Source organism: Aotus nancymaae, unplaced genomic scaffold (assembly GCF_030222135.1).
Source record: "Aotus nancymaae isolate 86718 unplaced genomic scaffold, 86718_ANA_hifiasm-v0.15.2.pri h1tg000040l, whole genome shotgun sequence".
Taxonomy (NCBI): Eukaryota; Metazoa; Chordata; class Mammalia; order Primates; family Aotidae; genus Aotus; species Aotus nancymaae.
Window position 1 is genome coordinate 21,797,641 of NW_026988454.1, and position 144,179 is coordinate 21,941,819.

Below are 144,179 nucleotides of genomic sequence, written 5' to 3' on the forward strand. Positions count from 1 at the left end.
CACTTAATAGACCACAACAGCTGGGTACAAGAAAAGCAGGAGATGCTATTCTGAAGTCAGGGATGGCAAATATAAAGTGGTGTTGCTCAATCTGATCTATTAATATCCAGTGCTAGTCTGAAAATTCTATGAGGTCAATAATTGTGTTTGATCATATCCTTAGTTCCTAGAAGAATGTCTGGGAGGAGTTGGGGAAGGCAGAAATACCGCTGAGATAAGTAGGCACTTGGAAGAGGAAAATTTAGAGGTATAATGAGTATCCAATCCTAGGTGAAATTTATGCAATTTGTGGCACCAATCCATATATTGTTCTCTATCATTGGTCAAACTCCAAGTTAAGGCACTGAAAAGGAAAATGGTGAGAGAGGCAGATGGAGAAAGACAAAGAATAAAACAGGTGCAGAAATAGGTTTAGTTGTATACCTGACACCACCCAGGGTGATAGAGATTGAAATTCAGATTCTAATTATTGACAAGGATAAAACAATTTAAGTGCATGCAAATGATTATTTAATATGATCCTTCATACTTTTTAAAGCTTCAAAAGGGACCTTATCAAGAAATCAACTTCGTTAAAAGTGAGTTGTATGTGGAAGAAGCCCCACTTCCAAAGTGTAGTCACTCAGCTTTAGGGGTTAGTTCAGGAGAACTGAAACAGGAAATAAACAGTTACCACCATACCTCTTTCATCAAGTAACAAGAAGCAGTAGTCTACTGCTGAGGGAGTGGGCATGGAGAGAAACCTCCTCAAAGACACAGGTGTTAAAGGCCTGCTCAAAACTCAGTGTGCAGCAGAAACAGAAAGGACAATGCTCTCTCACTCCAGGCCTCACAATAATCACAAGATAAAGCAATCCCCACAGAGTAATATAAAGACTATGCAGCATTAAAGATAGGTAGAGCAACAACAAAATCAAATCCTGTTCAGTTCCTGACTATATCAACTCAATCTTCTGTTGACAGGAAAGTATTTCTGTTTCTAAGCAAAAATGTTATTTACATCAGTCTCTACGGCTATAATGTTGGATATTCTTTTAAAAAATTACTAGACACACACAAACAAAAGGAAATCAGTAAAAAATATATTGCCAAATGTCTAGAGATAAGACAGTAAACAAACACAGTGATGTCATATATGTTGGAACAATTATACAAATAGGTTAGTATAACTATCAGCAGATAAATGGAAGATATAAACGCAATAGAAAATCTAGAAAGAAAAATATTCGGAAATGAAGAATTCCTTGGTGTGCTCATCATCAGATTGGAAAAAACAAAGTTAGAAAAACAACAACAGTGAACTTGAAGATAGATCAGTTGAGTTCTAACTGAAATGCAAAGAAAAAATCAAGTGAAGGAAAAAATATAGTATCCATGGGCTCTGAAACAGCATCAAAAGCACCTACACATATGAAGCTAAAGAAGAAGGAGAGAATGAAAAAGAAGATATATATGAAGGAATACTGGCCCAAGCAAAAAATTAATGAAAATCAACAAATTTCATTTAAAGAAGTTGAGGGAACCCAAAGAAAGATAAGCATAAAGAGAAACATATTTGTGCACATTAAAACCAAAGAAAAGAAGAAAGTCTTAAAGGTAGACAAAAATGCAACATTATACTGAGAAAAACAAATAAAAGAATGACAGCATAGTTCTCATCAAAAAATAGGGAGCCGAAACTCAATGAAGATCAACTTTGAAGCATAAAATAAAAAAATAAAACATTGTCAACTAAAATTCCACACCAAGGGAAGATATCTTTTAAAACAAAGACAAAATAAAGACTGTTTCACACAAACAAAAGGTGAGAGAATTCACCTCAGCATACCTGTACTACAAGTAATGTTGAGAATTATTCAGGCATAATAAATGATACTAGATAGAAATTTGGATCTGCATGAAGGAATGAAAGATGCCAGAAATAGCAAAAATAAGTACAATTATAAAAGAAATTTAATCCATATTTTAATATCTTTAAAGGATAATTGTCTAAAATAAAAATAGGAATGATGTATTGGGTGGTTTAAAACAAATGTAGAAGGAAAATGTATGGCAGCAGTACAAAACATGGGAGAGAGAAAATGGAAATATAATGATGTATATTCTTCTAAGGTTCTTGTACTCTGTGAAGTGTTACAATATTATTTGAAGATAGACTGTTAAAGATGTCTGTTATAAACTTTAGAATAATCATTTAAAAATTTAAAAAGTGGAATAACACACGACAAAAGTGAACATAAAATGGAATCATAAAAAAGACTCACTTAATCTGAACGAAGGCAAAAGCAGATTGTTACAAACACTAAGAACAGTTAAGCCCAAAATGAGCTGAAAACTCATTTTTAAAATAGGACCACATTTCCTAGAAATAATGACTTGGTGAGGAAAAGATCAGAAAAGATAGTATAGCACATGATGATCATAGTGTTGGGTAGTAAATAAATACTTCCATGGGTATGTTAGTCATCCAACAACTATGACCTTATTAGAGGACCTAATTGCAGTGGCAAAAGCTTGCTCCAATACCGAGTGAGACCAAATAATACTTTTTTTGTTTACTTTCTGTTCTTTCAATTTTCATTGAGAGGAGAACAAAACAGTTTGTAGACATCACTGAGAAATAGGATGTTATATACATGATTCAGATAGAATGAATCACTAGTTAGAAAGAACATGAGGCTAAAATCATCACTCATGAACTAAGGAACTCAAAATCCAGGGAAAGGCAGAGATAAAGAAATGCCTTTAGAGTAGCAGAGAATGCAAAAAATGTAACTCAAATCAAGTTTCTTGATAGAAAAGCAACCAACCACCCACGGAAAAAAAACACAAAATTTAGAGCAAACAGGACAACCTTCTTGTCTACATGTTATATCTCTTCTAAATCTAATCATAGTTTGTCTATTTACTTTTCCAGGAAAGAAAGAATAGAATAGTTGAATGAGTAAGCACTCTGGATTCAGACAGATCTGCTTTCAAATCTCAGCCCTTCTGCTTACCTACTCGTTAACCTTGAACGAGTTACTCATGTCTTCTCAACCTTTATCTCTTTAATATTAAAATACAAACAATACCTTCATGGAATAGTTTTAAAGATTCGTGAGATTATGAATGAACAGTGCCAAAGACTGTGTATCACACAGAAAACACTAAATATGTGACCATTATTATTTGAGAAAGCAGTCTAAAGTCACATTACTATTCTAATTGTTGTATTTACAGAAAAAAAAATTGGGTCAAAGCATCTTTTTAAATATGAATTATCATATATAGGATATCTAAACTGTAGAATATGTGCTACCTATAAGCAAAGCCCTGAAGAGGGTCTATTTGAATGGTAACAAATCCTTTCACCACCAAGATGTCTTTTATATTACCCTCATGGATGCAAAGAATTGCACCACTTCGTTTGCAACAATGCAAAAAACATCCTGTTAAATTAACATAATCTAGCCAAAAGCAAAGAAACTAATGGTTTTAGCCTAAATGGTGGCCTTTTAGGAAACAAAACTTCCATTAGACTTCTATTCTTCTTATTATTATTATTAGAGACAGAGTTTTACTCTTGTCGCCCAGGCTGGAGTTCGATGGAGTGATCTCGGCTCACTGCAAACTCCACGTCCCTGGTTCAAGTGATTCTCCTGCCTCAGACTCTCAAGTAGCTGGAACTACAGATGCACACTACTATGTCCAGCTAATTTTTTGTATTTTTAGTAGTGACTGGTTTTCACCATGTTGGCCAGGCTGATCTCAAACTCCTAACCTCAGGTGATCTGCCTGCCTTGGCCTCCAAAAGTCCTAGGATTATAGGTGTGAGCCTCCATGCCTGGCCAGACTTCTTTTAAAATATAAATTTTTCTGATAGACCATGAAATGATATTTAAGAATACTCTAGTGCTCCCAGCATCTCTGATAGGAACCACTACTCTAATATACTCTCAGAAGCATGCCTGCAAAATCAAATCATTTTAGTGCTAACCAAATGATAAGATAATCCTAGAAAACCAAATTACCTATATCACTTTTTCTTCTCAAATATTACTTGTGAGGTATTCTGTTAAAAATCGCATGAGTTCCAAATATAAAAATGCCAGAAAAGCGTAAGAAAAACATAAAGCAACATCACCATGAGTGACAAATATTTTCTTAAACACATAGGAACTAAAATGACACTTAGCAGTAGATCCTGGTCAAAGGACGTCAGTCAGAGATTACTTGATAGATGAAGGAATTTTTGAATTTTGTTTTAAGGGGGAAAAGAAACATGAGTTAGTCAAAAGATACACGTTTTTCAGGGAGAACAGCTTTCCAGATGGGGCATATTATATTTGAGAGCTAAAAGGCATTAAAGGAATGGGAAACAAGATTAGCTTGGAAAAGGAGGACTTACATTTGGGGATAAAGTCAAGTGTTGATGTAACTGAGGAGGGTCATCTGTACTATCTACTGTCTCCAAGAAAGTTTACATCTAAATCAGCATGATCTGGTTTTGTTTGTAGTTGCTTTTTTTTAAGGATTTCCAAGTCAGAAATTTTGCCAAGTTCCGATAGTCTGCTCCAGGGTACATAAAACAAGGGGAGTACAAGTCTATAAGATACAGAGGAATTGTAATTGGCCATTTTCCTCTCTGCATGTAGTTTTGTTCTATTTTGTTTTTGCCAATTACAGATTTCAACATAGAAACAGTCTGCTAAAGAAAATAGCTTCTGGATATATGTTGTTCTTCTGACTGGTTGCTAAGTATTTTCAGTTCTTAATTTGGGGTGAGGTCCTTATTGTAATTATAGATTTCACTCTGAAGCTTAAAAATAAAAGGGTTGCTGTGTACTCCTATATCTGTCTTGCATACGTGTTATTTTTTTAAATGTGTTATTTTTAAAGCATTCAAATTGCTTTGAACACTTATTGCTAACTGTCTCTTTCAATAAGAAGAGCTCAAATTTTGTCTCAGACATAATAAGACATAATACCAGGAAGTCCAGGAGTCAGTCTACTGAATGGTTAAAAGCAAAATGCCCCCCATTCATTCATTCATTCATTCAATAAATATTTTTTAAACACTGACTTTTATACATATTCCAAATATTTTGCAATAATTAATGACTATTGATATGGTTTGGCTGTGTCCCCACACAAATCTCATCTTGAATTTCCTCATATTGTGGGAGGAACCCAGTGGGAGGTAACTGAATCATGGGGGCAGGTCTTTTCCATGCTGTTCTCATGACAGTGAAGAAGTCTCATGAGATCTGATGGTTTTAAAAAGAGGAGTTCCCCTGCACAAGCTCTGTCTCTTTACCTGCTGCCATCCATGTAAGATGTGACTTGCTCTTCTTGTTTTCTGCCATGATTGTGAGGCTTCCCTATCCATTTGGAACTGTAAGTACAATTAAATCTCTTTCCTTTGTAAATTGCCCAGTCTCAGGAATGTCTTTATCAGCAGCATGAAAATAGACTAATACAGAAAATTGGTACCAGTAGAGTGGAGTGTTGCAGAAAAGATACCTAAAAACGTGGAAGCAACTTTAGAATTGGGTAACAGGCTGAGGTTGGGACAGTTTGGGAGGCTCAGAAAAAGACAGGAAATTTTGGGAAAATTTGGAACTTCCTAGAGACTTGTTGAATGGCTTTGACAAAAATGCTGATAGTGATATGAACAATAAGGTCCAGGCTGAGATGGTCTCAGATGGAGATGAGGAACTTGTTGGAAACTGGAGCAAAGGTGACTCGTTATGTTGTAGCAAAGAGACTGGTGGCATTTTGCTCCTACCCTAGAGATTTGTGGAACTTTGAACTTCAGAGAGATGATTTAGGATATCTGGTGGATGAAATTTCTAAGCAGCAAAGCATTCAAGATGTAACTTGGGTGCTGTTAAAGGCATTCAGTTTTAAAAGGAAAGCAGAGCATAAAAATTTGAAAAAATTGTGGCCTGATAATGTGGTAGAAAAGAAAATCCCATTTTCTGAGGAGAAATTCAAGCCAGCTGCAGAAATTTGCATATGTAATGAGGAGCTGAATGTTAATATCCAAGACAATGGGAAAAATGTCTCCAGCGTATGTCAGAGGTCTTCACGACAGCCCCTCCCATCACCGGCCTGGAGGCCTAGGAGAAAAAAGTGGTTTAATGGGCCAGGCCCAGGGTTCCCATGTGTGTCCATTTAAATAATGTGCTGTCCTTTAATATGTTTTCTATTTTAGATATTTTCTAACTAATAATAAATTAATTCATAAGTACTTACAATATATGCTTATATAACAGCATATATTCCAACAGACATGACAACCATATACTTGACATAAAAACAACACAATAAACAGACCTATGTGACTAGTTGATTGGAGAATTCATTGAGTTACAAAGACAAAAATTTTTTTAAAAATAGAGCTATACCAAATCTCTTTTGTTGAACTTCCTTTTCCTTCTGAGGAACTATTCTCTCACTATCCTATATAGATTATATAATATTTTTACCGCTTTTAGTTATTAAAACAGTCTGATTCCAAATTTTTAGACTTCATTTTGTTCCTTTTAAAATTCAATTTTATATTTGATTCAAAGAACTTCTTACATCCTTATCCTAACCCAAGCTAGAGCTGTGGCTCTAACAACAGAAACATCTGTTTTTCACACACATTTTCCTCATTTTGCCTCTTCACTGTACTGATTTCATCATTATTGAGCATACCTCAACCATCTGAGGAATGGAAGAAAATAGAATATGATCACTGTTTAGGGCTTGAGTCTAAGTTGCATACCCCAATCCTACTTACCAAAGTGTGATTGGAAGTATGCCTGGTAACTGATGATGTGGTTCTTGGGTCCCCATTCTGCTATTGTTTCTTAGATATGTGGTTTGTGTAGAAACCCTTAGGGAGGGAAGAAGGAGAGAAGAGATAATCCGGATACTCCTAAGTCCCAATCTGAAACACTTCCAAATAGCACTCAACTGTATCATCATTAACCTCTAATATCTGTGCCCCCCAAAACTATTCAGAACTGTTGGGCACAGGAGTCAATGAAATCATCCCAAATAATAAGCATATATTCCAAGGGAGAAGAGAAAAATTAGATAATGCAACAAGTAGTTTCTATGAGCTTACTTGGTTACTTGTGTCTATGCTACCAAAGGATTCAAGAAATCTAAGAGGTAGAAATGAGTGGCTATCATTCAAGAAATGAAATGCCAATCTTCTTCTTGCTGTGGCCTTGAGGAAAGAGAGAGGAGAGAACAAACTTTGCTCACAATCACAGCATTCCTCCAAATCCCACTACTTTATAATGACTATGAATGAGTGGGCAGGTGCACAGTGTCAGAGAATCTTCTTGGAACTGGACATCTCAAGGACCCATAAAGAATGACGGCCAGCCCCAACTGCTGGTAGGTCTTGGAAAGTAATAGAAGGAATACATTTTTATTTTATTTTAAGCTTTGAGTCACAGCCATTAACTGGGGGCAGCAGGAAAGAATTTTACTAATCTTGTCTAGTATTAGCTAACAGAATCTCAGTTGTTTTCAGATAGCTAAGATTTCCTGACATGAGGGAAGGTAGGTCTTTTTGCTAGCCCTAGAAGATGACCCATGATTAATATAAACCAGTCACAGAAATTCAGTTTTCCTATTCTCCTTCATTACATACTTGCTTTCCCATATTCCTTGGAGTTAGAGGTAGCCATTTGAAACAGTTACATTGAATGAGACCTAAAATAAAGTCTGTTTGGAAATTTTTGGAAAATTTTTTTTCAAGATACAAAGATCTTGCAAGAAGAAAGTTTTGTGGCTCTGCCCCTTTCTTTCTGCTTGAGATACTGGTGTGTGGTTTTGCTGCCTAGAGCTCCTGTAGCTGTCTTGAGGCCATGAAGGAAAGGTTGATTAAAACGTGCAGGTGCAAACAAAGCGAAATGTACTAACCAGCTGCTACAGCAAACCTGCAGCCACTTTCTTCCAGACTTCTTGGCTTTATTATTTAAGCCAAAATTCATCAGGAATTCTGTTAATTTCATGGAAAATCCTTCATAACCAAGATAATTCATGCTTTAAAAAATTCATAGTTAAATTATTATGACATGGATTTTTATTTAAAAATTATATTTACTTCTAGATAACTTCCTTCCAGATATCAGGACATGCAAATACACTCTGTCTTGATGATCATCTCTCTACCATTGTGAGGCTAAATACTGTTTTCTGTAATAATTATTGATTGGTCTCATTGTCTTTCATAGTTGTGACTTCAAGGGATTGGGAATGAACTACTGTTTTTTGTTTTTTTTTTTAAATAACTAAACAGTTTATTTTCAAGCTGTTCAACATTTAGTTCCTAGAGTTGGGAATACAGATTCAATGAAAAAATAAAATTATAAAGGGTGTATTACAATTGGAAAAGTAAGAGTTAGACCAACCTTTGGAATTAAGGTTATCCTATAAAAAGGTTATCAAGGTTATCATATAAAAAGAATTCTATACTTTGAACATCTGTCTTTGCAGAGTTATAGATTATTATATCTCTACATGGTTCTAATTATAGTATAGATTATAGAACCACTACATGGTTCTAATTCTTTTAAAAAATTTGCTTTATGTGTAAATGCAACAAAATATTTTAGAATAGCTTAGAAGAACACTTTTATGTCATGTATATTTTTCAAGGAAAAGCTTTTTAAAAAATTAAATTTAGTCTATCATATATATGAAAAGAACAATAGTTAATTCATTATGTTTAAGATATATTTTATTAAACTGATTAAGTATGACAGATAACCACAGGTAGAATTTATAAAATACAGCATTAACTCTTTCTAACCAAGGGAGCTATCCCAGTTGTCTAGTTGCTTCATAGTCTTGCCTAGTTATTGCAGCGAAAAGTAAATGGTTATTCTCTGGTTGACTTTATCTTTGCAGGAAGAAATAAAATATTTGTTTGTTGAAGCAGGTTGAAGCTGTTTTTGTTTCCCACAGGTATGTAAGACAGATATTTCCAATGCTGTTATTCTCAAGCTAAATTTGCTAATAGTTCAAAAACAAAATTGGTCTGGTATTTTTTTTCTCTTGCCACTAAACAATCATTAGGCTATATATATCCCAGACAAAATGTGTCCATTCAGAAAGAAAGGCCCCAGTCTTCCAGTATATCTATTCCCCTAGGTTGTTATTCTTAAATTGCTTACCAAATAGTATTTTCCCTCTTATATGCTAAATGCATAAGCCACATATAAAAGAATCTGGGCATGATTTAAAAGTAAACCAATTTTCCTGTTTCTTAACTGTTGTCTTTGCATATGTAACGAGGAGCTGAATGTTAATATCCAAGACAATGGGAAAAATGTCTGCAGGGTATGTCAGAGGTCTTCACAACAGCCCCTCCCATCACCGGCCTGGAGGCCTAGGAGAAAAAAGTGGTTTAATCAACCACAATATTGTCTGATTATAATGTCCAAAAAATGTACAGCTATAGATGAAATTGTGATTTAGGCAACACTAACTTTTCATGCCTTCTTAACCTCACCTCTGGAATGATCTGTTTTCTATAGCCCTAACCAACAAATCATTAATTCAACTGACTACTTTTCACACAAGCATCTGGGTATATTGGACTTTGCAGAGTCATTGCTTGTCAAACATATATACCTTTTTCTCCCAGTCTCTTGGGGTTCTGCTTTCCCTGGTGAATCTCATTCTACCTGGTTTTCTTGGGTTACCCTCTTCCAAGATAGTTTCATATTTACTAGAACATTCTAAAAATAAAGTAAATGTGTTTTAAAAACTCTATTGTAAATGTAAGTGACCACTGTTATTTTTATTATGAATTTACCAATAATTACTATCTATTGAGTACCTATTATATGCCAGGTACTTTTCTAAGTGACTAGGATACATCAATGAACAAACCACATGAAAACCTCTGACTTCTTTCTACCAAGGAGAAACAGAAGATAAACACAAAACATAATAAATAAATTACATAATATGCTACAAGTACCCTTGAGAAAGTAAGAACTTTAGGTTAGGTAACAAAAGTGTAAGGTGGACACTATAGAGTGGGATGTAACTTTAATGGGTATTCAGGTCTCATTGAGAGGGTGACATCTGAACAAAGATGAAGGTGGTGAGGGAGTTACCCTTGAGAATTTATCTGTGAAAGTGTTCCAAGCCGAGGAAACATCTGATGACAGGCCCTAGGGCTTGAGGGTACCTGGTATGACTGAAGACATGCCAGGAAGTCATTTTGTGTGGAAAGATCAGCAGGGAATGAAGTCAGAAAGCAAATGGGAAACCAGTTCATGTAGAGCCTTATAGGCCATTCGGATTTGTTTTGTTTTTTTTTTGTTTGTTTGTTTGCTTTTTCTAAATGGGGAGCCACTGAAAGATTGTGAACAGAGGAAAGAATTTAGAGATAGAGAAAGAGGTGTGGATTTCCTGTATTCTCTAAATTATTCCCATATTGCTGGTATTCTTACTATGCCTGTCTACAGTGCTTCTGCCAATTAGACTTCATATATTTTCCTTGGCATTATATTAGCAATAAAGTAGCAGAGAACTCAACTCCGTACAGAAATTGGCTATGTGTATTTTGACTTCTGTGCATTATTTTAAACTAACAAGGCCTCCTATAACTTTCAGGCAGGGTCTCTACTAAGCCACACTATTTTTCTTCAAAATGTGAATGATGAACACTTTCCTGTAAGACTTGATCCCATAAGTGCAAAGCATCTCAGTTTCTCAAGAAATTGAAGGATATCAGATTATAAGGACAAGCTCAGACTGTTAGGAAATCTGTCTAGATTGGCATTTTGATACTTACTACAAATGACTTAATATGCCAGGTTTTAAAAGAAAACTGAATCGCAAAATAACACATAAAATAGAGATAACAGCAATGAAACTTTTCATTGATTTTATGTAGTTATACTTATCTCTAATTAGAAAATAAAGCATATGGTGCAAGAATCTAAAAGCAATGCTTATTTACATCTACAAATATGGAGTTTTTCCCATGACTCATTTCAATATCTTACATTTTCTAATGACTCTTTATAGCCAGCAGTCACTTTTAGAAATATTCTATTAGATCTCCTCAAAATGTGCACCATCAAAGGGATGAGGATAATGAGACACTTAATAACTAAAACTAGTCCTTTAAGGCAGAGAAATTTTAATCTATCTGAAAAGTTTTATAAATGCATATCTGTATTCAAAATAACTGAAAACACACTTTCATAAATATTCTGTACTACATAAGATGATATTTCTTTTGTAATCAGTGTAATAATCATTGATGATTTGGATTTATTTTAAATAGTTGATTAAATATTTCATTTCTGCCAACATATCCGTTATGAATTATCCCCCTTAAGGAAACAAATCTATGCTTTTTGGGTTGATTTTAATGTATCGCATCCAACTGGAAAGAAATTGAACAAATATTCTGCATGGGAGAAAATAGGCATTAAAGCAACAGGAACGTCTTCACTGGTCACTGGTGAAACAGGGAAAGTGTTACCTCCCACCCTGTTGTAAATCAAAATTCAAAACCTCTCTGTTAAAAATGTTTTGGGCAAGTAAAAAATTCTGGCCATTTTCATATCATTTGGCTAAAAAGGTCTCCTACATAAATAAATTATTTTGAAAGGATTGAAATGTAATGAAATATTGATTTTATTACAAATAAATCATTTTGATAAGGGTCATTCAAACTGTTAAAATTCCTCAATTATTACTTTAAAGTTAGGAACTTCTTGTTTTTTTCTAGCTGTTAGGAACCCAGAGAAATAAGTTTACTTGAGCTTTGGAAGAGGATAACGTCAAAAAATTGGGTAATTCTCTGTCCTGGAATCTAAATTCTGAAGGTCCCAGGCCTGATGCCATGTCCTTTTTGTTTCCTTACCCACATTCTATTTTTAGGTAATCTCATCCACTTTACATTAATGTAGTGGTTCTCAAAGTGTGGCTCCAGGACAAGCAGCGTCAGCATCACCTGGGAACTTGTTAGAAAAGCACGTTTTCCAGAGCTCCCACCTCAGAGCTTCTGAACTGGAAACTCTAAGGGTGGCACCCAGAAACAGATGTTTTAACAAACCCTCCAGGTGATTAGACCCACAGGGGTAATGACTCCTTCTACCTACATACAATTGTCTACTCCCTGAGATACCCTTGTGGATATATTAACAGTCATTTTACACTTAATATAGCCAACAAGAAGCTAAAGCTTTCTCTTCCAAATCTTCTCCATTTCAGCAAATGGCACTACCATTGACTCAACTTGCTCAAGTTCAAAACTATGCCATCCTTGACTCCTCTTTTTCTCATCACCCCCCATCCATTCTATTACAAAATTCTGTCAGTTTTGTCTCCCAAATATATTTTAAATCCACCTACTTCTCTCTACCTGCTCCTTCTACATTCTTCCAATCTGCTTTCTAACTGGCCCCTCTCTTCCCCTTTTATGTCCCTCTGACCCATTATCTGTATGACAGACAAAATGATTTTTAAATTCAAATCACATCACTTCCCAGCTTAAAAATTTTAGATTGCCTATAGAATAAAATTAAAATGCCTTACCATGACCTGCAAAGTCTCACATGATCTGGCTTCTGCCTTACTCATTCCTTATCACATGATACTACCTCAAGTATCCACTGTGCCAAAAACAGATTCTTTCTGTTCTTTCTATATGCCAAGAACTTCTTCCACCTGGAACCCTTACTCTTACAACTCCCTTCGCCTAAAAATGCCTAGAGTAACTGGCTCATTTTCACTCTTTAGTACTCAGCTAAAATGATAATTCCTCAGAAAAATCTTTTCTAACTATCATTTTTAAAATAGGCCCACCACAGCCTATCATATGGCTTCTTTATAAAATTCTTCAGAGTAAATATCACTTAATCATCTTCCTTCTGTGTTGATTTGCTTATTGTTATCTGCCTATACTAACTCAAATCTAAGTTTCTCAAGGAGAAAAATTTTGTCCCTTTGCCATTTTATTCCCAGTTCCTAAGATGGTGCCTCATATTCAATATATGCTCTGAAGTAATTTTTAAATAAATAAGACAGCACTGCTTCTAGCTGAGTTCCTCAAATGTAGCATAATTAGCCATTTACTTTGAAACTACAGTGTAAAGAAGGCATATCTTCTTGTTCACAAATTTTGCCCAAAGACTTCATGTAAAAAATAGTAATTTTTAAACATAAAGTTGTAGTTTAGAAAATGAATAAATTATTGATTTGAAAATAATATGTATACACTTTTCATTATTTTTTAATAGAGATGGGGATTCGCCATGTTGCCCAGGCTGGTCTCAAACTCCTGGGATCAAGCTATCTGTCTGCCTCAGCCTCCCAAAGTGCTAGGATTCCAGGCATGAGCCGCTGTGCCAGGCCTACTTATATGATTTTTAAAAAGTAAAACCCATTTCACAAGTGTGTTAGATGGCTTCATAGGCCACATCTTCAGGCTCCTATGGCATAGCAGACCTTTCTTTGACCATAGGGAAATTTTGGTAGAAAAGTTTAAGAATCAAATAAGAGGGGGTGCGGAGTTGGGGAGAGATAGCATGGGGAGAAATGCCAGATATAGGTGATGGGGAGGAAGGCAGCAAATCACACTGCCATGTGTGTACCTATGCAACAATCTTGCATGTTCTTCACATGTACCCCGAAATCTAAAATGCAATAAAAAAAAATCAAAAAAGAGATTTCTCCTTAGAAACCTAATAAAAACATGGCCTCTTCCTCTAATCCCTATTTTTAGGTATCACTTTCTCTTTCTACTATGGGCCAGATACTGTCCTAAGTACATTTAATCTTGTCAAGAACTCTGCAAAGTAGATATTATTAATTTCTGGAAACTGAAGTTCAGAGAAGCTAAGGAACTTGACCAAAGCCACACAGCTATTAAGTCGATGGTCCCAAAGACTATTCTATCTAGTAGATGGATGGTTCCCAATATATATTTTGTCAACAAGATGTTACTAGTATTTTAGAAAATGAAAGAGTTCTGAGGTCAAATAGCTTAGAAAGGCTCTAGAACCTTTGATCTCAAATATTGGCAACTCTATGGGGACACAGGTATTCTCACACACTGATGGCTGGAGAATAACTGGTATAGCAACTTTGAAAGACAACAATGACAGTTGTCTAGGTTGGGAGCAGTGGCTCATGCCTGTAATCCCAGCACTTCGGGAGGCCGAGGAGGGTGGATTGCTTGAGGTCAGGAGTTCGAGACCAGTCTGGTCAACATGGTGAAACCCCATGTCTACTAAAAAAACAAAAATTAGCCATGCTGGTGGCTTGTGCCTGTAATACCAGCTACTCATGAGGCTGATGCAGGAGAATCACTTCAACCCAGGAGGCAGAGGTTGCAGTGAGCTAACATCACACCACTGTACTCCAATTTGGTGACAGAGCAAGACTTCATCCAAAAAAAAAAAAAAAGCTATAATAATAATGATAGTTGGTTAGTCTCCATTTCTTCTCCAACTCAAGAGACATTTTCTGCCTTTCTCTGCCCTAAACGGTTCCCTGAGAGACTGATTCCTATAAACCCATCACCTGAGCTGGCTTTCCATTATATTCAACCATCAGGAGATACCAGCAGAAGACAGGAGGACAGGTCAGACCCTTTCTTACCTGTTCCCTCCCTGCTTGATACATCATTTCTGATCACAGCTGAATCCGTCTAAAACTCCAGCTCCCTTTGGACAGTCAGCTCTCACTGTAAGTAATTCTAAGTGCATATGTGTGTTTGTAAATATATAGGAAAAGATCTGGAAAGATCCTTTCCAATACAGCAGCAAAATTTGGGATGATACCCATTTTTGGTAGGAAATGGGATTAGGCATCTAGGAGAGATTTCATAATATTTTAATTTTTTAAGTGAATACATTCATGGACTACTTGTATAATTTTAAATATACATATATTTTTTTAAATTATCACAAATCAAATAAGAAAAAACACCTGCTACACTTCCACCTATTTAACCTATTATTAGTCAGACACATTTAGCCACTTAACCCTTTTCCTTGGAACCCTTTTTGGCATCTCATACAGCTAGAAAGTGCTACATCAGGCCATCTGGCCCTTAGTCAAACATGATTAAGAGAACTTTCTCTGTTTGGATTTTGCCTCTTAAGAAATATCAGATCTGTGATGCCATTACTGTATATTTCTTCACTCTTCTTTTATTCAGCTCTGTGACCTCCTGTTCATTAGTTTTCTCCTTCATTAAGGGGCAGACATCTCAGTTCAGCATCAAGGATTCTGAAGGAAAACCCTGGAAATGTTTGCAGTCCTGTTCTAAGTTAACATGTTCTACTTAAGCTTCTAAAGCTACACTGTCCAAGATGGTAGCTACTGGCCATATGTGGCTTTTAAGTACTTGAAAATGGATAGTCCAAATTGAGATGTGCTATAGGAATAAAATATAAATCGTATTTCAAAGATCAAGTACAAAAACCAAGAATATAAAATATCCCATTAAGAACTTTTATTTTGATTACATGTTGCAATAAAAATGGAATTATAAAAATTATAGTATAATATTTTGAGTATAATGGGTTAAATAAAATTTATTATTTAAATTAATTATTAATAAAACTAATTTCACCTGTTCCTTTTTACTGTTTAAACCTGGCTACTAGAAAATTTAAAATACATATGCAGCTCATGTTATATTTTTATTAAACAGTACTAACTTAGAGATGCCCACATTTTTTTATTTTAAGATAAATAATTTCCTTCCACAGAGCAGTCAGCTAGGCTGACAGTATAATTTTGACAGATGCAAACAGGTTAGCCCCTCCAACAGGCAGTTCTCTCACACATAGGATATAAGGTCACTCAATATAATTAGAATCATTTTTACCATCCTTGACATTAACATCCAAAATCCAGAAAATCAAGGTGAACATATCATGTTCACAATAACTATGTCCTCTGATGCTAACCTGGAACTGAAGAAAAAGAAGAGCTTAAATTTATTGACTGAGTTGGCTCTCTGTTAATGAGGATTCAGTGATAAATAGGACATATCACTTGCCCTCAAGGAGCCTACAATCTACTAAAAATGAGACAAACGAGTAGACAGCCAATTATAGTACAGTGCCTAAAATGTCATGAGAGGCACCTCCACAGTGTACTCCAGGAAAACAAAAAAGGAGATGATTTTATTTTACTTTATTTTATTTATTTGAGACAGAGTCTCACTCGGTCACCCAGGCTAGAGTGCAGTGGCACAATCTTAGCTCACTGCAACCTCCACCTCCCAAGTTCAAGTGATTCTCCTGCCTCAGTCTCCAGAGTAGCTGGGACTACAGGCATGTGCCACCACACTCTGCTAATTTTTTGTATTTTTTGTAGAGATGGAGTTTCACCATGTTAGCCAGGATGGTCTCAATCTCCTGACCTTGTGATCTACCTCAGCCTTCCAAAGTGCTGGGATTGCAGGCAAGAGCCACCATGCCTGACAATGGATGGGATTATTATAGACAAAAATAGAAGCATGTATACATACTTGGAGAGGAGATAATGTTAGAGGAGTTTCAAGTAACTCAGTATGATTTTAGTACAGATTCAAGAACATAATGAGGGATAAAAAAGGGCAGATAGGTAAAAGCCAGGTCAGAAAATGCATTATTCATCATGCAAATTTAGACTTTGTCTTGAAGGAAATGTGGAGCCATCGAATAGTTGTATGTAGAAGAAATAATTTAGTCAGATATTGATATGTTTTAAAAAATAATGCTGACGTGGAAAGGAGTGGAGTAGAGAGGCACATGACTTGAGGCAGGATGACCATTTAAGCTGTTGCAGTACTCCAGTGGGAATATGAACTAAGGCAATATGAACTAGGATAATGGGAGTAATGATGGAAGTTCATGGTCAGAACTTGGTCATCAAGCAGACATTGGGCTGGGAAGAGTCAAGAACAGGGAGTAGGACAATGAAATTTACTCTGTGCCTCCTAAGTGCCAGGAGCTCTACTCCTCCCTTAGATAAACCCCCAAAATAAACTATTAGCAACCTTCCAAGATAGAATCAAGCAAAAATAAAAATCTTAAGAGAGTTACTTCTAAAGAGAGTAGCTTTAGACACTTTTCCATATTCCACCAAATTTACTGCTACAGAAGAAGTTAGGTTAATATTAATTATCTATTGATAGATAATACTAATGAATATTAATTATTGTTATAGATATTAATTACTTATTATAAATATCTATTGATATTTTCACAATATTCCAGCTTTAGTAATTTATAACACAATTTTTCAATATGTCCTTTTAGAATTCAGGAACACAACATATTTATAGTTCCCAATACAGTAAATGTAAGTTTTCCATATCATTCCAAAGATTTTTCAATCCTGAGTAAATCATCATACCTTTTTCTCTTTCCACATGAAAATTAGTTTAATCAAAAATACCCATTAATTTAATAATCTAAGATTTTTTTTAAAAGATGCCAGCTTTAAAAAACTTTATATTGATACAATAATTACAGTAACTTACAAAAATAAAATATTTAAATGAGGTCATGTCATACATGTGAAATTGCATCAAAGTCAGATGCACTGTGTGGATTATTATTGACACTGGCTGAGGTACAGAAAATGAATCATCACAGTATCTATCATATAACTTAGTGAGTAAATATGAAACATTAAGAAATATACAAGAAAAGCATATGAAAAGAGTAAATAAGCTCAGTTCACTTATCAAGATCTGTTTAGAAAAAATAAGTATAGCTTAGGCAAACTTTACTTAAAAAAAAAAAGGGTGGACATGATGCCAAAGTATCGGAATATTCCAACCAAATATGAAAATTTCAAAGTCTGTATCAGTGGTGTTTACCTGCCAACAAAACCCAGTTGTGAACACTTACAGTAACACAAACATTTATTAAACACCTACTGTCTGCAAGGTAATCTGGTAGGTACTGAGGATTCAAAGTTACAAGTATCTAGCTCAGTGATTCTCAACCAGAGGCTATTTTATACCCCAGAGGATGCTTGGCAATGTTTGTTTGGGGACATTTTTTGATGGTCATGTCTGTGGTGGGGGGTTGCTACTGGCATTTAGTAGGTAGAGACTAGGTACGCTCCTAAATATCCTACAATGCACAGAAGATCCTATCATAACAAATTATCTGAACTGAAATGTCAGTAACACTGAGGTTGAAAAACCCTGACCATGAGACATTTTTTTTGTTTTCCTGAGCTTCAGCTCTGAAAATTGCAAAAAAAAATTTCCACCTGATGTTATGAGCAAATGTGTATACGTACATAATACGCTTAAAGTAGGTGTTTATATTCCCATTATACTTTTAAAATTGTGACTCAAAAAGAGAAATGAGTTGCCCAAAGACATGCAGCTAGAAAGTGCTGGGTCAAAGATTTTAACCTGTCTGCAAAGTCTGATTCATTCTTTGGGAAATGAATAAGAAATCAGAGAAATATGCCCTTGGCTAGGAAATACTCAACCTGTATTGCAGGTCTCTGTCTCTGTATTGGTTTCACTGGAGTTATCTCAGATGGTTGGATGGTATGGTTAATTTAAAAAAAATGAACTCCCAGGAGCTCATAGTCAACATGGGGGTGTTACGCCATAAGAACGTAATTAGGCCGGATGCGGAGGCTCACGCCTGTAAATCCAGCACTTTGGGCTCTGGGAGGCTGAGGCAGGTAGGTCACTGGAGGTTGGGAGTTTGACAGCCTGACCAACATGGTGAAAACCCGTCTCTGCTAAAAAACATAAAAATTAGCTGGGCGTGGTAGCACATGCCTGTAAGCCCAGCTAGCTATTCAGGAGGCTGAGGCAAGAGAATCACTTGAACCGGGGAGAGGAGGTAGGGGGAGAGATTGCAGTGAGCCGAGATTGAGCCACTGCTCTCCAGCCTGGGAGACAGAGCAAGACTCTGTCCCAAAAAACAAACAAACAAACATAATTAGTCATTATATACTACTATTGTGTGGTATTTAAGAGTTTATTTAAAGGCATAATGAGGAGTTCAGAAATTCAACAGGGCTTAAAGGAAATGGAATCCAGATCTAATTTTGTCATTGTCCCAAGGTGACCTAAACAACACACAAATGCTGAAGTCTGAGCATGGTGCTGCCCTGCTAGTGGATGGAAGCTTTGGAAAGGCTCTTCATTTCCTGGCAAGCATCATTTTATGTTAACACTATTAAAAGTAAGATTTCTTGAGGTCTTAGATTCATTTTGAAAGTGCTATCCACTATTTTTGTACTTCAAAATGGCATAAGATAGTGACCCTTGAAATACTCAAAGAATATTTTACTTGTAGATTTTAAAACTGCATAATAAATATTACTCAGAGTCATAAGCATTAACAGTCATCTACAATATTCCTATTCCTTAATGCCTAAAACCATACTGACAAGATTAATTGAAAAAAAAAAAACATGCCTTAGGGGAAAAAGTAACAGTTGGGTATGGAGGGTGGGGAGGAATTGGGATGGCAGGAAACAGGGCCTATGATACAGATTATATTATCTTCATTGATAAACACTGAATATAATCTCCCATCTTTCCTTACCAGCAGATTCACCTTCAACCTTCTTGCTTTTACCTAATTTAAATCGTTGCTTTATTCACACTTAAAACAGACACAGTCATAGGTTCATGTTCAATGCAGCATTTTGTGTACAGACTACAAATTCTGCTTTACAAGTTATAGGAGGCAGAAGGATCACAGCTTGAGTTTTTAGTTTGCAGGTTGAACTTGCAGCAGGGGAGACAGAACAAACTTTGGACTTTGAAACCAATCCAACTTGTAAATCATCAAGGAAAAATGAAACTGAAAATTAAAAATTAAATCTATCCAGGTCTAGCCTAGGGAAAAGCTGTAAAGTGCTAAAAATGAGGATTTGTGTTCAGTTCGCACACCTCCTGTCCCCAGTATTCTCCTGTCCTGCTCATTCTCCTGGAAAGCATGTCCAACCCTTGGTGACATTTTTTTGTTTAGTTGATTCGATATCACTCCCCTCAGCATAGCTGATCATCCCTGGTAACACCAATTTTCCAAGACCATGTTTCTTCTTCCCACTCTTTTTTTTTTTTTTTTTTTTTTTACTACTACACACATTTTAACAGTGGTTTTGGACATTGTAATTCATTCCAGAATAGTGATTTTGATCCTAATATTTTCATTTTGTCAGAAGGGAAAGCAGTCCCAAGACAGGTTGGTAGTAGGAACTGGCAACAAGGAGTCATCTTTGGGAATCCCCAATCATACTGGGTGGCCACCTACTTTGTTTCCAGAGAGCAGGCAAAGTTAAGTAGCATATGGAATACGTTTCTCTAGTTATTTTGTTAATGATCTATTGAGGAGAAAACACAGTGTTGATACTGAATGATCCTTATTGTTGATATACAAGCCTTGTGTCAATAAGTAATGACAGACCTCTTGACTTCAGTTTGCCCATGGTTACTTAGTAAGGTTGATGACTAAGCTGTTTATTTTTATTTGACAGACAACACAATTTAGTAATAAGAGGCAATAGCCTAGATAGAAGAATCAAGAGTATTAGGTATTCTTGTTCTCTTACAGCTAAATTGTGGCAAATTACCAAACTTCTGAGTCTCAGATTGCTCTCCTGTAAAATGAAAATTTAAAAAGCCTATTACTAGTCTAGGAGTCAAATGGAAAAATAAACATAAAAGGGCTTTAGCAAAATATAAAGTTCTTCACTGATAAATCATCATTTATCCTGTTTCTGTTCCCAAAGGGAGTTAAATTTGCATTAACTCCTCTACTCCCTCTCAACTAGTCCTCCTCCTTGAGAACAACTTAGAATATTCATTTGTAAAATAGATGCCCCAGTTAGGGGGTATGGCTAGAATAAAGCCACTGTCCCCAAAAGAAAATGAATCTATAGCTAAAGTTAGTGAGATCATATAAGGAAGAAAGTGGTCTGACTGCTCTCATATCATAGTTTCAAGAAGGAGCAGATGAACTGAGTTGCATGAACACTGAGTTGTTCACTGGCAAGATGCACAATGTCCAATCAGTCCATTCTGATTTGCAGAATGTCATTAGATCACTAGCATCTAATAGGTGGATGAACTCAGTGTACTCAGGGGTGAACAGGTGTCTCACAGCTGGGAGCTGCCAGAGGGCCAAGGTGCAATCATGAACCATGTTTTCTGAAATTAGCTCTGATGATTCTAATACTGAAAATATTATTCCATAGAGATATTTTTCAAAGAATATGCAGAGCGTTTGGTAAATACAAAATTGAACATTGGAAAATTTAAAAGAATTTTGTTTCATTATAATCACTGAATGGTAGTGTACAGAATTCCATCTCTATGGTTGGAAGTTGCATCTCTATACAACAGACAACTGGATCTGAAGTTTAATCTCTTGCATGGACATTACCATGATTATGTATAGAAATTACTCCAATCAAGGTGAACAAAGATGAAATGATGCTGTGCTTTTTTTTTTTTTTTTTTTTTTTTTGAGACAGAGTCTTGCTCTGTTGCCCAGGCTGGAGCACAGTGGTGCAATCTTGGCTCACTGCAACCTCTGCCTCCCAGGTTCAAGCAATTTTCTTGCCTCAGCCTCCCAAGTAGCTAGGACTACAGGTGCATGCTGCCAGGCTTGTCTAATTTTTTTGAATTTTTTTAGTAGAGGCGGGGTTTCAACATGTTGCCCAGGCTGGTCGGTCGCAAACTCCTAAGCTCAGGCAATCTGCCCACCTTGGCCTCCCAGAGTGCCGGGATTACAGGCGTCAGTCACTGCCCAGCCTGCTGTGTTTATTTTTAAAAATTTCTGTCTAGCATTAGTTGGATAGACTCGGCCAAACTTTGAGCCCAATTCTCTTCTCCAATGATGAGAGGTGACATAAAACTATCAAAGATAACCTTATGCAGCACAATATATGATTAAAAACAAGTTGAAAATTACAGAAGCAACGTTACATCATCCTGTATTTGATAAAATGATCGGTTTGCCAAGGAAGGAGGACCCTACTCACCAATGTTCCAGCATTAGCACTACTTTTCTTAGCTTGCATCATAAATCCTGCAGTAAAGTAACTGATTTCCATCTATAGGCATACCTTGGAGATATCACAGGTTTTGTTCCAGACTACCACAGTAAAGCAAATATTGCAATAAAGCAATTCACAGGATATTTTTTGGTTTCCCAGTGTATATAAAACCCACACTGACAATACACTATAGTGTATTAAGTGTGCAATAGCATCATGTCTTAAAAAAAAAGTATACGCCTTAACTTTAAATATTTTATTGCTAAAAAATACTAACATTTTAGCCTGAGTCTTAATCTTCTGAGTCATCTAAGTCTGAGTCTTAATCTTCTTCCTGGTGAATGCCTCCACAGCAGAAATGCTGCTATTAGGTACTAATCTGAGTGCCCAATGTTTTCTTACGGTTATTTCACAGGCTCCTGACCCTGAAGCCTCTGAGAGTTATTCCAACGTTAAGCTCACTTCTGTGAGAAAGAGGTGAGGAAAAAGACCAATAGTGGAAGGCCAGCTCCAACGCAATAAACATATTTAATAGTTTCTCTCATCTCAGAATATTTATTCACATTTTCCTTTAAAGTCTATTTTTAAGAGAGAGCAGCTTTATTCGTACCTACTTAGTGGCTGCTTTCTAGCAGTAAAATAGATGCTTTTGCAGAATTCTTTTCTTCCTTTTTTTTTTTTAAATCGCCCAGGCTGGAGTGTAGTGGCGCGATTTCGGCTTACTGCAACCTCTGCCTCAGCCTCCCGAATAGCTGGGACTACAGACGCGCACCACCAGGCCCGGCTAACTTTTGTATTTTTACTAGAGACAGAGTTTCACTCTCTTGGCCAGGCTGGTCTGGAACTCCTGACCTCAGTCTATCCGCCCGCCTCGGCCTCCCAAAGTGCTGGGATTACAGGCGTGACCCACCACGCCGGTCCCCTGCCTTTTTATTAAAGCTGCAAAGCACACAGAGCCTTCGCTTCAGGGGAGCCCCGCCCCCTACTTCGGGCATCCGGCCAATCCTGTATTTTCTAATGGCGTGGGGCAGAGCTACCGCGAGATTCCGCTGTATTCTTAGCAGGTTTTCAACAGTGTGGACTTGCGCAGAAGAGACTCATGAAGCCAGTGCAGGAGAAAGGGGGCGGGGCTTCCGACGCGCGCATTCGTCTTGACCCCACGCTACTGCGCGCGCCCGGCAGCTAGGCGCTGTGGTTTCTGGGTCTCCCCGGGAATCCCTACACGATCCCACAGAAAGCTCTCCTGCCGACCTCAAGCGGATCTTCGGTGGGTGGCGAATGGGTGCCTGTGATCTGCGGAGTCTGTAGAGGAGCGCAGGCGTGGTGCAAAGAGACTCAAGAGGCTCGAAGACCTCGCTTGGGTAGGCGCTTGGGTGATGGAAGGTCAGGGGTCAGAGGTCGGGAGGGAGGCCGTCTCTGGCCTTGCGGATCAGGGAGAGAGGACTTTGGTTGTCCTGGAGCCCGGGAAGCTCAAGGACTGCGTGGGAGTCGCAGCGTGAGTCTTCCCCACCCCTTCTCGATCCCGAACGAGCGAGCCCCGGACCACCACGGCCCTCCCGGGATAAAGTAGGGCAGTGGGAAAGGAGGCTGTGCTTCTCCCCTTGTATCGGGGCCTGAGGTGTGTCTCGAGCGTCCACACTCTAGGATCCGGGGTCCGTCGTCGCGCTCTCCGGCCTCGCGGTCGCTTGTTTGCTCGGCCTGCTAGGAGGGATCCGGCGCTGACAGCCCGGCTCAGTCTCCTGGAGCCGCTTGTAGGTCTTTAGGAAGATAACTGAATGGGTATCACTGTGCGCAGCAGATCTGCCCCCCAGGCTGGAACTGGGCCGCCGCCTCCCCTCTTTATGCGCGGCCTTGTGTTAGTAAAAGGGGAGACGGAGGCTTCTCAGTCCGACTCGGAGTTCTCCGTTACCTTTGGAGCCAGATTAATTACATTCTAATCATTCAAATTCAGAACCACCCTTTCACATTGTACAGTGTGACTGGCAGTTGCTAGGTTTAGGAACGAAAGTAGGGTGTTATTTGATGATTGATGGTCACTGTATAATAAATACAGTATTATTAAATAATGACCAGGAAGCTTGTACCCTTTTTCCAAGTAGTTTGACATTAGCACGAGATAGAAATCAGAGATGTTGGATGCCTTCCAACTTTTACTTAAGGAACTTGGGCTTTATCTGAACAAAATAAGATACTATTAAAGTCATTACTGTTATTTTAAATTATTCCAGTGGGCATTAGTAGGAATGATGAAACTCTCTTGAATAGAAACGATCCATTATATCTGTATTGTCACCAAAAAAACTTGGTTTATGATTAATAAACATGCTAGAGACGGAGGTCCTGAGCAGTATTGTAATAATTATATCTGTGCTCGTTAACCTACACTTTCTGGAGCTTTGAAGGACCAGTTAACCAGTAAGCTGGTAGTTGAGAATAAAGTAATTTACTTATGAGGGATGCTCCTATATATCCTCTTTATACACCCGAAAGGAGCTGGACTTGTAGAATTATTAAAACAAATCTTTTATTATTAAGAGTTTAGGCTAGTAAGATTTAGGGGAAATAATTTGCTGGTGAAAAAGCTTCTTATAAGGGCATTTTTCAAGTTTATGTAACTAACATATTTTAGCATTCAGTAGATGAAAATACTCTCACCTTGCTGGAATTTCTGCAGAAAAGGAAAAGATTGTGTTCATCCTGGGTCATTAAGAGCTTCCTAGTACTTAGTAAGGAGTGGGCTTCTCTTCCATAAAACAACCCTTTGACCTTTGAACAGGAATATGGCAAGTATATAATCTTTTGCCCTTGATAACATGAACCGAGGTCTACCATAGATTTGTTGTAATTCAGGATTTGTATGTATCTTTTAAAGAGGAAATAATATTTTGGAGGGAAAACATGTGAATTTATTTTTATTTTTATTTATTTATTATTTTTTTTGAGACGGAGTTTCGCTCTTGTTACCCAGGCTGAAGTGCAATGGCGCGATCTCGGCTCACCGCTACCTCCGCCTCCTGGGTTCAAGCAATTCTCCTGCCTCAGCCTCCCGAGTAGCTGGGACTAAGGCGTGTGCCACCATGCCCAGCTAATTTTTGTATTTTTAGTAGAGACGGGGTTTCACCATGTTGACCAGGATGGTCTCGATCTCTTGACCTCGTGATCCACCCGTCTCGGCCTCCCAAAGTGCTGGGATTATAGGCGTGAGCCACTGCGCCCGGCCCGGAAAAATGTGAATTTAAGGTTTGTTATTCATTTATTGGATTGTCTTAGTAATTTCACATTTTACATTTAGTCTTCTAGGATTCCATCCTCGTTCTCTGTTAAAAGATACAGTTCAGTCAGGTTTCCCTGCCTCATTCTAGTATTTCTTTAGATTTCATTTTTCTCAAAAATATGAAAGAATAGTTTCATATTACCTATAGTCTTCTAGAATGTGGATAAGAGAGAATTCTCCAGAAAGAAATGTGAGTAAAGTACCATTAGGTCCTCAAAAGGAGGGAATATATCCATGGAGTTAGAGATCTTTGTTTCACCCTTTTAGTATGTCTTTACTTCCTAGCACTGACGTGCTAGAAAGGTCATTGGGAGTACAACATTAGGAGTACAACACTAAATGTGAAACTACTCTTGCCCATCTTTCAAAGTGAACACTTTAACAGTTGAATGGAGGAGAGAGAGGCCCTTAACTCAGCTTCTCTAGTCGTGGAAGGCTTTCCAGGGAAGACTGGGATGGAGACAGACATAAAAGCAATTCAAGCAAAAGGCTTTTTACATTTAAATACAAGACAATAAAAGTGTGGTCCATGTATAAAACTTCACATAATCATGTTCTACCCAAGCACTGCTAGTTAAGGAGGAAGAAGTAGTTGTGATTGCTAAGGTATGAAGAAAGCTAGACGAATATGGGAATTTTTTTCTAGTACAGCGTTTCACCAGTACTTGACTTACTAGTAGCCAAATAGCATTTTCGTCTTAAGTATTTTCGACCAAATACTATTTTCTTTCGTTCAAGAAGTTAACTCTGAATAGAGATTTTCTTAAGAGTCAGCCAAAACCAGGAGCTTTTTGTTTGTTTGGTGATTTTTTGATCATGAATGTTTACTCAGTTAAGAACTGGACAAAGGGAGAGCATTGCTAGAAATTCTGGTGTTTACTTGTCCTTAATTTATCAGTATCATTGATAAATACCTTGAGGCACTAATATTGGAAGAATCAGGTTGAAAGAAAACATCTGAAGGAATGTGCAAATTATAATGGTATACATAATTTAAAAGATACTAGGTGGATTTTACCAGAAAACAGAATAAATAGTTGAAGTAATGTTTTCTGGTTTGGTAATATGTCTGTTACAAAAATTATTCTAAGAAACATGGCACATATTACTTCTCACATTCCATTGGCTAGGACTGGTCACGGGACCATACTAAGCTGGGCAGCCATTTCTCAACTACTCTATACTTTGAAAGGAAAAAAGTGGATTTTAGTAGGCAGCTGGTTATCCATAACAAGGTTTTTCAAATTTGACTGCACACTGGAATTTTTTAGGGATTATAAAAAGTAAAGGAGTAGTGCCTGGGTCCTTTCCCAAGACATTCTGATTTAGTCAACTAGGCATCAGGATTTTTTTAAGTTCCCCTGGTGATTCTAATGTGCAGTCAAGTTTGAGAAGCACTGATCTGTAGTCCCCCATTTTGCCACTTTAAAGTTTGGTTATTGTAAAATGTAGTTTGGAGCTAAAGTCCCCAAACCCTGGGCAACTGGTGCCAGTCCATGGCCTGTTAGAACCAGGCTGCACTACAGGAGGTGAGCTGTGGATAAGCAAGCATTACCACCTGAGCTTTGCCTCCTGCCAGATCAACAGTCAGTAGATTATCATAAGAGCATGAACCCTCCTGTGAACTGCATATATGCAGGATCTAGGTTGCCCGCTTCTTATTAAAATCTATTGCCTGATGATCTAAAGTGGAACGATTTCATCCCTAAACCACCCCCTGCATATCCCACTTTTCTCCTCCAGTCCATGGAAAAATTATCTTCCATGAAACCCGTTTATGGTACCAAAAATGTTGGGAACTACTGGTTTAGAGTATTCTCAGGATGATGATATTTAGCAACTACCATTTGAATACAGGCCAAATTTCTGGTACTGCACAATTGTACTTAAATTACTTCTAACCACAATCCTGCTATCATCCCCATTTTAGAGATGAGAAAACTGGCACAGAAGACTGGATAACTATTCCAGTGCCACACAGTTAGCAAATGCCAAAGCTGGAATTAGAATGAATTTAAGACTTCAAAGTGTTGCATTCTCATCTGTAAGCCACATTGCTTTGCAAATGTGAGACTGCTAGACAGTTGTTTTTTGGGTTTTCAGAGTTCATGATTCCACAGTAACTAATATTATTATTATTCCACAATAATTAATATTATTATGGTTAGTGTGGTATGTTGTGTAACTGGCTTAATTCCCTTCCTCCACCCCCTTTATGCCTCCACCCCCCATACCCATGTTCCTTGCCATGTGCAGTTTCACCCAGTAAAGAAGTGTAGTATAATTCTCCACTACTTGACATTGGGTCCATGGATTTGATTTGTTTTGGTCACTGTGGCACCTTTGTGGGTTTTTAAGCACTTTGAAACTACTTGTGTGGTTGGATTTGCACTAATACACCTCAACCATTACCATAAAGAACATTCCTAGGTTACTTTGCTGATCCAAGGAGTGGGGATAAGAACTATATTAAGCAGAGCCAAACTACTCTTCCAGAAACCTAGCCTAGATCAGCCTCTTTCAGCTAATGTGCAGATTTATGAGAATAAAGGATTATGTTTGCTGTATCAAGGCATTGAGCTTTGGAGTAGTGTGTTATACAGCATGTTGGTGGCAATAGTTAACTGATAAGCTGGTATAGCCTAACTTTTTAAAGTTCTAGCAGAGTGACCCACTTTTAGTATTCCAGCTTGTGCTTTGAGAAGAACTGGACAAACATAAACACTTAGGAAATTAAGAACTTTCTATAATATTCCTCCAAGATAAGATAGGATAAGACAGTTTAAAAGTAGGTAACCATAGCCAAAGATCGATTTTAATCCATCACCTGCACATTCATAAGTGAAGTACTGGCTAAGGGAATAGAATTCTCATGATGGACTTAAGCACTGTTTGATAATATAGACTTTTTGCAATTATGTGAATGTTCTATATTTGTACTGTCCAGTACAGTAGCCACTAGTCACATAAGACTGTTGAGCACTTGAAGTGGGGCAAGTGAGACAGAAGAGTTGAGTTTATAATAACATTTAATTTTATTTATAGTCACACATCACCTAATGATAAGGATATGTTATGAGGCAAGTTTGTTGTATGAACATCTTAGAGTATACTTACACAAACCTAGATGGTACTGCCAGCCTACTACATACCTAGACTCTATGGTACAGCCAACTGCTCCTAAGCTACAGACCTGTACAGTTTATTACTGTACTAGATACTGTATGCAGTTGTCACACAGTAGTATTTGTATATTTAAACATATCTAAATATAGAAAAGGTACAGTAAAAGTATGGTATAAAAGACTTATCATGAATGCTGCTTATAACACTGAAAGTTGCTCTCAGTGAGTCAGTCAGTGTGGAGGCCTAGGACATTACTGTACACTTTTGTGGACTTTGTAAACACTACACAGTTAGGCTATGGCTAAATTTACTAAAAAATAAAGTAATGAGCTATGATGTTACAATGGCTGTGATGTCACTAGTCCATAGGAATTTTTCAGCTCCCTTATGGAACCACTGTAATATTTGGTCCCTTATCAACCAAAATGCCGTTATACAATGCATAACTGTATATAAAATTAAGTAGCCACATGCAGCTAATAACTACCTTATTGGACTTGATAGAAACTACTTCCTTGGATCTGCCAAGGAAACCTTCCTTCGAATCACAGGGCTACCTTGTTCCTAAATAAAGGTTCAGTCATCAAGGAAGGAGAATAGATCTTAGGCAAGTAAATAATATTATTTTAGTTTCTTTTATGGTTATTAGTCTATTCATGTTTTTTTTCTAGGACCAATTTTGTTCATTTGTATTTTGTTAACAAATTACTCATTTTATCTAGATTTTTCAGGTTTATTAGAATAAAGTTATACTTAATATTAAAATTTATAAATCATGCATCTACTTTTTGTTTTTGCTCTTTGAATCAACTTTAAGATGTAATTTATATATTAAAAAATTCAACAATTTAAAATATGTAATTTCATGAGTTTTGACAGGTATATACTATGCAATCATATATATGTTGAGCATTTCTGTTACCCCAAAGCCTTCTTTCCAGCTTCTTTGCTGTCAGTCACCTCTTTCTACTTCCTTGCCCCTGGTAACCACTAATCGCTTTCTGCAATTAGTTTTTTGCTATTTCTGGAATTTCATGTAGATGAAATCATATAGGTAGGTATATAGTCTTTCACATCTGGCTTCCTTCAGTTTAGCATAATGCTCTTAACAGTTCATGTCATTTTATAGAAGTCTGTTTTTATTTTTTTATCACAGAATAGTATTCCATTTGTGTGACTGTGCCACAATTTGTCCATTCACCAGTTGATAGACATTTGGATTTTCTTCCAGTTTGGGACTTTTAATAGTAAAGCTGTTAACATTTAAGTTTTAAGTTTTTGTGGATTTATGTTTTGATTTCTTTTGGATAAATACCTAACAGAGGGATTACTAGGCTGCATAGTAAGTTATATTTAATTTTATTAGAAACTCATAAGCTTTTCCAAAGTGACTATACTGTGTTCAAATGATTCAGTTCTGCTTGAGCCATACTCTCAGTGTTTTAAATTTGTGACTATTCTAATATAGTGGGCATCTCATTGTGATTTTGGGGTTGAATTTGCATTGCTTTAATGACCGATGGTGGTGAAAATATTTTCATGTGCTTATTTTACACTTATAGGTCATCTTCGGTGAAATGTGTGTTCAAAATTTTTGATCATTTTTTAACTAACTGTCTCTTAATATTGATTTGTGACAGTTCTTTATATATTCTGCAAACATATCCTTCATCAGATACCTGATTTGCTAATATTTTCTCCCATCTATGACTTGTTGTCTTATTTTGATGACAATATCTTTTGGAAAACCAAAATATTTAATTTTGATGAAACTTAATGTATCATTTTCTTACATAGTCTGTGGTTTTTGTTTCCTGTTTAAAATTTTTTGTGACTTTTTTGGTCTAATCCAATGTCACTTAGATTTTCTCCTCTGTTTTCTTTGAGAAGTTTGGTAGTTTTAGCTTTTATAGTTTATTACCTATTTTTAGTTAATTCTTATATTTTATGAGGTAAAGCTTCATTTTATTGCATATTGATATCCATTTACTAAAAGGATACCTTTCTCATTGACTGCCTCTGAAGATTTTTCCAAAATCAATTGACCATATGTTTGTGGGTCCACTACAGGACAGTTTATTGTGTTCCATTAATCTATATGTCTGTCTTTACACCATTACTATTGCTATTTTTATTTTGTTTGACATATGTCTTGGAATCACTGTAAATCATTCAACTTTATTTTTCTTTTCTAAAATTATATTGACTTTTCTGTATTGTAGGCGTTTTTATATAAATTTTCTATAACAAATTTTCAGGTTGTCAGTTTCTACAAAAGAGACCTGTTGGAATTTTGAATGGGATTACTTTTCTATAGGTCAATACCAAGAAATTGACATCTGAACATTTCGAGTCTTCCAGTCCATAGACATAGAACATTGTATAGATCTGTGATTATACGATTTTCTATATTTTTGTGTATGCTTGAAAATTTTCACAATAAAAATACAGTGAGTTATCTTTTAGAAAAATATAAAAGTCAAGAAAAAGTTTATTTACACACATTTCATTTTTGCTTTTTATTTCCTTGTGTGGATCCAGATTTCCATCTGATGTCATATTTCTTCTACCCAAGAACTTCTTGTAACATTTCTTAGATTATCCTTTGTTTGTCTCTTTTTCACCTTCATTTTTGAAAGATGTTTTGCTAAGTTTAGAACTGTAGGGTGGGAGAAGTGTCTAAACCAGAGAAATATGGCAAATCTGAAGAGAAGCCCTCACTTTTCAGTAATTCAGTTATGGCGTACCTTATATTGTGATTGTCCTTGTGTTTGCCCTCATTGGGTTTCATTGAGTTTCTTGTTTTTCTGGGTTGATGGTTTTTATAGAATTTGGAAAATTTTCATGAATGATTTTTTTCAAAAAGTATTTTACATCCTTTCTCTTCTTTACTGCTAAGATTCCAATTTTATGCATGTTTGACTCCTTGACATTGTCCAGTAGGTTTCTGATGTTCTGTTTATTGTTTTTTCAGTCTTTGTTGATCTCAACTTTATTTTTGACAGTTTCTTTTGTTTCTGTTGTTTCCACCATTTAAGCTTATTCTGCTCCTTTTTTTTTTTTTTTGCCATTTCTAATCTGCTGGTAATCTCATACAATGTGTTTTTTGTTTCAGATGTTGCTTTTCTATCTGCATAAATTCTATAGGGGTCACTTGTATATCTGTCATTTCTCTTTGTCATGTTCATGTTTTCCTCTGCCTTCTTGAACATGTTGAGAATATGTATGGTACCTGTTTGATTGTTTGTTTCTGCTAATTATATCATCTGCATCATTTCTGGGGCTTTTTGATTTTTTCCTCGATGTCATGGGTCTTATTTTTCTGTTTTATTTTCTTTTTTTTTTTTTGCATGCCTGCTAATTTTAGATTTGATGCTGGACATTTGTGTTAGATTTTGTTTTACTCTTTTAAGTATTGTTAGGCTTTGTTCTGAGGGCCAGTTAAATTACTTGGGATTGAGAGATTTATGTTCCTATTATATTGCTTATTAAATGTATTTCTACAGTTTATTTTATACAACAAATTGCCTTTATTAAATTTATCCGTTAAAGACTAGTAAAACCATTAGAATTTATTCTATACATGAGATTATGATTATATGTTCATTCCTTAGTTATATTGACCTGGTAAAAAATTACTATTGCTTTTTATTTATCTCACTGAAGATTTTATATTATGTGTATGGGCTATGAATTTATGCTGAGTTTCTCATCGGGTAACCCTTAAATACTAAATCATCTCTTGGTATACCTCTTGTTGTTTCAGTTGTCTTCTAGAGTTCACAGTTACCAACGAAGAAAACTTGAAAATGAGCAGCCGACGGAAACGTGCTCCTCCAGTGAGGGTAGATGAGAAGAAGCAGCAGCAGCTTCATTGGAATATGCATGAGGACAGAAGGAATGAAATTATCACCTTAAGTGATGACAATGAGCAGCCCTGCCCAGGTTCAGATACCTCTTCTGCTCATTGCATCATTCTGAGTGATAGTCTAAAGGAAGAAGTGGCTCACCGAGATAAGAAGAGGTGTTCACAAGTGGTGAGCTTCTCAAAACCAATTGAAAAAGAAGAGACTGTTGGTATTTTCTCGCCTTTGTCTGTAAAGTTGAATATTGTGATTTCTCCCTATCACTTCGATAATTCTTGGAAAGCATTTCTAGGAGAATTAACTCTTCAGCTTCTTCCTGAACAGAGTTTAATTGAAAATTTTTCTGAAAGGAGTTTTACATTGATGAGTTCAGAATCAAGCAATCAGTTCCTGATCTGTGTTCATTCAAAAGGTGAAGATGTAGAGAAACAAAAAAAAGGACCAATCAGTATTTGTGACAAGGGTATTCTAGTGGAGTCATCCTTCAGTGGTGAAATGTTAGAAGATTTGGCATGGCTACAAAAGAAGAGAAGAATAAAACTTTATCAGAAACCAGAAGGAAATCACATTATCAAGGTACTCAATTTTTATGGTGTCTTTTATGGCTCTTCTACATTGGCAGTCCACTTTGAAGTTAACTTATGAGAGAAGTCTGAAAAGCCAGCAATAAGCCCTTCATTGTTAAGTTTCAAAGTACATTTTATTTTAAGCTTTTAATAACTGTAAAAAATGTATGTTACAACTAACCATTTTTAGTCTACACTTTTTCAAGATCTTTCATCTCTACTTTCAGTGATTTGTTTTGGTCCTCATCATCTCTTCCTCTTAGTTCAGCAGTCATTTAACCATTTCTCTGTTTGCTATTTTGCCCATTCATAATCCTGGAATGGTAATGAATGCAAATGAAATTCTAGTCTTTATTGCTTACAGAATTAAGTATAATCTTTCTAATCTGTTACACAAGTTCCTCCCCTGACAAACCCTTGAGCCGTATTCTTTATTATTATTCTTTTTATTTTGCCCCAGAAACTCCAAATTGATTTATTTCTTCCACACTGTCTTTCTGTGTCTTTGCTTTTGTTCTCACAGTTCCCTCTGCTTGAGTTGTTCCCTTCCCCTTCCCTGGTAATTCCTGGTCATTCTTTAATATGTAGTTTAGCATTTAATTCATTCAGAGAGATAGTTTTTTAAATCTGTTAGTAGTATTACATGCCCTCTCCTCGGAATCTCTGATACATTTTTTTTTTGTCATGTACTTATATTTTTAGATCTTTCCTCTTTGCTAGACTATGAAGGCTTTCATGTTTACAATCTAGTGAAGTACCTAGTACCTAAATTTTCAGTAGATGAATGAATGAATTTGTAATTTATTTCAGTCTCTGCCATTCACTAGCCAAGTAACTTTATGTGAATCATTTAAATGCTCTAATTTCAGTTTCTTTATGAAATGTAAATAATATCCATTCTTCTTACAGCATAGATTTGTGTTTAAAATCAGGTCAGATAAAGTAAGGAAGTACACGTTGTAAACTATGAAGCAAGTTAATATGCTTTTATGCTAAATCTTGAAAAGAAATTTTAAAATGTTAATTTCATGTTGTTAACTGAAAACTGTCTCATACATTTTTTACATTAATAAGAAACAACAATTTCAGAATTGTCAGAAGGAAAGGTGAAAATTTAGAATTATTAGGTTGCAATTAATTTTTCCCTGTACAGTGAAACTATATAACCAAGCATTCACTGTCTTTACTGATTTTGCCAAAATTGTGGCTCAGTGGTAACAAGTATGTAACAATTTATGACTTACACAGATATCTGTGTTCTATGTACATTCCTGCAAACCAAGTCTTTATCTATTCTGTTTTTCCTGATCCTGAATTTTACAAATATTTAAACATTTATTCTGCTGTAGTAAGACATCTTCAAGTGAGCCAAGACAGAATGCAAACGGTAATGAAATACATTCTTTGTCATTCATTCCTGTGTAAGCCTGGTGGATTCTGTTCTTTAGTGAAAAAATATGACATTCTCAGCGATTAGGGACTCAGGTCCAATATAGTCACCATGAAGTAAAGGGAAGCTAGACTTCTCTCTATTTTGTAAATGAGAACATTTGGGTCAAAATGAGTAGGTTATCTTTCTCAAATTTATTTAGCTTCTAAATATCAGTGTCAGTGTTCAGAATCAAGTCTTTAAACTGTAAAACTTCATACTACATTGCTTCGCTAGGGTCAAAATATTAACATTAATCAAGGTTGATTTTTAAACACGTTTTAGTGTTTGATTCAGTAATAAGGATGCCCAAACCTAGCAGTGCAGAAGAGTCCTAGCTTGTATATCATAATCTTCTGGTGAAATCTGTGTTTTTAACAAACTTGACTGATTAATTCATCAGTTTTGGGAATCATTGCATTGGTAGGTAGAACTAGGTGTTCTTATCACAGTCTTCCAGGTTCAATTTCAGTTAGGGAAACACTTTCTAGCAACTAAAATTGTACATTGTAGGCACCTACATTTGTAGAATGAATTTCTTATTGAAAATGAAATGGGGAAATTTGGTTGGTATGTATTTATTATTTGTGGCATAAATGCTATGAATACCTTTAAAAGTAGTATGCTATTTTTTTCCTTATGTCCTCATAAAGAATGCTATATTTGAATTGAAACTACTTTTATTTTGATTAATTCTTTGTAGGTTGGAATTTATCTTTTGGAAGCTGGCCTAGCAAAATTAGACTTCTTGAGTGATGCAAATTCAAGAATGAAAAAGTTCAATCAGCTCATGAAGAAAGTAATGGAGAAGTTACACAATTATGTTATTCCAGGTAATATTTGCAATAAACTTAAAAATGGCTATTACTTAGGAGTTGTGAGTTTTTTTCTCTAACTCCTAGACATAACAACCAGAAAAATAGCTAATGAAGCCATAATAAAAATTAAATGATTTTATGGCAAATTATACTTATTTGAAATGCCCCCACTAATATAATTTGTTTCTTTGTTTAACTCTGTGCTTAGCATATAGTAATATTAAAAAATATTTTCCCAGTCAATATGCAAATCAAAAGGCAGAGTCTAAAGAGATCTGACCTGGTTGGGATTTTTGCATTGTTCCTGTGCTTTTATTTTGTCATGGCCGGAGATTCTTGGCTGGCATTTATTCCACCTCCTTTGCAGTCTGACAAATAATTTCAAAAGCCTGGTTCCCATAAAGACCAGATGACTTTGCTCTATTTCTTAGCAAGATGTTGCATCTTTGGTCAGGACTACAAATTCAGACTTGTCTGCCATTGGTCACACAGGAGAGTGTAGATGGCTTGGTGAAGCTCATCAACACTATCGGAAAAACAGCCCAAATTCTCCAAGTTCTGCTCATGGTGGGTCAGCATTATTTCAGGTGCAAATTATAGAACATTGTCATACTGTATTTTCGGAAAATCAGTTTCTAACTTCGATTGTTCTCTGGTACATTCTTTGCAATGCTTTATAATATCAGTAATAATAAATTATTTTGCAAGTTAAATACTTTAAATAAGGAAATCTCTGGTTTTGGGATTAAAAGGAATGAATTTAAGTACATCTAGAATTTTTAAAGTTATGGCCTTTTACAAATATTGCAATTTGTAGATTTTAAAGCCTGATATTTAAGGAAAACTTCAAATTTAGCTATTAATCTTAGATTTTATAATTATAGTAAAATTCTAAAACAACCAAGCATATAGCTATACATTAAGTATGAAGTTTTGGAAATTTTATGTTGCATATTTTTTATTGGAAAAAGAGTTGTGCATTTTTTTGGTGCAATTTTTAGTTTTAGAAGTTATGAGGTATGTTCTATAAAAGTGTATAGGCCTTTTTGAAAGCAATTCAGAAATAAATGGTATAGTTTTTCACCTTGAAAGAATTAGGTTTTAAATAAAGAACTATTAGCTGAAAGGAGTTTGTAAATATGTTCAAGGTTTTTATTTTTTTATGTTATGGTAAACATAAATCTTCTACAGAGCAATTGTGCTCACCAAATGAAATTAGTATTTTTACAAATTTGCATCAAGAGCATAATCACTTGTCTTCCAGATGGCTGCTACTGCTACCAAATGCCTATCCTTTTTTAGCATAAGAAATAAAATGAGAACCCTTTACTTATTAGACATAGAACATTTATGTCTGCATATGGACTTTGTATGTTAAAATTGTAAAAGTAAAATAAATTGTTCCTGTATAAACTTCAAGCGATATTCACATTGAGTTCCTTATATGTTTATAAAATATCCACAATAGGCAAGATGTGTGTCAGCTACATGTCAGATTCTCTAAGGGGTTACAAAAATTAATAACTTTGCCTTTGTCTCACTGGGAAAGGGACCAATGCACATACATGATTGCAGTACCAGATAGATTACAATGAAATAATATTATATCTAGAATATAAAAGTATTGCACAGCAAAAGAGGAGAATGTAAGTCCAGCCAGAGGGAAAAAAAGAAAATGCCATGGAAAAAGTAGGCAGTTAAACTTTCTTGAAGAATGGATGAGTAGATTTTTGATTAATGAAGAATTAAAAGATCCCTTACAGTGACAGAACACACTAAGCAAGGCCCCATAGTTGGGCAAGTTCATCATATACTCTTAGAATAAGAATTGCTTATCATTAGAAAAGGCATATCAGTTTTTGAGAACATTTGTTGTGTGATGTACAGATGTGTTGGAAGAGGATGAAGATGATCCAGAGAGTGAGCCAGAGGGACAGGACATTGACGAGCTGTATCACTTTGTGAAACAAACACATCAGCAAGAAACACGGTCCATCCAAGTGGATGTCCAGCATCCTGCATTGATCCCTGTGTTGAGACCCTACCAAAGAGAGGCTGTCAATTGGATGCTACAACAAGAGTGTTTCAGAAGCACTCCTGCTACTGGTAAAAATAAGATGCGTAAAGAAAGGCAAATTGATTAGAGAGATTATATGAGAGACAATTAGGGTAGGGAGAAATTGATCATTAAAGTAAATGTGCTGAAAATATAAGGTAGAATGGGTGTTAATATAAACAAAATTATTTCCTAAGAAATTCTTCAAAATTGAAATCTAAAAAAAATAATTTGTGGGTTTCTTCATTCATAAAAGTTTGAACTGGTTTTTCCTGACAAGAGGAAATCAAAGACTCCCTCAATAGGAATTTTTTAAAACCAAGGAAATTTTTTTTTACACTCCTTTCAAACAAAGAGTTGCTGTTTAAAATCTGGTCAAGTGGGAATCTTACTGATCATCTGCAAGAAACTTCTCACAATTTAATGGTGAATGTTAGTGACAGAAAGCAGATTTACCAAAGTAGGAGACTTAGGTGATTGATTTTCCTAGATTTTACATTTTTTCTTTATAATAAATAATAAAATGTCATCTATTGAATATTTTTATGAAAGTAGTCATTTTACAGGAGGGATTTATGCCACTTCTTTATTCTTGTCTTTTTTCAATAACTTTGTTGGGGTAAAAGTCGTGTTAGGTTACATGGATGAATTAGATAGTGATGAAGTCTGAGCTTTTAATGTACCCATCATCTAAATAGTGTATATTGTACCCACTCGGGTATTTTTCATCCCTCACATCCCTTCTGAGTCTCCAGTATCCATTATACTATTCTGTATGCCCCTGTGTACTCATAGCTTAGCTAACACTTGTAAGTAAGAACATGTGGTATTTGTTTTCCTATTCCAATTTCTTCACTTCAGATTTAATGGTCTGCATTTTCATCCAAGTTGCTGCAAAAAACATTATTTCATTCTTTTTTATGGCTGTGTAGTATTCCATGGTTTCCATGGTGTGTATACACACCTGCCCCCCTCATCACACATTTTCTTTATCCACTCATTGATTTATAGGCACTTTAATTGATTCCATATCTTTGCAATTGTGAATTTGTATTCCAATAAACATGTGAGCACAGGTGTCTTTTTGATATAATGACTTGTTTCCCTTTGGGTAGATACCCAGTAGTGTTGCTGGAGTAAATGATAGATTTCCTTTTGGTTCTTGGAGAAATCTCCATACTGTTTTCCATAGAGATTGTACTAATTTTCATTCCCATCAATAGTGTAAAAGCATTCCCTTTTTACTGCATTTGTGCCAACATCTTTAGTTTTTTGAATTTTTAATGATCATTTTATTCTATCAGATAAAAATATAAAATATCTGTTAATCTCTAAAGAAAGCAACTGAAAATTACCTGGTGTTTCATTGGTGGGTAGAAACATGCTACTTATTTGGCAGTTGGTTTAACTAAGTTAAATATTAAGGGGAAGGATAGTGGAAGATTCTGGTAGAAGCAAACTCAGCACTTCCGAGACATGGTTTTAGATATTTTTTTCTCAGTTAAACCTTTCTTCCCACTCTCAGACCTGTAGAAGTGGTCAGGTCTGATCAGGTAAATGCGTTAGCCCACTAGCATACATCTATTGAATTATTCAAAGACTTCATATAATTTATTGCCAGATTTATTAAAAATAGACTTATCAGGTAGGAGCTGGTTATGTGTATTAGTTTTCCTGTTAATTCTCTGTAATTTGCTACACTTTGCTTTTCTGTCTTATTATTTGCTGATACGGATTTGTGCCCAAAACAAAGGGAGCTAAAGAGTAACATCAGAAGAAAGGAAATAGAGTGACCTTTAGGTTTTTACTCATGTGTTAAGTATGTGGCTTTTTCAGAATGAGACTACACAAGAATATGGGTATCACTATGTCAGAGTATTCTCACTGTTAACTTATTCTTGTTTTAATGTGATTATCTGATAGAGGAAAAACAAAAATTTGTTATTATATTTTTCTCTAGAAAGTGCCCTGCACTACTTATGGCGAGAGATTGTTACATCTGAGGGTTTGAAACTCTACTATAATCCATATACAGGCTGGTAAGGCAAAATTTTACTTATATGCTTTATTTAAAAAATAAATGTAATGAAAAACTGTCCGAGATTGTTAGCATAGCTGTAACTTTGGCTCTATCTCATGAAGGAGTCAAAGGTAAAGTCTTATTAATTAGACATCTTTATGGATAGGATAGATTTATAATTAATAGCACTTGTCATTTTTCAGTAAGTGAATTTGGAATAATAGACGTAAGTTACTTAGTTATCGAGATTTAAAGAGATTATTATTCTAAGTAAAAATATTATCTTGTTTATTATGGTGCCAGTTTTCCTTTTTTCTTTTTTAGTAATCATTAAACATCATGAATGAATCAGTAGTTATTGCCCTTAGTAATTTTTTTATTCATAGATTATATCATAAAGATCCTAGAAAGAAGGTAGGCGTGTTCTCTTTCAACTACTACTCATTTCTGCAGACTGACTTGTCAGCTCAGGCAGTTTTTTGGGTTATCACAGTTCTTATGTTCATAATCTAGGGTTTGAATTGTTTCACCCTAAAATATGGTTTCAGTAAACTTAGACTTCATGCATTGCTTTTAGTTCTCTTTAGGAAAGGTAATTAGGAACAGTATAATTTGTATTCAGATTCCTATGGTGTGATTTCTCTTGTTTTTTCCTTAGCATCATTCGTGAGTACCCTAATTCTGGGCCTCAGTTGCTTGGTGGAATCTTGGCAGATGAGATGGGTCTTGGAAAGACAGTGGAGGTTTTGGCTCTGATTCTGACACATACTCGACAAGATGTCAAACAAGATGCTCTCACTCTTCCTGAGGTAGGAGGAGTACAGTAGTGCTTGGAAAAGCGAGGGACATATGTTCTCAAAAAAGCATCATATGTTGAACATTTGCTTGGCACTTAAGTCAACACTTTCTGTTCACTCTGTGGGTAATGATTTATATTAGTGGTTAGTTAACTTCAACTGGGCAGAGAGAATGGGGTGCTTGTGACCCAGAAGGTTTATTTATTAAATGATGTTGGCATACTAGGAAGAGAATTTGCAGTCACTTACTAAACTTCCTTCTAGTTGGCAGAGAAACTCCTTTACAAAAGTATTATTGATTCCTCAAATGTTTTGTCACTAATAGAAGTCTCCATATTATCACTAAATATTTTTAAGAGCTATTGAAAAATATTCTACAAATCTCAGACATATACAGCTTAGAGCCAAATTATTAGAACTTTGTTAAAGAACAGGTAGCTTAGTCAGTAGATTGCTAAATGAAACAGATTTCAAGTCCTTGTCCCAAAATACATAATTGTGTTTAAAAATACAAATTTTAGAGTTTACAAAAATAATATCCACTAAGGCAAATATAGTGTATAGTTCAGTTTTCCAGTAATGAAATCTGAAATCAGCTCATTAAAACATTCTGAAATGAAGTCAGTAGTTAAAGGTATAACCATAATTAATTACATCTAGGACCTACCAGGCTCACAGCTTTAGCACTATGTTATCTTTCAATAAGGTCAAGTTTGCAGAATTAGCCTTTCAGATTTGAGTAGGAAATAGAAAAAAAATATGTTTTCTTTTTTTTGTGGAAAAAATGACTTGGAATATATTGACTTAACTATCAGTAACTTCTTTCTGAGATTTCCTGCTCATTACTATTTTAATTCCAAGTTACTTCCATATTACTGTAAATTTAGTGGGTTAATTTTATATTTAAATATACCTTTAAAAATTAATTTCAGAGGTTCCACACATAACATTTTGATAATTTAAGATACGTGATTTCTAGCTATAAGCTCAGAAATAAAAAAAGGTATGTATATATCTACAGCATATCTTGCCCTTTCTCTTACAGTTTTTTTTTAACACCTGTTTTGCATTTCGATAAAGAAGGAAAGTTAATTTAAGCAATTCAGACTACTGAAAGCAAAACACTTTGTAACTACTGAATGTTGTTTATATCAGGGAAAAGTGGTGAATTATTTTATTCCATCACATTATTTTGGAGGAAAAGTGAAAGAGACAGAAATCCATAATATCGAATTTGAACCAAAAGAAAAAGTTCAGTGCCCTCGTAAGTATGACATATCTTAAAGGAAATACCTTCTTAGAGTGATGTTTGCTAAAGTTCTTACAATCCTTAGAGATATCTTGTAATTGTTACGAATAATTGTTTTTACAGTTATATATGCTTTCATAAATGAATTCAATTACATGTCATAATATCTTAACAAAAGTGAAGATATATTCTTTTGTTTGACTTAGTCCAGGTAGTTCTTGCTCAGTCTGTTACATTTAAATTTCTTTAGGTTACAATTTAAACCAAGCTTTGTTTATCTTTTAGCAAATGAATGTTTCTCATACTAATAGTAGAGGATACTTAAATAATGGTGAGGTTTTCTTTTATAATTTTGAATGATTGTTGTTTTATAGTATTAACAATTGAATATGAGTAATTCTTCCTTCAATTATTTCTAGTACAGGAATTTGTTTCTTAATGTGCTGAGTTACATTTTTATTATATATTTTTCAAAATGACACTACACTGTAATAAATCTTTGATTTTTTTTCTTAACTCAGTCTTCATGCAGATTAAGATTAACCAAGTTTTACTTTCTTTTCATTTTAATTATTTTGACTGAGTTAGCATATCCTTTTACATTTAGCTACACGTGTGATGATCCTCACAGCTGTGAAAGAAATGAATGGAAAAAAAGGAGTGTCCATCCTTTCCATCTATAAGTATGTCAGTTCTATATATAGATACGATGTTCAACGGAACAGGAGTCTTTTGAAACGGATGCTGAAATGTTTAATTTTCGAAGGTCTTGTGAAACAGATCAAAGGCCACGGTTTCTCTGGGACTTTTACATTGGGAAAGAATTACAAGGAAGAGGATATATGTGATAAAACAAAAAAGCAGGTAACAGCTTGAGTTAAGCTTAATATTAACTGCATGTATGTGATAGCGAGTACGTTAACAGATCCCACCTTGATACTGAAACTCTTACAGTCTGAAGATAAAAAAACAAAATTTTTAGGAAAAGTACTTATATCTGTAACTCATATTTTCTTCTTTGTGGTTATAAACTTCATGAGAGTAACTTTATTTTGGTTATCATTAAACCTAGAGAATAGTTCTTGACACATGAAAGATACTGATACTTTAGAGTGAATTATAAAATTTATTGGCTAAGCATATCATAAGAGTCTAAAGCGTCTTCTGTATTGTTTAATTTTATTATTATCTTTTTAAGAGACAAGGCATCTGTTTATTGCCCGGGCTAGAATACAGTGGTCATAGTGTAGCCGGGGGAGGGAGCCAGGTCTTCCCGAACGCTCCCAGTTCCCTGATGTGCCCAGGCCCTTGGCCTCTCTTACCCCAAGAGTGGGGAAAGGGGCGCCGGAGGCACGGTGAGCTTATTGTTCAAATAAATATTGTGGAGCCAAAGAGTTTTGCAGAGAGCAATTTATTAGGCAAAGAGAGAGAGAGAGAGAAAAAAAAGAGAGAGAGAGGCAGCTCCCATGCTGCTATGGGAGGGGTACAAGGGAGGTATCCATATAGGTAAGGAGCATCGGGCTTAGTTAACCCTGAGTTATTCCCTCCCCATTCATGTTCAATGAGGGGAGTTCTTTCAGACTTCCTCTGGAGTGATTCGTCTTTGACTCTGATGCCAGATTGGCTACTTGGTCTGCAACAGAACCGCCTCTTCCCAGAGTTTTCTGCGGGCTTTTTGAGCAGAGAAGCTCACCTGGATCTTCTACTCAGCCCTCGAGGGGGAAAGTTACACAAAGGGGGAGGAAGGCAGCAAATCACACTGCCACGTGTGTACCTATGCAACAATCTTGCATGTTCTTCACATGTACCCCAAAACCTAAAATGCAATTAAAAAAAAAAAAAAAAGAACTTTACCTTCCGGATTGGGGCTTGGATGGATGGAGGCGTGGTGCTGGGAAGCTCCTGCCTTTGAAACCATGCCCCTCGTGGACTCGGGAAGAGAAGTTTTTTTCCTTAACACAGTCCCTCAATAGCTAACTGTAGCATTGAACTCCTGTGCTCAAGCTGTCATCTTGCCTTAGCCTCCCAAGTAGTTAGGACTACAGGCTACCATGCCTGGTTAATTTTTCTTGTTTTTTGTAGAGATGGGGATCTCGCTATTTTGCCCAGGCTGTTCTTGAACTGATGGCCTCAGTGTTCATCCTTCCTCAGCCTCCCAAAGCATCGATTAGAATTGCAGGCGTGAGCCACCACAAGTCTGGCCTTGTGTATTCTTATGCTGCTGTCAGCAGTTAAAAAGTTTGTTCCACATTTCAAAAATATTAATAATACCTTAAATTTGCATTGCATGTTACATAATTTCAAATCTTTTATATAAATTCTCATTTTACTTATATTATCATCTTTAAAAAATTCCTGCATTTTGATAGAAAACTGCTTCTGTTGGGCCAGTAATTTCAATTTGCTTTTAGGAAAATAGTTATAATATTTGCAGATATAAATAAAGACTAATGGTAACAAGTTAAAATGTGGAGCTACCAGCTTGGCCACCATGAAAAGGACAAAAAATTCATTTCCTGGAGTAGGGAGTCTATGGTATTATACTCAGGTAGCATAGAAGACAGCAATGAACTGTGCTTTTGGTAACCCTGCTGCTGCCAAAACTAGAAAATTTCCCTCAGTTAATGCCATTAATTACATGTTGTGTCTTAACTCCCCTGTTCGACTTCAGTTCTGATATGACTTGGAGGAAGCTGTCCCTATTATCTACCTGCCTATCATATTCCCTCTATGTTATATAACTGTTTATAATTGCAAGAGAGGACACAGGTAGAAAGGGGAAGGAAAGAAGGAATCTATTTGGTAATTGCAGTAACCATTGCATTATCTTTTACTTTCTTTGGATGCTATATTTTAGTACTTGGTATTTTTGTAATTACCCTAATTTGTATATGTATGTACTCAAAAGTACTAGTCTTGTACTGATTGAGGCAGACTATAAATCACAGTAGATTAACAACAAAGTATCAGTAGCTTCCTTTATCTTTCTAATCTTTCATCTCTCCAGATCTTGTGCACTTGTAGAGCCTTCCTTTTGTTTTGAGATCTGCAGACTAAAGTGAGGGTCCTTACAGAGGGCAGATTGAAAGCCACTTATCAGGAATGATTCTCCGCGGGGAAAAGGGTAGCAAAGACTGGCTGCTAGATTTTTGTATAAAATACTTACATAAAGTCAGGAGTTTAATTTCAGAATGCAACTATGTTGAAATAAATTAATTAAATATTTTTCTCATAGGCATTAGGGAGTCCAAGGAAAATTCAGAAAGAATCTAGAAAATCAGGGAACAAGGACACAGATTCTGAATACTTGCCATCAAACACCTCTGATGATGATGATGATGATCCTTACTATTATTATTATAAGTCCCGGAGAAATCGTAGTAAATTGAGGAAAAAGCCTGTTCCATCCACAAAAAAAGGAAAAAGTCAATCTTTTATCAATCCCAATTCACAAGGTCACTGTCCAGCTACTAGTGACTCTGGAATAACTGATGTTGCTATGTCTAAAAGTACATGTATATCTGAATTCAACCAAGAGCTTGAAACAGAGGACTGTGCCCAATCTCTAAATCCTGCTGATAGTGATGTGCCACCTTCTAATATCATGAGTCCCTTTAACACCTCTGATTATCGCTTTGAGTGCATATGTGGTGAACTTGATCAGATAGATCGTAAGCCTCGTGTTCAGTGCCTCAAGTGTCACCTATGGCAGCATGCAAAGTGTGTGAATTATGATGAGAAAAATCTGAAGATCAAGCCTTTTTACTGCCCCCACTGCCTTGTTGCAATGGAGCCAGTATCAACAAGAGCAACTCTGATCATCTCTCCAAGTTCTATCTGTCACCAGTGGGTGGATGAGATCAACAGGCATGTGAGGTCATCGTCTCTTCGAGTCTTGGTAAGGTCACTGTGGACTAAAGAGGGAGAGGAAATATAAAGTGTTGTTTCTTCATGATAGTTTTCTCATCTTTGTTTATTTGTTGTTTATCCTCAAAACTAACTGAATAATTTAATAGTGATGTTAAATCAAAGCTTAAAGAAAAAAATTGAGACTAAGAAATAGTACAGTGTTATTCTTTTCTAACATCAGAATTTCCACATTAAAGCATTTTGAATATAAAAATGTGAAAGCTTTTTAAAAGTTCTTGATTATGTAAATGAAAAAATCTTGGTATAAGCATTTATAGTCTTAAGAGAGAAATGTAATCCAAAAGTAGCACTGTGTAATAGGAGCTACTTATCTGATCTGCCATCTCTTAGCTCCAGAATCATCCTCTGAAGCTTCAGTTACCTCAGCTGTAAAATAAGAATTTACTTATACAGGAAATCTTTATTGACCGTCCGTTATGTGCCAGGAACTGTGCTGAGTTTTAAAAATAGTATCCAGTGAAAAATAGTATCCAGCAAATACGATTTCCTAAATTACTGGGCGCATAGTAATGTTATTGTTTCCTAATATTAATACTCTTCACTACTTTCATTATTCCTTCTTCCCATGCAAATGTTACTGAAGGTTGTTATATTTCATCCACTCTACATAGGCATGGAGAATACAGTAATAAGTAAACCAATTTCTGCTGGTAAGAAGCTCTGTTCTGTGTGGGTAGGCAAAGCTTTGAGTCTTAGTTCTGTCAGTTTTGAGCAAGTCACTTTATTTTTCTTATGTGTGGGATAGAAATATTAACAACTACCAACAGAATTATTGTTGAAGTTTGGAGATAATGCTTAGCTCAGTATCTGAAACATAAAAGGCATTTCATAAATAATAGCTCTTATTGTTCTAGTTTTTCATACCATTGTGCTTTCACATATGCTATTGATTCCATCCTCCTACCTACATACAGCACTTTTCTCTTTTTGCCACCTATGAGAACCTTTTTGATACATCCCAAGTTTTAACTCCTCTGATTTCACCTTCTCTGCTACGGAATTGGTCTTTTCACAGTGATGCTGTCATGTTTATATTTATTACAGTTTCTTGCACGTTGGTTATGTAATTCATCTTCCACACTAAAACATATCTTTCTCTAAACAGGTATGGGACCTGTCACATAGCATGAATGCTCCTAAGAAAATAGCAAGGACTGAGTAAGAGTATAAATGAGTGAATATTTTACTGTTTTTAGAGAGGCTTTTTGCAATAACTGCCTATATTGATTATTTCCTAGGTATATCAAGGAGTGAAGAAAGATGGCTTTTTACAACCTCATTTTTTGGCAGAACAGGATATAGTTATCATCACCTATGATGTACTTCGTTCAGAATTAAATTATGTCGATATCCCACATAGCAATAGTGAGGATGGACGTCGCCTACGGAACCAGAAGCGCTATATGGCTATCCCAAGCCCCCTAGTAGCTGTGGAGTGGTGGAGGATTTGCCTTGATGAAGCTCAGATGGTTGAATGTCCTGCAGTAAAAGTGAGAGTTTCTGCAAAATCTTTTGAGGGCTGGGGAAGAAGGGGGAAAAAGAATTAGGGGAACTTGAATAGTTTAATAGTTTAAGTATAGTTAACCTGTAGGACTGATACTGGTCAAAACTTTGTTGTTAAACACTACTTGTGCTTTTGTCTTGTGCTATGAACTACATAACCCTTTGAAATTAGTTTTGTACTCTGTGAATCATTGCTCTATATGAAATACATATTTTTCAGTAACATGTCTCTTTATGTATGATGCAGATCAAAGTAAACTGCATTTAGGAACTTTTATAAGCATTTCTGCAAACTGGGAGCTCATCATGTAGCCTCTGATAGCTTTGAGCCAAAGTTGACTTTGACAGTTTTTTAAATCAGAGGCCAAATGGTAACAGAAAATCCTTCTTTAGAGGACAGAATTTTGATTCAGCCTTTGAGTGTCATATGTCTTTATTCTGCCATCTTTGGCCAGTCTATAACCTGAACTGAATGTATGAATCATATCTATTAGCATATCTGGAGGATGGAGTGATGTAGGGCATGGATCAGTTTTATTCAGGGGCTTTTTCATTCTATAGGTATTTGAACTACCCCTCTATTTTAGGGGACTACGTGGCAGCCTTCCACTAATGAGAACCACTGTACTGGAAGATGGTCCATTGAATATGACATTCAACATTGAATGTGATAACTGTTAAATAAAAGCAAGCACATCTCACCAGAAGTGTAGCTTTTAATGGGCTGTTTTTCATGAGTATACCTGACTTCTGTGCTCTTTCTGTGGTTTTCTGGGTTTTGTTTTTATTTCATTTTCTCTCTCATCAGGCTGCAGAAATGGCCCAGCGTTTGAGTGGGATTAATCGGTGGTGTATCAGTGGCACTCCAGTACAGAGAGGATTAGAGGGTAATGTATGGTTTCCTCACATATTACATGCTTTTGAAAAGCTTCATTTTTTAGAGAAAAAAGTATTGTTTGCTGCAATCCTTACCAAAGTGATGAATCATGTCTTTATAGTTGACCTAATAGTTTCAAGCAATTCTCTTTTTAAATGGGACTCAGGTGATTTTTCTGTTTGTGTATATCGGGGCGTTTCATTGCCTTAAGTTGAGCAATTACTGTATCTGCCTAAACAGCAAAGATATAGTTTGAATTAGAGTTCCAAAGTCATAGATAGAAAACAGAAAGAATCTAACTAAAAAGAAACAAACGCTGGAGCGGGGAAGGAGGAGAGGCAGAAAAAGGGAGAAAGGGAATTAATTTCAATCGACTGTGTCTATAAAAATGGAGACTGTAGTTTTTATTGTGTGAACCCATGAATACTAGGACCATAATTTTAGTAATTATAAAAGTTATTAGTAGCCTCATAATGTCACACTATATGTATATACCATTATTCCTTGAACCATTCCCCTTCTTGGACATTTAGATTGTGTCTAGTTTTTTCCTCCTCTCCACACATCCATTGAAATGATCCCTCTGCGTTAATGTTATTGTCAGTTTTTCCACAGGCCAGATACTGCATTTCTAAAACCTGTATTCAAGTTGTGAATATCTAAAATGAAATGTTTAACTAAATCTTGTTTTATATATTTCTCTAAAAGCTGTTATTAAAATGTAGTTAAATTACAAAATTTAAATATACTTGGAAGTTCCATAGTAAATATTCATCTTTAAAACTTATCTTTCTGAAAATCCAAGTTTTCATATGTTTGTTTTCAGCAGGATAACTTATTCCACTAAAAGCAAAAATATCAGCATCCATTACTTAGACCTCTAAAAGCAGTGTTTTCCAATGATTATTTTTAGGAGGGAAAGGTTTTCTAGTAATATTTTCTAGTATATATTTAAATATTTGCATAACTTAAATGCTACATTTAGATACATATTTATAGAATAATATTAGGTTCAGTAAAGGACCACATTTAGCGGTCTTCTTTCATGTTTTCTTAAACATGAAATATTTAAAAATATTTACAATTTTGAAACTGTCAAAATTGTAGATCTTTAGACGTTAATAAGATCTAAGATCTTACTCAGCTCAAAAGTTAGCTGAGAGAGTATAGAAAAGAGTACATGACTATCAGAGTTACTTTTTCTAATTTTAATGTTGAAAGAAGATGAGCAATAATTTTAGTTCCCTAGATAGATTTTTTGGAGATGTAAGATGTTGGCAAGTGTTTTGAGCCCCTGTCACCATTCAACAAATTCTTGAGTAATTTTTTGAAAACCAGCTTTATTAAGCTATTTGAACTTTATTGAGGTATAAATGACATATAATGTAACTAAATATTTAAAATATCACCTTTGAAGATTTTGATATGTATGTGTAGCCATGAATATATTTGCACTAGGCAACTTTTCCTCATGTTCCAAGTCAGCTCCAAAAGAGCTTTTCTAGACTTTCTAGAATTTTGTCTTTTCCCCTTGCTTCCATATCTCTGGTATCTTTATAATTCTTGCAATTAAATGGTTTATTTCTAGTTGTCACACTGGGAATGTTAGTCTGCTCATGACTTACTGTGTTGTATTTGGACATGGAAGTCTCATTTGTTTTCTTTTTGTGCTAAACTAGGGTTTCTCAACATTGGCCCTATTGACATTTGGGGCCTGATAATTCTTTTTCTTTGGGAACTGTCCTGTATGTTTTAGGATGTTTAGCTTCTACCCACTAGATGGCTAGTAGCACTCCTACAATTCTGACACCCAGAAATGTCTCCAGAAATTGTCAGACTGAAATAATGTCATCTACTTGGAATGTCAAATATGGAGGAACGCTTCTACTCCTTCTACCCTCCACACCCTTTGTCTACATAACATATTTGTTTGTATAATATAGAAAGTATTGGCTTTGGGGAATATATAAACCTGGGTTATATTACATCCTGACTTAATAATTGTGTGTCCATAAATAAATTCCTTAAACATGTAAGTCCTTATTTTTCTTATCTATAAAATAAGGTGTTTTAAAGAGTAATTATAATAAAGTTTACAAAGGATTTAGCACAGTTAGCAAGTATTAAATATTCAATGAATGATAGCTGCTTCTACTTCTGCTTTTGTTTTTATTTTTCGTTTATGTAGTCATTTACCTATTTTAGTGCCTTTGAAAGTATTGAAGATAAATAAGTACTTTGTGATGCATTTATTATTTCATTTATTATTATTTATGTATTTCATTTATTTCTTTGTGAGGTAGGTTAGAATCTTAACAGATTTTTGCTTTTAGGATACCACAGACTAGATAAACTACAAAAAAGGGAAGCCTATTTAACTCACAATTCTAGAGGCTGGGACATCTAAGAGCATGACACTGGCAGCTGGCAAGGATCATCCCATGGTGGAAGGTGGAAGGTGGAAGGAGTACATGAGATACAGAGAAGCACCAGGGGCTGGACTCAGTTTATAACAAACAACCCTTGAGATAGCTAACCAGCTCCCACAATAATGACATTAATCCACTCATGAGGGTTCCATGCTCATGACCGAGTCACATCTTACTAGGCCCCACCTCCTAATACTGTTCATTGGAAATTAAGCTTCCAACACATGAACTTTTGGGGGATACATTAAAACCATAGCAGATGATGAGCAAAAGTAGATACGATCCCTGATCTATTGAGCTTACAGCTTAGAGGAAAACATATATTTCTTAAAATATTTCTTAAATACATAGATAAATATTAAATGGCAATTGAGATAACTTTCACAAATGAAAAAAAAATGGAAAATTCTAACTGTAACAGGTTTCATTAAAAAGAAATCTGGTTCTATAGCATCATGCAATCAGGATGCAGAAGGAACTGACAACTGGGCTGTGATCTGAAACACGAACATATGTTAGGTGAAGAGGGAAGGAAAAAATGCTCTATTGTAGAGGAAACAAAATATTAATGTGAATAGATTGTGGCAGACATAATATCCGTGTGGCTAGAAGCATAAAGAGCTAGGGAGATAATGGTGCATTGAGAGACTAGGTGGGTAGAGATGGGACTGTGGAGGATGCTATTCGCCATGTTAAATAATTTTATTTTTTTCCTTAGGAACAGAAGGAGCTATTGAAACGATGTAAACACAGTGGTTGGGGTCATCTTATGGTTAGATTTGTATTTTAAAAGATCACTCTTGCAGTGTGGAGAGTGGTTTAGAAGAGGATAAGAGTGGATGTTAGGATATCAATTGTCTGTAAGAAGTAATCTAGGCAAGTGGTGCTGGCACTTTTGATTTGGCCTAGGTTTGTCCTAAAGATACAGAAAAAAAGTGAATAGGGCAAAATTAACAAGCCTCAGTGACAGATCAGGAGATACCAAGATTTCGGATTTGCATAAATCCATGAATGGTAACTGGTTTCCCTAGTGAATACTACTAGAAAAGAAGCATGTTTGTACAAAAAGATTATGAATTTGAGATTTTGGCAAGTTCCATTTGAGATGGCTCTGGGACCTCAAAGAAGAGGTAGCATATAGCAGTTCAGTTGGTCTGAGCTAAATATAAATCTGTGGACCTTTGCATAGCAGTGATGCATTGGTTCTTTCAGATGTTACTAACTCCCAGCAAACATCATGGTAACTTAATTCAGTCTAAATATTTGTTGATCATCCTCAGAATAGGTGTTGTAGGTGTGGTAAGGATATTTTTATTATTGTTTTATGGCTTCCGAAGAGAATATATGCCCATTTTGAAAAAATCTGAACTGTACAGAAAAGTATAAAGAAAATTACAAGACAGGCATAGTAGCTCACACCTGTAATCCCAGTACTTTGAGAGACTTAGGCAGGAGGATCACTTGAGCCCAGGAGTTCGAGATCAGCCTGGGCAACATAGGGAAACCCTGTCTCTACAGAAAATTTAAAAAACTATCGAGGCATGGTATATGTGCACACCTGTGATATCAGCTACTCGGGAGGCTGTGGTAGGAGAATCACTTGAGCACAGGAGGTTGAGACTGCAGTGAGTTGAGATGGTGCAACTGCACTCCACCCTGGGCAACAGGAAGACCTTGTCTAAGGCATTGCAAATACATATATGGAAAACTGTTTAGGGTATGTTAAGTGGGGTGGGTGGGGCAGGGCGAATAGCATATAAAACTGAGTGTGCCCAGTAAAGAGATACACAAGAAGTCCCATGCTCTAAAGCTAACAAATACAAGGCATACTGAATCAGAAAAGAAAAATAGTTCTATTTTATAGGATTACCATAATTTATTTCTTGATTTGAGTTGTTCTTATTCTATATATTGTTGCTATGAATATCACCGTGTAAGTAAACCTTATCTATATTTTTACTATTATCTTAGGCTTTTCTAGGAGAAGAATTGTTAGATAAAGGTATGAGGAATATTGCATCAGAGAATATTCTTCATGTTATCTGTGTGATTAGAAATTTTTTTTTTCCTGATCAAGCAAGTCTTGCATCTCTTGGTTTCAGAGGATGGTATTTCTTATGTATGTCTTTCCGTGCACATTCAGTTGAGTGGTTTTTGGTTTAACTTCTGATGGAGATTTCAGATTTTTGAATTAAGTATAAGCTTTGTGTAATGCTTCCATAAACCTAACAGTATTTTAGCATCTAGCAAAAAACCTAGGACAGAATAAATAAATGCTCAATAAATATAAATGGAATTGGAATTGAATTTCAGATTTAAGAGTCTATACAATCTGTATTTTAATTCATAGAAGGTTTATGTGCTGTGTAATGTCTGTAGAAATGCTTCTGCAAAATAGTAATGAAGTAATAGAGTTATTCTCAGTGTACTTTCTTTTTCTTTTTTCAGATCTTTTTGGGTTAGTGGTCTTTCTTGGTATTGAACCTTACTGTGTCAAACACTGGTGGGTTCGACTTCTCTATCGGCCTTACTGCAAAAAGAATCCTCAGCATCTCTACAGCTTTATTGCCAAGATATTGTGGAGGTCGGCAAAGAAAGATGTGATTGACCAAGTCAGTACAATAAGTTTTTATTGATAAAGGTACTATAAGAGAAAAGAAACAATTGGGATGAAAGGTAAATTTTTAGGTGAAATCTTTTTTTTTTTTCTGCTCCTTTTTACAGATCCAAATACCACCACAAACTGAAGAAATACACTGGCTCCACTTTTCTCCAGTAGAAAGGCATTTCTATCACCGTCAGCATGAGGTGTGCTGCCAGGATGCGGTGGTAAAACTCAGGAAGATTTCTGACTGGGCTCTGAAGCTCAGCAGCCTGGACAGAAGGACCGTCACCTCTATCCTGTATCCATTGCTGAGGCTCAGACAGGCCTGCTGCCACCCACAGGCTGTTCGTGGGGAGTTCTTGCCACTTCAAAAAAGGTTTTATTATCAACTTTTTTATATTGCAGTTGATATAATAGATAATATTTCTGGCCCACAGTTTCATTCAGAGTCATGTAACTGAGTTGTCAGTTATTTTTAACAGTGTGGGGGCTTTCTTTGTTATGGAACCTCATTTGCAATGGAGAATTATATCATCAAAATAATTATTTTCATGGTTTTGAGCATTTCTCTTTTATAGTGGGTTTTTTTGTTTTTTGGTACTTTTTCGAGACAGGATCTCACTCTCTTTCTGTCTGGAGTGCAGTGATGTGATCATAGCTCCCAGTGGCAGCCTCAAATTCCTGGGCTCAAATGATCCTTCTGCCTTAGCCTCTCAAGTAGCTAAGACTACAAGCGCAACCACTACAGCCAGCTAATTTTTTATTTTATGTTTGTGTGGGGTTTTTTTTTTGTTTTTTTTGTTTTGAGACAGAGTTTCGCTTTTGTCACCTAGGCTGGAGTGCAGTGGCACAATCTCGGCTCACTGCAATCTCCACCTCCCAGGTGCTAGTGGTTCTTCTGCCCAGCCTTCCAAGTAGCTGGGATTATAGACATGTGTCACAGTGCCCGGCTAATTTTATATTTTTAGTAGAAGCAGGGTTTCATTCTGCTGATCAGGCTAGTCTCAAATTCCTGACCTCAAGCAATCCTCCTCCCTCAGCCTCCCTTTAGTAGAAGCAGGATTTCATTCTGCTGATCAGGTTAGTCTCGAATTCCTGACCTCAGGCAATCCACCTCCCTCAGCCTCCCAAAGTGCTGGGATTACAGGTGTGAGACACTGCACCCAGCCTATAGAGACGGGGCCTTGCTGTGTTGCCTGAATTGATGCTGAACACCTGGCCCCAAGCAGTTCTCCTGTCTCAGCCTCCCAAATTTTTGAGTTGACAGGCATTAACCACCACACCTGGTCTTAAACATTTCTGTTAAAATTAGGATTATTGTTGAGGTTTTTTAAATTATTATTTTGTTAGGGTTTTGGCATACTCCAGATATGAAAAGCTTTTATTCTTATTTCATAGTTCCTACATCAGGGAATTAGGTTACCATGAAATATTTTCTATCTCTTAGATATGAAATGATTATTTATTCATATCTCTTAGATATGAATGATTATTCATTCTAAGAACTTTTAGAAATTTGTGTTCATAATACTCTGTTGTCCCAGAACCTTTTTGTGAATTAGACTGCAACTCAGGAACTGCCCTTTGGTTATATAGATAGAGGATTCAATTTTGTCTTTGCTTTTTAGCAGGTTATAGACAAATAAAGGAAATGGCAGAAATTACACATTTCTAAAATAAGTGAAAATGTAAATTTGCTGTGTACATTTAGAGTTTGGAAACTATATATGAATGGTTAAGGTTAGACAACCTTTTGGTGCAAATGGCATTTAACCTGATCCTTAGAGGATCTTCATTTTTTACTGATTAAAAAAAAATTCAGGCTCCGGCCAGGCATGGTGGCTCACGCCTGTAATCCAAGCACTTTGGAGGCCAAGGCGGGTGGATCACCTGAGGTCGGGAGTTCAAGACCAGCCTGACCAACATAGTGAAACCCCGTCTTTAAAAAATAAAATAAAATAAAATTATTTAAAATATATATATATATATTCAGGCTCAAAGAGGTTTTTCAATTACATTGCAGTGCTGGGATTCAGAATCAGTCTTACATTTTAATACCTGTAATGTTTCAGATATATCATGTTGTACTTTGTACTTGAGTAAGATTTTTATAGTTCCATTCTCCCTTTACTGAAATGGGAAAAACTCAAAGAATGATGTGATCAAATAGAGGTGCTTATGCAGGAAAAAATAATGGTAAAAATGGAGGCAAAAAAAATGCTAGAGATCTCATAAAGATTGTAAGTCTCTCATACTCTTGATGATGTGTGATGTAACACTTCCACTGAAGTAACACTTGGGATTTTCTTTCTAGTTTTTAACAGTTTGCTTTTTCTTTTAGCACCATGACAATGGAAGAGCTGCTGACATCTTTGCAGAAGAAATGTGGGACTGAATGTGAAGAAGCCCATCGACAGCTAGTTTGTGCCCTCAATGGCTTAGCAGGCATTCATATTATTAAAGGTAGAAGGTGATTACTTTGTTATTTCTGCTTCTTCCAAACACTTCCTGAGGAAGGTTAATTATAGAAAAAGTCAAAATCCTCCCCAAAAAGATACTCTCACACACTACTGATTATAGTTTAAATAGGTTCAACTTAATACAGAGCAGTTTCATAGAACATTTCAAAAACCTTCAAAGTTTACGTATGATTTATTTCCGTTTTTAGAAAAGTTTTTTTTTTTTTGAGACCAGAGTCTTGCTCTGTCACCAGACTGGAGTGTAGTGGCGCAGTCTTGGCCCATTGCAGCCTCTTAGGTCTAATATTCTGGGTTCAAGCAATTCTCCTGCCTCAGCCCCCACCGAGTAGCTAGGACTACAGGCACCTACCACCACGCCCAGCTATTTTTTTGTATTTTCATAGAGACAGAGTTTCACCATGTTGGCCAGGATTGTCTTGATCTCCTGACCTCAGGATCTGTCCGCCTAGGCATTCCAAAGTGCTGAGATTACAGGCGTGAGCCACTGTGCCTGGCCCCTAGAAGTTCTTTTTTAAGGAAATGAGGATACAAAGATGTGTTTTTAAGTTATTCATCTTAGTCTTTAACAGTAAACAAATGTAAACAACCAGCATGGTTAGAAATAGAAGAATCGTTAAATTTTGACACATTTAAGGAATTATTATTCACTGATTTAAAAATCGTAAGTGTTTCTAGGATCATTTTTTCAGCAAATATTTGTGTCCCACACCTGATCTAGGTAACAATGATACAGTACATAAAGTAACTCTCTGCATTTGCAGACCTTAAATTCTTACAGAGGATGACAAGTACACACTCACCCTCTTGACACACACAAAATGTATGTGTGTAAAGTTATAGTGTTATGCACAAAAATAAAATAGGTTATTTACTTGGTGGTTTCCCCATCTCTCAAGGATCACTCTTTTTTTGTGTTATGTCTAGTATCTTACAAACTGTCATTTCATGTATTTTGTCTGTTATTGTAGTTTTTATAGGAAGGAGAGTAAGTCCCTTCTCTGTTACTTTATCTTGGCTAGAAGTTGAAGTTATATAACTGGCACTTTTAATAAACACCATATAGACATCTTTCCATATAAATATGAGAAACATTAAAAATGTATTCCATTGGTTCAAGAGTATAGATTAAGCATGTTAAGTAGAAACATTGAAAACATGCAATCAAACTTCTAGAAATTTCAATGTCAAATATAAAAAATTCACTTAAATAGATTAGATATCACCTAAGAAAAAAATAATAGTAAAGAATAGTAAAAGAAACTTGCCAACATGAAAAACAGAGGATGAAGACTGAAAATTTTGAAAAGAGCATCAGTGAGGTTGTGGACAACTTCAAATGGCCTAATATAAATGTGTTGGATTCCCCAAAGAGGAAAAACAGGAAGAAATATATTGTGGGTTTTATATCATGTAGATGTACAATGTGCAAAAACAAAAAGTCTGGGGAAACATGGATGTATACTGTTGTAAGATTATTATGATATATAATAAGAGGTAAAATATTACCTGAAATTAGACTGTTACAAAGCAAAGAATGTGCATCCTACACAGTCACCACTTCAGAATACAACAAGGAGTTTGAGGTAATAATCCAAAAGAGTAGATAAGAAGATAATAATAAAAAATCGACTGGGCACGGGGGCTTATGCCTGTAATCCCAGCACTTTGGGAGGCTGAGGTGGATGTATCACAAGGTCAGGAGATTGAGACCATCCTGGCCAACATGGTTGAAACACCGTCTCTACTAAAAATACAAAAATTAGCTGGGTGTTTTGGTGCACACTTGTAGTCCCAACTACTCAGGAGGCTGAGGCAAGAGAATCACTTGAACCCAGGAGGCAGAGGTTGTAGTGAGCCAAGGTCGTGCCGCTGCACCCCAGCCTGGCGATGGAGTGAGACTCTGTTTCAAAAAAAAAAAAAATTAAAAATCTTCAATCTTAAAAAAAAAAGCAAAAAGGAAAAAAGGGGGCAAAAACAGATGAGATGAATAGAAAACAAACAGCAAGATGGTAGATCAGCTTATCAGTGGTCATATAAGATGTAACGGTCTAAATATCCCAAGTAAGAGGCCTGGGTTGTCAGACTGGATTAAAAAACAATAATCCTTATAAGAAGCCTGCTTTATATTTAAGGATGTAAATATAAGAGGATAAAAAAGATATGTTAATACTAATCAAAAGAAAGATAAAGCCACTATATTCCTATTAAGTAAAATAGATTTCTTATTAATACTGCCTGCTAACCGATTATACCACTGGAACTTCTTAAGTAGATTTCAGAGCAAAGAATATTATCAACGATAAAGGGTGTTTACTTTATCACTAGAGAAAAAAATTCGAAATATTAATGTACCTAAAACAAGAGTTTCAAAATAAATATTGAAAACTGATAGAATTATAATGAGAAATAAACAATAATTATTGTCAGATATTTCTACATCCCTCTCTCAGTTGTGTAGAATAAGTAGAAAATAAGTGAGGACATACATAGCTCAAACAACACTGTCACCAATATGTCTAATCAGTGATTATTGAATACCCAACCAAAGAAGAATACACATTGTTTTCAAGTACATGTCAAATGTATATCAAGATAGGGCATATTCTGGGCTATAAAACAAGTCAGTAAATTTCAAAGGATTTATGCCTACAGAGTATGTTCTATGTAGATACCATTAACGTAAGGATAACTGGAAAGTCCCCAAATACGTTGAAATTAAGTAACACACTTTTAAACCTTTGGGTTAAAAAGTAAAAGAGAAGGTAGGAGGTATTTTGAGTTGAATAAAAATGAAATATCAAAATTTGTGGGAGGCAGCAAATCAGTAATTAAGAAATTTATAGCACTAGATATGTACTAGAAAATAAAGTTTCAAATTGGAGACTTCAGCTGCTACCTTAAGAAATTTAAAAAAGAGCAGAGGAAGTACAAAGAAATCAGTTGCCCAAAGAAATGTGTGCTTTTCTTAGAATATAAGGAAATATTCTTACATTAAGCCTCGTTGAGTAACCTGTCTTTAGTTGTTAGCTCTTTAGCTTAAGAGAACCAGAAATGGAAAGTGACTCTTACTGTGCTAGATACTTTTGAATAGAGTTATAAGGATTCTCAGAAGCTGAGTAGAAATAGCTCTAGACAAGAACTGAAAAGGATGGGCCTTCTTACATGCTGCAGTTGTAACCCTGTGAAATAGAGTATATTGGTCAAGATTTCCAACCTCTGTGTCTTTGTCAATAAAATATACAGGTGCTTTACTTCCTTCAACTATTGTTCTTAATACAAAATGTGGAAGCACATTGAAAACTTTATAAAAACATAAGATGAAGAATTATGCTATTGATGATGGTAATATGAAGGTTACCTTAGATTCTTACCACTTTCATCCTGCTCACAATGTAAATTCTGTTATCAATAACTAATAATAGAAAAGGGCATATTATTATATATTCCTGTTAAATTGTTCACATATAATACATGTTACTTTGTGAGCAAATCTTCCCTCCAGGACACTCCCTAGAAGGTCCTCAAGTTAGCTAGCAGTGTTTGCAAGTTTGCATTTTCTCTAACAGTTAATCACCATTATTATCATGGTCATCTCAGTTGCTAAACTTGTCCTGTGACTATGTGATAGTCTAGGTATCAATCTAAAGTCTAAAAAAATTTTTTGCTTTACAATCTATAGTGAAAAATGAAATAAGGCAACTATTTTAATAGTTTTTTTAAATTAAGGTTTTCTATTTATCAGTGTGGAAATAATTAGGCAACAATTGGGAAAATATGTGTCATATCTAATATCAGTTTCTCCCAGTGCCAAATTCATTGAATAGTCATGATTAAACTCAATAGACTACTTGACTATTGCAGATGAGAAATGTGTTCTTGTCCTTGAAAATACATGAATAATGAACATATTTAAAATATTTTCAGGTCTTTAAAATGTAGCTTTATACCTGAGAAATACTGTCTTTTATAGGATTTTTACATTATACATAACACTTTCATGTATATATGCTATTTTATCCTTATAACTGCTCAGTGATGGAGGTATTATCCACATTTTACTTAGGAAACTGAGTTCCAGAAAAGCTTAGTTGCTTTCTTGAGATTTTAGTTAATTGGCAGACTGTGCCCTGGATCTTTTTATTTCAAATCAAATAATACTTTTTTATTATAAACCTCAATATTGTGCTGTCTATAGTAGGTTAAAACTCATAGTCAAAAATTTTTGAAATGGAATAATACAGTAGTTATAGATTGTCACAATAATAAAAATAAATTTCAACTTTCCCATCTTGATTTTAAAATTGCATTCCTCATTTTATTCTGTTATGGTTCAGAAGCTTAGACAGTGAGTGAATTTCCTCCCTTGGCTTTTTCTTCTTATCTCCTTTTCATATTTACTTTCCCCTGATCTGTAGTTAGGTATAATATGAGGACCAGGAAAAAGGATACCTCCTGCGATTATTTCCCATCATAGTTGCACCCTATCAGGGTCAACGTATAATAAGCTTCTATGTCAAAATACTACGCTGTTGCATAACAGAAGCTACATCATTGCTCTTTTCTTTCTGTGTGTGAAATTACAGTAAACAATTGCTGGTTACCAAGAGAATTATGCTATCAAAAGTCCATTAATAGAGGATGTGTTCCTGCTGAATTTAATTGTAATTTTCAACCTAAGAGTAAAGATTTGCTTTTAGTTTTCATTAACTTCATAGTGATGTGTTAAACAATATTCTTTTTTTTTTTTTTTTTTTTTTTTTTTCCGAGACGGAGTTTCGCTCTTGTTTCCCAGGCTGGAGTGCAATGGTGCGATCTCAGCTCACCGCAACCTCCGCCTCCTGGGTTCAGGCAATTCTCCTGCCTCAACCTCCTGAGTAGCTGGGATTACAGGCACGCGCCACCGTGCCCAGCTAATTTTTTGTATTTTTAGTAGAGACGGGGTTTCACCATGTTGACCAGGATGGTCTCGATCTCTTGACCTCATGATCCACCCACCTCGGCCTCCCAAAGTGCTGGGATTACAGGCATGAGCCACCGCTCCCGGCCCAACAATATTCATTTTTTAAAGTAACATTACATATGTAACTTACCTAAATTAGATTCTTCTAATGTGAAGATCAGACAGTGAAGGTCTGCCTTTTAAAAGAAATCTAAAATTTCAAACTATAAAAAACATTTACTCATATTATATATGAATAAATACATATGATACATTCATACATATTCTGAGATTCTCCTTGACTGGTATTAAACACATTGTATTATTCTAATTTTGAACAATGTGTTTTCTCCAGATGGTTTTTATAGAAAATTAGTTTGGCAGTGTTAAATCCACAATTTACTTAGAAATGTTAGCACCACCAAGTGGCCAAGAATGGGTATTTCCAAATTTGACTTAAACCTTTGTAATATTAAATATGAGTATTTTTGTTTCTTCCTCAGAAAGCATGTCTTTTTAAAAATAAACATGGAAAACCAAGTATCATAGTGAATAGATCAAATTCACCTGCTTTACATTAGAGTCTAATCACTATACTTTCTTTAAAAGGTATAGTATTTCTGAAGAGAAAATTGTTTAATGAATTATTCTCTATAAATGATAGTGTACATACTGATAGATTTCATAATGTCTTTTGAAAAGCTTTAATAAGACTCTTAAATAGAGAACTCACTGTGAAGATAATTTAGTGTTAATGCCTATATTATGATGTAACTATCGTAAAAGTAATCTCCCTTATTAAAGGAAATAGAAATTGGCTGACTCTACAGTTGTTTGAAAGTGTGTGTTTTAGAAAACTTTGTATTAGATAACTAATAGAATTAGATACAAAGCAATGGTATAAGAGCTATTGTTTCGAAAACAATTTTTAAATCAGGTGTTTTGTACAACACTGAATATACATAATGTCAGTGAACTGCACACTTGAAAAAGGCTGAGGTAGTAAATTTTATGTATATTTTACCAAAGTTAAGATATGTATGTATACTTACATATGAACTAAAAAAAGAACCAACTTCAAAATTTACAAAGGTTTGCATATGTATATATAAAATGAGCTTTATATGTATATACACATAAATATATATATATATGAGCTTTATATATATATATATGTGTGTGTGTGTATATATATATATATATCATTTTAACTATGAACATGGGCCTAATTACGTGATATTCATAAAATAAGCTTGAAGTTTTTTTTAAAAGCAAGTATGTGTGATACTTAGGAAAAATTTTCTTAGCAAATAAGTAGAACATTTCTACACCTTTTTTGGTATTGATTGCATGGTTTTGCCACTGTTAGATTTTTACTTTAATAGTATTTATAATTTACCTGTTTTGAATTTTCCAAACAACAATTAAGATAGATTAAAAATGTTCGTCTCTCCTTCTATTGAGGTATCATCAAGCTTTCTCTGTAAAGAAGCAGATAATAGTTTAGGCATTGCAAGTCATAAGATCTCTGTGCAACTATCAGCTCAGCTGTTGTAGTACAACAGCAGCACAGGCAGTACAAAACAAATGAGCAGAGCTACGTTCTCATGAAACTACTTATGGACCCTGAAGTTTAATTTTCACATGTCACAAAATATTTTTTTGAAATTTTTTCAGCTATTTAAATATGTGAAATTCATTTTAAGCTGATAGGCCCAACAGAAATGCAGAGAGAGGGTAGAAATGACCCATGGGTCATACTTTGCCAGCCTGTGCTTTAATTGACACTTTTTGAATTGCTGTATTTGAATGAGCTGGTAATTATGAACAGCAGAAAACAGCATACCTCTCAGACTAACTATGATTTGTGTGACCAAAAGTAGAGAGGAGATCCCTAAATTTTTGACATGAATCTTTTAATTACAAACTATTTGGCCTAATATCAAGAACAATAATAGCAACCAAGAATAGTATATTATTTTTCTGATGATTATGTGTAGGTTGGTTGGAGTGTCTTAAATATTTGTTTATGAATAGTCTATAATCACCTTAAATTTATCCTTATTTTCAAACATCACAGTTACTACTGATTGGCACCCATTAATTTTAGCAAGAGGAAATTTTTTTTGTCTAAATTAAAAGTTTATCCAGTAGCATAATCTTAAAACATTACAAATAGGTTTAATTATAAACATATTTTAATATAATTTTAAAACATTACAAATGTAATATAAGAACATTATATTCCATGGAATTAAAAAAGGAACTGTACTCAGCTTTTTTCAAAACTAGGGCAATCATATTAATACCAAGTCAAATTGCTTTACTTAAAAAAATAGTTATATTCATTATGTTATATGTTTACAGTATTCTTAAATAATGGACGACTAGATGACATTGGAAGCTAAATATGTGACTCTCTTACACTTTAAATACATTTTAATTCTTTAGGTGAGTATGCCTTGGCAGCAGAATTGTACAGAGAAGTGTTGCGCTCGTCAGAGGAACACAAAGGAAAGCTGAAAACTGATTCACTTCAAGTAAGTGAACACTAAACAGTTTCATATGTATTCTGTTTTATTTTTTAAAATAATTTTGCTGAAGAGGATAAATTGTAGCAAATAGTCATAATCACTGAGGATGAAATTTGGGATTCAGTCTTCTCAATAAGCATTTTAAGTGATTTGTATGTACGCTAACATTTGAGAATCACTACTATTCCATTCAGGGAAGTTTTGGGCACAAGCCTGACACGGTAATTCTATGTAAGCTACATTTAAAAATAGCTCCAAATACAGGTACTTAAAAGAGTAGGTCAGTTTTATCACTTTTGCTTATGAATATCAACATATTTATTCACATGGTTTTCATTAATAAGAAAAGGAACTAAGCAATAAAATTTACCTAATGATAATTTTTAGAGGTCTTTAGGGAGATTTGGACATTTTAATTATAGCACTTATTTCTCTTTCCCTTCTTGAATCTGTCATTGACTCATATAGACAAGACTCTAGCTAAGTAGGAAGTAAAGATAGTTTTATTAATTTTGGCAAGTTTAGGCTTGAATCCCAGGTAAGATGTCATTAACATTCAGACTTGGGAGTAGCATGTCCAGTGTACCACAGTGGGTTTTTAGAGAAACATATGGAAAATTGGAGGGTGAGGAAAAATTGAATATAAGTCTTTTTTTTTTTTTTGAGATGGAGTCTCACTCTGTCACCCAGGCTGTAGTGCAGTGGCGTGATCTCGGCTCACTGCAACCTCCACCTCCCTAGTTCAAACGATTCTCCTGCCTCAGCCTCCCGAGTAGCTGGGACTACAGGCGTGCACCACCACATCTGGCTAATTTTTTCTTTTGCATTTTTAGTAGAGACGGGGTTTTACCGTGTTAGCCTGGATGGTCTCGATCTTCTGACCTCGTGATCTGCCCATCTTGGCCTCCCAGAGTGCTGGGATTAGAGGTGTGAGCCACCGCTCCTGGCCATAAGTCTTATATTCTACATGGATAAGGGTTACAAAAGGCAGGTCCTACACTTTTAATACCCTACTCTTGAGTAAAGAAAACAAAGCAGTAGTACTCAGATTGTTTTATAGGAAAAGTATTTAGTGATATGTTCTTAATGTGCTGTTAGTGTTCTGTGTGCCTTATTAATATTAGGTTCTCTTCAGAGTCTTCTGCATTGACTGTCATAATTATTGCCTTTGATGTGTTTGTAGAGACTTCATGCCACCCATAACTTAATGGAATTGTTGATAGCCAAGCACCCAGGGATACCTCCTACCTTGCGTGATGGTCGACTTGAAGAAGAGGTCATTATTATTTTTTTCATTCTGTCTATAAAAGTATATTATCTTCAAACTTTATGCTCCATGTATATCCTAGGACATACAGCATTTAAATAAATGTAATCATGTTTTCCTGTTGCTTTGATGTTTCAAATTTTATTGTGATTTTAGGTGGCAGAGAATGGCAGCAGTATGTATTATTTGCCTTCTCTGCTGATCTACCTGCAGTTATGTGATAAATGCTTGTTGTAGATATGGCTGTTGGTAGCCAACAGAACAGAATGTAATTAAGTTTTAAAAAGGAAGCTTTGATCTCACGGCAGATCTACAAAAGATACAGCTTAGTAAATATATAAACTTTTGCTCTTTCTCCACCTTTCTGTGTATTTTTAAAGGGGGTAAAGTCAAATATTTGGTAGAAGTTCTCTCAGAGTTTCCTCTACAAAAAGTATTGACTCTTACTGAAAGGAATGATATTGAAAAGAGTGATATAATAAATTATTTTACTGTAAATTGTTAATAGCTTTTTATGCAGATTCTTCTGGGGATTTTTGCTGTTTCTAAACATTAAAGAGCTAAAATCAAAAGAGTATGTGTGCTTGAAATGTATCAAACCTGAAGTGGAGCCTTTATATGAGTCAACAAGATAAAAAATGAGATGTATAAGTTTGCACAGACTATTTGCACTGGTTGTTTTGGGGGCTAAAGAGGCCTGGCAAACTATTTTAATTGACAAAAATTTTACATATTTATGTTTTAGAAAGTGATGTTTTGATATATGTAGACACTGGAATAGCTGAATCAAACTAACATATCCATTACCTCGTACTTACATTTTTTGTGGTGAGAACATATAAAATCTATTTTCTTAGAGCGTCAGTGTATGAATTTTGGGGAAACAAAATTCAGTCCCTAACACCTGTATTACTGTATATTCCAAAGGATTATTTTTAAACTGCAGTAACTCTAATAAATTATAATAACTAAATTAGCCAAATTTTAGAAAGGTGTGTCTGCTTTGCTTACTCTAACTAAAAAATATAATTTAAATAAAAATTTGGCAAACAAATCTTTGGAATTTCTTAAATTTTGTTACTTGGACAGGTAAAGTTTGTTAACTTCCATATATAAGGAATTTTTAGCGTGACTTCTATGTTCTCTACAGTATACTTGTAGTTTTATGTTTAAATGAAGTAGCTTTAAATACATTAAAGGACCCATTCTTCTTGAAACATTATACTACATTATATTCTAGATCAGGAGTGAAAGTTTATATTTTCTGTTTCAACACAGGCCAAACAGCTGCGAGAGCACTATATGAGCAAGTGTAATACAGAAGTTGCTGAAGCCCAGCAAGCTTTATATCCTGTGCAGCAGACCATCCATGAGCTTCAAAGAAAGGTACCCCACAATGCAGTGTTTCTTACTTGTGTTTGTCTCCAGGTAACAGTTTTAGTTTTGTTTTTTTTTTTTTTTATGGGAAGAAACTTGAATTTCTTACTCATCTTGGAATTCTTAGCACCTAGTACATTACCTGACTCACAAGTTTATTTACTGTTAGCAATGATTATTGGTTGAATGAACAGATGCATAGATAAGTCAGCTATTTTGAGGTTCTCTTTATTTTGAACTCTTATGGGTTTTCTCTTACCTTGAGTATGTAACAGTTGTCTTTTGAAGAAAGTAAAGACTTCTATAACCTCCTTTTGATTTTGTTTCTGACTTGTTTTAAGATGTTAAAACATTAGAACCATAGGTGTTTTTACTGCAGAATATATACCATTTGTCATTTCTAAAATTTCTCTTTTATGAAATCAGTAGCAAAATCTAAAGAGGTTACACAAATACACTTTTATTTTCAATTTTTAAATCAGGTATTGTAAATTTTTGTCTTCCTGATTCATTAATTACTTATCCTGGGATATAATTTTGTTAGTTATTGTAGATTATTCATTAAGTAGAATCTAGTTCAATTAGTTAAAGATTAGAATGAAGGCTTTCCTTCTTACGCTGATAAAGAGACCTGTGACCTTTTCACATATAAAGAATTTTTTTAGTTACAGAGTTGTTATATAAGTCCATATAATAAATTCTCATTTATCCAGAGAAGTTAGAATATAGGTGTTCTCTTTAATTATGTTTTCAAAAGAGGAAGTGAGCATTGTACATGGAATATGTATACTCATCTCCCCTCTGTGATAGTCTCTTGAGAATAGCATTTATTATTTTATTTGAATTTTGACATCATCCTTCCCAGAGATGGAAGCCTAGTGAGTACTAAAAAAAATCTATTAATTGATTAACTGCTACTTTTTTTGCAGATTCATTCTAATTCTCCTTGGTGGCTAAATGTGATCCACAGAGCAATAGAATTTACTATTGATGAGGAGCTTGTTCAGCGAGTGCGAAATGAAATAACCAGCAACTACAAGCAGCAAACTGGCAAGCTTTCTATGTCAGAGAAGTAAGAAAATATGAAGAAAAAATATCTACTCATAACTTTTATAGCAAAGAAATCCTCCTTGTATTTTCTAGTTTCTAATTTCTAATTATTCTTGGCTTTTTTTCTCCTTTCATAAACGTATACACACACATTCATACTTCTTTTTTTGCAGCCCTCTTTATTCACAGTTTATAAAAATGGTTATGGGTCTATAATTGGGTTTAACTCCTAACTGCCACATACCTTTGTTACTTTAGTTACTTTAATATTTTACACTTCATAATGTGAGCACATTAGTAACTATTGAAATTATACAGGAAAAGTGTTTGGCAAAGGTCATAATTATAGATTTAATTAAGTATATCTACATATACACATAAATATATATTTTTTTTTGACCAAGGAATGTAATTCTTAGCCATTTTTCTTCTTTCTAATTTTCTGCTTTTATGTTATGTTTCGTCCTGCAGGCACCTCCTCATATAGAGCAAGGATGTCAAGAGGGCCATCTGTAGTCAGGTTTAAAACAGAAGAATATGGTAATCCTGCTCTTTCAAGGATATCTGAGACAGAGACATACATTTTTCATGCTCTTTTTCAGTTCCTGAGCACAGGACTATCAAATTTTTTTGGTATCTTTTATAGTAGACACCCCAGTATTATACTTTGAATGCACTCTGAAGGAAAACTCACTCAAATGTGGCTGATTAAAAAAAAACAAAAACAGCAAACAGTTTCTTTAACACTTTGCTTGGCAACCATCTCTGAATTTGAGGAAATTGACCTATTATTCTTTTCTTTGTGTTGTGTGTGGTGCTGGTGGGAATCAGGTTCCATGATTGCAGAGGTCTTCAGTACCTACTTACAACACAAATGGAAGAGCTAAATAAATGCCAGAAGCTAGTAAGAGATGCTGTAAAAAACCTGCAGGGACCTCCATCTCGTAATGTTATTGAGTCTGCAACAATCTGCCACCTCCGACCAGCCAGGCTTCCTCTCAACTGGTAGGTAATAGAAGAAATCATATAATGAAATGGTATCATTTCTTTAAGCTAGATTTCTTAGAGAAGAAACAATTGACTCATATAATAAAGGTTTTTTCATTTTAATTGAGGCAGAAGTAGAAAGAGATATATTATTAATCTTATTTAGAGAAAAATAAAATCATAAGGACAATGTATGAAAAACCATGTGATTTTTTTTCTAAAATGGCATATCTAGTATAATGAAAAATGAAGTCAAAATACTGAGCTTCTCCTTAAAATTACCAGATTGCTTATTATGTTTGTGAATATTTCTCTGTTAATCTCTTTTTTCCAGCTGTGTCTTTTGTAAAGCTGATGAATTGTTCACAGAGTATGAATCAAAGCTATTTTCCAACACGTAAGTTTTCTATTTGATTTTATTACCCATCATGAAAGTTAAACATTTTGTAAGACTCAGTATTAAAGACTATATTTTCTTCACAGTAACCTTTATTATATTGTTTCTTTAATTAAATTGATTAGTACACCTTTGGCATTTGATTGTTTAATATTCCCAGTTTTCCCTAGCCAGAAGTTACCCACTAAATGTTCATGGTGTAGTAATATATAATTAATTGAGGTGCAGTTTTGGGGAGTGGTAAAATCTCAGACTCTAGAGTCAAGTGGATTTGAATTATACAGGTTTTGCTAGCATTTTACTACTATTCAAGGAAGAACTCATAATGTCCAGTATAACTTCTTCAAGAATAAAGAATGGCACAATCAACTATGTTACTACTGTAATAAAACCATAAGCAAACCTTGTCACAAACACCTGAATTCTCAGAGTGAAGCTTGTTAGAATAATAAATGTGTCTACTTTCATCCTGGAGTATTTCACCATTCTTTCTTTTAGGTCAAATCCGTTTTTGTTATTACTGAAGTAAATAATACATTTCTTCATGTTTCTATCCAAATTATCTTTATTCATCTCCAACAGATACAATTTCTCTAAAATAGAAATTCTCCCCACTTATTTCTTTGCCATGTGTTCACTTCTGTATGTCAAAGAAGAAAACAAGATTTTTGTGTTGTGTTATGGTGAATGAATCAATATTCTTTCTATTTATGACAGTTGACATAATAAAATTAAAAAAAAAAAAACTGGCCAAATTTATGTTTTCAGCTTTTTCAGGGTTGTTTTGGTTTTTCCAAAGACTTGCAAACATGTTCTTTTAGATCTCACATTGAAAGTTGTTGAAAAGTTACTGACCTTGCTTCTGTATTTGTTTTGCTAATATCACTCATTTACAGTGCTTCTTACTCACTGACAGCAGTTAATGTTGTTTTGTTCTGGCATGTTTTCAGAGTCAAAGGCCAGACTGCAATATTTGAGGAGATGATAGAAGATGAAGAAGGACTGGTGGATGATCGAGTACCTACCACGACCCGGGGTCTCTGGGCAATAAGTGAGACAGAGCGATCTATGAAAGCAATACTATCATTTGCAAAATCACATAGATTTGATGTTGAATTTGTTGATGAAGGCAGCACTTCAATGGATCTCTTTGAAGCATGGAAGAAAGAATATAAGGTATCGTATTTTAAAATTTCCTTCCAATATTAAAAATTCTCCTTTTTTACATGAATTTTAATTGCTACTTTTCTTTTTCTCTCTCTAGTTTTGTATACTCTTCTTTAGAGATTGAGGTGGCATAAGTTCTTTTTGCCTAAAATTTAATTGTTGTAATAAAGGATAGAAAATACCGTAATACTCAAAGACATTGTTTATTAAATTACTAAAAGAAAATCATTATTAAACTGAAACTTATATGAAACTTTTGGTTTAGCTGTAAAAGTGTTTCATACTATTATTAGCTTTATCTTTCACTGCTATTGTATGAAGTTAATATTTTGTTTCGTTTTTGTTCTGTGAATAACAGGCAAGCATCAACAACCTTAAAGATTGAGGAACATAGTAAATATTTCTCATCCTATAAGTCTGGAAACCGTTCCAATGAATAAAGCACAATGTGCCCTTTCATATTTGTACTTTAATAATTCCATCATATTACAACTCTGTACTTGATATTCCACAATTCATTAATTTTGAATTATTGTTTTATTTGGATTAGTTATCTATAGTCCTGCTTTATAGGTGAGATAGGTAGAGGAAGGAAAGAAGTGTTTCACTTATAATGTCATAATCTTATTCAATATCTTTTAAAAGTTCTTTTTAAAGTAGGATAAAAATTTTTTGCAGAAAGATAGTTATTTGTACTATCAGTTGATATGTCATAAATTGGGGAATACTTTTAAAATATTGAAATCATTGCTTCGTAATAATTTTTTTCTTACACATTACTCTTGTGAATAGAAAGCACATTAACACAGTTAATTACAGTAAGCCATGGAAGAAGACAGTGTTATCTATAATGTGCAATTGCCCCTATATTCTTTCTTTGGACTCAGTTTGACCACATGCCTTTGTCCAGAGGAGAGCTTATTGTGCAGTTCTCCCAGATCTTTGTACATTTTGTTCTGCATAACTTTACAGACCTTTTCACAGAAAAGCAATTGAATGAGCTCCTACTATACATATCCACCAGATCTACCTCAAAATGTAAAGTTAGTGAAGAGAGGCTGTCAAAAAAATGCATACTGATTGATACTATTTCTGTGAATTTCAGAAACATGTATAATAACTGAATTATTAAGAATATGTTTCACATAGTGTAAGTTCAATGAAAGATGTAGAAGGATAAGTACTATTCAGAATAGTGGTTTGACCCATGGTTGGGTACTGAAAGAGGAATATATGAGGAAAGAGAGTGAGTGATACAATTGAGAAAGAACACACAGAAATATGAATTTCCAAGGAATTCAAATTATTTCTCAAATTGGATGGTGGGTACCTGATTGTATATTTTAGTATTCTTGTTGCCATTTTATAAATAGATATCTGAAATATGTTATAATAAAAATATTTTTTGAAAAATAAAACAGAGAAGAGATTCTGTCAGTCTAGCATTAGACTTTATAAAGATTTTTGGTCCTACCAAGAAATCTTTGTATTCTGTTCCTGAGAATCTAAAGAGGTAGCATCCTATAGAGATTTTTTTCATTCACATTTCATCCTAAAAATGACCCCAGGAACTACTTGTACTTTAGACACATAGAGAAAAAAAATATAAGATCTCATTGAAGACTTTTGCTCAAGGCACATCTTGGTGATTTTAACCAGTTTTAATTACATGCTTTACCACTGGTTTGTCTTTTCTGTTCCTTCAGTTGCTTCATGAATATTGGATGGCTCTGAGGAATCGTGTGTCTGCTGTTGATGAACTTGCAATGGCTACAGAACGACTAAGAGTGCGTGATCCTAGGGAGCCAAAGCCTAATCCGCCAGTTCTTCATATTATTGAACCACACGAGGTAATTGGCAAGTAAATCACAGAAAAGGGAGCAGCAAGCAGATGTTACAGATATCCAAGACCTAAAGAAGAGGCAGAATCAAGGCACTCACTGATCTAGAAATTTGTATTTGGTCTTCATTTTTAATTCGACCCATGAAAAATTGTCTTTGTAGATGAAAAACAGTCAAAGATGAGGGATTTCATGTCTGTTACTTGCTTAGCATTCACTATTTTGATGCATTTTGTTTCTCTCCGCATTGCACATTCATCTATTTTTGAGTTTAAAACATTATAGGTGCTTAAAACCAATAGATATTCTCGCTTTTTAGATTTTTTTCTATTAACCTCAGTTTTATCAGAACTAGAAAAATCTTCCTTAAGAACAACTGAAACCTTTTCTTTTGCAATGTTTCTTTTACTAATGACGAACTAATATTAACAACTTACCTTCTAATAAATTTGTCTTTGTAACCCAGGTTTGAAAACATAACTCCAGCAATTTTTTTAATTCTCCATTAAAAGATATTATTTTCTTTATAATTCATTTTTATTCTTTATTTGTTTAGTGCTTTACGTCTATTTCTGTACAGCTTGGAGAATATAACTTGGAAAAATTTAGATATAGTTATTATATGTGAATTGTGAGTAAGTTTTTCTGAGAAAATAAATTCCTCTTGTTAGAGTGTTCCTTCTCTGTCTGCTATATTCTACCGGGGGAGCAGAGGAAGGAAGAGCAGAGAGATTCTTTCTGGATTTCATGAAATCACTGAGGCCAGAGCAGCAAATCATTTGACATTTCTTTATCCCATGGATCTATTACTGAAAAACAATGGTACATAATAGAATTTGGCTGATTTTTATCTGACTTTAGGTACATAGGGACACTTCCTGTTTAAAAGAGCTCTACATTGAGTTGTGTCTTTCATAAGGAAAAATAAAAAGTCATTTGAAATACATTATCTAGTGTCCATTTTGAAACCTTGTGTTTTAGAATATAAATAGTTTTTTTAAAAAAACAGAATACATTTATATTATTGGAGAATTGTGTATGTTTAATATAATTTAATTGTCTTTCTGAGAGAGAATAAAGAAATTTTTATTTTTATTTTCTTTAGGTAGAACAAAATCGAATAAAACTACTAAATGATAAAGCCGTTGCTACATCACAGCTTCAGAAAAAACTTGGGCAGCTTCTTTACCTAACTAATTTGGAGAAGGTATTGTTTTTAAGACATGCTACTTTTTCCTATGATCATAAACCACTTTAGTGACTCTTTTCATAATTAATGGTGCAAATTTTTTAAATTAATATTTGTGTTATATGAGTCAGAACACTACCTATGTCTCTACAGTAGCTACACAGATCACAAAAGAATATTGTATCTATAGAAATTATGTTATGCATTTGATATAGAAAGTCTGCACTCTATAGTAGAGAACAATGTAAATGGACTGTAGTTCAAAGCCTTGAATAATAGAAGTGTTACAACGTATCTTGGTGAAAATGGCATAATGGCTGGGCGTGGTGGCTCATGCCTGTAATCCAAGCACTTTGGAGGCCAAGGCGGGCAGATCACCTGAGGTCGGGAGTTCAAGACCAGCCTGACCAACATGGCGAAACCCCGTCTTTTAAAAAATAATAATAATAAATAAATAAAAATAAAAAATAAAAGAAAATGGCATAATGCAATTTATACATATGCATTCATTCATAAATACAACAATATTTTTTAATTTGTTATTTGAAACTGAAATGTGTTTGGAAAGCTACTAAATCAGAGTACATGGTGATAAAGGTAGACGTCAAATTTTAAGTGTAATTCAAAACACATGTTCTGAGTTGTGGTCTAAGTATTATCTGAACATTGATGAATTGATGAGTCATTGATTAAATATAATTCCATTTTATTGCAGGAATTTGTATTTTAAGAGTTGGCAGAGCACCTTCTTGGGGCAAGATACCGTAGTAAATATTTGGATAGGTCAAGTGAAAACAAGCTACAAATTTGAATTCTTCCGAAAACTGGTACAACATATAAGTGAATCAGTAAATCTCAAAGTGAAAAGTTAGACATTCATTATAGATAAAATAGCATGGCGACTAAGAAGACAGACTTTGAATCTAGACAGCCCAATTTTGAATCGCGACTTCACTGTTTTCTAGATATGTAAGATTACTTAAGTTATTCACCTTCCCTTGCATCATCTGTAAAATGATATCGACACTACTTTATAGTATAGGATTCTCTTGAGGATTATGTGAATTAATATATGTAAAATGCTCGAGTAGTTTCTGCTCTTTTAAGCACTTTCTAGGTTTTTGCTGCTATTAATATTATTAAGATTCTACTGTTATGATTACCAACACTATGTTATTCTGAAAGATAGAAAATTTTAAAGTTTCATACAAAATGCTAACATTAAGAATATAACATTTAGGAGAAATGTCTCAACATAGCTGGGCATAAATTTTTTAAATGTAAGATTTCTATACTTTAAATATGGTAGTCAAAATGAAAAGACAGTTATCTGTTAATTGTACATCATTGTTTATATGTTAAAATATCTTTTAAACCTAAAATTTTAAGGATATGAATAATCTACATAGGAAAATTCTATTTGGCTATTAATAAAAGACAAAGCATGTAATCCTTAATGATGGAAAATCAAATTACACAGGTGCCATTTTCTGCCAACAAGTAGACACAAATTTTTTAAATGATTATACACCCCAGTGGTGAAAAAGGGCAGTGAATGGGTACATTTTAAGCATTACCAATGAAAATACAAATTTATATAAGCTTTTCCTAAAAGCACTTCAATAATTTGATGCAGGTTTAACATCTCAAATCCAAAATTTGAAATGTTCCAGTGAGCATTAACTTTGAGCATCACATTAGCACTTAAAAAGTTTGATTTTAGAGCATTCGAGATTATGGATTTTTGGATTTGGAATGCTCAACTTGTATGTGAGAAAAGGAAAACTGGACAACGTAGATAAAATCAATTGGAATCTTAACAAATGGATATTATAGAACTGCAAAAATACAGTATCTGAAATCAAAAACTCATTGAATGGAGACCAGACACAGAAAAACACAGTGTTTATGAACTGAAGTACAGTACAGTAGAAAATACCCAATTTGAAGTGGCATAGATAGAAAAATAAAGAGCAAAATAGGGCAAAAGATATTGAGACACAGTTGTTTAATATAGCATACTTGTAATTTCATAGATCTAGCATACTTGTAATTGAAGTTCAAGAGGAAAAGAGAATAGGACAGGAGCTTCAAGAGATAATGGCTGAGAATTTTCTAAAACTGATAAAAGACAATATGACAAATGTCTTACAGATTCAAGAAGTTCAGAAACCCTAAGCAGAATAAGTAAACAAAAACAAAAATACTGCCTAGGTATATTATAGTCAAACTCCTGGAGACCAAAAATAATGAAAGATAAAAATAAAAAAAGTTGAGAGATAAAACACTTAATATTTACAAAAAAGCACTAATAAAACTGGTGGCTACATAGAGATGTTTTTCTTTTCACCTTTAAAGATGTTTCACTGTTTTGCATAGTTTCTCTCTGTAACCAGTTGACATTGGAACATCTTCAAAATGCTAAAAAAAAAAAAAAAAAAAAGTCAACCTAGAATTCTATACTTAAAGAAAATATCCTTTTTCAAAAAAAGTGAAATAAAGATATTTTCAGACAAACACAAACTGGAAGAATTCATTTCCAGTAAACCCACATCACAATAAATACTAAAGGAACCTCTTTGGACTGAAGGAAAATTATTTCAGATTGAAGGATGGAACTACAGTAAGCAATGAAGAGCGGAAACTTAAATATGTAGATAAATATGCAAGGATATTGACTTATTTAAAAGCAGCAATGCTATCCTGTGGGTTATACAACATATGTAGCACTAAAATATATGTTAGTAGCACAAAGGAAGGAGGTAAGCAGAGGTAAACTATTGTAAGATTCTTCCAGAGAAATGGACAAAAAGACCATAAGGGTATTGAACATTTGAACACTAATGAACAAATATGACCTAATTGACACAGACCACTCAACAACTACAGAATACGTATTTTTTAGGTGTATATGGAACATTTATCAAAATAGACCTCATGCTAATTCAAAAAGCAGCTCTTAAAATTTTCAGAGGATTAAAAGTATTTAAGAGTATGATTTCTGACTGAAGAAGAATTTAAACCAGAAATCCGTAATGGAAATATAACTAGATAAATCCCTAAAAGTATTGACAACATACTTCTGAATAACTGATGGGTCAAAGAAGAAGTCAAAATGGAGATTCAAAAATACTCTGAACTGAGTGAAAGTAAAAATATGTGACAGTGCTTAGAGGAAAATTTATAAATTGTTTAAGTTAAAGATCTACAAATTACCATCCGTTGGAAAAATTCAGCCCACTACCTTTTTTTGTAAGTAAAGTTTTATGGAATATGGTCACGCTCATTCATTTACCTATTGTCTGTGGCTACATTCATGCTACAATAGTGGAGTTGACTAGTTACAACACAGACCATATGTCCCACAAGGCCTGAAATATTTATAATCTCACCATTTATATAAATGTCAGTTCTTTATTGACATATTGGAAAAGAAGAGCTATTGTGAATTATGGTAGATTGTTTACAAAGTGCTATAGCAATGATCTTTCATGTATACATGCCTATAAGCAGTCCCCTTCTATACTGACTCTGGCCTTAGTCAGATAATTTTTGTTTGACCTTCTGACATGCAGAGACCTAAAAAGTCCATGCACTTTGGGGTACTCCCATTCTTGCTGCCCTTTGGAACTCCATGAGACTGTCTGAAAAAAACCTAGTTTACCCTCTTGAGTAGCAGAGCCCCAGCTCAGCTCAGACCTCCATGCAGACCAGATAGCCTAACAACTGCCAGACGTGAGCATGAGGCCATTATAGACCATCCAACCCTAGCCAACTCAGCCCATCCCCAAATCACCTGTAATATCATGGGAAATGTGTGTTTGTTTTAAGCCACTAAAATTTTGGGTGATTTATTATACATGAAAACTGGACAACATAGATAAAATGGATTGAAATCTATATGGTAGCATCAAATGGACATTATGCCACTGCAAATATATATATATATTATTGATTTCTTTATAAAAATCAGTAATTAACAGAGGAAAGAATAATTCAGTTGTTCAGTTTGTTTAAATGTCTGCATAACTTTGTTTTAGTTAGCAGAATTGCTTTTAACCTTTAGAGTTGCTGAATCCATGCACAATTTAGATATTTATTTATTTATTTACTATTTATAAGCCAAATGATAGAATTTTTTTTTTTTTTTTGAGACAGAGTCTCACTCCATCGCCAGGCTTCAGGCTGGAGTGCAGTGGCAGGATCTTGGCTCACTGCAACCTCCGCCTTCCGGGTTCAAGCAATTCTCCTGCCTCAGCCTCCCGAATAGCTGGGACTACAGGCGTGCGCTGCCATGCCCAGCTAATTTTTGTATTTTTAGTAGAAACAGGGTTTCACCATATTGGCCAGGATGGTCTCAATCTCTTGACCTCATGATCCACCCACCTTGGCCTCCCAAAGTGTTGGGATTACAGGCATGAGCCACCACACCTGGCCTAAATGATAGAATTTTTAATTGCTTATTTGGTTAGTCAAACCTCAGACAAAAAAATTCAGTGATCTTTTATTTTAATTTATCTTCCTTTATGTTTTCCTCAGTTTTAAAATCTGTCCACTTGGTTGGTGACTTTTTTGAAACTCTTTCAGTTTTTATAATACTAAGGAGATTTCAAAAAGCTATTGTTTTTGATATAATTTCTGGTTATAAAGAGGTCTGAAATCAGTAATGTTTCTGTTTCCCAGTTATTTGCTTTATATGAGTTTAGGAAAAGGATGCTGAGAAACCTGTATTAATAAGGAGTTACATTACATAAATAAATGCTTTCTATATCTATGCTTTTATGCCAAGTAGATATGCAGATTAAGTACAGGTTTTTTCAAAAACATTAAGGAGCTTTTATTTCAGAATTCTAAATTGTATATTTTTAAGTAATCTGTATATTTTAATAACAAAATTTAGCCTAAAAATAAAACTTTAAAAATCTAGCTGTCATAATTTGCTTTTAATTTTGCCTTTTACTGTAATCAAGATATACTAGTACTATAGTTTAAGCTACAGGTTGAGTGTGCCTTATCTGAAATGGTTAGAACCAGAAGTGTTTCAGATTTCAGACTTCAAATTCTAGAATACTTGCATTATACCAGTTAATCATCCCAAATCTGAAAATCTGTTATCTGAAATTTCAGATTTCAGGTTTTGGATTAGGGATATTCAGCCTGTATGATTAAAATTGTTTTTATTTTTTTATTCACTCCTTGAATAAATGGTATTTGTAAGTCCCAGGAATAATAATGTTAGGTAATATAGAGATTAATGGATCATCTAAATTGATAGATTACGAAAATTATAATTGCCAGTATTCACTTCCGTGAGTTGCAAAACGTGTATCAGATTTTATATGTAAAAATATAACTAATATATTTTTTAATTCTTTTTTGGATAGTCTCAAGACAAAACATCAGAAGGTATTAATCCAGAACCTTGTCCAATCTGTGCTCGACAGCTGGGAAAACAGGTGAAATTATAATAAACATCACATGCATTTATAAAATAACCTTACAGTTTTCAAAGGTTTCTACATAAAATATTTTTTTCTTTCTCTCATTTTTCTCATCACTAGTTTCTATGAAAGGCAAGTATTACCATTATCTTAAAGGTAACACCTGAGGTTAGGTGACATTCTTAGGGATAGAGGCCTGAGCAACATTTTTCTTAAATGGAAAGTGAAAAAATATTTCTAAAATGACCCCATCTTTTTCATTAAAGATAGATAGTTTCAAACATTGTTTCCAGTCACAAGATTGGTCCAGTTATTTGACTTTGTCAGGTAACATAGTTATTCAATAATTACATGGAAATGTGGCATAGCACACATACATTTACTTAAGGTATTACATTACTATAGAATCATACTTCTTACTTGGCAGTATTCCTATCTCATAATACTTGTACTTTAGAGTGCAAATTAATCTCACCTAGGGAAATTTCCATGTGATTTTGGTAGACCACTATATTAAGTATATTTCTTTGTGAATATTAGTATACATAATGTCTATAAACATGGTAGAACCATATTCTTCTCTAGGAGAACTGCAATTTACGAAAATACAAGTTCCTACTTTCTAAGATAAATATATATATATGAGAATATTCATTGCTTTTGAAAATTTGAAAGATAAGTCTATTACTGTTGAAGAAGTAGAAATATTCTTGGCTGTTTTTTCTATGGAACTGAGAGTTGAAAGGTAAATATATGCATTTTATATTCTGACCAGTAATAATCAAGAAGAAAGTAACTTTTGGTTTCCAAGATTGGTGGAGAAGGTGAGATTACAAGAACACTTCATTTGGTAATATATCTTAAAGGGAGAGCTATAACTTTGGAAACTGAGCAGATAGTAGTGTACAAATGCTGGTGACTACTGACAAAAGTCAGTGATGAAACTGTGATAAAAGTTGTGATAAAAATGGAAGAAATTATGACAAAGTAGTCTCTTTTGCTTTTAGTTTTCATAAGATTCATGCAACTGGACTGTCTCAGACATTTTATTTCATCTTAAACATTTTCAGTTTTTAAAGTTCTTCCATATACATTTGTTCATTTAAGTCTAGCATAACCTAGGTTTCCTACAATTAAAAGACCATATCGGATTTTAATAATAGTAGCAAAACTACTTTTCAAGCTCTGTTCATACTCATAATGTATAGTAGCTGTATATTTTTTTCCTTTTTGCCTCCTCAGTTCTCCTCCTCTTCTGATTTATAGCTATTAAATTAGAATCTGTCAGAGATAACCTCTATGTACCAGCTGATGCCCCTGGAGGCATTGCCATTTGTTTCTTCTGTTTGGGTCAGTCAGCTTCCTGTCACTCCTAATGCTCAGGTGCCAGGTATCTCATTGGTTCTTCACTGTTGTACATGTAGGTGGACCTGTCTGGATGTTTAGTTGGTCCTTTTTGAGCACCAGTGAGTCACAAAACTGCTTTCCAATAGAGTAACCCAGTGGCACTAGAGGTTCATAAAGTGCAATAGAGTGCTGCTCTGTGTCATACAAATGCTGATAAAATAGCTCTTCAATTTCATTAGTCTCAACTCCTGTGGACTCTGGCAGAGGTGCAACTAGAAAACAGTAGGAATAGTATTAGCTGATAACAGGCAAAATAGTGGTTTTAAAACCAAGCTTATATACCTCAGTTTTCTCTTTCATTTACTGTGAGTTCTTTTCCAAAGAGCATCTTAGTTGGTCCTGCAAAGAACCTTGAATGGGCCAGCCATATACTTTCTTTCCATACATGTCCAAATCCTGAAAACAAACATAGCTTAAGGATTTAGGAGCTTTGTCACTCAAAACGACACTCAGTTTTTCTTACTGTTTTTACCAGGTGAAAAAGGTTAAATACACATTTATAGATGCCATAGCTTTTAGAACTTACAACTAGACTAAATATGTTGCTTTTTTACGTCTCTCATTGCCAAAGAGGGCAAAAGTCTCCATGATGTGTTGCAAAGATTCAGTTTGGATTATTTTATTTTTCCCGAAATATGACAAGGGGTTTCTTAAAAATTTCTTTTTGTTTGTTTGTATTTTTTTTAAAAAAAAACCCAGAACCACTTTTAAAATAAATTTGAGATACTAACTAGCCCATATTATTTTCTATATAAGTGCTTTAATGTGTGAAAATATAAATCTGTTTTTTAAATTAAGTGGAACATATTGAGTATGATATTATCTTCAAAATAATATTATTCTGAGTCCCTCTGTTAAATATATTGTTAGAATGCTGAAGGACTAATTTGCACTTTTCCCAGATACAGAAATGAGAACACCAACTTCCTACAAAGTAATGATGGCTGACTATCATACTCACTATTAGGATAAACAGAACTGAAGACTATGAAAGCTTACTTTGGAATAAAAAATAATTAATTTAAAAGCACAACTTAGCTTTATAACAGAGAATATTAATGTCATGAAATCTTTATGAAGAAAAATTGTGACTCCTCCTTTTAATATACTTACAAATTGAAAGGCATCTTTGATAGAATTGAAAGGCATCTTTGATAGAGTTGAAAGGCATCTTTGATAGCACTATGGCTTTTTTTTGATAGAATCGAAAGGCATCTTTAATAGTGGCGCTAAAGCTTGTTCTATGTGTTTTCTTTTTAGTGGGCAGTACTGACCTGTGGTCACTGTTTCTGTAATGAATGCATTTCTATAATTGTCGAACAATACAGCGTGGGATCTCACAGAAGCTCCATTAAGTGTGCAATCTGCCGCCAGACCACATCTCACAAAGAAATATCATATGTCTTCACCTCAGAGAAAGCAAGCCAGGAAGAGGACATCCCTGTGAAGGTAAAGTAGGTCAGGAACACACAGAAGCATAGGTAAGGCAATATAATAGGAAGCGGTATCTGATTAAGAAACCATGAATATCACAACAAGCTTGGCACAGTGAATAGGTGGATACTACTATTGTCTGTAGATATACCGCCTGAAAGCCTCAGCTTAACCATCTAAGTTTTAATTATGGGAGGAACACAGAACACTTATTCAAACATGGTTAGCAATAGTCATGCACATTGTGGCTAAAATGTAACATCTTAAAATTCCAGTTTCCTATCATCCTCTATAGTATTTCTATCCACCAGAAGTAGATAGAGGTCTGGTTAAATTAGGGATTTATTTAAAGAAAGAGTTTTCCTCATTCTTTTACTCAACCCTGCATATAAGGGGAAAGATGTGTCTTAGCTAAACAGAAGGAAAAAGTAAATTGGTTAATGAAGACAGTTACAAGAATTTAAACAGCATGAATTGATATTTCAGGGTGCAGCCAAATTTTGGCATTATTTTACTAATTTTTTTCCATGCTTCATTCAGAATTTAAAAAAAAATTACTATAATTTGTTATCCAGACCGGATCTGTAATTGGATTCACTGCTTAAGGGGTATTTAGTACAAAGTGGAGGCTGTTTTGTTCTTTTCCTTAAATATGCTTTTTAAATATTTTTTTCTAACCAAACTTCAACAAAGGACACATCAGTATCTAAATGTAGTAGCAAATGTGGACTTTAAGGAAGAGTTAGAGGATGAGAATGGAGAATGATGGGGTTGACTCTTAAGCAATATAAAGTGTTCTTTATTCCTTCTTCTTCTGAGTTTTTGATACTCTCTTTTCACTTTAAAGTCATGAGTTTTGTAAGTAGAATCAGCTACAAGTTGAAATTCACTACCAGTGGTTAGTTGTTAGGGTGCTCCCCTCCCAAGAAAACTGTAGTTGAATTAAAGAACTTTTAATTGCTCTTTTTTCACTGTTATTTGAGTAAAACCTAAAAATATCAGTCCTATTGCTCTCTAGTCTGTCGGGATAAACAGAATGCCACAGTTAGAATAAGCATTCATCCATCCATTCATTCCACACATATATTGGACATAATGCTAGCACACAGGCAAGGCCTCGTAGCTGCAGCATACGCTCATAAATAAAATAGATACGGTTGCTCTTCTTGTGAAAATTGGTGGAGGAGTTTGATTTGGGGCAAGAAGCACAGATGTTAACAAGTAATTAATGTGTTATAATTGTGATAAGCACTACAAAAGAACACAGCTAGAGGCATCACGCTACTTGATTTCAAACTATACTAGAAGGCTACAGTAACCAAAATAGCATGGTACTGGTAGATTGAATTGAAGATTGAATCAAGTGGGGAGGGCTGGAAAATGAGAAGGAGCAACTAGGGCCAGGCAATCCAGGGCAGTATGCTGGCAGCAGCGGCCACAGGGAAGCTCTGCTTTGGTAAGGAGGTAGTAGTGCTGATTGTGGATCAACTGTAGTGTGGACTAGTTGTCTAATGAAGTCACTGATGACTTTAGAAGGAGTTCTTTTAATACAAATGTAGAGGCAGAAAGCAGGTTGAGAGGGATTGAGGGATGAGCAGGAAGTCAACAAGTAGAAAAAAATGCCCAACTGTTTCTTAAATTCACTTCATTCAGAAAGGCTGCTGAGAGACCACTATGCATAGAGGATAGCTAGATTCTAATCAAAGCAGGGAAGTGAAGAGCAGTATTTCCACAAGAGTAGAAAATATTAGATAGAAACAGAATTATAACCAGAAGATATGAGTACAGAAAGACATCACTTTGTTATTTTCTTTTGTTTAAGACAAAAGATTCTTGCACTTGTTTAATCTCTAGTGAAAAAGGATAGACTGAAGGAATAGGAGAAAGGATAATTTGCAATGCAAGTTTCTTGAAAAGAAGAATGTTGATGTATAGAGAGAAAGTAGAGGTCTCATTGAAGTCAAATGACAGGTATAAATTGGGCTATTGAGCGCAAAAGATAAGCATAGGTGTTCCCTGAGTATGGGAGATCGTAGTCATTCTGGAGAGGTCAGGTACGCCAGATACGACTGTAGAAGTAAGTGACTCAAGTGAGGCAGGGAAGAAAAGAGGCTAGAAGATGAAACAGTGAGACCTGCATTTTAGATGGTTGTCCAGGCAGACAGTATGTAATATCTAGAGTTGAGTTATAGAGTAAATTAGGCACCACAGTTCTTTAGTGAATGTGAGGTAGGGTTCAGTAAATGATAGGAAAGGGTATAGTTGGGATAACTGGGCCTCAAAAGAATGGAAGTTGTTACACAAATGAGAAATAATGATCTGAAACTTGTATTTGTGTCAAATGCAACGAGTGAGAGAATAAACATCCTTCATTCAGAAGGGCTGCTGAGAGACCAGTATGCTTAGAGGATAGTCAGATTCTAATTAAAGCAGGGAAGTGAAAAGCAGTATTTCCACAAAAGGTAGAAAATATGAAACAATTGTTGATCATAATAAAGTATGAGTTCCCGGGGGCACCAGTGAAAGGTCCAGGAGTAAAAGGAAAAGAATCAGAGGGTGAACAAGCAGGAAGTAAGTCCAGGACAGTATGGGAGTAACAAAATGGGCAAGGATAGATGATGAGAACATCATGACCTAAGGATCATCTAGTCCTATTCCCTATCAGTGAAGCCCCTGGATATGTTTTACAGTCAGCACTGTGTATCAGTGGATTCAGCCAACCATGGATCAAAAACATTTGGAAAAAGAAAAATTCCATGAAGTTCTAAAGAGTAGAACTTGAATTTGCAGCATGCAGAGTCTACGTTGAATCCACACAAATGAAATGATGTGTAGGGATTATATGAGGTAATCTAGAGATGATTTAAAGTATACAGGAGGCTATGTATATGTTATATGCAAATACAACATCGTTTTATATAAGGGCCTTGAGCATCTTGGGATCTTGGTGTCCACAGGGATTTTTGAACTAGTCAGTCCCTCGCAGATACTAGGGGAGGACTGTATTTTTAAAGCAAATGCCAAAGAGTTACTGAATGAAGAGGTAGGTGACTTATGGTACAGCCTTGAGGCATTTAACAGTTATTCTTTGTCCTGCCTGCAACACTAAGAACTACTCTCCTTCCCAGTCCCTTTCTCCCCCTTTCTTCCCCACTCCTATAGTTTCCTCTTTCCTTCCCATAAAGATAGGCTTTCTTAGCCTTCCTTTTTTATTTTCTTTCTCCTTCTCTGGCCACAGGCATCTCAAGGGCCACAGATGGCTTTTGTGGCTAAGAAGAAGTGGCTTACCCTTAGGTGAAAGCATGCATCACAGTACAAGGAACTGTCAGAAGAAAGAAGTGCTGTGTCAGGTTTTGTGCAGAGAGATTGAGGAAGTGATTGCTCTAGCTACCAGTCAACAGCATAGTCTATGAAACAGTCATTGAGCCAATCACACCCAAACACCTGTTCATTTTATGGCAGCTTTCCTAGACACCCAGGATAGAGATTGGCACAGTTACATGTGCTGTGCTGTTGGAGCAAAGATATCAGTGTATAAATACTGTTTATTGTGCTCTCACTTCTCCCTGTCTTTCATGGGTATTGATGAACACATGAATTAACTGAAGCATCTTAAAAAAAATAATTAAGATTATAGAATTTAGTAAAGATAATTTCCCTTTTGTCATAGATGCATATGTAATTACATTTCCTTTTCTTGAACATAAGACTGAATATTGTACCATTGTGCAAGCAAGTTTTATCCCTCTTTGACCCCCTCACATTGCTTCATGCCACGTTTAGGTTGGCTCTTCACTACTTTTTCTGTTACCATTTGTGTCTGTCACACTTGCCTTGTGCTTCCTGTCCCCTCTTCTGACTTCTGTCACATTTCTGCCCTGCTGTCTGTCACTTCCTCCTTGAAACATCTGCTTATTGTATGCTGAGACTTCATCCCTTTCTTGTGCCTCTTTGAAACTTCCATGTAAATGGTCATATTGCCTATTTTGGATTTGTATGTAAATAAACATGGCTCTTTGTAAATAATTAAGGCATTATTTTCAAATTTTAGACCTATTAGTTCCAGTTATTCCTAAACCTTTTTATTATTATTGATATCAAATCCCTGATCTTTAATAAACAATACTGAGAAGTAATTTTTTATTTAATTGAAATGTTTATATTTTCTGAAATATAAAATTTATTTCTGAAATGGTTATTTCACTGTATTTATGTCAAGATTCTCAGTCATAGCAAACAATGTATCATACATAATGCTTAATCATATAGCTGTTCTTTGGATAAAAGATATCTGGAACACATACAACTACTATTTAACAGTAGTAGACATTTTTTAAGTGGTATTTCTTGGAAATAAGAGATTTTACAGTGTAAGGAATGCTGTTGATTGACCATAGATATAAAATGAATATTGGGATTACAAACGTCCAGTTTGGTGGATGCACCTAAGTTGAAGACCATGTCTTCCCTATCAACAGTGTGACAGTATTCCTAAATGACCTTTGGAACCTACTGGGCAGCTCACAAAGTAAACAAAATTCCCCTTGCAAGTTCTGACAACTGCCAGGCATTTTGGATGGTGAAGTAGGCCTCCTGGCAGAACATATGGCCCACGTGTCTTGTTCCCTGTGTCTTACGTTTGGCTAGGTTTCATACAAAGCATTTTTGCCAGTGGAAACCCTGACCCTATAATGAACGAGAGTCTTAGATAATAAGAAATTTCTTTCCGGGAGAAAATAGATATAGCCACTACATAGATAAAATGATAGCAATACAGTACCCTTCCCACACACCACATGCTACACAATTGCTTCTCTTGTCAAACTTGTAAGTATGTGACCATCATCTGGCCTGCTTTTTAAAATAAATATTTTTGTTAAGGCTCTACCCCCATAAATTTTGACTCATTAGACCTGGGATGTGATCCAGAAATCTGCATTTTTATCAAGCAAATACACAGCCTTTTTGTAGACAAAAAACTCTCTTCATTCCAATTCCCAGAGAAACCTAGCCATACTATGTGTAGAATTCTACTACGTGTAGAATCCTGTTGTTTTTTTTTTTAATTTGAGTTTTTCTTCAGTTAATTTAAAGATCATTTGTGACACCTGTCTCACACTTTAAAATATAATAAAACATCTGAGTGGAAAAAAACTAGGAAATTCTGACTGAGTTTAAAATAGGAATAAAATAATTTGGTAAATATAATCCAGAAATGATTATATTTAAATATATTTAAGTATTCTCATGTAAGATATAAGTTTATATAACATGAACATTAACTGGCAAATTTGGAATGCAGTTGTATATTTTTGTTAAAATATGTCCTGACTAAATATAATAGCAAAAAAAAACAAAACCTCTATTTCTGTTCATTGGCCAAGTTAATATTTGTAATTCTGAACTGTTAGCCTCATGTTAAAGTTAGCCATAGCCTGCAATAAATTGAACACACAGTAGAGACTTCTAAGATATAAAATAAAAGTTTTCTTTATGAAATTATCTTTATGAAAAGCTTGATCACTTGTGGAGAGTAAACTCCATTAAAAGTTAGAGGACTTGTTTATGAGATAGGCAGTTTGTTTTATTCACTTTCATATGAGGCATTTGGAGCAATACCTGGCATTTAATAGGCACTCAGTAAGTATTTGACTGCTGAATGCATTGATGGATAACAATTGAATAGTCTGTATACCTAGTAACCCTAAGAACCTTTAGATCCAAATAAAAATTTTAACTTTTTTTCACTGCTAACTTACATCTTTGAAATAATTATGCAAAGTGTTTAAAAGAACAGGATTTTTTTTGTGGCTTAGTACACTTGTAAGATTTTCCACAGCCTAGGCATAATTTCCATTGAGCTTTATTCAAATATCATGTGAATGCTTGAAGAACCCAGTACTTGCCCTAGACATATGCTTGAAAAGTATTTCCCCCTGGTAGCACCAATGATACAAGCTTCATAACTGCCCTGATTTGTATCTGTCGCTACCAGTATGGGTTTTTAGCATGGTCAACAGGTGCAGACAGAAATAAAACAATTATAACTAATCTTACTCAGCCGAGTCTACTATGGACAACACAGACACATTGAAGGAGTTAGCTGTATTTCAAAAAGAAGAGTCCAGAGTAAAAGTAACAGAAGTCAGAAAATTCCAAAGTAGGAAATAACTTGTGACTAACAGTCCTCTCAATGTAAAATTTTTTTGGAAGTGTTTCATATATATTTGTGTGTATTTCATTTGTATGAATATATATATTAATATATAACATATAAAATCCCTAAAGATATAGCCTGCCTGTTGACATAGTCTCCAAAGATGAATGTTCTCTCTTTTGTTTGATAAAAAAACAAGACTGAGTGTATTCATCATCTCCATTGTATTGACTTTTCTCTCATGTTCTTGAGGAGTCAGCAGCCACTTTACCTCTTAATTTTACAAATGGAGCTAAGCATGACCACTGGAATCCACAGGTCCTGCACAGAAAAAGGTGGTAGAAAGATGTGGACAGATTAGATAAACAGAAAAAATGGAAAATGACAAAGGAAAAGGAACTAGATTGGTGACAAAGGGATATATTGAGTAACAAGCTCTTAATTCAGGGTGATAAATTGCCAAGTCCTGTTTCAAATTGTGCTCCAGTATTCGCTTTATATAGAGTAATTGAAAAGAAATACAATGCAACAATATCTTCCTAGTCACAGAGCATTGTTATGTAACCCATCCCCTTTTTCCTGTTTTAATCTTATCTTTTCTTTTGTATGTGTAAATCAAGTGCACGTGGCCCTTTGCTGCTGCAGCAGAGAGCTCGTATGTGTTCTCCTTTCTTTCGTTTCTCCCCTAAGTAAGGAATCTCAGTAGATAGGAGATGGACATGAATCAAAATAGAGTAAAGCCAAGCTACAGTGTATTTTTCTACACCAATACTCAGATTTTTACTATTAATATTGCTCCCTCTTTTATCCCCAATAATAAGTCTTCAGTGCATGAAAAGCCCTTTCCCACTCCAAAATTACATTGGTAAAATAGTTCATCTCATTCTGGAGGGGAGAGGATTAAAATCTAGATCAGATGCTACTTGGCTGCTTTATTAGAAGAATTTTTTTTCAGTCTGCTGAATATATGGCAAAGAAATAAAACTGAGTTTTCTGTCATTTTAACACATTTAACAACCTGTAATTCAAAGTTTAGGTTCTCCACGTTTTACAACAGGAGACTGCCACCTTATTTCAATCAGATTTATAGAACACCTTATTTCAATCAGATTTAACTCTGTGATAAAAATAAGTTAGTGGTACCTATTAGAGTATATAAGAAGCTACATGACATTTCTGATCTTGAATTGTATTACAAAGTGACTTCCAGGCCAAACTTCACTAGAAATATTCTTTAGTGGCCTTTGGTGCTAGTGGGTCTCTACTGTTTTTTCAGTGTGTTGACTTCCTACCCCAAATTCTGGAGCTTTTAATTTTGTACTTTATTTTCCAGAAAGTGAAAGACTTCACTTTACTTCACTTCTTTATTTTTAAATATTTTAATTCTTCTGGCTTCTGACTTTGTGCCTTAAGTAGAAAAACAGGAGCGATAACAGCCTTGAGCTGACTGAGAACACTTTGTATGTCTCTCATCTCACTTCTCAAGTTGACCTTAGAGAGAATTTGTGCCTTGGAGAGAAGAATGGCAGAGATACAGTCAGTGAAGGTAAAGGACAGAAGCTGTGTCATTACTCCAAAACTAGGCCTTGGTCATTAATGTTTCAGACATGAAGAAAAACCTAGCATTAAGCACAAAGTTAGGATTAGGGTGTGTGTTGAAGAGACTAAGGAGAAAGGATGGGAGTAAGAAAAGGGACAATAATGTCAGAAGAGGACAGAGGTGCTTATAATTAAGTACAGCTTTATCAACCTAATATATTAAGAGATTGTCTAGCAGTTTTGTGGGATTTCTATTCCCATGCACACTCTTTCCTGATGCATATTATTCCAGCTTAACTTTGCCATCTGTTTACTGCTGTAACTAAATAATGAGTTTGACTGAGGCTACCAGCTTACCTGTCTTGAGAATGTTCATACTGTGTTAACAGCTTACACAAGAATAGGTTGGTATCCGCAGTTGCTTTTCTTACTTTTTTGCTTTTTCCCAAGCAGACTTGCCTGTATGTAACCCATCCCCTTTTTCCTGTTTTAATCTAATCTTTTTTTTTAACAAAGTGAATAATTTGCTTTCTGTAGCAGTAACCACATGGAATAGTCTTCTCAGAAGTTGACAGATTTGAACCCAAGTTCATTTACATATATGAGATAGAAGAAACATGAAAAAGAGCAGTAGAATGTGTATAGTGCTCATTAAGACAGTATAAAGCATTCATTTTAGTTGCTTTTAGGCCAAACCAGCAGATAAACCATCCTTATATATTTTTCTTCATATTCTGTAACATGTGTTAGAGTGTATGTATTTGGGGACAAGGGAATGTATTTTTTCATCTTTGTATATCCAGTTCCTAATATAGTTCTTTGTTAACTGTCAAATGAAAAATTTGTATATACTTATGGTCGTGTGCAACATTATGTTTTAATATATGTGAATATTGTGGAAGGATTTAATCAAGCTAATGAACATATCCATCACTTCACATACTTAACAGTTTTTGTGATTTAGAACATTTAAAATCTGCCTTCTTAGCAGTTTTCAAGTATAGTTGGCCCCCCATGTTTGCAGATTCTGCATCAACAGGTTCAGTTAACCACAAATAAAAAATAAGAAAAATTCAGCAACAACAAAAAATCACAATACAACATATGTAAAATACACAAGTTCTTAAAAGGCACTATAATAATTATTTACATAAAATTCATTGTATTAAGTATTATAAGTAATATAGAGGTGATTTAAAATATACAGAAGGCTGTGTGTAGGCTATATGTAAAAACTGCCATTTATTGTAAGGCACTTAGCATCTGAGATTTTGATATCCAATGAGGGTCCTAGATCTAATCCCCCATGGATACCAAGGGACAACTGTATATAATACATTATTACGTAGTATAGTCACCATGCTGTACAATAGATCTTTAGATCTATTCCTTCTGTCTAACTAAAACTTTGTACCATTTAACGCATCCCCTTCCCTCCACAAACTTCAGCCTCTGGTAACCACCATTCTACTCTCTGCTTCTAAGAGTTCAATGTTTTTAGATACCACATATAAGTGAGATCATGCAGTTTCTGTCCTTTCTGTGCCTGGTGTATTTCAGTTAGCATAGCGTCATTCAGGTACATTGATGTTGTCTCACCTGACAGGATTTACTATCAGGTAAAAACATTCCATTGTGTATATATAGCATGTTTTAAAATGTATTGATCAGTTGACGGACACTTAAGTTGATTCTATGTCTTGGCTACTGTGAATAATGCTGAAATTAACTTGAGAATGCAGATATCTCTTCCACACACTGATTTAATTTCCCCTGGATATATACCCAGAAATGGAATTGCTGGATCAAGTGGTAGTTCTATTTTGAATGTGTTGAGGAACCTCTACTAATTTGCAAAATGGCTCTCTGCTAATTTGGATTCCCACCAATAGTGTACAAGGGTTTCCTTTTCTCCACCTTCTCACCAACACTTACCTCTTGTCATTTTTATAATAGTCATTCTAATGGGAATGAGGTGGTATCTCAGTGTGGTTTTAATTTGTATTTCCCTGATGATTAGTGTTTTTGAGCACCTTTTCCTATACCTGTTAACTATTTGACTAATACCTTTTCAGGTCCTTTGCCCATTTTTTCCTCAGGTTGTTTTATTGCTGTTGAGTTGAGTTTCTTGTATATTTTGGATAATAACTCCTTATCACATATGTGGTTCGCAGATAGTTTCTTTTTTGTTGTAGATTGTCTATGTTGATTATTAACTTTGCTTTGCAAAAGCTTGTTACTTTAATGCAAGCTGATTTATCTTTTTGCTTTTGTTGCCAGTGTTTTTTGGGTCATATCCAAAACGTCTTTACCAAGAGCATTGTCAAGTAGTAGTTTTGTAATTTCAGGTCTTATATTTAAATCTTTAATCCATTTTGAGTTGATTTTTGTATATGGTGTGAGGTAAAGGTCCAGTTTTATTCTTCTCCATGTGGATAATCAGGTTTTTTTTAGCACAGTTTATTGAAGAGAGTGTTTTTCCCTCATTGTGTGATCTTCTTATATTTGTTAAAGATTGGTTGACTACGTATGTGTGGGTTTACTTCTGCGCTCTCTCTCCTGTTCCATTGGTCTATGTGTCTGTTTTTATGTCAGTAGCATAAAAACAGTTTTGATTACTGTAGTTTTATAATGTGTTTTAGAATCAGGGAGTGTGATATGTTTAGCTTTGTGCTCAAGTTTGCTTTGGTTATCCAAGGTCTTTTGTGGTTCCATGTGAATTTTAGGATTGTTTTTTCTGTTTTTCTTTGTCTGTTTTATGTTGCCATAACAGAATATTTGAGACTGGGTAATTTATAAAGAAATGGAGTTATGGCCAGATGCAGTGACTCATGCCTACAATCTCAGTGACTTGGGAGGCCAAAGTGAGAGTATCATTTGAGGCTAGGAGTTCAAGACCAGCCTGGGCAACATAGTGAAACTGTGTCTCTACCAAAAAAAAAAAAATTAAAAATTAGCCAGGCATGGTGGTGCACACCTGTAATCCCAGCTACTTAGGAGACTAAGGAGGGAGGATCACTTGAGCCCAGCAATTCAGGGTTGCTGTGAGCTGTGATAACACCACTGCATTCCAACCAGGGCAACAGCACAAGAGCCTATCTCAAAAAGAGAAAGAAAAGAGGATTACTTAACTCCTTGTTCTGTAGGCAGGGAAGTTCAAGAGGATGGTCCTTTAGGTGAGGGCTTCCTTGCTGCATAGTAATGTGGCAGAGGGCATAGGGGTAGCAGACAGATACAAAGAGAGTGGAACAAACAGGAGGAGGAAATTTACATTATAACAACCTGCCCTCACAGGAGCTCATCCATTCTTGCACAAGAGAGAATTTACTCACTACCAAGAGAGTAGCACCAAGTCATTCATGAAGGATCCACCCCCATGACTCAAAACACCTGCCACTAGTCCCTACCTCCCAACACCACCATACTGAGTATCAAATTTCAGCATGAATATCGCTGAGGACAAACTCAAATCATAGTACTATTTCTATGAAAAATGTCATTGGAATTTCAATAGGGATTGCATTGAATCTGTAGATCATGTTGGTTAATATTTAACAATATTAATTTTTTTCAGTCCATGAACATGTGATGTCTTACCATTTATTTGTGTTCTCTTTAATTTTTTTAAATTAATGTTTCATAATTTTTAGTGTACAGATCTCTTGCCTTGATTAAGTTTCTTCATAAGCATTTTTTTAATGGTATTATAAATGGGAATTTTTTTCTTGATGTCCTTTTTGGATAATTCATTGTTAGTATAGAAATGCTACTGGTTTTGTGTTTCTTTTGTATCCTGAAACTTTGCTAAATTTGTTTATTTTGACAGGTTTTTAGTGGAATCTTTAGAATTTTCTCTATATAAGATCATGTCATCTGCAAACATTTTAACTTCCTCCTTTACAATTTGAATGCCTTTTATTTCCTTTTCTTTCCTAATTGCTCTAGCTAAGACTTCCAATACTATGTTGAATAGCAGTGGCAAGAGTAGGCATTTGTGTTTTGCTGATCTTAGAGGAAAAGCTTTCAACTTTTCACCATTGAGTATGATGCTAGCTGGTAGGCTTGTCATTTATTGCCTTTATTGTGTTGAGGTACGTTCCTTCTATGCCTAAGTTGTTGAGAGTTTTTAATATTAAAGTATGTTGAATTCTATCAGATATTTTTTCTGCAAATACTGAGATCATTTTTTTCCCTTCATTCTGTTAATGTGCTGTATCACATTTATTGGTTTGCATATGTTAAACCATCCTTGCATGCCAGAGATTAACCCCTGTTGATCATGGTGAGTGGTCCCTTTTAATGTGTTGTGGAATTTAGCTTTCTAGTATTTTGTTGAGGATTTCTACATGTTTTCATCAGAGATACTGGCCTGTAATTTTCTTTTCTTATAGTGTTCTTGTCTGACTTTGATATTAGAGTAATCCTGGTCTTCTAAAGGGAATTAAGAATATTCTCTCTTTAGTGTAAGTTCGAGGAGGATTGGTATTGGATCTTCTTTAAATAATTGTTAGACTTTACCAGTGAACCCACCAGGACCTATGCTTTTCTTTGATGGGAGAATTTATTACTGACTCTATCTCCTTACTACATACTGGTCTGTTCAGATTTTCTATTTCTTTGTGATTCAGTCTTGGTAGATTGTCTGTTTCTGGGAATTTATCCATTTCTTGTAGATTTTCTGATTTGTTGACATATAGCTGTTCACAAGTTTCTTATGATTCTCTATTTCTGTGGTATCAGTTGTAATGTCTCTTCTTTCATTCATAATTTTTAAAATTTCACTCTTATTTTTGCTTAGTCTACTTAAAGGACTGCCCATTGCATTTATGTTTTCAGATAACCAACTAAGAATTTCATTGCTCTTTTCTGTATTTTTTTTTTCGTGATCTCTATTTCACTTATTTCTGCTCTGATTTTTATTATACCATTCCTTCTGCTGACTTTCAGCTTACTTTGCTCTTCTTTTTCTAATTCCTTGTGGTGCAATATTAGATTGTTTATTTGGAACATTTCTTTTTATTTTATATAGGTGCTTATTTCTATAAGCTTTATTATTAGAAGTGCTTTTGCTGAATTTCCATAAGTTTTGTTATGTTGTATTATTATTTTCATTTGTCTCAAGATATTTTTAATTTTTCCTTTTAATTTCTTTATTGACCCTTTGAATGTTCAAGAGCATATTATTTAATTTGTACATTTTTGTTATTTTTCCAAAATTCCTCCTATTATGGATTTCTAGTTTCATTCCATTGTCAGAAAAGATACTTGATGTAATTTCAGTCTTGAATTTGTTTTCAAGACTTGTTTTGTAGCCTAACTTGTTCTGCTAGGAAGTAAGAAGTGACTAGACTGAAACGAAATGGTTCAGAACTGTAGCATTTGGAAGGCATCATTGAGCACTACCACTGAACTGGCCAGTCTTTGATAAAAATGAATGCTCTGCTCTTTTCCTCCACAGAGTTACCACTACGGTGCTTTCAACCGAAAGCACCGTAGTGGTAACTCTGTGGAGGAAAAGAGCAGAGCATTCATTTTTATCAAAAGATTTATTCTATTTTCTTTTGAACTTTTAGTAAGAAACAGATTAATCGTTGGAAGGATTCATAGTTATCCTGGTATTTCACTTGAAATATTTTTAAAAGAAAGACTTTGCAAGAAACATAGATGTTTTTGTCTAAATTCTGAAATGATCACCTGTACACTAATTTTCTATTTTCTCTTGGCTCTTATTTGAGATAATTGTTAGACTGAAATAGGTCCTTTGTAATACATTTTTAACCTTGCGAGTATAATTGAAAGTCTACATATCCAGAGAAAATAACTGTAGAATCAGGATTTTAGCATGAGGATTTTAAAACTTTTTCCATTATTCCATTTTGCTGACTTAAAATTAGTATAGCTTTCTTGTTTTGTTTCTATTTTTACCTTTGAATGTTTCTTCATGTAAAAGTATGTTGAGAGGATTGAGGGACAGGGTTTATGCTGCTGTGGAAATATTTTTCCTTCTTTTTGGTTAAATCTGCCTTCCCTTGTGGTATAATCTAGGTAATTTTAGTACTCATATTTAATATCTCAGAAAGATAATAAGTTCTTGAGTGTTTACTCCTTGCCAGATGTTGGGCTAAATACTTCGTATACATTTTCTCATTTAATCATCACAGCCACCTTGGGAAAAAGATATAATTATCATTCAGCCCTATTTGACAGATTAGGAGACAAAGGGTTAGAAACTATAACTAGTGAGTTGCAGAACTGTGAGTTGAACTTAGATTTGTCTCATTCAAAATCCCACAACCCTAATCCGTCTGTCATACCATCTCTGAGAGCACTCCAGGAGGAAAACTTTCTCATTGAGGGCTACAAAAACACTTGCTCTGTTTTCCTCATTTTCTTATTTCTCCATTTTTAAAATCATTTTCTCACTTTTATTCTCATCTGATAGAAATGGTTATGGAAGATACAAAAAAACATAGTTTTAAGTGTTTAGCCTTGTATGAATCTGCCTCATTCTAAGTGGGCATCATTTGTACCTCTGTCATTGTTTTTGATTAATACCCTTTAAGAAAGCGTTCCCCACTGGTTGGATCCTTCTCTGTTTGCTTACATTGATTCATTGTATTCCTAACATTTCTAATGACGTAATATCTGAAGAAAGAATAAAATGACGAATGTTTTAAAATATCATGTCTGCTAATGTAACGAAATTTTGTAACCATAAAACCTGACTATTTAGCTAAAAACATCTTCAGGGTCATAGCACTTTATGACTTTCTAGCATGCTTTTACATTCAAATGTCTGTGTGTAAATTTCATGACTTCTACATTTCTAGGCTAAAGAAAATTTCCAGCAAACATAAAATGAAAAAGAGACATATATACCTGATAATTTGTTCTGATGCATTTTTAGCTTTGATAATAAAATATGTTATATTGCTTTTCCTTTCCATCCTTAACTAGATTCTATTTAGTAGTAATGTGTATTTTTTTTGTGTGTTCAAAGGGCAGCCATTCTACAAAAGTGGAAGCTGTGGTCAGAACTCTGATGAAAATACAGCTTAGAGATCCGGGGGCTAAAGCACTCGTTTTCTCAACGGTATCAACATTTTCATCCTCAATATTAACTTGAACTGATTTTCCCTCTCTAATCAGTTAACAGCTGAGAACTAATTTGTAATGTTTACCCTTAGATTTTTTTTCCAAATCCATAAGATAGAATTATTTTTAGAGAAATTTGATAATGCTTCACAAGGCAATTTGTGTAGCTACATTTCATGATTTTATATTACTTTCACTTAAAGATTTTCTTAGCTTAATATTTTTAAAATTGGAATTTCTGACCTTGAAAGTATTTCACAAGAATTTGGGTTAAAAAAAAAAAGAAGAAGAAAATCTGCTGAATATTAAGTGTTGAATATAAAACCTCAAATTTTCATTTTGGAAAACTAAGTAATTATATTCCAGTATGTACTTCATTATATATTTTCTACTGTTTGTTTATCTTAGTTCCATTTCTAAAACTAGCATTTGATGCAAAAAACGAAAACAAAACTACTGTTTCAGATAGAGCTAAATAATATTGATGGTACTACATTTGAGGGTTTTGTATAAAAATCATTTTGATTTATTTCCTTTTCAGATACCCTTAGATAAAAACTACATATAAATATTGGTTTTCTCATTGTTTTATGTGTTCTAGTGGCAAGATGTATTAGATATTATTTCAAAAGCTCTGACTGACAACAACATGGAATTTGCACAGATCAGTCGTGTTAAGACATTTCAGGTGCGTTAAGATTTTACTCCTGATTTTTGTAGTAGGCACAGTTGCAAATTGAAACTGCTATTAACTAGCTTACTTACATTTATTGTCTTGTGTCATGTAAGCCACAAAACAGGGTCTGAGTTCTTGATTAATTATAAAGTGAATATTAAAAGCAAAGTAGAGAAACTTTAGGTGTTTTCAGAGTATTTAATTATAACTATAACAAGACCATTGGTTTTTTAAAGATCTCTTAACTTGAGGTCCTTTTTTTTTTTTTTTGTCAGTACAGGAGAAGATTGCCTATGGTATACCTTTTGAATACAGACAGGCCTCACACCCCAGGGATTAGCTTCTAAAGTCACTGTCAGTCAGAACTGCATGTGGTCACAATTATCGTTACATCATGCTCCACACAGTGACAGGTGTATGACCTCAGGCACACACAGAGACCAAATGAAAATTTAGCAGTTTCGTGTGTCTTATCTCACATGCACTCTAGTACATTATTTCTCTTTCTCTTTCCTCTAACCTCATATAGTTTAATTTGCATGTATCACATGCATCTGTCTTGTGATTCCTCTAGATATTACAAAGAACAAGAGAGCTTATATGATACTTTTCTTCATAATTAAAATCAAGCAACAAGTTTACATTTTCTAAAGTTGGTAATTTTACATTTAATTTTCTTAGCTATTACCTTTCACAATAGTAATAGATAGCATTAGACATCTTTAAAGTGAGCTATAACGTACTGCTCTTATTTTAACTGATCCAGCTAAAATTAAAATGTACCTTTCTTTTTTAGGAGAACCTTTCAGCATTTAAACGTGATCCCCAAATCAATATTTTGCTGCTGCCCCTGCACACAGGTTCTAATGGATTAACTATCATTGAAGCAACTCATGTTCTCTTGGTGGAGCCCATATTGAACCCTGCCCATGAGCTTCAGGCCATAGGGAGGGTGCACCGAATTGGACAGACAAAGTAAGGACTAAAATTAGAATCAGTCACATTTGCTTCAGTTTTCTGAGAAACCAAGTCAGTATTTAAACTCTTCATTTATGTTCATCATAGCCTACTTGTTTTTAATTATTTCCTTAGAGATTATATTTTTTAATTATTTATTTTATTACTTATAACTTTTTAATTATTTAATTAAAAAGCATGAGATTTCCAATCCTCCCTTCTCCAAGAAGCAAACCCCCAAATGTTCCCAAATTTTTGTCTTCCTTCCCACAAAAACCTTATCACTTAATCCAAAAAAAAAACCTTGTCAGAAATACTTAAGACAGCTGCAAAGTTGAAGGCATCCATCATGCCTTTGAGGAGAATGGAGTTTTGATTGTTTAAAGTAGCCCTGTGTTTAAAAGAAGACATACCTCATACATGATTGAAAATAAATGGCTCCTTTTTAAAAATTCTTAACCTTAGGAAAAGACATCCCCTAAGTCAGCTCCAAGAGATCATTAGATTCAGTTTAGGGCCCAAAGCAAACCTAATAGTGAATATTATTATATGGTATGTATTACCTTTATTCATATATCAGAATAGACAGTTATCTTTTATAAGGCCTCTTAAATGTATTACCTCCTGGATGTTACAAGTCTTCAATGTTTAAAAAAGAAAACATACACACACACACACACACACCCATAATAAGCACTTATTAAATCAATATTTATTGAGCATCTACTGTATGTCAGGCATTATTCTAAATACTGAAGATTCATATTGAATGACACATAATTTATTTCCCTAAGGAGGTCACTCTGTAGTACAGGAAACATGATTTAAAGTGTTGTGGTAGAGTGTGCAAAAGTATAATAAAAGTACTGTGTTAACAAAAGAAGATAATGATCACTCGGGCCCTACAGAGTCAGGAAAGACTTTACGATGTTGAGTCTTGAAGGAATAATTACTTCAAAGTAGGCTGGAAAGGAGTATTCACACAGCCAAAGAGAGTTATATATGCAAAAATACAATGGTGGGAAACGAAATGATATTTCTAGAGACTATAAGGAGTTTGGGATTGTTGTAGTATAAAGTATGAGAAAAGGATGATTGACAGGAGATGAGGTCGTCTCTGTCATACCCAGAAATATAGACTGCTCTGTAAGTAGTAGCTGGGAGAGAAAATAAAGGGTTTAATTGTAAGCAGGGAAGAGACATGTTTATTAAGCCTCTTAACAAATAGGGCAAGATTACATAACTGTAATAAATGCGTACTTGTTCTAACATACCACCACGTGTCATTTAAAATGCAGTCATGTCTTACTTGTTTTTTGTTGGTTTTCTTCTGTGTTTTTAAATACTGATTTTTTGTCCTACCAATGCTCTTTTAAAGCATAGACTGGACTAGTCTCAGATTTAAAACCACAAGTCTAAAAGACCACTCAGTATTACCCAATAATCTTATTATGCTTCCCAAGTAAATCAATTTTGCTACTTTCTAAGGAGTCTGTCTTAAGTTTGTCTTCTTCCTCCCTATGGCAGTCTTGCCTCATACAGGGGAAACATACACAGTCAGATTAGAACTACCTCATCTTTCATCATAAATTTGAACAATCTGTCTGCATCAGTACTCACATACTTTTGGTAGATTTTTATTGAGCATCTTCTGTGTGCCACGCACTGTTTTAGGAACATGAGACGCCCTCATGGAGCTTAATTCTAGCTCTAATGGAGTTGGTAGACAGATGGTAAACAATAAACATAATAAGTACACTATAGACTATGTTAGGAGCTGGAAAAGTAGAGCGGGGTGAGGAATTAAGAGTGTCTGGGCAGGAAGGCATGCAAGGCCTTATTGAGAAGGTAATATTTGAGCAAGGACTTAAAAGAAATGGAAAAATGGGAAAGTTAGTCTTGCAGGTATCTTGGGAAAGAATGTTCAAGTAAACAGTGCATTTGGTGCAAAGGCCCTAAGTCGAGAGTATGGTGTGTTAGAAGAATAGCAAGGAGCCACAGTTGCTAAAGGAAAGAGAAGCAGGAGTTAAGTCAGAGGGCTCAGTGGGGAGAGGGATTACATTGGGCCCAGGAAGCCACTGTGAAGACGGTGCTGTGAAATAGGGAGCCTGTGTGAAATAGGGAGCCATTGGAAGGCTTTGAGCAGAAGTGTGTCATATCTCACTTAAGTTTTAAAAGAGTCATTCTGAGTGCTATGACGGGGTGAGAGTGAAGGGGAGCAAGGGAGAGTAGAAGCAGGGAGAGTTTTGGAGGCTATTGCAGTCATCGTGGTGAGAGCTGAAGGTAACCTGACCATGGCGGTAGCAGTGCACATGGTGAGGAGTGGTCAGGTTCTGGATATATTTTGAAGACAGAACTGATAGTACTTTTGGACAGACTGGACATGGGGTGTGAGAGGGTCAAGGATAACACCATGGATTTTGGCTTGGATGACTAAAAGGATGAAGTAAACTTCAGCTGAGCTGGAGAAGGAACATACCCTACAGGTAGAGCAGATTTGGTAAGAGAAGAACAGACATCCAAATGGAGATTTCTATTATGTAACTGAATGTACAAGTCCATTAAGTCACGAGACTGAATGAGATTACCTAAGGGTGAGTTTAGGTAGAGAAGACGACCATGGACTCAACTCCAGGGTACCAAAGTTAAACTGTTCTAGGAGAGTAGAAGGAACCAGCAAAGGTAACAGATAAAGATCAAGAAATGAGTTAGGAAGAAAACCAGAAGACAGGGGTGTCCTAGGAGCCAAGTAAAGAATGTACCTCAAGGAAGAGGATATGGTCAGGTGTTTCAAGTGCTGTGAAAAATGTCAAGGAAGACAAGAATTGAGAATTGATCATAGATTTAACAACATCAAGATACAAAACCAGTTTAAGTGATAGAGGCGACAGCCTGACTTGAGTTTTAGAGAGAATGGGATGTTGTGTATTTCTTATTTAACAAATACTTATGTAACAAACAGGGTTAACTTGCCCATGGTCAGACAACTAGTAAAAGTGGTGGCAGATTTCAGACACAGCCATTCTGCCTTCACAGTACAAGCTTTAACCACAGTGCGCTGCTGCTTCTGTGTGGCTGGTAAGGCTAGTATTTTGAAGAGTTTTGCTGCAGAGAAAAGGAAGAGAATGAAATCAAGAGAAGGTTTTGTTTTTCCTTTCAAATGGGAGAATAAGAGAATGCTTCATGAGAGACAAAACACTAGTGAAGGAATACAACAGGAAGAGTGTTTGACAATGCCCTTGAGTGAGCAAGAGGATATGGGATGGAACGCTGAAGTGGAGGGAGGGTTGGTGTTAGGTAGGAACATGGATGTGTCATCCAGTGATAAGCAGGAAAGTACCTCATATGCCTTCCGTTTTATTACAGCAGAAGTGTCCCTTTTCTTTCAAAAGCCACCCATTTCATTCGTCCTGGATCCCATTCTTTCTCATATTTTCAAAGACGTGTATATTTCCCTTGTACAGGTTGAGTATTCATTAACTGAAATGCTTCAAGTGTTTTTGCCTTTGGATTTTTTGAGATTCTAGAATATTTGCATATACACAGTGAGATATCTTAGGAATGAAACCCCAGTCTAAACATGAAATTTTATTTATGTTTCATATGCAACTTCTACACATAGCCTGAAGGTGATTTTATATAATATTTTAAATAACTTTGTGCACAAAACCAAGTTTTTACTGTGTTTTGACTATGACGCATTACATGAAGTCAGATGTTGAATTCTCCACTTGTCACATTGACATTCAAAAAGTTTTGGATTTTGAAGCATTTTAGATTTGGGGATTTTGGGATTAGGGATATTCATCCTGTCATATATTACCCTGTAAATATGTCTTAATATTATCCATCTTAAAAAAAAACACACTTTCTTACATCCTACCTCCATCTCTACTTTTTCATCCCCTATTCTCTCTCAATCTATCTGGTTGATTTTTCTCTATCACTGAAGTGAGGCTTATAACGTTTTTAGTTGACCTACTTCTTAGCAGTAGTCTGAGGGTTGTTTAAACCCCTTAGATGAGTTTTTCCAGTCTTAGGGATTTAGGTAGCTTTTATAGGTTGATGACTCTTAAGGTATATACCCCTAGTCCAGACGTGCCCATATAACTCCCATCCCAGGTGCATATATCCAGTTCTATCTCTGCACACATATCTCTGGACTCACCTTGGATACATGTTTAATATGTATCAGGTTTCACATGGACAAAACAAAATTGTCTTGCTTCTGCACTCTCACCCCCACCCTAAGCTTTTCCCATCTTATAATGTGGCACTATCATCTGTTCCTGCCCAGATCAGAAATCTAGGACTCTTCTATATTTCTCTTTACACATCTCACATCCCAGTCATCTTTTAAGTTTTGTCAACTCTGCATTCAAAAGATATTCCAAATCTACTTGACTACTGTCTCCACTGATGCAACCATAGTACACTCACTCTTACTTACCCAGATGACTACAGAACTTCTTAACTGGCTTCTCTGGTGCTTTTCTTGCTGAACAAGAAGCGCATCCTCCACACAGTTGCCAAAGGCAAATCATGCATACAAACCCACCAAGGGCTTCCCATTATAACCACGATAAATTCAAATGCTTGGTCACATCCTGCAAGGCCCTATGTGACCTGGCCCCTGCACGCCTCTCCACCTTTATTTTCACCTCTCTCTCCCTCGTTTACAGGATACTTCTGCCATGCTAGCCTTCTTTCGGCCTCTTGAACATGTTAGGCTTGTTCCAGGCATGTTCTCTTCCCAGGGATTGTGCATGTATGTGGTATTCTTCCCTTTGGATGTTCTTCTTACTCCTCCTTTGCCTACTGGCCTTATTCCCATCACTGTTGTTTCAGTTCACATGTCAGTCTCCTCTTGGCATTATATTTACCTGAAACTGCCTTCCTCTTTTCTGTGTTTATTGTCTGTCCTCATTAGAATGTCAGCTCATGGAGATTAAATAGTTCATTTTATTTGATGCTGACCCCTCCCAGCACCTGCCACAAGTGGGCACCAACTGACTGATGAATATAGCATATAAAATGTGAAGTCGGTTTGTACGAATTTGTTTACTATGTTTTTAAGATTAAAATTCTTTGTGCCTTTTAGACCTACTATTGTACACAGATTCTTAATTAAAGCAACAATAGAAGAAAGAATGCAGGCAATGCTGAAAACAGCTGAGAGGAGGTAGGTAATAATTTACAACAAGCAGAAGGGGGAAGGTTTTCCTGGTAAAAGTTTGTGTGTACCTTTGGAACTTCTTCACTTAGATGATGACAAAAAATATAACACAAATACTTTTTAAAAGCAAGGTCTGACTTTTTGTCTTTTCAGTGTTTCCCAGTCGGTGTTCCAGACATTCTATATTTGAATTAATTTGTTAATTGTAACATGTAAACATAAACTATCCTACATTTCTTTGCCACATTGGATCACTTTTTAAATGAAATAGATCTTTATGCCTGACATAAGCCTTAGTCTGATATGTGTAAACTAAACTTGTATTGCTACTTTCTACATCACACTTGTTAGTCATGTGTTGATAGAAATATCTGGACTTGAAAATTTGGTAGGCCACACGTGGTGGCTCACGCCTGTAACCCCAGCACTTTGGGCCTCTGACGGGGGTGGATAACCTCAGGTTGGGAGTTTGAGACCAGCCTGGCCAACATGGCAAAACCCCGTCTCTACTAAAAACACGAAAATTAGCCAGTCGTGGTGGCATGTGCCCATAGTTCCAGCTTCTCGGGAGGCTGAGGAATCGCTTGAACCCGGGGGAAGGGGGCAGAGGTTGCAGTGAGCCAAGATCATGCCACTGCACTCCAGCCTGGGCAACAGAGCAAGACTCTGTCTCAAAAAAAAAGCTTGTTAATTGTGGTGTCAATCCAAAGACAGAACAAAAGCAGAGAGACCAAACCAGTCTTAATTTTAAAAGTTTGTCTTTATGCTATAATTTGTTAGTCTTTTTGAAAACATGAATCTTTCTACATCTTTAGGAGGTAAGTAGGATTGGAATGTATCCAAGGAAGAGATTATTGCCTTAGAAGGGATTGTCAAATAGCAAAGAAGCAATTTGACACCAGAAATTTTCTTCCAGTGATGGTTTATGGGAAGGAAAGAGGCTTCCACAAGAGCCTTTTTACTTAAAACGTGAAGGCTTTTTAAAGTTCTTACATCCTTGTATATCAGACTTCAGTGATTTTTATTTAGGCTGTTTTAATAAAATAGCAGTTATAAGAGTTGTTTGAAATTCCCTTGAAACAAATTAACTTTAGGTCGTAAGAAGGTAATTTGTAAGGTGAGAGCATAGTAGCAGTTGTCAGGGGTTTTATTCTTTGTTCTATTAATTGAGCAGAGAAGAAACATTTTGACAAACCCTAAAAGTAATATATAGAAGTCTTCACTGGTTTTGAAAAGGTATAATAATGATTTTATCACTTGCTTTCCTCTGGGAGTTTCTTACAGCCCAATTACAAATACTTAAGAAAAAATATGGGTCTAGTTGTTATTATTACAAATATAATCGCTGATTCCTTGGGGTTTCTTTCTGACTGTGCTTGTTTGGAAAACCTTGCAGTCACACAAATTCATCAGTGAAGCATTCAGAGGCCTCCGTCTTGACCGTGGCTGACTTGGCAGACCTGTTTACCAAAGAAACTGAAGAGCTTGAATGAACTACACTTTATTCATTCCATCGACTTTAATGTATTAATAAACTTTCAATAGCTGTAGAGCAAAGTTACAAGGTTAAAAAACCCAGTAGTTATCAGCTAACACTGTTCCTAGTTGAATGCATTTGTTTCTTGTTCTGGTTATACAGTGGCCTGGTACTTATTGAGCCCTTTTCAATATTCTGTTTTCAGAAGCTCTATAAAGATTTCTAATTTTACACTCCTAATAAAACATTTATTTTTTGGTCCCAAATAATATCTGTATCTGATGATACAAGGGAATTAAGAGAGGTAATGTGTACTTTTCTTATGGTAAGATCAGTCATAAAAAGAGTTGGAATAAGAAAGTAAACTAGTCTAGTTTTATATGACCTGGTATTTCAACCAACATAGATCTCAGTTTTGGAAGGGCCTTCAGTATCTTTAGCACATAATTCACAGATATCTTGTTAGTAATGTTTTAAGTAGATGGTGAATTAAATTAACTTGTCATTTTGAGTAGGTTTATACCATAACTTCATACCTAGTAATTCTGCAGTAATACAACTCCTTACAATAAGTTAATGTTAGACAGTTATTTCTTTCCTCTGCATCTTGCTACTAAAAATGAAAACACTGAAAATATTCATATCTCTATTATGTGTAAAGTGGTGTCAGTGTAAACAGTTAACTCCAAATAAATTTTTAAAATGTATTAATGGTTACCTTAAAATTATCTGCTTTCTCTACTCTTAATTTTTCTTACTATTAAAGTTTTTTTTATGTTGTAAGATTGATGTATCTGTAAATATTGCAGTTTTTATGACTTTGTCTTATCATTGTAACATGGAAATGTGGCACATTTTTTTTTTAATCATTATTATACTGATGTCTTGAATTCTTTTCTTTCCCATGTTCTTCTGTAACTAGACTTTTTAGCCACTGATATCTGAATTCATGGTACAGTTGTCATTTTATTCCAGTTGTTCCTCCCTTAAGCACGAGTCTTTGACCTTTTGAACAACTGAATGCCATGTTCACATAAGCGGATTGTTGCAGGTGATAATAACCAAGTGTTTCTTCTTCTGTGAAGAATTAATGGACTTTGAAATTTTTGAATAAGGAGTAGCTTGTTTAATCCTAGCCATTTGATGTAATATAAATGTTCTTGTTTGGCTTCCTTTTCTTTGAGCCTTCAGAGTTTTAAAGGGCCCTCTTTGACCCTCAGGACTTAATAGATCCTACTTAGTAGCTGCCTGGAGAACTCATAGAACCATCCCCTGGATCCCATTTGTCTGAGAGGCTTTGGTGCTCAGTTAAGGTGCATTTTCTTACTCTAGGTTTATAGAGTGACATAATTCAGCTGAAGAAAACACACACGCTTTTGGTGCTTATTCTTCAGTTAAAAGGAGGTATGCATTGATTCTTTTATATGAAATTAAATCAAACTGTTATTTTTATAGCTCTTCACATATTAAAAAGAGCTTTCCTATACATTTACATATTTAATTTGCCCAACAATCTTGTGAAGTTGTTATAATGAATATCATTCCTGTTTTCAAGGTATAGAGAACTGAAGTTCAGAAACTTTCTTAGGACATGTAGCAAATAAACAGTGGAGCCCAGGTCCCCTGACTCCATATCTTACATTCTTTTACTAATGACATGTCATGCTGAGATTCAGAAGGCCTATGCTTATAATTTAATAATGAGACTATTCCAGTATTTGTGTTTGTTTTCTAGTATTCCTTTCTGAGCTATGTTTTAGAGAAAACAATTTGATATGATTCAATTTTGTAAAAATAAAATAATTATATATATAAAATTATCTATTAGACAAAAACTGTTCTTATTTATTTCTGTAAGATATCAAATAAATATTTTAGTGGAAAGTAAAATTGTGGAATTCTTTGATTTCTGAGCCATAGAACATACGGGGTTTTTTGGTGTTTTTCTTTCTACAAAAGATGTCAAAATGGCTGATACTATAGAATCTCTTAATGTATCTACATTTGTTACATCTTCAAAACAATTGTGACAGTTCCCAGTTATCCAAAACAAATACAAATCTGATTTTCACATTTTCTTGACTGCAGACAAAGGATTTTTAAAATTTTCTTCCTCTATTATTTTAAAGCCTCTGAAATATTACTATGCTTATAAGTAGTTGTTCTTAAATGGATGGTATGCTAATGAACCAGTGAGAAAAAATGAAATAGCCAAAATTGTTAGAATAGCCCCAATCATTAAACTTAAATGTGTTTGGACCTGGAGAATCATTTTCTGTTACATGATGAGTTTGTTAGAACTAAAAGATGCATACAAGGTAAAGTGCATATACTTTATGAAACGTTTTAAGCCTTTTGCTTCAAACCCAGATAGCTCACTGTTTATTGCAGCTTCAGCTTTTCTCTTTGTATGTGACCTGACTGAATAAGCTATACATTCAGTTTTAGGAATTGGCATCTTTCATATCACATGAACAACAAACTAAAAATCTTAACATGATAATTCAGCATGTAACTACTAATACTTTACAAATAACGATCAAACCAACTACTTATCTAAATATTTAGGAACTGATTTTAACAACGCAAGATTAGTCACCAACTCAGGCTATCCTTTCAGGTGGACAAAGTAAGAATTCATGTCTTTTTAGTCTCTCATTTAGTAGCTCTTCCAGTGTGCTTAAGTTATTTATGTTCATTAAACGACAAGATAACCTTTCAGAAATGCTGGATAACGAACGTCAGGCTTACATAAGTCAAAAAAGGTATCTTTCCATTTTTATAGAATTTAGCTAAACAAAATCCCAAAATGTGCCTTTTCATAATTTTTAACTGGCATACAAATACAAAAATGGAATGTAAAACGAATTAAAACCAATTAAATGAATTAAAAACCAATGCAAAAACAACAAAAAAATGAATTACAGCAGTATAGTGGGAACAGTGCATTTTAAACCTGGCTACTCAGATAAAGGAACTCAAGTCAGTAAGATTTCTTCATAGTGAGATCAGATAGCTGTTTTCTAAAATTTTCCGTTTACAAGAATCTCTGCGTACCTCTTCCATTGTGAAGCCCACATGAATGCTCATCACATATAAGGGTTGAATATGAACCCCTTGCAAGCCTTCCCTTAGAAGAAGGCTATGTAAGGAATTGATAACCCTAAAGGGAGTTCAAGCCTTATGCTAGGTATGTGGTGTTGCCTCTGAGTTATAAAACAGATAGTATCACACACAGAAAATAGCACGAGTACTTGGCAAAGGCCAAAGTTGCCATCTCCAGCCTTCCCATGCCTTCAGACAGCCTTTCAAAGGCATGTACAACTCGTCTATGAACAGTAAAGATCCCCACACCATCCTTGGATCTTCGTCATTTAATGTTAGTGACTCTCAATACTGATTTTTGGGAAACTGACTTTGTTATGTTAAACCAAATTTTTATTGCAGCTATGGTTCTTTTCCTGCAAAATAGAAATAAAAAACAGCCTCCATTATCTGTATAATGATCTTTGTATAGGTGACTACTGTTATTAAAACCAGTAACTTTTCTCTGCCTATCAAAAAAACAGCCTTTTTAAAAAATGGTCTGCCTTTCCAAACCCTGTTATCTTTGTCTCTCCAGTAAACCTGCTCTTAATGCTCCACACTGCCCTAGTAAGCCTATTAAAGGAGTGATGTGTCGACCTATGGGATCTTTCCAGACCTGTGATTTGTATGTGAGCACAGTTCTGATCACTGACCCTTCCAGTGTTCTAAGGAGTAAACATTTGTGCTCAAATTCCCTTAGAAATCGCTTCTGCACATTTTATTACTTATTTAGGATATACTTACTGAAATTACCTGTGGTTATTTTCTGCCAAGACTATTTAATTAACATTTACCACATCATGTCTCCAGTTCTCTACCCAGAACCATAAGGCCCCTCATGCCTCTTTTGTTCTCCCAGCTTCCCAAAATCGAACAACTGCTATCCCCAGTTATTTTCCTAGAGTCTTTGTAAAAATGTCCATGACTGAAAGCGTCATTGCCTGTTGATAATATTGAGTGTATTTTTCCTTTGTCACAGATCCATGTCTTCTTTGGTAAATGCAAATCTGTGTTCTAAACAGGAATGCATTTTGGTTTCTGATCTTTATCATAATGTTTATAAGTGATTCTGTTATTAAACTGTGAAAGCATCAGTGTGGAATGTTATATTTACCTAAAACTTCCCCAGTGCTGTTCACTTCTCAAGTCATAATTATAATCATGTAAATGTTTATATTCTGCAACTGACCGTTTTCTACCGTGCACTCAGATTTGCCTTCCCAGTTTTCTACCAGCATGGAAGGGTGCAAATAAATACACTTCTGTAAGAGGCACTTCTGCCTTTTTAATAAGTTGTGAATGATGACTCAAGCAGTCATCTAGTTTATGCAGTGATATTTATTTAGATGGAGTCTTGCTCTGTCACCAGGCTGGAGTGCAGTGGCGTGATCTCTGCTCACTGCAACCTCGGCCTCCCGAGTTCAAACGATTCCCCTGCCTTAGCCTCCCTAGTAGTTGGGATTACAGACTCGTGCCACCATGCCCAGCTAACTTTTTGTATTTTAGTAGAGACGGGGTTTCACCATGTTGGCCAGGATGGTCTCAATCTCCTTTTTAAGAAAAGGAAAGGATTTTTTTTAATGCAGGTAAACTTCAAGAGTTTCATTTAAGTCCTACATTTAAATAACTGTGGCATTTTCCATTTTAGGTTTGTTTTTCTTTCTCCCAAAATATATGGTGTTCAGTTCCAGAATATCTTCACCCAACTAAGAAATACAAGGAGAGGTGGGGGAGGGGGGGCTACTTTTTTTTTTTAATTACTAAACAGAAAAAGCAACTATTTCTTTCTTAAAATGTATCAAAGAATTTAATGACTTCAGTAGAAGAGGCAGTGCCTTCCATTTACTGGGTGTTCCATAAATAGTTGAATTTAACTGGTTAGAATAAATTAAAATGTGACAAATATGATAAATATGGCTCACAACAGAGCAGAGTCATGTAGTTACTAAGACATTTGCACAAATCCTGTCCACCAAAGGGACCCAGCTCATAAGCACTGAGAAATGACTCAGTATTTCTCATGTAACTGTTAATTTCCATGTGTTTGCTATTTAACTTTCGAGGAAGTTTTAATAGTACCAAATTGATATAAATCTTTTGAAGCCCATGAACAATACCAAGTGCTATTTGATTCTAATCCCTTGATTTTTATATCAGTAAGTAATTGTTATTCAAACTGATTAGCTTTTATCTCTAAATTTTATTTAATGTTGCCTAATGCTGGTTGTTTCTTTTGGAGTCATATAAATCTGGCTGCCAAGAAAAATGATGGCTCTGCTCTGAAACCACAAAGTGGCTTTATTAACATTTAGTCAATCCCAAGTAGAAAGGAACAGTGAATTTGCTGAGGAAGCCATTCTCCACAATAATAAAGTATTCATGTTTTTCTCGTAGTAGACAAAAGTCATGGGTTTTCCTCCTTGGTAGGGAGCAAATTCAACCTTAAAAAGCAGTAATATCCAACAACAGAAAACCCAATTTTAGGAGAAATACCTAATGTAGATGATGGGGGATGGATGCAGCAAACTACCATGACATGTTTATACCTATGTAACAATCCTGCACCAGCTGCACATGTACCCCAGAACTTAAAGAATAATTTTTTTAAAAATGGGCAAAGGATTTGAATAGACATTTCTCCAAAGAAGATAATATATAAGTGACCAATCAGCACATGAAAAGATGATCAACAGCACCAGCTGCTGGGAAAGTAGATATCAAAACCAAAATATGAAGGTTTGGAGAGGAGGAAGGAATGAATAAACAAAATGGGATTTTTAGAACAGTGAGCCTTCTGTATGCTACTACAGGGGTGGACATATGTCATTACACATTTGCCAAAACCCATAGAATGTACAACAACAAAAATGAACCCTAATATAAACTATGGACTTTGGATAATGATATGTCATCGTTTGAAACAAATGTACAACTGTGGTGTGGGATAGTGATGGTAGGGGAGATTGTGCATGGAGTTGCGGGGAGTGAGGAGTATATAGGAACTCTATGCACTTTCTGCTCAATTTTGCTGTGAACCTAAAACTGCTCTAAAAAATAAAGGCTGTTAAGAAACGATGAGCTATCACTTTACACCATATGACTTATGGATGAAAAGAGTCAAGCTCTGTAAAATATTTAAAGAGACTTATTCTAAGCCAAATATGAGTGACCATGGCCCGTGACACAGCCCTCGGGAGTTCCTGAGAACATGTGCCCAAGATGGTAGGGGTACAGCTTGGTTTTATATATTTTAGAGAGCCATGAGACATCAATCAAATACATTTAAGAAATACATTGGTTTGATTCAGAAAGATGGGACAACTCAAAGTTGGGGCCCTCCAGGCTGTAAGTCAATTTAAACATTTTCTGGTTGACAATTGGTTGAGTTTGTCTAAAGACTTGGGATCAATAGGAAGGAATTTCAGGTTAAAGATAAAGGATTGTGGAGCACTAGTTTTATTAAGAGGAATCTTTCAGATAGCAGACTTTAAAGAGAGGGTTGTAAAATGTTTCTTCTGGCTCTTAGTTGATTATCCACTGGATCTGCAAATAAAGGGAAACAAAAGGGGAAGGGGATTCTCTATAGAATGTAGATTCCCCCGCCCCCCCAAGAGACTTTGCAGGGCAATTTCAAGGCATGGCAAGAAAATATATTTTGGGGTGAAATATTTTTTCCTTGTCTCAATGTTATGCCAGGGTAAGATTGCAAAGCAAGTCACAACATATAGGGCCAAATAAAACCCATCTGATAAGAATATATGGTTTGTAGGACACGACTCCCCAGACTCCTTAGGTAGGAATTGGAGCAAGATAAAAAATCAGAGCTTAGTCCTTGGACTATAATCAAAAGATAGACAATAACAAGTTTTGGTAAGGATATGGAAAATTGGAACCCTCAAACATTGCTGGTGGGAATGTAAAATGGTGCAGCTGCTTTGGAAAACCATGTATCCATGTCAAATAGTTATAGCAGCTATGCCACTCCTATGTACTTAAGAGAAAATAAAACATATATTCATACAAAAACTCATATGAACAGTCTGGCAGGTCCTTGGAGTGTTAAATGGACTTAACACATGACCCAACATGTCCACTCCTAGGTATGCACCTTATTCTGCTAGACCTGCCATAACAAAATACCATAGACTGAGTAAATTAAACAATAGAAAGTTATTTCTTACAGTTCTGGAGGCTGGCAGTTGAAGATTACAGTGCTGACAGGTCTGTTTTCTTCTAAGATCTCTCCTTTCTCGCAGATGGCTGTTTTCTGTGTCCTCACATGGTCTTTCCCTGTGCACACAGGCCCCTGATGGCTTTTTCTAAGGACACTATTCATATAGGATTAGAGCCCCCATCCTAGCAGCTTTCCTTTAACATAACCACCTCTGTACAGACCTTATCTTTAAATACAATTACATCCTGGGATACTAGGGGTTGGAACTTCAAATTGTGAATTTGGTGGAGCCACAATTCAGCCCATAATAATGATGGAGAGAAATGAAAACATATGTTCATACAAAAACTTATATGTGAATATTTATAGCAGTATTATTTATAGTAGGCAAATGTGGAAACAACCCAAATGCTCACCAAATAATAAATGGATAAACCAAATTGGTATATACTTCCAATGGAATATGATTTGGACAAAAAAGAAATTAAGTACTGATACATGATACAAAATGGATGACCTTAAAAACATGCTAAGTGAAAGAAACCAGCCCCAAAATAACCTCTATTTATATGAAATGTCTAGAATAGGCATATCTTTATTTTTTTAGAGATGGGTTCTCACTCTGTCACCCAGAAGGGAATGCAGTAGCACTATCATAGTTTACTGCAGCCTCAAACTACTCTACTTAAGCGATCCTCTCACTTTGGCGTCCTCAAGTAGCTGGGACTACAGGTGTACACCAATGTAGCAGGACTGGCCACGAGAAACAGAGCTCTCGAACAACGAATGGGGAAAGGAGGGGTTTATTACAGCCGGGAGCCAGGCAATGAGTTGTCCAAACCCAGCTCATCTAACAAAGGAAGGTTCTGCCTTTATATAGGCTTACACTCTAGATATTACACCTGGAAGAATCTTAGGTTTACAGCCTTAGAAATCACCAGTGAAAGGGTTTTGGATTTACAGCTTTAGGAATCACACGTAAAAAGGTTTCTGGGTTTACAGATTTAGAAATCACATATGAAAGGGTTTCGGGTTTACAGTTAGAAATCACATATGAAAGGGCTCTGGTCTCCGGATGGAGGAGTGAGGTGGGGGGTTGATCTTGTTTTAAGTAAAAACTGTCTTCCGGAGAGTTTCCCCAATACCAAGAGTGTTATTTACAGGAAGGTGATTCAGGAGGCACCAGTTGGCCTGCTTTTTCTTCTATTGAAATGCATTGTGGAAGTTGAGGGGAAGGTGATCCCAGATGCCTGGGTCTCCTTCCTTACCGCCACTCCTGGTAAGTACAGACAAATCTTTGAAGACAGAAATTACATTAGTGGTTGCCTAGGATAGGAGAGGAACTGGAGTGACTGCTAATGGGCATAGGGTTTCTTTCTGGGGTCATGAAAATGTTCTAAATTTAGACTGTAGTGATAGTTGCACAACTTTGTGAATCTACTAAAAACCATTGACTTGTACACTTTAAATGGGTGAATCTTATGGTGTGTGAATTATATCTCAAAGATATTTTTGAAGCATTTTTAAAGTAGTACAAAAGCTTATTTAAAAAAATATCACTTGGCATGCAAAACTTTGGCAGAGCCAATTATAGATGAAAATGAGAGACAGATGGTCTTCAAAATATGAGGCACACATTGTAAAGAATGTTGTACTCCAGGCTTCAGAATCTTACTGATATCTGGTCGCCACAGTTAAAATGTTGTAGCATCTGGAATTGCCGGCTATAACTGAAACCCAACTGAAGAGCTTGCCATGGAACTGGAATAACCAGGCAATGCATAAAGTTCTTAAACATGAAACAAAGATAACTAGTATCTTAAAAACCTCTCATTAAGAGAATGTCACCCTCATGACATTCTTGGGTGAAGGCCTAATCTGGCACACTTGTTAACTTCTCATAAGGCATCAAATGGTCTTCCAACACACATAAGGACATTTTAAAGTATGCAACCTCAAAGTAGTACATTCTCCCTGTTCTAAAATACAACCCTAGAGGGCCAATCTTCCTTCAGCATTCAAATATTGAGTAGAACAACTGAACTGTAAGGTTCAGCTAAAGGAATGCAACTGTGATTTGAGCTGTGGAATGGCTATGGCCTAAGTCAAGGATTCTCAACCGCAGCACTACCGATTGACATTTTGGGCCAGGCAATTCTTCTTTGGGGGCCTGTCCTATGCATTGTAAGACTGAGCAGCATCCCTGGCCTCTACCCATTGGATGCCAGAAACAGACTCCACCCCTAAGTTTTGACAACCAAAAATGTTTCCAGACATTTCCAATATCTCCTGAGACTTAAATCAAGAACCACTGGCATAAGCCAAGGAAGAACTAACTGTTGACCATGGTGCAGGTTGAATATCCCATATTCAAAATGATTGGGACCAGAAATGTTTTGGATTTCAGATTTTTGAATACTTGCATTATATGCTTACTGGTTGAGCATCTGAAATCCAAAATGCATTTCCTTTGGGCCTTCTATTGGTGCTCAAAAGGTTTCAGATTTTGAAGCATTTCAAATTTGGGATTTTTGGATTTGGGATACTCAATCGGCAATAACATAGACCATGTACCAAAAGAAAAAAATCTACATGTTTAATTTCTACTTCATTTATTCTAGCTCTGTGGAGTCTAAATATTCAGAATATTATGTAAAAAGCAGTTTCCTTGATCATACTAAGTTTTGGTGGCCATAATCTTTGACAAGTTTATTCAGGAGATTTTCATATATTGCTCTAAAGTTTAAACCCAACGCTGAAGTGCCAGCTTGGAGCCACAGAAGGAATGAGCTGTTTGTATTACATTAAAAGACTGCCCTTGAACATTTACAGATGAAAAAATTTCAAGGAAACAAAAATATAATTTTAAAATCAATTTTGCCACCTAGTAAAGGATTTGCTAAAAGGATAACTATGAGGTGATAGCTGTGTTAATTATCTTGATTTTGGTAATCATTTCAGAATGTATATGTATATCAAAACATTACATTATACACCTTAAATATGTACAATTTTTGTATGTCAATTATACCTCAATAAAGCTCAGAATTAAAAAAAATTGCTGTATTAACAGAGAGTTTGCAAATACACTTAGTCTTTATCATTAAGGACAGCAGGCAGCATGATAGAACTCACTTTCATTGTCCTTCCAGCCTATCAACGAAATTACATAAGAATGAAAAATGGAGTAAAATTTTGATACAGTGTACTTCAAAGTTTTTAAATGTGAATTTATTGCATTCTGAAATTATGGTGTAAATGACATCTGCTTACACTTTTTTTTGTTGTTGAGATGGGATTTCACTCTTGCTGCCCATAGTGGAGTGCAATGGCACAATCTCGACTCACTGCAACCTCCTCCTCCTGGATTTAAGTGATTCTCCTGCCTCAGCTTCCAAAATTGCTGGTATTACAGGCATGCTCCGCCACACCCAGCTAATTTTGTATTTTTAGTAGAGAAGGAGTTTCCCCATATTGGCCAGGCTGGTCTTAAACTCCTTACTCAGGCGATTGACCTGCCTCGGCCTCTCAAAGTGCTGGGATTACAGGTGTGAGCCACTGTGCCCAGACTGTCCACACATTTTGAAGTCATAATACTAACATAACATCACCTTGTGATATTAATTTTATGACCCCAAAAATTCTTCACCTGTCTCAAGAGGACCCTAAGTAGACCTCATGCCTCTGCCTTCTAGAGGCTGGAACTAAATAGTTTATAACTTTTTGTCCCTCCCCTCCCCTCTCCTCCCTCTCCCTCTCCTTCCCTCCCTTCTCCTCTCCTCTCTCCCCTTTCCTCCCCTCCCCTCTCCTTTCCTCCCTTCCTCCTTTAACAATTGTTACTGTGACACTAAAACTGACATCCCCACTCACACTTAGCAATTACTGTATGCTGCTGGGACACATGGGCCTGCTGGTTTCTCCTAGTAGCAGGAATGGAAGGCTTACCAAGAACTCTCCCCATAATTTATGTCTATGATTTTGGCTACAGATGACCATTAAAGGAATATAAGGTCATAACCAGTAAAGTCTTCTGCAACTTTCAGAAAATAAAATGAATTTGTTAACCGGAAGTTGTGTCGATTAATAGTATAAGAATAAACAGACTGTCTATTTTCTCTGATCTCAGTAAATGGCATTCATTCTTTTATGCTCAAAGCAAAAACTCTGGAGTCATCCTAGTGCCTTTTTCTTCTGTCATCCTTCACATCTAATCCACCAGCCAATCAAGCCCACCCTCAAAATACTTCTAGACTCTGACAACTTTTCATCATCTCCATAGCTACCACCTAGTTCCTGACAGGATCACTCTTTTTTTTTTTTATTTTCAACTTTTAAGTTCAAGGGTACATGGGCAGGTTTGTTACAAAGGTAAATGTGTGCCATGGTGGTTTGCTGCATAGATCTTCCTATCATCCAGGTATTAAGCCCATTATCCAGTAGCTATTCTTCCTGATCCTCTTCCTCCTCCTACCCCCTACTCTCCAACAGGCCCCAGTGTGTGTTGTTCCCCACCATATGTGCATGTATTCTCATCATTTAGCTTCCACTTATAAGTGAGAACATGCAATATTTGGTTTTCTGTTCCTGTGTTAGTTTGGTAAGGATGATGGCCTCCAGCTCCATCCATGTCCCTGCAAAGGACATGATCTCATTCCTTTTTATGGCTGCATAGTATTCCATGTTGTATATGTACATTTTCTTCATCCAGTCTATTATTGATGGGCATTTAGGTTGATTTTATGTCTACTATTGTGAATAGTGCTGCAAAAAACGTGTGTGTGCATGTGTCTTTATAAGAAAATGATTTAGATTCCTTTGGGTATATACCCAGTAATGAGATTGCTGGGTCAAATGGTATTTCTGCTTCTTTGTCTTTGAGGAATCACCACACTGTTTTCCACAATGGATGAACTACTTTCACACTGACCAACAGTATAAAAGTATTTCTTTTTCTCCACAACCTCATCAGCATCTGTCATTTTTTGACTTTTTAATAATCACCATTCTGAATGATGTGAAATGGTATTTCATCGTGGTTTCGATTTGCATTTCTTTAATAATCAGTGATGTGAAGGATTTTTTTTATATGTTTGTTAGCCACATGTATACCTTCTTTTGAGAAGTGTCTGTTCATGTTCTTTGCCCACTTTTTAATGGGTTTTTCTTTTTTTTGTAAATTTAAGTTCCTCATAGATTCTGGATATTAGGCCTTTGTGAGATGCATAGATTGCAACAATTTTCTCCCATTGTGTAGGTTGTCTATTTACTCTCTTGATAGTTTCTTTTGCTGTGCAGAAGCTCTTTCATTTAATTATATCTCATTTGCCAATTTTTGCTTTTTTTTAATCCACGATAATCTCCCCCATCTCAAATTCTTTGCTTAATTCCTTTTATAAGGATCCTTTTTCCATATTAGATAACATGTACATGGAGGGATTAGGACCTGATATCTTTGGGGTCATTAATCAGTCTACCACGGTGTGATAGAGGGATTAGTTTGGATACTCACCTAATGAATGTAAGTTGCCATCCTGTGAACCTCGAGTTGGTAATTTTCATGAACAAGATGTTTAGTGCACCTGTTCATTTTGGAATGAAGGAGTCATTGAGAGTAGAAAAGTGAAACTAAAAATACTGAAACAGTTAAAAACTAGCACAGAATATTTCCCCCTATAGTGACTTCAAATTTGAGCTTTAACTTCCCATTTTAAAGTTTTAGATTTTATATGTTGGAACTGAAATAAGTGTTTTGAATATATATATATATAAAAAAATACAAATCTAGCCAATCATTGTTGGCAACCTCGAAGTGTTTTGTCAAATCTTTATATTCACTGTAAGATTTCTGCATGCCAGAAATGTTGCCCCTGTCCCCTCTCTGTCTATCCTCCCACCTCTGTCTACCCTCCCACCTCAGTCAGCACAGACAAAGGCCAAGAGAAGTGACAAGTGATTGTGTGATAGACAAGCTAATGTTTGTGTGGAGAAAGCACTTTTGCCCCTGAATCCCTGCTGGTAAAGGACCTAGAACACAAGAAGCAAATCTTCCAGTTTCCTTCAGGCCTTCTCTTCCATAAGTGGCCTCCTCCCTGGAATTGGAAACCACTGTCAAGTATCCATGTCCCCATTGGCCCAGCGTGAGACTTCTGCACCTTTGGTTCTTTGAATGCTACCTGACATGAACCCTCTGGCCACTTTCAAAATGAGATCAGAGGTTGCTGGCTCCTGTGCTGCTAATAATGTCTGATAATGATAAAACCACATCCTACTTATCATAAAAAGCACTTTGATATGCAGCGTCTCTTTCCAAGGTGTGAGGAAAACAATGGTAGATAAGACACGTTTTCATCACTTAAGGATCATTTCAATCCAGTTAATTATAACTCATTTAATCCCAGAAATGGAGAAAGGAGAATAAGAGAGTTATTATTGTTCCCATTTTCCAAAGGAGGAAGCTGGGTTTAAAAAATAATTTTCAGGAAAAGGTTAAATTGTGACTTGGATGTTCATTTTCTCTTGCTTCTGCCATGTAGGAAGTGTCTTTCACCTCCCACCGTGATTCTGAGGCCTCCCCAGCCACGTGGAACTAGTTCTTATGGATATGGTGACCTATTCTCTGACACATGGAATGCATTTACTGATTATGACATTATACACTTGAATACTTACGGTTCCAAAAGGACTGGGCTGCTGTATTCGAACTGTGCAACTGTGAAGATGAACGCTGTTACTTAGATTTGGCCAGGCTGAGAGGCGTTCACTACATCACTTGGCGAAGGCAGAACAAAGTCTTTCCTCAGGATGAGTGCCACCATCCAACCCTGGGGGAGCAGCCGAAGTTCATCAACTACTCTATGTAGAAGAATTTATGTATCTTGTCCTTCAGGCTGCAGACCACGTACTGTAACACCTGAAGTGGCCATTTAAGAAGAAATGTGATGAGCTATAAATATGCTGAGTCTGTTTGCAAAAAGAGAGTGTTTAAACATTCCAACACCCAGATTTAGAATTAAATCGGTACAGCAACCTAGTATTTCCTATCCCCAGATTACCTTTTCTATGCCAAAACATACCTTCAGGATATTGTCATGTGTTTTATAGACGTTAGGTGTTTCATGTCGTTTTTGTGTCACTGCTATTTATCAATAGCAAGAATTTTTTTCTTTTTTCTTTTTTAATTTTTTGTTTCTCAATAGCAATAATTTTGCACTGAAAACTTTTACTTTTTATAGTTCAAAAATTGGGCATGGACTCCCTGATATAATTGAACTTACTTTCTTCCCTCTCTCCCTCCCTTCCTTCCTTCTTCTTCCTTCCCTTTCTTCCTTTTCCTTCTCTTTCTTTCTTTCTTTCCTTCTTTCTTTCTATTCTTTTTTTTTTTTTACAGAGTCTCACTCTGTTACTCAGGCTGGAGTGCAGTGGCATGATATTAGTTCACTGCAACCTCCGCCTCACCTGTTCAAGCGATTCTCGTGCCTCAGCCACTTGAGTAGCTGGGATTACAACCTGTGCCACCAGGCCTGGCTAATTTTTTTTTTTTTTTTTTTTTTTTTTGAGACACAGTTTCACTCTGTCACCCAGTCTGGAGTGCACTGACATGATCTCACCTGACTGCAACCTTCACTTCCTGGTTCAAGTGATTCTTGTGCCTCAGCCTCCCGAGTAGCTGGGATTACAGGTGTGCACCACCAAGCATAGCTATTTTTTGTATTTTGGGCAGAGATGAGTTTTTGCCATGTTGGCCAGGCTGGTCTCAAACTCTGGGCTCAAGAGAGCCTCCCACCTTGGCCTCCCAAAGTGCCTGGATTACAGATGTGAGCCATCATGCATGGCCCTGAAATTTCTCTTTTTAGGGATACCAAAGTTTTCAACTTTTTCATCTTAGAATTTGTAAATGTTTTTGTAGAATGTCAGATGATTGTAATTCCAGAGTGTTCCAATTTGTTTATGATGTATTTGGGTAAATTTACAACTGCTTTTTTATTTGCCATAATCTGGTTATAACACTGTTTGTGGTAGGAAAGGAAAACATGCAACACACACACATACACACACAGTTGTGATTCTCAGCACCAAGCTACAGGTTCATGTTATATAGATCAGTTTAGTGAGCTCCAGGTTATATGCATCAAGAACCTGAATAAATCATGACACTATATTAATTTATATTTACTTGTTTCATAAACAAATCATGTTTTCCTAAAATGTAGCAACTACATGTGATAAAAGCAAATTAGAATATTCTGTAGGTCTGTTTTGCATACCTTCTATCTGGTTTCCATGGATTCCTTCTTAGCCATGGAGAGCATTTAATGATTAATTTATATATGAAATAGTGTTTTCCATTTTATATGAGTATTTGTAACTGCATATACCAGTGCGTATGCATCTACCTCTATCAGCATGAAAGCATTCCAGTCTTTGATTTCCAAAACTTCAAATTAGCATCACGAAGATAATTTTTCCCTATAAAAAAGTAAGACCAACAAAAACAAAGACATGTGACTGATTCAATCAAAATGAAAAAGAAGCCATAAGAAAGTGTCATTGATTAAAAAGAACATCTGGAATGTAGCCCCACTCTTTGAATGGGATTCATTTTTTACTGCTTATGAACTTTCAATTTAGTAGTCAGAAACTGTGGATTTATTTTACTGCACAATGTGAAGTTTACATGTTATTAACACGAGTAGTCTAATTTAGAGACTAGTTCTATTTTTTTAAAGTAGGGGGGCAGCAAATTACAGCATAGCTAAATACTTTTTAAAAACATTTTAGAGTTGTAAAAAAATGTATCAGAAAAATGACACACAAGACAAAATATCTGGACCTTTACAGAAGATGTTTGCTGACTCCCACTTTAAAGGATTTGAAGAGTCTTCTATAACTGAGGACTATTTATTAAAATGCCTGTAAAGAAACTAGTGAATCGCTGTAGCAATAGCTTTGATTCAGATCTTAAAATCGTATAAAATGAATTACATGTTGTGTATAGAATGAATTTTTAAATGACAGGTATTGCAACTGTTCTTTGTGCAAAATACTGAGTAACCACTGGGAAAATATTTCAGATGAAAGGAATGACAAAGGCATGTTGTTCTTTGCGTCAGCAAGGCATCAGCATCTGAAAAAAATGATCTGAAGAAAAAGGTTTCACCATTTGTCTTCTTACCTCATTTTAAGAAGTGTGTGGAAATGGGATGCTATAGACTAGTGAGAATTTCAGAAATTGAGAATAATTTTATAATAAAACTGCTATATTTGCATGTTTTCCATTTAAAGAGAGAATATATTTTATATAGACAAGAAAGTACATTTAACACTTTATGGAATTAACTTTTATGAGACTTTTTGTGGGAACAAAAGGTCTTCAACTTGTAAAATGTAAAGATTGCTCTTTTTATTAAGTCTTTAAAAGGGATGCATTTCATTGTATGTTTTGAGTATGGCTTTGGAATAAATAGTTTTATATTTTTTAAAAGCGTGACTTTCATACAGATATAAAAATGAATAGATGTTAAAGATTTTAACACATTCAATGAGGGAAGCAGACAGATGTTATAACCATTTCAAAAAAGAAGTCAAGAAGCACAAATTTATATGGCATAAAAGAATGTTTAAATTAATGGCACATGAAAGCAGCTGTTTTTCCCCTTGGGGATAAAGGTGGGGAGGAGAGAAGTCAATAGAGCTGTGGCAGACAGGACAGAATTTGTGTGACTATCAGGTAGGTTCAACATAGAGTTGTAAAAGTAGATCCCATGAAATCAGATCACCAGAGAAAGGATGTATAATTGCATAGATTTCCAAATAGGGCCTGGATGTAAATCTTAGACTTTCCAACACCAAATTCAGGCTTGTTTTACTCTACCACATTGTCCTAGCTTCTGAAAAATGTACTCTTATGTCAGCTTAAGTCAAAGAAAGTTACCAAAAAGAGAGAGAGAAAAAAAAAAAAGGAAATGAAAGCATAAAAGGTAAACTGGTCAGAGGTTTTCTGCTATTTCCCCTTACTGAGGCACAACTCCTGAAATGAAGCCAGCTGCAGAACTTGCTCAAATGCATGTTGCTTCAATTGCAGTTGGAATAGCAGCTTGAGCTGAGATGGAAATTAAACACCTGCTTCTAAACCCCGACAGGAAACTCCTAAGCAGGGTCAAAGACCACCTGTCTTAGTCAGCTCAGGCTACCATAACAAGATACCATAGACTCAGTGGAAACAATAGATTTTATTCATTCACTCACTCATCCATTCATTCATTTATTCATCCATTTTCGCACAGTTCTGGAAGCTGAAAGTCAAAGATCAGGATGTCGCATGGTTGCTTTTTAGCAACCATCTTTTCACCTACTTCCTATGTCCTTACATGGGAAAGAGAAAGTGAAAGCTCTCTGGTACCTCTTTCTATAATAGCACTAATCCCACCATGAGGGCCCAATCTTCATAATCTCATCTAAATCTAGTATCTCCCAAAGGCCCCATCTCTAAAGTCCTAAGGGTTAGAACTTCAATCTGCGTGGGAAAATAGTTCTGTATATAGCAATACCAATGTGTGAACTAACGGGCTTAAGCCAGGGACCTGAGATGGTCACAATTATGGGCAAGAAGATGTTCAATGCAAAATAATGAAATTATAGCAGTTTACAAAAATGTTACAATTTATGTTTCTGAATGTTCCATACTAGAAACAAATAGAAAGGGACCATGGTCTCAAAGAGTGTGTGTGTGTGTGTGTGTGTGTGTGTGTGTGTGTGTTTATAAATTTTATTTGATAAAATTTATAGCCTTACCAGGCTGAAGAAGGGAGAAAGTTAGCAAAAAATGATAGTAGCATTAATACATTTGCTCACTACTAATGATCTAAAACGTGGCAATTCAAAAGGAATAAATAATTGTTTCATCGTTGACTGTCACAGAATCTAGGGCATCATCAAACTTTGGTCCCTGTGGGCTTTTTACGTGGAAAGAATGCCATCTCTCTCTCTTTTTTTACCTTAGCTTTATTCTCCAAACATTTTAAAATTTCATTCATGGAGTACATTTTGCTCATAAGCTAAGTAGCTTACCAAAAAAAAAAAAATACATACTTTCTTTGTACCAGATTGTTAAATACAGCCTCTTTACAAGAGGCTTTATTGTTTTGTTGTTGCTGTTGTTTTTATTTTTATTTTTAAAATTTTTTTTATTTTTTATTTCCATAGGTTTTTGGGGAACAGGTGGTATTTGGTTTCATGAGTAAGTTCTTTAGTGATTATTTGTGAGTTTTTTTTTTAACTTTAAAAAATTTTTGGCTTCTTTTTAGAATCTTTTTCAGTTTACATTTGTTTGGCACAAGTAAAAATAACAGGGCTTATTCAATAACAAATGTCTCTAAGGAATAAACATTAAGACACCCAAATTAGGGTCTAAATTAAGGAAAGGCAAAACATGAAGAATAAGTAAAGAAACGAGGAAGTGAGAATATAGATGACAGACCTAAGAGATTTGTCTTAAGTTATGGTCATGCTACAGGGAGAGGGGAGGTGATCTGTCAACAAGGTGAAAGAATAAAGCACTTACATAAAGAAATGTAGGTTTATATATGATGGTATTGGCTTTGCAGGTTTGCGGGAACCACAGCACAAGCGAGACACTCGCATGATGCAAATTACTCATGTGGATAAACAATAGCTATGCACATATCACAAGAGATCTTTTAACAAAATCTATTTAGCAACAATTTTCTAGTAATACATTATAAATAATCATAATTTTTCAGTGACTTGTATCCTACCGAGTCTCAGTCCTGGTTTCTGACAGCCAGCTCCTTAATGAATTACTAAGGACAGCAGGAAGCAGCCACCAGAAGATGCTGCTTGTGAAAGTTACCTTCCTGAAAACACTTTGATCGTGTCACTTCCCTAATTACAAACCTTTACTGGCCCCTCTTTGACACTGACAATGTCCTGAACTCCTTAAGAGGGAAAAAGTTGTCCTTTACTAACTAGCCCAGATCTCAAGATATTCTCCCCTAAAAACTCTGCTCACATTAAGCTCACTGTCACATTAACTTCAACACCTGTGCACCTTTGCACAAGCTGTTCTCTTTACTTAGAATGCTCTCCTTCCTCTTTGTCTTCTTAATAAGATGGGCTATTGCAAAATGACAACTTACCACTGCCAATTTCATCCAGATTGCTTAAAAAAGTTGTTTGTTGAAGGAGCTATACAAATTAAACTCAGGAAATATGTTGCAATATATCTGCATTTATCCATCCATTCTTTTGAAAACCTTAATCTTATTTATGTCTACTTTTGTACAGGCAGGCCTGATTAAGTTCAACATGTTATTCTAAAGATTTTTTTTGTCCTTGATTAGCTTAAATAAAATCATTGGCAATCAATCCTCTCATTTTCAAGTCTTAACACAAGTATCATCCAGTCTCCTTTACTAGTAAATCCATAGATCTTCATTCATACTTTGGGTAAAGCATTTACAATGTGATACATAATTGATCTGTTTGCCTATCTGCGTCTTTCAGGCTGGATAGAGATTCCTGCATTCCCCTTTGTATCCTCAGCTCTAACACAGGTCTCATACATAATTGTTGCTCAATACATGATACATTTAGATTCAAACTCCAGTCCAGTGAAATTGGACACTACACAATTTGCTTTTAATCATTCATTTAATCTTTCAACTAAAATAAACTGAGCATATACTATGTGTCAGACATTGGGAATACAAAAACTAATAATATATTGTACCTACCTAGTGCTAACATCCAGAAAAAAGAAGTAATCTTATACCTTCCGTGTGAGAGGGTTTTCTAAGACGTTCATGAGAATTTGATTTAAAAATTAGGAAAATAAGCGTTGTACCTCTTTATTAGTCTTACACAGGAAACTACTTCACAGACTGTTTCAAAGAGAAATGCAGTACCTCATATAGTCAGAACGGAGTTTGACAGCTAAAACACAAAGAAATTGTTCAACATCTACTATATAACTGGCAAGCTCTGTGTAAAATGCTGTAAATGTAAAAACAAGACAAAATATTTGTCATTATGTAAACTTGCTATGCTTGGGGAAAAGTATACACCCACGAAACTGTTACTACAATCAATGCCATAAACTAAACCAACACTTCCAAAGGTTTCTTCCTCCTCCTTTTTGTTATTATTTTTTTCTTTTTTCGTAAGAGCATTTAACATAAGCTCTACCATCTTAGCAAATTTTAAAATACACAATGCAGTATTGTTATTCATTACAACGAAGAATGTAATGTACAAAGGCTCCATTTTGTACAGTAGATCTCCAAAATCTACTCATCCTACATGAATGAAACTTTGCAACCTTTAACCAACATCACTCTATTCTCCTACCCGTGGTCCCTGACAACTGCCATTCTACTCTCTGCTTCTATTAGTTCAACTATTTTAGATTTTATATATAAGTGAGATCATGCAGTGTTTGTCTCTCTGTGTCTGGGTTATTTCACTTAGCATACTGTCTTCCAGGTCCATCCATATTATCACTGATGGGAGAAATTCCTCCTTTTTATGGGCTGAATAATATCCTAGTGTGTTTATGTTTGTATATCTATATCTATATCTATATCTATATCTATGTGTAGGGGGTATATCTATCTATCTCTGTCTATCCATCTATCTAATATTTTCCTTGTCCATTCATTTGTCAATGGACACAAGTTGTTTCCACATCTTGGCTACTGTGACTAATGCTGCAACAAATACAGGAGGGTGGATAGCTCTTTAAAATACTGACTTTATTTACTTTGGATATATATCCAGAAATGGGTGTGTGCTGGGCATTTTTATATTCCTATAAATATAATTGAGCATTATTCTGAGATGCAGCTAAATTATGCAAAAAAGTTTGATTTTGGGGGAATCTCGCTTTTGTGATTTGGTAGGCATATCAGAAGCAGTGGTAGGTAAAGGTATAATTATTTCCCACTACTGAGGCAAGACCTTCTTGAGTACTCTACACAGTGCCCATGAATTATGAAAAGTTCTACTTTGGTGAAAATATGAACTATTTTCAGCCTTTGTGAATGTCAGGCACTGTTCTTTGTGATTCATTCAGGTGATGTTTTTCCTGGCCTCAGGTGGTTTTCTCACATGTGAGCACTGACTGGTACTCTGCTTAATGCTCAGGGGTTGTTTGCTGCCTATTTCCTGCATTCTTTTTTGGTGCTACTCTCTTTTTGTAAATACTCTTCTTGTGAACTCTAGCTACTTTGGCTTCCTTGGATCCTTAGTTCCCTGTCCTCAACCTAGGGAATCTGCTGGAATCTACCAGTGATCTCCATCCCTGTGACATGACCTGAAAATGCTCTTATGGAAGTAATCTGGGGCAACCATAATGTTTGTCTTGTTTGTTTCCTGTCTCTGTGGTATCATTCTCCTACACTGCCCGATAGTCACTCTCCAGAAAACCATCGTTTCCTATATTTTGCTGGATTTTTAAATTTGTTTCAAATGATAAATCCATTCTCGTTTTTCCATTTTGCAAGAAAGCAGAAGTCACTGTCACACAATTTTGAAGCAAAACAAACAATAACAAAAGAAAACTTGTTTATGGAAATCTTATCCCTTTCTAGATTTTTAGAAACATTTTCTATTTAACATATTGCCATGGTATGAATGTTTGTGTACTCCTCAAATCTATATGTTAGAATGCTCATTCTCACAGTGATGGTATTAGGAAGTAGGGCCTTGTGGGAATACTGCTAATTGCCTTCTAGCAACACTGCCATTTGAAAGATAATAATAGAAACAACAATAATAAATGGATATTGAATATTTGCCATAATAAAATATAATCAGACTCATAAATCCAGCTGAGAGACTAGGTGATTTAGTGTCCACTTAACAACAAAGAGCTGATTAGTAATAATATTAGTTAATGCTAAAAACATACATTATACACCAGGCACTATTGTAATTCTTGACATATATTTACTAATATGATCTACTATAATTAGTCTATGGGAAAGTTCTGTTTCTATATTCATTTTACAGGTGGGGTAACCTAGGCATTCTCCAAAGTCTCTCATCTAGTAAATGGCAGAACCAAATTTGAGCCCAGCAGTGTTATTCCAGAGTCCCCCTCTTATACTAATCTCTCTCAATTAGCCTTTAAATTTGTTTAAAAATGAAAGCCAGGGATTATCACAGCTCTGTGCGTGTAGGAGTTCAATTTTTTCAGAAGATGCAAAGCAAATTTTTAATCTTTGCAGCAGTGCTCATATATGCATGCAGGGAGAATATTGGGCATAGCCCAATATTCTGTCATTAAGTTCTCTGTCTCTGTTTTAGGGTAGAAATGATATTGCAAAATGCTGAGTTGTGGATTGTCCTTTTAGTGCTGTCTGATAGAATGTTCTGTGATGATCTAAATGTTTTATATTTGTAGTATCCAATAGCCAGCAGACATACATGGACATTGAACCCTTGAAATGTGAATAATATAACTGAGAAATGAAAATTTTAATTTAGTTTAATTTTAGTTAAATTTAAATGAAACAGTCACAAGTGGTTAAAAGTTACTGTATTGAGCAGAGCAGATCTATGATGGAGAAGTTTTCACTTGTCATGACAAAGGGCAGAGGATACAATAGTATCTTCTGTGAGATACTATTTAAAACCTATGAGAACCAAAATAAAGCTCTTCTAGCCACTCTCTATGATTTCATTCCACCCACTCTTCCCCTTCCCTCTTCCCTGCCAGGCAAAACACACACAACATAAACACACACATAACACACAGAGACACAGACTCTCTCTCTCTCCCTCTCTCTCTCTTTCTCTGTCTGGTTTTCTCTGCCTGAAATGCCCCCGCCCCTAGCCTTGCAAATGTCTCCTTCCTTCTCAAAATGTCATCTTTCCTTTCTTGCTCCCCTGAATCTCCTTAACAAAATTGATTGTTTCTGTGTTCCTAGGTGTGATGGTTAATTTTATATGTCAATTCTACTGTGCCATGGTGCGCTCAGAGTAAACATTAATTCTGGCTGCGTCCATGGGGGTATTTCCACATGCGGTTAGCATTTCAATCAGTGGACTCCATAAAGTAGATGACTCTCACTGTTATAGGCTGGCATCATCTAACCTGTTGAAGACCTAAATAGAAGGAAAAAAGTGGAGGAAGGAGGAATTTTTCCCTTTTGCTTCTTGCCTGCTTGCCTGAGCTGAGACATCAGTCTTCTGAGCTTGAACTGAGATTTACATCTTCCACTCCCCTGGTTGTCAGGCATTCAGAATTGGACTGTAATTATACCACTGGCTTTACTGGGTCTCCAGCTTGCAGATTATAGGACTTTTCAGCCTCCATAATTGCAAAAGCCAATTCCTCACAATCTAATACACTAGCTATAAATGACCTCGGTGATTTAAAATTAACTGTTTATCAACTGAGGATGGATTGCTGCAGTAAAGAAAGAGAGAGAGAGTGACCGAGGACTAGAAGACCACAATCCAAACTGATTTCATAGAACTGCACAAGGGCATGAAATGTCCCTGGTAGCATGTCAACCAATCATGTATTGTAACAATCTCAGCTTTGCTCCAATTATTCAAAAGATAATGAATACATATTAATTTTGACAGTGTTGCCATATTTCCCTCAGTTTAGCAATAAGAATTCTGTGTTAGAAATGCACCTCATCATCTTGTGTAAAACACAGAACTGCCAGTTTGGGGCTTTTTAGTAGAAAACAATGGCATGCAGGATACTGATATGACTCCTGTGAATGAGTTGACTTCAGGAGCCCAACTTTACCGTGATACTATTCAATATGCCCAAGGTATCCCCACAGTTTGCAAGTATCCCCACAGTTTCTTGGAAGGTGCCCTTAAAGATTTCTTTTGGAAACAAAATGAAACAAAAGAAACCTTTAAGGGCACCTTCCAAGAAAAATGTAATATCTCTCACTACTAATGGGACAGTCAAGATGCACTCCTCATATAAAAAGAACTTGCTATTCACCTGGAGGAGTGCAGTCCGTTGAGTGCCTCCTGCTCTAGTGCCCTCAGAAGACTAGATATGCCTGGGTATGGTGTACCAGGGCCTGGCCATCTGTCCCTTATGCAGAGCTCCTCCTTTATCACTGTTTGCACCAGAGCTCTCTTTTGGTTGGCTGAGGTTTTGTCAGTACTATACTTAATGCCCTTTGAGGCTAGACCTGCCCAATCCTTCTTTCCTATTCTCCCTTTCTACAGGGGTCAGACTTAGATCACAGCAGTCTGAGTCTTTCTTTGTCTATTCCTGCTTCCTTTTCCTCTTCATCTTTCACTGAAATTACTCTAGATAAATTTCTTGCTCTTCTAATTATATTTTGGTGTCTGTTTCCCAGGAGACATAAACTGATACAATTAGATCAAATTTTAGAAACAGGAATCAGGCCTATAAGCACAGGACTTACCTCCATGGCTTCTCCATCTGCTTCCAGGTTGAATCAGCAAGAGAAACATATATTGTTTCTTATTTTTAATTCATTTTTATTTTAAAAGTTGGTCTTTTGTAGAACAGTGTTCCAGAAACAGAAATAGGTTCAGCTACTGTCAAGAACTTTTTTCCCTACTTGATCCATAAAGTAAAAGAAGTAACAGGTTACTGTAACTGGCAAAGTGGGATTATCTAGTTTTGCTAAGCCAGTAAGAATGAATTAAGACAATTTTTTTCCAATAGGAACATACACAAATATAAATCCATATAAATAATTTTTCTATCGCCTAAAAAAGATTTATGATTCTGTTTCTTAACATATATGCTTCCCACTAGACCAAACAGAAATTTGAAAGGAAAAAAATATTCTGGAATTGGTTCTTTTTGAAAACTATATGAAATATTTACACTTAGGCCAATCATAAGAGAAACCCTAAATTCAAATGCAGAATTCTCTAAATTCTTATGCCTATTGTTGACACAATGAGACATTCTGATATTCAGAAGTTTGGCTTTGTAGAATGATAATACCTCAATTAAGTCTAACTATCCTGTCGAAATTTAGATTATACTTGGTAGGAAATCATAATGGAGTGAAGACATTATAAAATCTATAAAGCTATATGACTTTTTCACATATTAAAATAAGTAAGAAATCAGTTTAAACTTACTGGAACTCCTTTTCTAAAAGGAACTTGAGAGGTTGTTTTTAAGCCACCACCAGCACTGACTTTATTGTTTTAAAGCTATTTCTCAGCATTTAATGGAAAAAATGAAAAACAGTTATCTGTATTGCTCACAAATTACCTCTAAATTATTGTGTTTCTTTTTAAAGGTGAAATCCCTCCTCAAATAACAAATATCCATCACATATATCTTTATCACCCCTGAGAGGATGTAAATAAATACTGGCAGATTACCAAGACTTGTTGATGATGATTTAGACACCAATAACTCCAAGACAGACCTAAAAGTTTTGCAACATGACCAGATCAAGTGGTGAAAGAACAAAAGTCAAAGTGAGGGGCTAGGGAGAGATCCCAGGACACCAGGGTGCTAAACCTGCCTCTGCCATGTTGGAAGAGTTCTTGACCTTTCCAAGCCTATTTCCTCACTCAGACTGTGAGAGGACAGGTTTTGAGGATGTCTAAGCTTCATTCAATTAGCAAAGCTACTTCCTTTGGATAAGAAGAACCAGGAGTGAACCATAAATATTTCCAAGGTATAAAGTTGGAGCATAAAGAAAAACCCAACCAGTCTTTCCCTCCATCTTCTCACAGAAGATTGATTTAGAAAAAAATTATCCATCAAGTACAAATGAAAAGATGTTTAACTAGTCATAAAACCTGCAAGTGTGATAAATGAAAGCAAGTAGTTGAACAAAAACTGGAATGCTTTGTACCCTTCTCAATCTTTAATCTGCCCTTACACATCAGGTTCAGGGCCTCCATGAGAGGGGTCATTAAAGACCTAGGGATTACAACGGAAGGTTTTTAGTAAGAAGGCTCTCAGTTTTTCCCTACAACACGCTTGAATGCACATGCTGGTCAAATAAATCTAGCCCATTTGACTAAACAGAATGTTTCTCTTCTTTTTTTTTTTGAGACAGACTCTTGCTCTGTTGCCCAGGCGTGGGTGCAGTGGTACAATCTTGGCTTACTGCAACCTCCACCTCCTGGGTTCAAGCAATTCTCCTGTCTCCCAAGTAGCTGGGACTACAGGTGCACAACACCATGCCCAAGTAATTTTTTTTATTTTTAGTAGAGACAGGGTTTCACCATATTGGTCAGGCTGGTCTCAAACTCCTGACCTCAGGTGATTCTCCTACCTCTGCCTCTCAAAGTGCTGGGATTACAGGCATGAGTCACCATGCCTGGCCCAGAATGTTTATCTTTTGAGCTACTATTTTAAATACATAGGATAGAACTTTTCCATTTCTAAGACTACCAGATAGTGTTCTCTTTTAATCTAGAAGACATTATCACTGTCATTGTTGATATAGCATCTACTCAGTTACACTCCTGATTTTCAAAAGTCAAACCCATGTTGCAATCATTACACAAGAAAGGAATTGAGGATAGGGAATACTAAAGATGTCAAATATTATCTCTGAAGAAGCCAAGATTAAACTTTTTATGTCATATTCATTTTAGTCAATTTCTAAGTCTTTAATAATCCAATTTGAACACAGTTGGGAGTGTCCTCATTAATCTAGGTCTGATGACATGCACAAAGCCATACTAGTGAAGGGAACAAATAAGAAGACTGGCAATCAAAACATAATAAACCAAGTGCCATAATAGAAGAAATCCCAAAATCCAGTTTGAGGAGATGAAGAAAGCAGGATATGAATGGGAACCTGAACAATGAGGGGAGTAGCTAGATTTTGGTGGGATTTAGGGGAAAGGGAGAACACAGGGTCAGAAAACTATTTGTAAAGGTTCCAGAAGCATGAGAGACCAGATAGTATTTAAGACTAAGTATAGAGTTTGGGAGAATGGGAGCAGATAATGGCAAATGGAAAGACTGGAGAGGCAAGTGGGACCACATCATGATGGAAGGACAGGTTGAACCTCCATTTCCAAACACTTTTCACCTACATTCTGAATTTTCATTTTATCTCCACAGTAAACATGCTTAGAAAGCATACTGTCATTTTCTTTTTTTCATTTTTTTCAAGAAAGGACCTCATTCTGTCACCCAGGCTGGAGTGCGGTGACATGATCATAGCTCACTGTAATCTCAGACTCCTTGGTTCAAGTAATAGATCCTCTCACCTCAGCCTCCCAAGTAGCTAGGACTACCGACATGTGCCATCGCACCCAGATATTCTTTTCATAAATTTCTTGTAGAGATGGGGTCTTGCTATGTTGATTAGTTTATATTGACATTTTTATAAAAGGGAATGAAGGCTCAGAGTAAAGTGATTTGCTAACATTTCTTTAACAAATGTGCTCTATATTCTACTTATAAGACTGTCTCCTGTATCCTAAAGTGTTAAAAGGTGGCTGGAGGAGGAATGTTGTTAGCAAGTGTTCTCTTGCCATTCATTCTGTAATTCGTAAGTTACTCCTAGGCCACAGACTTCCACACCCATCTGCATCACCCATTAGAAAATTTATCCATGGCTTTTATAGGATTTAAGCCTTAGACTGATTCCCTAGGGGGTCGTTGGCAGAAATAAAAAGTGACTCATCAGACATAATTAGTATCCTGGAATTCTTGCTTCTATTTTTAAAGGTATTAGATCCAGAGAATTCAAGTTATTAATGACAAACTTCATGGGTAAGTTAACCAAGTAAGAATGACAAACAAAATTTTCCCTGGAGCATAAACTGCACAGTCACCAACAACTTGGCAAGATTAGGAGCAAAATTTGTACAACAGTTGAGTAATGTGGTGACTTGGCCGTCCTCTGTATATGAGTGACTTGTCACTGGCTATGAGATCTACTAAGCTAAATCTAGATAGAAGGGGATTGTAAGTAATATCAAGTTGATACTTGGACTCTGACTGGATCTTAGCATTTATTTCTCATTTGTCCAAAATTCATTTTTTCAGCCAGATGAAACAATGCTCAAGACATTGAAAGTCAGTATGTGTCGATAGCAGGATTCCTAATTTTTGATCAAGTAAAATCCATGTTTTCATGTCTTCTCAATTCTTCCCAGGCACTCTTGAGTTGGGAAGCATAAACAGTATTGTAAATGATGAGTTAAAAAACATTTATCCAGATACTCAGTTTTGTTGAGATTTCTTATAGTAATCTGTACTACATGACATAGTTCAAATACATAACACTTTTGCTGTTGGAAATCTGGTAAGCTTCCCATCTAGACAAGGTTTTGGAAATCATATTATGTACTAGGCAAAATATGACCATATGAACTACATTTTAATTAAAGATTAATGGGCATATTAGAACTTTCTCAAAGTTAGGCTAGAAATATATCTCAAATTACCTTAAGCAAACAGACAGAAAGGAGGAAACCTCATCTTAAGTAAGTGGGTCAGGTACGAAGAGATTGAGGAGACCATGCAATGACATCAGGCTTTCTTCTTCACCTCTGGATCTGCTTGCTTTGATGTGGTCTTCATTCATAGGTTGATATGGTTAGATTTTGCGTCCCCACCCAAATTTCATCTTGAATTGTAATCCCCATGCCTCAAGAGAGAGACCAGGTGGAGGTAGTTGAATCATGGGTGTGGTTTTCCCCATGCTGTTCTTGTGATAGTGAGTGCGTTCTCAGGATATCTGATGGTTTTATAAGGTGCTCTTCCCCCTTTGCTTAGCACTTCTTCCGGCTGCCTTTGGAAGAAGGTGCCTTCCTTCCCCTTTGGCTTCCACCATTATTGTAAGGTTCCTGAGGTCTCCCCAGCCATGCTGAACTGTAGTCAATTAAGCCTCTTTCCTTTACAAATTACCCAGTATCAGGCAGTTTGTTACAGCAGTGTGAAAACTGACTAATACATAGATTTTCCAAGTCTTGGCAAAACAGTGCCTCTGAGCTCCATTATTCTAACAGCTGCAGATTCTAGTGAAAGTAAACACCGCTCATCCTGGCACTTAGAAATACAACCTGATTTGAGCTACCTGCCCATCCTTGATCACAGTTTGCAGAGGGAATAATGAGCACTTGACTGACCTTTGATTGACCCTGAATTTAGTTGACCTTGAAGTAGGAAATGGGTTGTTTCTCCAGAAGGAAAAAGTGCATAGCAAGTAAAAATAAATAAATAAATAGTTACAGATGTCTTCCACACAGGCAAATCAAATACAGAAAATCTTTCCACAGGCAAATCAAATACAGAAAACCTTTCTCTTTTGGTAGCCAAAATAGGTAAGCATCTTTAGAAAACACATTTTTGCAATACTCTCTACATATTTGAAGAATATATTATTATGCTATTAGAAGGAAAAAGATCATCTTGCCCTTCTACCAACAAAAATTGCTTAAAATCACAATTTTTTCCCAGTAACCAAACTATTAAAATACATTTTTAATGGACTTAGTTACTTTAAATTCAAGTAACTATGAGTTAACATATTCTCTGCAGTGAAAACAAAAACAAAAAACTTTGCTCATAATATATCTTAATGGAAGTTAATTAGCTGACACAGGCAGCAAAGAAAACAAATAAGAAACAGAATGATATTTAGGCAACTAACTAAATTAAAAAGCAGGTCTCTGTTTCTGGAACCTGTCATTGTGCTATATGTCCCCAAACTCTCACGCTTGTTGCTAAAAATCCCTAGTATCATTCAAAACTTTCTTTACCTCAGATACTTTTAATAAAATGTTGACAAATTCATCTCTGTACACAACTTAGGGGAAAAAACCCTCTATTCCATGACTGCTCAATAAATAGATGTTTACTTGTAATCTGTTGTTCTGATAGCTGACTTTGGGATTTGAGGCAGGGAAAAAGCAGGCAGGGGCAGCGGGAGGATGGAGAAGAGGCTGTGAAGATAGGGAACAGTCAGTGTTTCATGTTAGACCTTAAAAACAAAAGAAAGGAATTCTGAAAGCTGGCACAGTATCACATTATAAACAAAATGCCTTCCCAAGCAGATTGTATAAAAGGCATTTCACAAGTTAAACAATTCCCCTACTGCCATGGTTGTGAAAGAGCAAGGACTAAAAAAGGAAAGAGTCTACCTTCTTTTTCAACTGGTTAAAGCAGATATTCTCAGAATCTTTGAGGCTGAATCTTTCTTATATGAGTTGATTCCATAACATTCTCTCTAATTCATATTCATTCTAGAAGTGTGATTTGTGATCTCTTACTTATGAAATTAAAAGGAGTTTTATTTTTTTAACACAATTTGATGCCATCTTTTGACTTAATTGGGCCATACTATGAGCTTTGACTTAACTGAGTCATACTATGGGTTTTTCCCACTCAGAAAGTGAGGTCCATAAAGCTAGAGGTTGGAGAACTGCCCAGAGAGGATTTGATTCCTTCGAGGTGGGCTTTCTCACCCACTTCTTCTTCTCTGGATAGACCTGATCATGTTGAAGTGTTATTTCCCTCTACCTGAGCTTCTCTAATTAAAGACTGGTTTCTGGTTCAGAAATACGGTCAGTGCATACCACTGCTTCCTATGGAGAGTGTTTTGCATATATGGGTTTTGATAATTACATTTTTTTATTCTGATAAAAGGCAGTCAGCTGCTTAGATATAAAAAGAACCCATAATAATCTCCTATTCACAGAGCTGCGAATGCTGACATTGGTTTGTTCCATTGTTTAGACTTTCCATTTACCCTGCCTGTCCATTCCCCTAAATCCATTTCAGTGGAAAATGGGCACATGGTGCATGGGGAAGGCACACCTGCTGGGACCCATAGAAAAGGCCTGCACCAACCAGAGGAACTGGGAGAATATCGGCCCCTGGGAAAGAAATCATGTGCTTTGGAACAGTTCATTTAAAACATGATGGGGGCAGGTAAGAAAGAGGGGAGAGAAAATAAAGTTGTCTTTGCCTGGCTCTGCTCCTGCTGGTTGGGGTGTGGAAGTTAAAAGCACTTGTGTTGTCTTAGTCAAGCCTAGAACTGAAGCTGCCCAACATCAAACCTGTCCAATTGTCCAGGACCAGCATTTCCACACCTCCAGTTGTCCATATCTGCACTTCCAGGAGTAAACAGGCAATTGAAATGCAAGTTGGTCAGCAAAAATCCTGGGAAACAAATTCTTGGCAGAACAATGGCTAGATAAGAGGATCACTTCTGTGTTACAGTGAGGTGCTAATAGTCACAACCCAAACCACAGGAGCTTTTCAAACCAAAATCATAGCTTGAACTGCGGCGAGCAGAAAAGCATTCCGTTAATACACACTTGTTAAACTTTAAAAAAGTACATTGCCAGTACACATGCAATTGCCTGTTCTATAATAGACATGCCAAATTTTTGAATATATAAATTAAAAATTATTCCTAGCTGCTGTGGTTCAAAGTAGGTGTCCCTCCAAAATTCACATGTTGGAACTTAAAGCCCAAAAGGAACATAAAGCCCAAAGTGATGGTATTAAGAAAAGAGGCATTTGGGTGTTGATTAGGCCACATGGGCTCTGCCGTCTTGAACTAATTAGCGCTTTTTATTTTTTTGAGACAGAGTCTCACTCTGTCGCCAGGCTGGAGTGCAGTGGCACGATCTCGGCTCACTGCAACCTCTGTCTCCCGGGTTCAAGGGTTCAAGCAATTCTCCTGCCTCAGCCTCCCTAGTAGCTGGGATTACATGCGCCTGCCACCACACCCAGCTAATTTTTATATTTTTTTAGTAAAGACAGGGTTTCACTATGTTGGCCAGGATGGTCTCGATCTCTCAACCTCGTGATCCACCCACCTCGGCCTCCCAAAGTGCTGGGATCACAGGCGTGAGCCACCGCGCCCGGCCAATTAGTGCTCTTATAAAAGAAGTTGGGATTGCTCTAGCACCTTTTTGCCTTTTCATCTCTTCTGTCATGGGAAGACAGTATTCTTTGTTCCCTTTTTACTCCTTCCTCTGTGTGAGGATGCAGTAAGTAGTGCCTACTTAAAGCAGGGAGCAGCTATCACTAGACACCAAATCTGTCAGCACCTGATCTTGGACTTCTCAGCCTCCAGACTGTGAGAAATAAATGCCTGTGGTTTACAAATTTCCAAGTCTGTGGTATTTTGTTGTAGCAACAAACCCAACACTAACTTTAATAAGCTTCTTCTCTTAATGTTTAATATATTGTAATTATGTAATTAATTATAATTGGAAGAGTGTAATAGATTGTAACAGATTACTAAGGCAGACCAATAAAATGAAGAGTCTACCTGACATCACTTTTTGAGGCCGTTCAGATTCCACTGACCAAATAGAATAAAAGGTCATTGTATTAGTCAAGGTTCTCCAAAGAAACAAACAATAGAATATATACGTGTGTGTGTGTGTCATGTACATGCGCACACACACACGTGTATATCCTTACATAATGTACATAATGTACTTATGTAATGTACATGTGCACATATGCACGTATATATTCTTGGCAAGGTTAGGAGCAAAATTTGTACAACAGTTGAGTAATGTGGTGACTTGGCTGTCCTCTCCATATGAGTGACTTGTCACTGGCTGTGACATATACTAAGCTAAATCTAGATAGAAGGGGCTTGTAAGTAATATCAAGTTGATACTTGGACTCTAATTTAGCATTTATTTCTCATTTGTCCAAAATTCATTTTTTCAGCCAGATGAAACAATGCTCAAGACATTGAAAGTCAATATGAGTTCATAGCAGGATTCCTAATTTTTGATCAAGTAAAATCCATGTTTTCATGTCTTCTCAGTTCTTCCCAGGCACTCTTGAGTTGGGAAGCATAAACAGTATTGAAAATGATGAGTTAAAAAAACTGTAGAACACAAAGCCAGATACTCACTTTTCTTGAGATTTCTTACAGCAATCTGTATTACATGGCATAGTTCAAATATATAACAGTTTTGCTATTGGAAATCTGGTAAGCTTCCTATATACTATATTATATATAGTATAGGTGTGTATATATGTGTATGTACATTACATATTTATATATATTATATATTTATATGATACATGCCATATATAAAAAATATAATATATAAACAGAACATGTCTCATATATAAAATGTATGATATATAATGTATAATACATTTTCAAATACATATAGATAAATATTATTATACAAATAAATACAAAAAATAAATATGTATAAAATATATTATATATTTTAATATATAAATAAATAATATATATAAATTAATACTACAATGAATCTGTCTTTCTCTCATTTTATATATAATTTTGTATATAATTAGTATATAAAATTATATACTTATATATTTGTCATTAAATATGTCAGTTACAAGGAAGGAACTGGTATGAAAAATATACAATTTATATAAATTGTACATTACATATAAATTGTATATTACATATAAATATAAATTGTATATAATATATAAATTGTATATTATACTATATAATTGTATATTACATATAAAAATATCTAATATTATATATTTATATAATTAATGTGTATATTATATATAATGAGAGATAAAGAGATTTAGTGTAATATTATTAATATATATTTAATAATATATATAAAATTATTTGGATTATATATTTACATATACTATATAAATGCATAAATTATGTATAATTAATTATATATAATTATATATTCTGTTTCATGTATAATATATGACATTATGAATTAGATAATTATATATATTCATTAAATACAATATATATAAAATGAGAGGGAGAGATACAGACAGAGAAATAGAGAAAGATTCATTGTAATAAATTGGCTTACATGATTGTGGAGTCTTGACAAGGGCGATCTGCAGGGTGGGCTGGTGGGCTAAAGAGCCAAGGAAGAGTTGGTATTGCAGCTCAAGTCTGAAGACATTCCGCTGGCAGAAATCCCTCTTGCAGGAAGTTCATCTTTTCCTCTTAAGGCCTTCCACTTGGATGAGGCCTACCCACAATATGGAAAGTAATCTGCTTTACTCAAAATCTACTGATTTAAATGTTGATATCATCTAAAAAATAAAAAAAAAAAAACTTGACAGAAACATCTAAAATAATGCTTGACCAAATATCTACATAGTGTGGCCTAGCTAAGCTGACAGATAAAATTAACTGTGACAGTCACTTTCTCCAATGTAAGCTATTCTGAACTTGTTTGACCCTTTGAAGGCCAATTAACAATAGTCAGAGGCTAGGAAGTATTTGGAGCTGAGAGAATGTATTTTGTAATTAAAAATAATGAAATACCTATGGAGAGTTATTTGAAATTAGTAACACATTAACAGCCTCTCCTAAAACAGGAAAAAACAAATAAAGAAATTAATTCCCTTGAGCTTTAACTCGGGTTTCTCATCTGTTTTGGAATATACCACCATTCTAGGGAAATAATCATACCAATTCCTTCCTTGCAACTGACATATTTAATGATAAGATGTAGATAAATTATATAGGTGATAAATAATGTAGATAAATAATATAGGTGAAGATTCCATTGACTAATTCAAACTTGCTGCTTCTGACTTAGATAAAGAATGTGTGTTTTTTTTAATCTCAGAAATTGTCAAGAAACAGCTTCTCGAATTTGGAAATATAAAATAGCTTTCTTAAGCCTTACTTTAAAAAGATACATATATATGTTTCACCTCTAGAATTTGCTTTCTATTTTTCTATGAAGATAGTTCGTCAGTGCTTGGTAGCATTAGTGTATGCAACCCAAAAGGCAGTCTTAGAATGGGGTGGTGACCAGACAGCAACTGTCCCAAGTGGTTCTCTAAGGGCCAAATATTTAAAACTCAAAGACTCCTGGGCTGGGATATAGTTGAAGAATGGCACAAAATATTTGAAGTAGCCACATAAAACCTACTGTTCCAGAAAAGCTTCCTGGCTTTCATTTTCTTGTCAGAGATGTTTCCAGATATATCAAAACAACTACAAAAGTAACTTGATTCTTCTACGCCTTATCTCCCTTTAAGTGCAGGACTTCACTACCCTGAGACTACACATTCTTTACAAAAGACATGAATCTGATTTCTGGAAATGAGAACAAAATACAATTGTAATGAATAATTTCTATTTATACTTTATTATTGGTGGCAAATGATTATTTCCATATTTTTTAGCTCTTATATCTTAGATCAACAAAATGTGTAAAGTAGTCATTTAATAATCATTTCAACTTGCTATGCTGAGGATATGTTTATTCCATCAACATATTGTGTAAACCATGTACTAGCTTCGTGGGGTACGCTGGAGATTCTGAGAAGAGTAAGACACAGCTTCTAACCTCAAGGAGGTCTTGTTCTAATTGGAGATGCAGGTGGTGCTACAGGTTAAATGTTTTTCCCATCCAAAATTCATGTTGTAACTTGATCCCTGATGCAACAGTATTAAGAGGTGAGACTTTAAGGTCACTGAGTCATGAGGGCTCTGCCCTCCTGCATGGAATTCTGTTCCCTTTTAAAAGGGCTTGACAGAGGAAATTTGCCCTTTTCCCCCCTTTAGTCCCTTCCATCATATGAGAGCACAGCACTCCTTCCCTTTGGAGGACATGATAGCAAAGTGCCATCCTAGAGGCAAACAGCAGCCCTCACTTGACAGCAATCCTGCCAGAGCCATGATCTTGGACTTCTTAGCCTCCATAACTAAGAAAATAAGTATCTGTTCATTCTAAATACTTGGTCTGTGGTATTTTGCTACAAGAATGCGAACAGACAAAAATGGTGGGTGAACAAATGTAGGTGTCATAATAGCCAAGACACAAAAGTGGGGGTCGAGTCTTCTTCAGAGAGTGGAGGTTATTGACAGTCCAAGTCAATAAGAAAGATATAAATTCTCCCTATGTCTACTGCATGGTCAGCAATAGACTTAGCCTTCCCTGAGTGTGGTATTGCCCTTAGCTGTGAACAATTTGACTCAAATTGAAGAAATTTTTTGAGGTTTTCCTTCATAGCTGGCAGGCAATGGGCTACATGGACTATGGAGTCTGAAAGACAGGGCACCTCTCACAAAGCCTGACTGGAAGGAAGAATAGGAGGCAGCCAATATAGAACCGGTGTCCGAAGTGTGATCTTTAGGGAGCTGGAGCACTTTGTCCTACAACTATCTAACACAAGAGCTACCACCCTCACACTCCTAGCTCAGTCATTCTTCATCTGAGGGTTGCTAAAATAGTGTAGGCCTTTATTGTATTTGTTATTTATATACTGATGCCTACTCCCAAGAATAATGTAAGCTTACTTGAAGTCACACATACAATATAACCACTGAAAGAATACATAATGTTTTAAAATAATTAAGAAGGTAATAAGTAGGTAGTTTAATCTAGTTTAATGCAACTGAGCATGAAATTTAGCTCTATTTTTACTGATAGTCAAAGAGAAAAGGAAAAAAGAAGATGGGGGAACAGGATGAGTTCACATGCTTTCATCAACATAAAAAGAAAATGAGCAATTTAGAAATGTCTTTTTTCTTCCTCTAGGAGAAAATTCAAAGAAGGATATCGTGTAAGGATATTTCTATAAAGAGGATTAGGTAATTAATAATAGTACAAAGGATGAAGATACATAAATACAGCTTGTGGGTGTTGCGGAGGGTATGAATTCCGAATAAAAGCTGAAGGCAAATTGTTAAAGTTTTTGAAAGGTCTTTCTAAGGTGAGCTAACAAAGTGACAATAACTCCCACTCTTATATGTTGACACTGTATTAGGGCTTTACATATATTTTCCCTAATAATGTTGGGAGGTACATACTACTGTTCTTCTAGAAGTTTACTAGGGGAACTGTGAGAGATTGAGGATCTTGGTCATGTAAAGCTAAGACATGAATCTGGGTCTTCCTGGTCTAAAGTCACATTTTTTCCACTCTACTCATCCAGGCATGTAGATTTCTATTGACTTGGTATGTAGATACAGGCAAAACAATGTGGAAATGCTAGTTATCATGTTCCTATCTCTCCAAAAACCACTGTCCAGGTCCAACTTTTGATACAATCAAGAGAGCAAACAATTTGAGTTTGAGTTAACTGAAAAATGCTTGCAATATTAATATTTTCCAAAAAAAAATTCAAATGTTTTCTATACCATATTATTAAGAGACAAAACTGATTTTCTTTTACATGAAAATTAGAGCCAGTTATAGACTTTCCAAGTCAAAGAGTAAATTATATCCTTGCACAAAAGTAGACTGTGGGGCTGGTGAGGATTAGGGCCAAAATTTTTCACAATAAAGCTTAAAAACAGCATACATCATTAAGGACTCGTGCTTGAAAGTGATAGAAGCCCAATTTGAATCCATATTGAGAAAGATGAATTTGTTATCTCACAAAATCTAAAGAAGTAGTGAATATCTAAACCATGTGAAAGACATTGAGTTGGGTTTCAGGAACTGACTGTCTCAGGAACTTGAACGATGCCAGGTCTCTCTTATTTACTTTCTCTCTCTCACTTAATATTCTCTCTCTCTCTCTCTTCCTCTCTCTCTTCCCTGCCTCTCCTCTCTGCCAACTTTATCATACACTGAGTCAGTCTTTCTCTTTGTGGCAGGAAATATGATCACTGACAGTTCCTAAGTTTACATCTCAATTCCATTACGGGACAAGATTGCCTAACACACACCACATCAACTCCCCAGTAAACAACTCAAGGAATGCCTCTAATTAGAACAGCTCGGTTTGGTTACCCATCCTTAGAGCCCTCAACCCTTTCTAGGAGGCAGAGTTACAGTGGAAGGAGGAGTAGTTTCCAGAAAAATGAGTTGCTTTTTTTTCAGAAGGAGGTAGGAGGCGGTTAGTAGACAAATAATAAATATTCTTCCCAAGATTGTCTAGTCTCAGTGGCTTTTAAAAATGCAGACTAACAACTGTCAGTTTCTTCTACACAATAGAAAATATTTTGCTTAACTGATGGATTAAACTTTTTATTTATCAATACCTTATCTTACTTGAAAAGAGATTTAAGATCTTTAAAGGGCAACATAAAATACAGCAATAAGCTACAAATAAAATATGCCAATATATAATAAACTATAAATTATAGGAGAATGAGAAAGAAAAAACAAACATGGGGGCAAAAACTAGAAGTAGAAATGAGTTAAATGAAAGATGCAATCATATTGTCATTTTGAGCTACAAATTTTGTTCTATGACAGTGAATGGGAAAAGGGAAATCTGATTGGTGATCCAATTCATGATACCCATAAAATGAAAACAAATAAATGTATCTAGATAAGCCTGACTTACTTCCCTCACATTATCACCAGAAAAGAAATGTTGAGGCACTTTATAAAGTAGAGAGTGAGATATATAACATGAGTTCCACAGGAGGCTGCACAGAGAAATTATCAGTGCAAGTCCAGAGCATCATACCAAATAGAATTCAGGAACAATAATTCAGTAGGGGGTCAGAAAATATATTCTGGAGTTACATGTCACAGCATTTAAGAGATTTAATTCAATGAAAGTTTTTATTCAAGTATTCAATTAGCAATTTTTGTGGGGTACCTACTACTAGACACAGTGAGAAAAAAAGATGAAAGAAGAGATTATATGTATTTTCCCAAAGGAATCTGTGGACATTGTTTCCTCCCATTGAGTTTTTAATAGATAAACTTGAGTGACAATGAATTCAAGAGTATATTCTCGAGGAAGTAGCTAGCAATTCTTCTATGTTGCCAGTTAAGCAAACAATTACATAGCTTCCTGCAGGGAAGAGCTAGAGTTGCAATAAATAACTTGTGAAAAATAAAAACACCTAAAGACATTTTCCTGAAGCCATCCCTCTTCCTCTTGGAGGTGAGTGAGCAAATTTCAAGAGGCAGAACCAAGATCATCCTTAGAAAATAATAAATTGTCAAAATGTCCCAAATTTCTGTTCCAGATAATTTGGCAGTGATTTTAGTTGATTAAGAAAAATTACAAGGTGACATATCTGAATGCCTGTTTCAACATAATAAGAGCCGTATAAAACACATGAGAACAGCAAGGTTTTAACTACATTCTGGCATAGCCTCCAAGAAGGACTATTTGTACACATAAAGATAGGTGGACAAGGTGACATGCTACACTGATTCTTAATAATTCAATAGTTCAGAGTTAGCAACCAAAAGCTAATTTTGAAGTAGTTATTCATTTGGGATGAGACAAGTAATAAGATAACAAATTTTCTGTTAAACATCCTACACTGTGGCTGTACATTGCATGCCTATAAAAGTACTTATGAGAAATCTATGATACCTGTAGAATAGTTCTTTTTTGAGCAGCCTGTATCCAGATAGGCCTGCCTGGATAAGGTAGCCATGAAAGAATTATCCAAGAGAACTTACCATGTTGCTAATGTTAAATAATTTATTCATCACAGTAGGGTTATTAAACATCGACTGGACACCAAAATGACAGTTTGGGTTTGGGTATCATTGATAACCATCAGGAAATACTATTATTATACATGATAGTCATTATATTTCATTATGTAACATTATTAAGTAATAATTATAATAATAATGATTAAATAGTATTATATATTATTTTACTGTTACTAGTTAGTAGATTAAGCTATTAACCACCTGTCATTCCAATAAGAATGTGTTCTTTACTGTTTGCTATGGCAAGAAGACATGCATTTAATCAAAACAATCATTGTGACAATTTACAAATTCCAATTAGGAGTGGAAATTAATCTATCAGCTCCTAGCCACTCTATGTTTGCAGGTAGCTTTGTGATAGTCTGAATCCACATTGAAAGCCTGCTATTTATATTGAAATCATAAAGCTTAGCTCATGCATCCTTCTTAAATCAATAGATGACAATAGATCAGAAATGATGCAAAAATTCAGAACTTGTTTTTAATATCTTTTTTTGCAAACCAGTTCTACCAGGTGCTTTCTTATTCCTCATAAATGAATAGTCACAGCCTGGCAAATAGCAGTCACTCAGTAAATATGTGCTGAATGAACTACACTGAGCAGATCACTCTTAAATAGGAAATCGAAGGACTTTAGTCTTGTAAATGGATAAACTACATTTTGAGCACATGCTAAAGAAACAGAGGTGAGTTAATAAAGATGATTTAGGCTAGGTGCGGTGGCTCACACCTGTAATCCCAGCACTTTGGGAGGCCAAGGCAGGGAGATCACTTGAGGCCAGGAATTCAAGACCAGCCTGGCCAACATGGTGACCAGAGCTCTAATTATTATTGGTTTCATTTAGAGATGATTCTAATAAAAATGTCCAATGAAAACTTGACTATTCTCAAACCTTTGAAAATTAAATCTAAAAAAAACCTTTCTGTTTAAATTTTTCTACCTTTTCCTCTTCCACCAGACTCTCAGACAATTCTTTCTTCTTGCCTTTAGTATATGTGCTTATTTCAATCCTATTATTATATTACAATTCGTAACCTCTACTCTGTGGTAGGTTAAAATATTAAAAAGCCACAGTCAAAACTACTGTGTGTAAAATATGAGAATTTAGGTTTTGACGGGTTAAATAGAACCCCTGTATGAAAAAAAAAGTGCATTTTTGTTCCAGAGCATTTTCATATATTTTGATTGTTCTTTGTATATTTATTTTAGTCCTTTTTGGCTTCTGGGATATTGGCTGCTTTCTCCATTAGGCAAAATTTAAAGATAATTAAGTTCTATAGAAATGAAGTACTAATGTATACATGAGACTAGTAAATAACTGGTTAACCAATAAACATATATTTCATGAGATTCTTCAACTTTCTCAGTGTTGAATAGACGTCATATGTGTGTTGGGGAAGGTATTTTCCTCCAATTTCAAAG

General features: G+C 35.4%; 1 protein-coding gene and 1 long non-coding RNA gene across 6 annotated transcripts; one reads left to right on the forward strand and one right to left on the reverse strand.

Annotated features, from left to right (window-relative positions):
- Window positions 1-23,204: 23,204 nt before the first annotated feature.
- SHPRH (SNF2 histone linker PHD RING helicase) lies at window positions 23,205-104,945 on the forward strand. 5 transcript variants are annotated; one of them, XM_064360596.1, is made up of 31 exons: window positions 23,205-23,375; window positions 32,181-32,856; window positions 34,979-35,108; window positions 36,981-37,199; window positions 39,110-39,188; window positions 39,828-39,978; window positions 41,122-41,230; window positions 41,823-42,079; window positions 44,451-45,113; window positions 46,384-46,635; window positions 47,457-47,535; window positions 52,403-52,566; window positions 52,679-52,935; window positions 54,901-55,022; window positions 62,430-62,518; window positions 63,696-63,788; window positions 65,058-65,165; window positions 66,086-66,228; window positions 67,038-67,211; window positions 67,528-67,590; window positions 68,541-68,766; window positions 70,464-70,607; window positions 71,704-71,805; window positions 77,172-77,243; window positions 79,896-80,084; window positions 94,766-94,858; window positions 95,462-95,548; window positions 96,333-96,511; window positions 101,595-101,675; window positions 103,066-103,200; window positions 103,237-104,945. In XM_064360596.1, exons 2-30 carry the CDS (start codon window positions 32,224-32,226, stop codon window positions 103,160-103,162), a joined length of 5,055 nt encoding a protein of 1,684 aa, XP_064216666.1. In that variant the 5' UTR covers window positions 23,205-23,375; window positions 32,181-32,223; the 3' UTR covers window positions 103,163-103,200; window positions 103,237-104,945. The 5 variants fall into 5 exon arrangements, 4 of the variants coding, with proteins under 4 accessions (XP_064216666.1, XP_064216663.1, XP_064216664.1 ...); XM_064360593.1 differs by having other exon boundaries at window positions 103,066-104,945; XM_064360594.1 differs by lacking the exon at window positions 23,205-23,375 and adding an exon at window positions 23,426-23,509 and having other exon boundaries at window positions 103,066-104,945.
- A 9,797-nt stretch (window positions 104,946-114,742) lies between these two features.
- Window positions 114,743-119,052, reverse strand: LOC105717559 (uncharacterized). The gene is made up of 3 exons (XR_002478365.2): window positions 118,672-119,052; window positions 117,077-117,317; window positions 114,743-115,986 (listed from the first exon to the last, which is right to left on the reverse strand). It is a non-coding gene; the product is annotated as an uncharacterized LOC105717559 (long non-coding RNA).
- Window positions 119,053-144,179: the final 25,127 nt, after the last annotated feature.

Excerpts from the sequence above, each read along its gene's own strand:
- SHPRH (XM_064360593.1), top strand. The coding sequence starts at position 32,224 with ATGAGCAGCCGACGGAAACGTGCTCCTCCAGTGAGGGTAGATGAGAAG. Across the intron at positions 37,200-39,109 it reads CAGAAGCACTCCTGCTACTG|AAAGTGCCCTGCACTACTTA; the intron begins GTAAAAATAAGA and ends ATTTTTCTCTAG. Across the intron at positions 66,229-67,037 it reads AAGCTTTCTATGTCAGAGAA|GTTCCATGATTGCAGAGGTC; the intron begins GTAAGAAAATAT and ends GGTGGGAATCAG.